Raw genomic sequence first — 118598 nt, 5'->3', positions numbered from 1 at the left:
GTCTCACTGAAGTAAAACAACTGAAAGTTTCTGTTTGTGTGTGTGTGTGGGGGGATCTCATTGTGAAATAAATGCTTTCTCTAGTTCATGTTGGCCACAATTATTGGCACCCAATTATTGCATCGTCCTTTTCCCAAACTCTCAGAAATAAAGGTACAAAAGCTGTCACTGGGGCGGTACCTTTTCAAAAGGTACATGTTTGTACATAAAGGGTTCATTTTGGTAACTTAAAGGTACATATTAGTACTTAAAATGTATATATTTGAACCTAATAGGTGCAAAAGTGTACCTTTTGAAAAGGTACCGCCCCAGTGACAGCTTTTGTACCTTTATTTCTGAGAGTGGAAGATAATGCCTGAAGAGTTTGGAGAACACCTGAGAAGAGATCAGAGACCATTCTCTCCAGATCCTTTAGATTCCCAGCTCCATGTTGGTGCTGCTTCTCTTCAGTTCACCTACTCATTTTCTATAGGATTCAGGTCAGAGTGCCGGGACGGCCATGGCAGAAGCTTCATTTTGTGCTCAGTGACACAATTTTGTGTTGATTTTGATGTTTGCTTTGGATTATTGTCCTGATGGAAGATCCAACCATGGCCCATTATAAGATTTCTAACAGAGGCAGTGAGGTTTAGATTTTTTTATCAGTTGGCATTTATAATCCTGTGGAACAGGAAGTCATGGCTGGACAATTTCATGCTCCCAGTCACCCGGGTGTGCTAAAAAATGTAAATATGAATGGGAATATACTTCAGAGATATTTTACTCATAAGAATTTCTAGGGATGCCAATAATTGTGTCCAACATGCATTGGAGAAAAAAAAAAAAAAATCATCATGAGATTTTCTCGCAACTTTCAATTGTTTTACTTCAAAAACATAAACAATGCAAATTTATTTTCACAGCTGCCTTTGCTCAAATTTACCAATGGTGCCAATATTAGTGGAGGGCACTGTACATTTTCTGAAGAAAATGTGAGTGGTACTTGCCCTGGGAAAACTCGGCACTAGGCACTAATAGTAACTCTAATCATTTTAGCATCATGTTAACAACATGCTAACAACATGTTAACACAAGAAAATGTTAAAACAAAATTAGCATGATTAACATTTTGCTAGCATGATGTTAGTTGTTTTAAACAAGTTGTTAATGTGATTAGCATGATGCTAGCAACATACTAACATGATTAACATGTTAGCATGATTAGCATGTTGCTAGCATGATGCTAAAAAGCTGTTTTTAACAAGAAGGTAACATGAGTAGCATGATAGTAGCAACAGTATACCCCCATTTCCCCATGATATATGTTATATACTTACAAGTCATTTGCCCACCGGCAACTATAGTTGCCGCTTGGACTTATGACTAAGTATACAAAAAACTATAGATCTCTTGTAAGAATTGTTTTGTTTGGATGATTATAGAGATCTTCATGATTATGTCATGATATAAGTCAACAAAAAAATACTTATTAGTAACATGAAAGTGACCTTTCCTTGGGAGGGTTTGCCTTTGCCATGCTTCCTGAAAATAGGAGTAGGAAGTTGACAGCCTCATGTGACAGGAAGGAAGTGAATACCTTTTTTTCCCCCTTGACATCCTTTATTTGGTTGTTAGCTTGCATGTCATTGAGACATCAAACATGGAAAACATCTAGAAAATTAATTACAAACGGAAAATGACAACTATAAACTGCAGCAACTATAGTTGCCGGTGGGCTTAAATGTGGCTGTGTGTTGAGTTATTTTGAGGGGACAGCAAATTTACACTGTTATACAAGCTGTACACTCACTACTTTATATTGTAGCAAAGTGTCATTTCTTCAGTGCTGTCACATGAAAAGATATAACAAAATATTTACAAAAATGTGAGGGGTGTACTCGCTTCTGTGAGATACTGTTTGTCTTTAGATTTTGGGGGAAACCAAAGTATATGGAGGAAACCCACATCAACACGCAAGGGAGAATATGCAAGCTATATAATATTGAAACCAAGCCTATCGCTGTATGCTCAGATTCCTGTGTCGAATTCTGCAGAATTCATTATGTTTTTTTTGAGTCTCTGTCAGTGCTCATTAAGGCCAACACCGTGAGTCACTTCTTTGTCATGCTGCTCCTTAAAGGTGAAGTTTGTAATATTTCAAATGCATTCTCTTAACCCAGTTTATTGTTCATTGAGTCCTATGCCATTAATGAGTTTATCTCACCCTTAAATGTGTAAACATTGAGCCTCCCAGCTACATTAAAGACATTCAGAGCGGTCCTCTCCTTCCAGCTCAACCGTGAGAGTTTTGGGCTACTGTAGCAGGCTGTCACGGGTGGGGAGGAACGAAGACTCAAGTGCTGGCAAAAGGAATCTTCTTTATTAACAAATTATAAAAATAAACACAAACACAACTGAAACCACCCCGAAGGGGAAAAAGCCAGAGTAAACATAAGCACTGAAAACAAAACACACACGAGGCACAGGGCAGACATCAATAACAGGCATACCTGGCACAAAAGTGAGACGAACGAGAGCAGAACAGAAAACACAGGGAGCTTAAGAAGGGACAGCAATCAGGAACACAGCTGGGGCAAATTAAACAATAATGAGGTGAGTGGAGTTTGGGGAATCGAATCCGGGAGACAGTGACCTCTGGTGGTGAGAGGGAGCATCGTGGACCCGGATTCATGACAGGACCCCCCCTCTAAGGAATGGCTTCCAGACATTTCCAAGCACCCAACCAGGGGGATGGCCAGGCGGGAACAGAGCAGGGGAAGGGGAGGGATGGGGGGCCAGGTCCATGTGCTGGTGGGGGACCTGGGGACTGAGGCAGCGCCGGCGGGATGGGGACCCAGGGCAGAACCAGCGGCCACCACAGCAGTGTGTGCGGAGCTGCCACCCTGAAACGGGCAATGGCTGGCTCCGCTGCTTCGGGAGCCTTGTGAACGGGCGCCGCCGCCTCGGGAGGATCATGAGCGAACACCGCCGCTTCTGGAGAATTGGGAGCCTTGTGAGCGGACACCGCCGCTTCGAGAGGAACGTGAGCGGACACCGCCGCCTCGGGAGCATTGTGAGCGGGCGCTGCCGCCTCGAGAGGAACGTGAGCGAACACCGCCGCTTCGGGAGAATCGGGAGCTTTGTGAGCGGACACCGCCGCCTCGAGAGGAACGTTGTGTGCGGACACCGCTGCCTCGGGAGGACCGCGAGCGGACACCGCCGCCTCGGGAACCCTGTGTGCGGACACCGCCGCCTCGGGAACCCTGTGTGCGGACACCGCCGCCTCGGGAACCCTGTGTGCGGACACCGCCGCCTCGGGAACCCTGTGTGCGGACACCGCCGCCTCGGGAACCCTGTGTGCGGACACCGCCGCCTCGGGAACCCTGTGCGGACACCGCCGCCTCGGGAACCCTGTGTGCGGACACCGCCGCCTCGGGAACCCTGTGTGCGGACACCGCCGCCTCGGGGATCCTGTGAGGATCGTGAGCGGCCACCGCCGCTTTGGGACGATCGTGAACGGCTACTGCCGCCACGGGAACCCTGTGTGCGGACACCGCCGCCTCGGGAACCTTGTGTGCGGACACCGCCGCCTCGGGAACCCTGTGTGCGGACACCGCCGCTTCGGGGATCCTGTGAGGATCGTGAGCGGCCACCGCCGCTTCGGGACGATCGTGAAAGGCTACTGCCACCTCGGGAACCCTGTGTGCGGACACCGCCGCCTCGGGAGCATTGTGAGCGGGCGCTGCCGCCTCGAGAGGAACGTGAGCGAACACCGCCGCTTCGGGAGAATCGGGAGCTTTGTGAGCGGACATCGCCGCCTCGAGAGGAACGTTGTGTGCGGACACCGCTGCCTCGGGAGGACCGCGAGCGGACACCGCCACCTCGGGAACCTGTGTGCGGACACCGCCGCCTCGGGAACCCTGTGTGCGAACACCGCCGCCTGAACCCTGTGTGCGACACCGCCGCCTGGAACCCTGTGTGCGGACACCGCCTCGGGAACCCTGTGTGCGGAACACCGCCGCCTCGGGAACCTTGTGTGCGGACACCGCCGCCTCGGGAACCCTGTGTGCGGACACCGCCGCCTCGAACCCTGTGTGCAGACACCGCCGCCTGAACCCTGTGTGCGGACACCGCCGCCTGGGATCCTGTGAGGATCGTGAGCGGCCACCGCCGCTTCGGGACGATCGTGAAAGGCTACTGCCACCTCGGGAACCCTGTGTGCGGACACCGCCGCCTCGGGAACCCTGTGTGCGGACACCGCCGCCTGAACCCTGTGTGCGGACACCGCCGCTGGAACCCTGTGTGCGGACACCGCCGCCTGAACCCTGTGTGCGGACACCGCCGCTTCGGGACGATCGTGAGCGGCCACCGCCGCCTCGAGAGGATCGTGAGCGGGCACCGCCGCTTCGGGAGCTTTGTGTGCGGGCACCGCCGCTTTGGGGCGATCGTGGACGGCTACCGCCGTTTCGGGACGATCGTGAACGGCTACCGCCGCTTCGGGTTGATCGTGAGCGGGCACCGCCGCTTCGGGACGATCGTGAGCGGGCACCGCCGCTTCGGGTTGATCGTGAGAGGGCACCGGCGCTTCAGGACGATCGTGAGCGGGCACCGCTGCTTCGGGTTGATCGTGAGCGGGCACCGCCGCTTCGGGTTGATCGTGAGCGGGCACCGCCGCTTCGGGTTGATCGTGAGCGGGCACCGCCGTTTCGGGACGATCGTGAGCGGGCACCACCGCCTCGAGAAGGCCTGAGATGAGCCCTGCCCCCTCAGAGAAAAGCTCCGCGGATATCCCCGCTTCGGTAGTTTTGTGAGCGGGCGCGGGAGCCTTGTGAGTGGGTGCCGCCGCTCCCCTCACCGACATCAGCGGAGGATCCTCCACGCTGCGTCTCAGCCCGGGGTGGCCAAAGAAAGACCCCGAGACACTGGAAGTGGCTGGCACGATCCGAGGAGGTTCTGGAGCAACAGCCCAGACTGGGAGGGGGGCACCCTCCCGCAGCTCCACCTCCTTCAAGTAGATGACGTGGTCGACCATCTCCCAGTAGGACCACGTATCTATTTCCCCCAGCTCCTCCCGGTTGACAGGCTCATCCAGGCCCGCTAAAAGCAGCTGGATGAGGTTGCTCCCTCTAATCCCCAGCTCCTGGCCTACCTCAAAGAGGTCTTCGGCGTAATACCCAAAAGGGCGATTGTCTTGTGGGCAAGGATGCGGCCCACTGGCTGGGGCCTGGTTCCTCTGTCGACCAGGAGCTGGGTACAAGAAGATTCCCATTGCCGCTGAGTCTTCAAATGTGTCTCGTTCGTACTGTCACGGGTGGGGAGGAACGAAGACTCAAGTGCTGGCAAAAGGAATCTTCTTTATTAACAAATTATAAAAATAAACACAAACACAACTGAAACCACCCCGAAGGGGAAAAAGCCAGAGTAAACATAAGCACTGAAAACAAAACACACACGAGGCACAGGGCAGACATCAATAACAGGCATACCTGGCACAAAAGTGAGACGAACGAGAGCAGAACAGAAAACACAGGGAGCTTAAGAAGGGACAGCAATCAGGAACACAGCTGGGGCAAATTAAACAATAATGAGGTGAGTGGAGTTTGGGGAATCGAATCCGGGAGACAGTGACCTCTGGTGGTGAGAGGGAGCATCGTGGACCCGGATTCATGACACAGGCAGAGCCAGAGGGTGCTTAGCTGGTGTGGGACCATGGTTACCGTGTTAAATGTCTAAAGAAATTCATATTCAGTTACAGAAGTGCAAGGCAAAATATGCAGAGACAGGAAATTAAGTCAAACAAGGGTAAACATTAGTGGTGCTTTTACAAGATGGAAAAATTTGGTATTCAAGATGCCGAACTTGCAGAGTTTCAAGTCCCAGATAAAATTGTAAGTTCTTGTAAGTATAAGAATGATTACAAGGCAGTGATGAGTGTATAGGGCATTTGCAAAGGTTATATGAAGGTTAAAATTTTAAATATACTCCATTTTTTTCTTATATTTCTAATATTCACAGTATCCCATATAGGAGGTGTGCAGATGTCAGTACCCTCTTACATTGTTGTCAAATTTCCTAGCCAAGTTAGAGGTTGTTCAAAAAAATATGGAGCGAGGTCAATCTCACTCCATATTTCAAAGGCATAAAAAGTTAAATCACTGTGTGAGCAAAACAATTTTATTTTCTCCTCACTAGCTTTCACAAGATGTACTTTAAAACCCATTTCGTAGAAGGGTTAAGAACTGCAGTAAACCATGATGCACTGTCACACTGACTATATAATCGAATGACTCCATTTCTCTTGTGACACTTTCGTGTAACTGCATGTCCAATCCATCTCTGACTATATGAGAAATTGTGGAGTGCGAGTCTGTTTCATTTAATCAACTCTTTTCAAAGAGGCATATTATGAACAACTGGTAGCTTTGTAATCTGGACAAAAGCCAAAGGCATGATTCGTACAGTGCACAGAGGAATAAAGTACTCAGACGCTTGTACACCACATAAATTCTTGTAACTTTCAGTCCTAGCAGATGGAGAAATTTGTATGAGAGAACTTTCCATAACTGAAACCAATTAAGACACTCTGTAAAAGATGCAATTCTATGACGCGATAAGCGAGGGGGTCTGTTGAAACAAAAATATTCTGTGTGCTATGGGAGCTATGGGAGCTCTTTTTCATAACAACTGTATATTCTAAATTCCTGAGAAAATTTAACATCAAGTAGGAACCTTTGTTCACTTGTTCTCTTGAATAGGAGTATATTATTATGTATTGTAGGGCAATGTCCTTATGCCTGTTTCACAACAGGGAAAAGCCACTTTTAAACATCTGCTAAAAACCTGTGTGAAGGATCTAAGGCTCCTCAAATGCAAACTGTGTGTTGCATCAAAAGAGCAATCATACATTTGTGTCGTTTTTATTTCCTTACATTTACATTTAGTCATTTAGCAGACGCTTTTATCCGAAGCGACTTACAAATGACAACAATGGAAGCAATCAAAATGAACAAAAGAGCAATGATATGCAAGTGCTATAACAAGTCTCATTTAGCCTAACGCAGTACATGTAGCAAGATTTTTTTTTTCTAATATAATAAATAAAAAGAAAACAGATAGAATAAAAAGAATAGAGCAAGCTAGTGTTAGAGGCATTTTTTGCTTTTTGTTAATTGTATAATAAATAAAAGAAAACAAATAGAATACAAAAAGAATAGAGAAGCTAGTGTTAGTTTTTATTTTTAAAGAAAACATGCAGTTAGTCAATGAATAGAGTGCAAGTCTAAAAGGGGCAAGTGTTTTTTGTTTGTTTGTTTTTAAGAATAGAATTAGAATAGAGAGTGCTATTGTTAGAGGGTCAAATAAAGATGAAAGAGATTTAGCTGATTCTTGAAGATGGCTAAGGACTCAGCTGCTTGGATTGAGTTGGGCAGGTCCTTCCACCAGGAGGGAACATTTAATGTAAAAGTCTGTGAAAGTGATTTTGTGCCTCTTTGGGATGGCACAATAATGCGCCGTTCTCTTGCAGAACACAAGCTTCTAGACAAGTCTGAAGTAATAAATTTAGGTAAAGGGGTGTAGAGCCAGTGGTGGTTTTTTAGGCAAACATTAATGCCTTGAATTGTATGCGAGCAGCTATTGATAGCCAGTGCAAATTGATAAACAGAGGTGTGACGTGCATTCTTTTCGGCTCATTAAAAATGAATCTTGCAGCCACATTTAATTGAAAAGATTTGATAAAACTGGCTGGAAGACCTGCCAAGAGAGCATTGCAATAGTCCAGCCTGGACAGAACAAGAGCTTGAACAAGGAGTTGTGAAGCATGTTCCAAAAGAAAGGGCCTGATCTTCTTGATGTTGAATAAAGCAAACCTGCAGGACCGGGCAGTTTTAGCAATGTGGTCTGAGAAAGTCAGCTGATCATCAATCATAACTCCAAGGTTTCTGGCTGGTTTTGAGGGAGTTATGGTTGATGTGTCTAACTGGATGGTGAAATTGTGATGAAATGATGGGTTTGCTGGAACCACAAGCAGCTCTGTCTTGGCAAGGTTGAATTGAAGGTGATGGTTCTTCCTCCAGCAAGAAATGACTGTTAGACAAGCTGAGATGTGAGCAGCTATCGTTGGATCATCAGGATGGAATGAGATGTAGAGTTGAGTGTCATCAGCATAGTAGTGATATGAAAAGATATAAATAAATATGATTTTTTATTAATTATTTATTCATATATTCACAATCATTTATAATCATTAGCCATTTGTAACGGGGCTGACAAGACGCGAGACGTGCGTATCCATGTGCAAGCTTTTATTGACTAGAGATGTGGTCATAACAGGCAGGGTCGAAACAATGGCAAACAGGTATGGCAGGGACAAGACAAAGAGTAATCCTAGGACAAGCGTGGGTTGACGATCGGCAAACAGTCTCCAGAGGGGCTAGACGAGAGAGGTAATCCAAACCGTAAGCAATAGTCCAGGCAGGGGAAAACACAATCCAAAACAGGCAAGACTAGGACACTAACAGGGTTCTGTAGAGTAGCTAACAACTAGAACAGTGATAAATGCATACAATACTCGGCAGTGAGGCAGAGAAAGTCCATGGTTTAAGTAGGGGGTGAAATGGGAATCAGCTGTGTGATCAGACTCGGGTGTATGCGTGTGATTGGCTGCAGCTGAGTGTAATGAGTGCAATGTATTGTGGGAACTGAAGTTCAGTGTAAGTGTAACGATCTGTGTAGTGTAAAAGTCCATGTGGTGAGCGAGTGACCTCTGGTGGAGGGTGAATGGAAGTTCATGGACAGGATTCGTGACACCATTTATGTAATTTATCACTTGGTTATTTTTATCATTTATCATTTTTATCATTTATATAATTTTTATTATTTAATCACTGATTTAATCATTGATGCTTTTTATATTTTACATTTCTTATCATTTTCCTTGATTATGCATTTTCATTGTTGTTTAATCTCATGATTGTGGAGATTCATGAAATGTTTTGTCTGTATCAATAAGAGATAAGAGGAAATGTTTATGGGAATTTCTAGGTTTATGGGATGTTGTGAAGCAGTTTGTATAACACTACTAGTTGGATTTGTGCTGATAGACGAAGTCTGAGCATTGAAATATACACAACTAAGATTATTCAATAAGCTCTGTTCTTTTTATCAACATTACTTTGTCTCCTGCATCGGCTCTTCTCTGGCTTTAATCAGTCAACCCTCGGCTGACAGAAGACTGTTAATAAAGTTTTGGGTACCAGACAAAACAGTGGTTTTGGGTACTAGACAAGACTTTATATTAATTGGTTTTGGGTATCGACAATCCTGCTGACTAGTTGTTTGGATACCAGACAAAATGGATATGCCATCTGGGGCTATCAGGCCTGGAGACTCGACCTAACATGTGGGACTAATGACTGATTGAATAGGATTCTTTAATACTTTAGGCCACCGGCATGCAAACCTAAGGAATTATCTATGAAAGAAGTAAATATTTATGTGAAAGTAAACCAAATCAATTACAAACTGATCGCCGGAGCAATGGTGTGTCAGTATCCTGAACAAATATTTCTAGAAGCTTGTTTAACACAAATACTGTAAAACCAAAATGGGGCAAATTGATAAGCATTTACTTTACACTGTTAATTTACAATCCTCCACTTTATATTTTACAAGCTGCAACAGTTTGGAAAGAGAACTCTCTCCCCTGATATCCCTATTGAAAAAACAAAACAGCATTAGGTATGTTTTGAAGCATGGTGGCTAGTTTGAGCTGGTCCTGAGCTGGTTATAAACTGGTTTGAGCTGGTCATGTGCTGGTCCTAAGTTTGTGGCCAACTAAGGATCAGCTTAAACCAGCTCAAACCAGCTGACATGCTTCAAAACATACCTAACCAGCACGTTTTTCTTTTCAACAAGGATAGCCAGCCCCATCATATGACCTTAGCCTTGCACTATGCCATGAGAGGAGTGCAAAATTAGGTCATCACAGAGATTTCATTCCAGAGGACTGGTTTTGGCAACCTGGTACCTGTCTCCTAATTTCCTACAAAACCTAGTAAATTGACAAAAACACAGAACTCAGTGGGCACACTGGCTGTGTTGCTTATTTAAACATCATCTGGCAGAGAATTCTGAAACGAAACAGCAGCTATTTGGGTGGAGATGGAAGACCACTGATTCCATTTTTACCATGTCTGGCTTATAGTAGCTTTTGGGTGTAGGATAAGACAAGTAGATTATCTTGCTGGTTAGCTATTACTACACACACTTCTTTCCAGTATTTTCAATATTTTTCAACGTCAACAAACAGGCTATGGATGGATCTGAGCAAATGTCACCTATGCAAAGAAGGATGAATCCAGACTGAAAATGTTTTAATGGATAACACTATCTATCCTATCCTAACCTCTTAACCAGCCCAATTTTCCACATGGTCTTTTAAGATAGAGGGGCTGCTGGAATGGAGTCTAAAGAGAACTATTTGTAGAACCTAAACAGTCATCAAGGATTGTAAGGTCTTCTAGATGGAACCAAGGTTACATTGTGATTCAGTTCAATCCTTCAACTTATTAAAGGACAATCTTCACATGAGCCAAAGGATTCAAGCTACCTGGAGGTGCCACAAAGAATTTCTCTTACTGCAACCCAAGAGAAAGTAAAGTGTTTGTCTGAGGAGATCAAACAAATAAAGAGAATGTTGCTGGATGTGGGCCAGATGATGAAGGACATCCAAAAATAGAAGTTTCTCATTTTCTCCTAGCTCAGAATGTAGTTCCAACTTAGCTTCTCCTGGAATCCCCTGTTTCCAATCCAATCCAGTTCATTTGGCAAGAGGATGTGAATAACAGAGCTTCTCTGTACTTTACTTTTTTCATCTCAGTCTGTGTTGCCTATCATCTCAGCATCCACAAGTAGAGGTCTATCAGAGAGACACCACCTAGCTTCCTGACTTCATTGGGCCTCCAGCACCTGATGCAAATAATTCTAGGCTCTAACCTTCCTTAAATCCCACTGGAATAAATGAATGCTTGACTCTGCAGCTAACTGGTCCCCCATTGATATTTACAGTCTGTCATCATAATAGGGGTCTTTACCCCAGTAACAAGCAGGTATGGATGGGTCTGAGCGCAAACCTTATTAAATGCAGGGAAATGATCCAAACACCCTGGAATATACAAAAGAATAAAAAAGGATTGTGCCTATTCTGGCGACATATAGTATGAGAGGAGACCAATTAGAACTTTCATTGTCCCAATGGCAACAGGGATACATAGGGCATGCAAGACTATCTGTAAAGTACTAATAAAACATCTTCCATAAAAAGGGAGAATTTGAATAGCTGCTGCAATATTGATTAAATATTAATGGCTGCCACATTACAGTAAATGCCATGACACACCAAATCCCCATCAAAACATTAGCAGCAAAGTCAACTACAGCCAACATCTAGCTTGTAGTTTTGTGACTGCCTGAGAGGAAATAACTATCTGTTTTGAAAGGTGACAGTAGCCTATATTTGTCATTCAAAAGGGGCCAAAAAGCCCCTGATGGGATCCACCTAGCACAGACAGTGCAAAACCCACCACACAACCTGCTGACAGACACTCAATGTCCAACGTTGGCCAACAACCACTATGTTTTAGAATAATTTAGAGTAAAAAACTATTGAATTAAAATGTTGTTATTTAATATTTTAAAAATTTTGTATTCACATTATTTTATTTAAAATATTAAGAAATAACAACTACGTTTTGTACAATTATTGTAAAAGTTTAAGAATCAATCAATCAAACAAACAGTGACAGGAAATGCTCCCCTCCACTTCTGCTCTCTGTCTCTCTTGCATCTTTTTCCTCTTCCAACTTCAGGAAGTCCAAGAGGTCACTGGATCTTTTCCTTTTGCATCGAACCTGGGGGAAGGTCGGAGTGGTATCTGCAAACAGATGAATCTGATAAGTTCGTGCTGAGCAGTTGAGGATATTAAAACAGGTGGTGTAATAGAGCAAAGATTTTCAATAGCCTCATTCATTAGGATGAACCAAGGCCATGTTGCAGCAGTAGCCTCTCCTGACTCTGATCCTACTGCTAGCCATAAGCTTCTAAACCCCAAAAAGATCAACTTTGCAAGAAATTCTAGAATTATTTACATTTACATTTATGCATTTAGCAGACGCTTTTATCCAAAGCGACTTACATTGCATTCAAGTTACAGTTTTTACATTTTGTCAATATTAATTTAGAAGAAAATTAATATTTCTGGAGATTATAAAACTAGCATACCACTGAAGTACAAAGAATTATCAAAAGTATCAACTGGATGAGGAGTCTTACCTCGCACTTTATCACACTGAACAGCTGGTCATCCTCAATTAAACATCCACATCTGCAGTCAAATCTCAGCCTTCACAATTTACATAGTGCTGCCATGTTTCTTGCCCTCATGTGGTGGAGATGTGAATTGCATCAGATGTGAAGGCAAAAGATTAGGTTTGTGCCAAATTTGTGAAAATAGACTGAAACATTTCAAGAAACAAACACAATTATAAATGATAAAAGCACTCTGAAACTTCTATAAACCCTAAGGTGCTCTTGTCAACTTCTACATTGCAAGATAGAAGTTGGCAAAACAATCAAGTGTCAAAGAGCGAAAGACCTCTGTTATGCAGAACTACTGAATAACAAAAGTGGTAAACGAAGGTGTTGTTTTGCTTTCAAGGATTTCATGCAAATACTCAGTTATAGATATCTCATTTGATGTTTTGACCCTGACAAAAACCTCAATTTGAAGCATAATTTTGCTGTACTGTCAATTTAAAAGAAAGGCACATAAGAACATGCAGTTCTTTTGCAACTCTGCAACGAAAGGTCTGTATGCATGTTCTTTCTTAATCGTTATGTTTTGCTGAGGCTTTACACGTCTCAGTGATGACAAACACCACACTATAGCTTGATCATGGCACTAATTACTGTAGTGAACTAAATACACTTTGTACGCTTTACAAACCTTCTGAATGCCTAAGCTATATAAGAACAAATTTGGGCCAGGTGTTCTAACAAATAATGCTACCTATCAGATTATGCTGCCAACACTGTATTTTTTATACTGTAAGGGTAGGTTTAGGGTTGTGGTGTACATGTTAATGAAGCCTCACACCTTATTAATATCATGCTGGAAGCAAAATCTGATAGGTAGCATTTTGTTTTGGGACAAATGTTTTCAAGTGCAATTGCTGGTTGTTTTTATTAAAGTGTTTAATAGTTGAATTCTTTAGTTAAATTATGAAATGTTTAAGAGCATTATTTTGTGGATTCACAGCTCTCATTTTGATAGTTCTCTTATCTCGAGAAACTAATAATTGTGAATTTGTGATACAATGAAACAGACAGAATCCTCTATTTTATGGAGTGATGGGTTGTCCCATAGACTGTAAAAAAATATATAAATAAATAAAAAACTAATGCTTGTGTGCTGCACAAATCACCTCCCATGTTGTTTACAATGTTACTGCAGGTTGTGCAACATACAATGAACAATGTCTACATCAGGGTGAATTTAAGCAAACTGCAAGTACTATTTGTTAGTAAAACAAATACAGTGGAAAAGTGCAACTTTAGAATAATAATTTTAAAAAAAAATCCTATAGGATTAAAATCCCATTAAAATAATCCTACAGGATATGGGCGGGGTTATGTCTTAACGTCATCAGGAGCGCGCGGACGGACGGTGTTGCGTGTTTGCGTCATAGCCCGCTGCATTGTGGGTGAGAGACATTAGCGGAGCAGCGCCATTTTTTTGTGTGTGTGTGTTCCGAACTGAAATCAAAAAGCTGCGTTCGGTGGCTGTTTCAAATCCTTTCCCCCTTTTGGTTTAGGAGACAATAACGAGTTATTATTAAAATGGGACGAAAGAAGAAGAAGCAATTGAAGCCTTGGTGTTGGTATCCTTTTCATGTCCCGATGCGGCCTGTTCAGTGCTGTTTCAGCGGCGTGATCATGAATTTGAGCTCATGCTGTCAGTTTCACACTGCAGTCAGAAAAACAGAAGCCTGTATGTTTCACATTGGTGCATTTTCTTCATTTAATGCCATGTGGTGTATCTTGTTTATTAGGATTAAGAGCGTATTTTTGACACAATAGCTGTGTCTCGCTGTCGCGCTTTTTGGATTGTAAATGTAATTATCTTCTATAACCGCAGTCAGATGCTTATTTCACCATTATCATCACATTTGCTTGTTCTTTACACATTGCAGTTTGATCTCAAGCTCTTTACATATTTCTTTCCGTTCTTAGCGTTCTCTCGTCTCCCTCAGTGTGATCCTTAATCAGACTTCCAGGTACTGCAACCGAGATTTCGACGATGAAAAAATTCTTATTCAGCACCAAAAAGCCAAACATTTCAAATGTCATATATGTCACAAGAAGCTGTACACAGGACCTGGATTAGCCATACACTGCATGCAGGTATGGACAGTAGTGATGTGTTACTGATACGTTTGCTTTGATGTTTGGTAAAGGTTGTTGAGTTATTAAATCCGTGTTTTAAAGGTGCACAAAGAAACAATAGACGCAGTTCCCAATGCTATACCGGGAAGAACAGACATAGAACTGGAAATCTATGGCATGGAGGGTATTCCAGAAAAAGACATGCAAGATCGGAGAAGAGTACTTGAACAAAAGTCTCAAGGTATGGTGTTATAGTGCTTAGGCAAACTAATTTGTGTTTAAAATATCTATAGGATGATTTGTGACAGAAATATAGGGTAAACGTACCTATTAAGCTCACCAAAATCTACATTGAGAAATTTGTAGTTTACAAGATATTGATTTCAGTACAAAAAGTTGCGTTAAAATAAAATAATCTCTCACAGATAAATATTTTATTTTAAATGACATAAACGCATTTCTGTTAAGATATACATCATTAAATGCAAAAAGTCAGGCTGTGCTTAATGGGCATTTTTGTACCCTTTAATCACACCCCTGTTCCCATTAAGCTCACATCATGTTTTATTGAAAATTCTTGTTTATTTTAAACAACCTTTTTAAAGAATAATTGAAAAATATATTTTTTGAAGGTACAAAGTCAATCACAATAAACAACACTAAAAACAAGCAACAAGGCATTCAAGTCGATCAGTTATATATTCATAATGAAGTGTCATCTTAGCACATTGCAACATCTAGACTAGTCCACGTTCAGCTAAATAACACATTCAAAAATCAAATAACAAAACAAACCAATAAAACATTTAATTCATGGGGATAAACCCAGAAACTAGCCTCATTATGAAGCCTCTTATTAAATGGATGTCAACTTATCTATAGTCTCTTATGGCTGGAATACACTACATGATTTTTGCCCCGATTTTCTACCGATTTACAGTCTGGAGAAGGTGGTGCTAGTTGCCAAAGATCAGAGCCAGTCTGCAGATTAGATTTGACAGAATCCATAGAAAATCTATTAACTTAAATTAAAGTGACAACCATCAGTTAATATTTAAAGTCTGTTTATGACGTATTTACATAGAAGTTCAATGTGGAAGAGCTTAAAGAGAGCACACTGAGCTTAATTGGAGCAGCAACAATTTTTAATAAATTTCATGTAGTATTTATTATACTTTTTCTTATTGATGTCACACTGAAGCTGTGTGATTTTCATAGTAGTGCACCCTTTAAGCTCACCTTACAATAATATGAAATCTTTAAAAATTACAGCAGTATAAAACCACAGACCAGCAATAAACTGTAAATTTATAATATTATGGATTTAAAAGTATAAGCCAGTAATGCCTGTGAAGTAATATATTAGCGTAGCACACAATCTTATACAGCTAGTCAGCTAACTGTGTTCTGTAGCATCTGTGCTATGTTGCTAAAACTTCTTTTGGATCTAATTGTAATTATTACCAGGTTATAATATGCAAAAGTCTGAACATTAATCTCTTTAATTTTACAGTAAGTAGTGAAACTTACCCAAAATAAAGGCTTAAAAATCTTTAAAAAGCACATTTTAAGGGCTCCTCTTTTGGTGAAAGTTTTCAGACAGCTTTCAAAATGGCTGCCAGACAGTGTAAACACATGGAGAATCATATCTCGGCATGCAATGATCTGATTGACTTGAAATTACAAGAGTTATGTAGTAACAAACACATCAATTGGTTAAGACATCAAGTATGATAATACATTATTTTTTTTCTTTTTATAATCTGAGCTCAAATATGGAAGTGTGCTTAATGGGTACGTGAGCTTAATAGGTACGTTTACCCTAAACTTGTTCTGTTATCCGAGCAGAGAGTCAGAAGAAGAAACAGAACCAGGATGATTCTGATGAGGACGACGATGATGATGAAGCTGGACCTTCATCATTTCAGCAGCCTGCTGCTCAGCCTCAGGCAGCCTACATACCCCCAATGACCCAGGCGGGCATGCATCCTGGTCATCAGGCCCAAGGCATGCCACCCGCTGGTTATGTAGGTGTGTATGCCAATAGTTTAAAAAGCCTAAGTAGTTTAAATACCTCTCAAGCTAAAGTGTGCCCCATTAATACTTCACATCTCTTCCTAAAGGCATGCCACCGATGTTGACTGGTGTCCCACCAATGATTCCTGGGATGCCACCAGTAATGCCAGGCATGCCACCTGGGTAGGTCTTAATTTTCAGTTATAGAGGTTATAAGCTGATATATTATGGTCCAGTGATTTATCTTTGGTCCTGTTTTGCATAGCATGATGCCAATGGGAGGGATGATGCCCCCGGGTCCGGGAATGCCTCCGATGATGCCCGGCATGCCACCAGGTCAGTGTTGTTAACAATTATTGATGATAAATTACTTAAAGCCCAGTTCATATTATTAATAAACAGTCATTATTCAGGGCTCGCAAAATCGCTAGCCCAATGTCCCGGGGCTATTGTGTTTTCCAGTCGGGCTACCAAAATGTATCACTGCCTGCCCGACGGGCTCCTTAAATACAGATCTCCCGCGGGTCCTTATAAACTCTGAAAGTGAGTTGTATCAAAATTAAGGCCATAAAAAGTTTTAAATATGTTAAATGGTGTAAGAAATGTCTTAATTATAATTTCAAGAGGTCTTACAGTTGGGGATGGAAAGACAAGAGTCGTGCGATACTGCAGGATTAAACTTCAAAAGGCAATGATGTCATTGAATAAACATGAGCGCTGCACGTTTCAAGTCAAAACGCGGCGTGGTTGTCTTATGTGAATGTATCTGAAGGGAACCGACTGTCCTCAGAAACGTTGGCATTTTAATTTCATTTTCCCTATAATTCCTGATAAAGCAGCGTTTATGAGCGCTGAGCTGCTTTGTGTACAGTGTTTCCAGGGAAACCGCAATATTTCAGCGTTGATGAATTTGCATTTCCAATAAGCCTTTCTTGCTGTTTATGGGTCAGATCAATGCAAATATCAACGCATGTTTTTACGCAGCAAACACATAGTTGTAAATGAGAAAGAAGTTGATGTGCCTTCTAAAAATCTAAACAATTAAGACAGTAATATTTATACGTTTTAAATGAACAATTTATATGTTTGTTTGATCCCTTTTCATAAAAACTGTCTATAGCCTGAAACGCTGTTGTATAAGATTTTTGTTTTTGTGAAAACCTGTATCTGAACTGTAAATCATGTAATTTTATGGCTCAATACTGTATGTTACCATAGACATTGTCCAACCCCGCTCATTATGTGTTCATTTTACTTGTACAGCTCTTAAAATGGGTCATAAATTGTAAATATAAATATATTTTTAAAAAATTCTGCAGATACCCTGTAAATAGTGAAATAAAATTCCTTCCTTCATATTTGTTGATATTTGTGTATTGAAAATATTTTTGATTGACATTTAAACTCCTATCTAATTTTCTATATTAAATACATTTTTTGGGCTAGTTAAATTAATTTTCGGGCTGCCAAAATCTGAAGAGTACCTGCCCGAAGGGCTACCAGGGATTTTGAAATTTTGCGAGACCTGTTATTTTTAGTGTTACTTAAAATTTTCATTGTAGGGTGTGTTCACACTTGTCATGTTTGGTTCAATTAAAACGAACTCTGGTGTGATTGCTCTGTTAGTGCGGTTCATTTGAGTAAGTGTGAATGCTGCCATCCGAACCCTGGTGCGCACCAAACAAGTGGACCTATTTTATTCCATTCTATTCATTTTGTTCTAATTTATAAAAAACAAAAAAAACATGCTATGTGCACTGTGCTAAATGTAAATGTTAACTTTGTGTTGGATACACCACTCGGTTCCGCGTCGTCAAATCATGTCGCGTAACATCTTATCTTGTCATTACATCCTGATTTTGGTTCGTTTAGAAGTATTTGATGTGCCAGTGTGAACTCTAGCGGACCAGGACCAAATGTATCGTTTTCATTTTTTGGTCCAAACCAAGAGAACCGAACTACAAGTGTGAACACCCTAAAAGTGATTACATTTGGGTAATAAGGTATTTAAACTATTTGTGCTGTTCAGGTTATTCTCAGGTAACTTAAACTGCTTCATTTGATCAGCACTAGTTGAGCATCACATTTTTGGTTATTGATAATAGCCATTTTTTGCATCAGTTTGAGTACAAAAAAGTCCCAGTCAAACGGTTTTGGTAGTTGATCATTTTCTTGTTTTTAGGAATGCCACCTCATGTTGCCAGGCCTGGCATGCCTCCTATGGCACCTGCAGCCCCTGTCTCTGCTCCTGTAATGGCCAGCAGACCAGCTGTACCCGCCACACAGTCCGCTGCATCCAAACCTCTCTTCCCCAGCGCTGTGCAGGTACTGAATATAGAACCAGACCTATTTGCTGGTTGAGTATGTGTAGCCACTGTTAGTGAATAAACTTCAGGGTTCATCAACAAAGGTATTGGATTTAGGCTAAAGAAACAATCAAAAGTCAGTAGTCATTGTATTAGACAAGTTTTTTTTCTTTGATAAATACAGTGCCAGTAAAGGACAATAGCTAGTGTCACTGTTTAATAAGAATTTGTATGTTTAATGTTACAACAACTTGCAATTGGAGGAGCATCCTTTTAGAGATAACATTGTACCTTATCTTCCACTAAAAGGTGGTCAGTTTGAGGGTGCTGCCCTAGTGACAAGCTGTTGTATGCCTAAAGGTGCAGTTTTTGTGAGAATGTATGGTAAAGGGTCTGCATCTTCTTGCCACTTGCATCTTGCCACTAAAGAGACTAACTGAATAAATTCAAGGTTCAGTTTTCTCAGGAAGTCAAAGGAAACTGTTACTGTTGTCCTTTCTCTCTGTGCTTCAGATGGGGACTGGTGTTGCGAGCCCCAGCGCAGCCCCTGCGAGTGCAGAGACACAGTCTGCCTCCTCTAAGCCTCTGTTCCCTAGCTATGCTCAAGTACGCACTAGTTTGTGTGCTTCTCTTTACATCAGTACAACATGCAGATCAGACACGCTTGTCTCTGTCATTAGTAGATATGCACATGCATATAAAGCATGTGTTGATATTTAGGCAGATATTTAGTTGGTTGGTATTTTGATTAGTTTCTTCATGCATGCATATGCGTTTTGCTTTGGGCTTGTTATACATTCCTTATCTTATTTTTTTTTTTTTAAATTGTGGCAAAGAGTTTTTGTGCTACCTGTAATACCCCGTTTAGACTTCAGAGGTTATGTAGTTTGCTTTTGTAGGATTTTTTATTTATTTGCCAAAATGTTATTACTCCTGTAATTATCCAAAATGGCTTTACTTGAAAACATTTTATTGATGATGATTATTTGGCAGTGTGCACTGTGATTGTGGAGGACCTTTGCCTTAATTGCGAACATGTTTTGAAATTGTTGCTTTCATTTCAGGCGCAGCAGACGGTATCTGGACCGTCATCAACCACCTCTGTTTCTCCTAAGGTGACATTCCCAGCGTACACCCAGCCTTCTTCCACTCCCTCTGTTGCTGCCTCCTCCAGCACTGTGGCCAAGCCCCCTGCCACAGTCACAAGTAAGCCAGCCACCCTCACCACCTTGAGTGCTACCAGTAAGTTGATGCACCCTGATGAGGATATCTCGCTGGTGAGTGCTTGAGTTTTGCTCTAACTACTTTTTTTGACAGTAAGTAATTGTGAATGCATTAACTGGTATTATGAAATATTGCTGAAACAAATGAAAGAGTTAGCTGATGTTGTGAGAATACATGCAGTCCAAAGTGTGTTCTTGTTACTGCAAGTGTCTGATTTCATTTTTATTGTCTTGGTCCCAATTCAGGAAGAGAGACGGGCTCAGCTGCCTAGGTACCAGAGGCTAATCCCTCGGCCTGGGCAGACTGCAGCAGCTGCTGCCTCGGCTCCCCCTAGTGGAGCAGTGGGAGGAATGATACCTGCCCAGCAGGTTTTACCTCCTCAGCAGCCTGGAATGAGGCATCCCATACATGGTAAGATTGTGTCTGTAGATCATATAATTTCTGTTTAAATTAATTAGTTTAAATTAAAATTCGATTTATTTTATTTAGTTAGTTTTTTTGTACTCCTATTTATTATTTATGACGGCGTTTTAGTGCCACATTTAAAAAAAAAAAAAACATTCTACGATTACGAGATTAAAGTCGTAATATTTTGAGAATAAAGTCGAAATACTACGAGAATAAAGTTGAAATTACCAGAATGAAGTCAAAATATTTTGAGAATAAAGTCAAGCCACAAGAAGGCAGCGCATTCATATACACGCTGTAAGTTTCAGGAGTGACAACCGCATTTAAATGCGGGAGTCAATCCCCTATATTATTGTTATGTGTATGTACGGAACAAGACTCAGGCCTTTTCTCAATATGTGTTCTTATACGATATTGCGTCCTTGTCTTCTCGCTCTACTCCATCATTAACCGTCGAAGTTCAATTCCAATACTCGAGAATGCAAGTACACATGAAAGTGCCTGGATGTGTTCTTGAAATCGAGGATGCATCGAATGCAGACTTGAGAGAATCAAACCATTAGAAATCCCAGAAGACGCTGCGGGCGGACGACGTATGGAAGCCTGTAAGCTTTAAACTTCATTCTCGCTGAAGAGATTCCCGCTGTAAGCGGGACAGTATGTGACGGCTCGTGAAAGTAAACATTTGTCGTTTTGTTTTGCATAATTTTAATGAAGTGAGAGAGCCTGTCGTACTTTTTATTGGCATATTAAAAAGACTATGTAACGTTATACATGGCCTAATAATTTTCACAAATACATGCAGTTAAAAAGCTATAAAATATGAAAATATTTTGTATAATAAAATGAAATAAATTTTTTAAATGCGTTATGGCATTTGTTCGTGATGTTATTGTGCATTGCATGTCGCTGTCTCACTCCTTATAACCTGCTGGGACTGTCAGTTAAGCAGCAAGAACACAGCGCATCTCAATTCTCACAAAGACCCGTTCTGGGTTCTCGTGTCCTTCCGAGTTCATTCTCTCAGGATACCCTGGCAAGAGATCCATGAGAACACAAGACCGTTCTTTGCGTTCTTGAAATTGAGAAACAGCCTCACTCTCAAAACTGCGATTTATTGACAGCTTGGAAACCATAGCAACGTTTTGCCGTATCATTATTGTGACAAAAGTAGTAATATAGTGACAAACACTTGCTAAATTCAGCAGTTCAACCAAAGTAAAGTGGACTGAGGCATTATGTTTTGTTTATGCTTTTTCAGGCTACTTCACAGAGTGCGTTCTGTCTGTGTTGCCATGATCACGCATTACAAGCATTTTTTTGGGCTTGTTGTTTAAGCTCGGATCATAAAGCGATCGGGTTTATGGAGTTATCAAAGTGAGGAGACACAAGTCGCTATATTTTGGTCTTATTTTTAGCACAAAGCATTTGGATTTACTTTTACGTTTTTATGGTTTTGTTCTTGTTTGCTGATTTTTCTAGCAAGATCTGGCAACACGAACGAGTCAAGGCTCATGCTGCTCTGGTACTGCTTTCCCTGTGGTTCACCACACATACAGAAGAGACATATATCTATGCACGTTAAAAACTTCATTAACAACTAGTTGTTCAGTTCGGTTCCGTACACACTGCATAGCATTTCTGTAAATCCGTAGGCCACGTACACACTGCAGCTAAATTCAGTTGTCAGTTCACCTTTTACTCCTTAATTGAGTTCTGAACACATGTAGGCTATGTTCACGCTGTCAATATTTCTCTTGAGTTAGCTTTATACCATTATCAGCATATGTTGAAGTCGATTCGTCTCTCATCATCTCTGAGAGAATATGCTGCATCAGATGCAGAAATTATTCTGCCATTCCGTTTTTACTTTCTACATAGTAAATTGACTGAGATTAAGACATTCACCAGCATAACTCTTACGCAAAGTTTGCACATTGCTTATATGATATCCAATCCATCCACCTTCATGGTTTAAAACAGAAATATTTCCAACATTGTGACGCAAGAAATTTCCCCAGCCCACAACGCCCCACCACCCCCCATATCGAAAACGTACCAAACCATGACACCACTGTGTTGTATTGAACCGAATCGTGAGTTTTGTGAACCGTTAATACCATAAGCACATGCTGACGCATTAAAATAAGGGAGTTTTAAATCATTAAGTATGGTAGAGCTAACTGCTTCAAGCTTAGGCGTTTAGTCACTGTGTTTTTGCTTTCAGGTCAGTATGGTGGTCCTCCACAGGGCATGCCTGGTTATATGGGTGGTGGCATGCCTCCTTATGGACAGAGTGCCCCAATGGTGCCCCCATACCAAGCTGGGCCTCCCATGGGCATAAGGCCACCTGTAATGTCTCCAGGCAGCCGATACTGAAATGGCTCTGTCGTCCCACTAGGTTTGGAGGTTAAACCTTTTCTCATCTTGTGCTTTTAATGTAGCCAAACCAATGAGCTCTAAACCCACTGCTGAAGAAAAACTGCATACTGGACATTTGAGATATGTAATAGCACACAAGAGTTCTGGATTCAGCCCTTAAATAAAGACAAAGAAGATAACAGCAGTATCAATGTTACAGTTGATACATGTATTGCTTTTCTTCCTATTGTGTTTCATTCAGGTTGTACAAGTACAGTATATTAGACAAAGGTTCATAATATATTGAAGCCGCTGGCCTAACAGTATCTCCATACTCAAGGCAAGTTCCCAGTAAGATTTCTGCTTCTATCTTAGTAGTGAAGCCCTCACAGCACCATACTGTGCTGTTGGACTTATTTTTTTTTGCTATATGTATTTGTAATAAAACATACTTAATTTGATTTTTTTTTCTTCTTGATTTTGTTTTTGTGTGAGTGTGTTTCCTGAACAGTGGAGTCTTCAGGCAGGTTGGTTTTCTTGATAAAGCCGTAATGACATTACAGATACACTCGCTCTGTCAATAACAAGTTTGTTCTGAAATGTTCATAAAGATATTCAGTATAGTGACAAAGTAAAGCTGTAATCACTCCTTAATATATTTAAATTACACATTTTTGCTTGATAACCTAGTTGCATGAATGATCTTTCCAGAAGTTGGATTTAAAATGCATCACACATTTGTCTGTGGCAGGCTTGATTGATATTTCTCAGTTACCAGTATTAAATTGGTACAATGGCTTGGAAGCATTTCCTGGTCTGCAGGTAAGAGCCACTGTGTGAATTACATTGTAAAGGATCTGATTTTATTGCATGTTTTTGTATTTGACCCATGGTTTTACTCTTCCTCATGTAATAAATTGACCAGAAACTGTTTTAGTGTTTGGGGGGGAAAGCAGGAAAAATTAACCCTAAAGAGATTTAACCAGTCAAGTGTTTGCCAGACAGTCACGGCATTTAGAGTAACGTCTGTGTTTGCATCTATCAGACTTTTAATGCCCTTAAAGCAGAGGTTTGCCAACCCTGCACTTCAAGAGCTACTGTCTACAGAGTTTAGTTTTAACCCTATTACAACACAGATGTGCTATTTGATTTCACACCGTAAGTTTTCATCTTTCCTTCCCAATTCGGTGTTATTTGGAAGGAAAAAGTTAATTTATTGCTAAGTCAGAACATGAAAATTCAATGCCGAAAAGTACTGTAAGGATTTATAGCAGAAAAGTTTGTTTGTACTGATGTTACAAATGTGAAATAAACATCTGTATTCTAATTTGACTGTTTCATTGCTTGGATTTTAATAAGCAATATACAGTACCAGTTTAAGTTTATTGTTTTCTAAACATTACAGAAAAAGAGTAATTAAAACACATTAAAAAAAAGAGCAAGAGACAGTATCTGTCAAGTTTTGTCTTGAGACCACAATTGCGCTTCTAATCCAAAGGCTTCATTAACATCTTTTTAATTTGGTAATGCCATTTCTAGTTTTGGATTAAAAAAGGAGAGTGCAAAATATTAAATTGTGTTAATCTGTTGTCTAAATCTATTTAACCAAAGCTATTAGTTCTGTCGGATCATTTAGAATCGCCAACTTGATTACAGCTTTGCACACTTTTATTTCATAATGCAGCTTGATGCTGATTGAGATGCATTTCCAACATACTTGAGTAAGCATCTATACAGTAGGAACTGTTTGGTAACAGGATTTATAAAAAAAAAAAAAAAAAACTTATCACAGATGATTGCCAGACCATGAGAAATTTGTCTACAGAAATGCAGCCAGAATGTCTGCAGCCCTTTAAATATTTAAAAATAAAAAAATCTGATTGGCCTGTTCAAAACATTCATGAGAACGCACTTTACAAAAGCTTCACCTTTATAAGAGGTGGTGTTTTGAGGTAAAGTTGAAAACAATTTTGTAATAAAATACATTTTATTGGTAAGCATTAAGAAAAAATGCTTTTGTATAGTCTGCGTTCAACACTTAATTACTTTGGAATATTTTTTGACACGTTTTTTTTTTTTTTTTGGTTGAATTTGAAAGGTGTCTTTAAAGGTGTAAAATCTTCTCAACAGGGAATCAATATGGTATTTATTTTCAATCTTCTCCCATGGTCATGATTTTAAAAAGATCAACAGCAGACCAGTTGGAACTTCAATCAAAAGTTGGCTGCTTCAATCAAAAACAAAGGGAGAAACAACATAATGATAACTGATTACATTGTAGTCAATGTATGCTTTATTTTCTGAGTTTTTTGTTGTTATTAATATTATTGTTATTATTCCATGATATGCTAGAGTTTGCCTTTCTTGCCCAAATCATTTTCCCATTTTAATAACTTAGCCACATTTTGTGCATTTTTCTTCTTCCCATACTCTTGTTTTGTGGTCTTTTGTGATCTAACAAAAATAATCGCTATTTGCTTTGCTAAATTACAATATTTTGCTGATCTTGAAAAGGATACTCTAATTACATGATTAGATAACAGTCCTTTTTTGAACTACTTGCTTTCCTTTACCTTCTCAGATGTGTAATAATAGCATGTGCATGTCTGATGTAAACACATCATTTTTAAGTACTAATAAATAAATGTATAAGTACTAATAAACAACCAATATGTTATGTTCTAATGTATTGGCTGATTATTAGTACTTATAAAGCACATACTGCACAATATTCTACATCCCTTAATCCTACCCCATACGTAAACTTAACTACCTTAGGAACTGTTAATAAGCAGTAATTAGAAGTTTATTGAGGCAAAAGTGGTAGTTAGTTAATAAGAAGAATTGGTCCCCAAACTAAATTGTGACCTTATTATTAAATACATACTACACTTTTGACTTAGGCTAAGCAATATAATGATGACTGTACGCAAAAATCTGTACGGTTTCATAATGATGAAACTGAAATTGACAAATCACTTAAGACTGATTTCCTTTTCCTTCTCAAGCGTCAAGGTGGAGTCAAAACACTGCTTAAAACTTTCATGTGGCATGATTTCGTTACGCTCGGAGACTATCTGGCTTTCCAACCAGTCACTATTTGCTTTTTTTTTTTTTAAATTTATTTACTTTTTAATAATGTTAGGTTTTAAGTATGCTCATATTGTTCTCTTGTTTCTTATCACCCCTTCTGTAACTGGTAAGTTAATACTTCATTCAGTTTTAACCTTTTTGTTGTAGTTTTTGAAGATTATAAAAGACATAATTTCATAAAATGGCCAGCAGTGAAACTAAAGTTTACATGCAGAAATGTTTGCACACAACACTTTGCAGTCAGACATATTATATTTTTGCAGCAAAAGTATTCTCCCAAGACTTAATGCTGGATTCTAGATCAGTTGTGTTAGGAGACTGTGTAACTTGCATGTGTTTTGCAGTGCATGCGATTCATCTAACAAACGTGACTAATTTAGGTCATTTCACCTCAGCACACGGGGGTATTGTTTATATCCACAGAGCAAGAAATTCATCCATTGACATTTCCTGTGAATCGGCAGAAAAAGAAGAAAAACCATTTGCCTTTTCGCTGAAACGCAGGTTGCTGCAGTCCAGACGAGTGATGTATCTTTCTAAAGGATTCCCACCGTTTATCAATAAATCTGAGGACAAGGATCGCGTTACTGTACGTGATGAGCTGGACAACCACACAGTTCATCTGACAATCTCAAACCTGCAAGGACAGGACACAGACATATACCACTGTGAATTCCACTATGGTGATCTTCCATTTGATAAGAATGTTGCTGGCAAGATGGAGTTCTTCATCTACGTTGAAGACTTGTGTAGGTGACCTTTACTGATATCACTTCTAATATGAGGTCTATGGTAATATCCCTTCCAAACACAGTGACAAGCCCGAAATAGGTTAATCTTGTCTTCAATCTACCATTATCTTTAAAAAAAAAGCTAAATCATCCAAATGCATTTTACTTTCAAATGAAAATATTGTTGAATTTTCAATTGAAAAAATTGTTTGATTGGCTTGCCCTGCAATGTGCATTTAATATACCTTACCTCAACAACAACAAACCGATTACTGATATTTTTTACTACATTAGCTTGTATCTGAATTTTTGTCAACTGTATGGAAATGTTGCAATCAAGACAGTAGATACCTGTGATTTATTAGTACCCCAGTTTATGCAACAAAGTAGCCTACCATTAAAAAGAATATCTGATTAACTCGAGCAGTGAAAGTCTTAAATTACTCAAAAGCAGCAGCCACAAAAGAATTCACCAATCAAATTAGAGGACCAAAAGTACCTGGGGCCTCATTTATAAAGCGTGGTACGTTTAAATCCACGCCAATGCTCATAAAAACGGTCTTTGACGTGGAAAAGTGCTTAGCGTCACGTCAGGATCCGAGCAGAGGTACGCACTTTTTATTGTCGGAGTAATGCAGAATTTTTCAAATGGCTGTTCTTCAAGTTCAAGATAATTTGCAATTCATAGATTTCACATCTGAAAGAGGCGCGTACGCTCGTTTTCTGTTCGTACGTTCATTCTATGAATCGCACGTACGCATTTCTGAGAAACGATCGTAAAATCAAATTTTGGACGGTTTCTGCGCAACATTTTATAAATAAGGCCCCTGCTGCGTAATGTGTCTTTTTCAGCCTTTTCATTTTCAGCTGATGGTTACAGAACCTAAGAAAATTTAAAAATAAAATAAAATAAAGTCAGGCAGAAACCTAACTACAATTTAGAGGTCTGCATTCCGGCGGCTGTCCCGCGGGACCCGTCCAGATTTCTTGCGACACACGGGATTAAATTCCCGAATAAAACGCGGTTGCGGTCGGTAACTGGTGCAATTTGAAACGGGAGCGGGCGGTCTAACAATATCCCGTTCCCGACGTCTTTTCAGAACAGCATATCTGTACTTTATTCAAGCACCGGTACAGCCTGCACTGGACTTTTATGCATGCACTGCACACAAGTGCTTCGTTTTATTTGCGAGTGACAGAGCAGAATAAAGATGGAGCAAAGTGTGGATGCACTGTCCATTCGTTTAACATTTTGCTGTCAATAAAAGACTCTTGACAAGACGAATAAAATAACAAATACGATTTTGTGCAGACTACACTTTTATTTGTTAGCGTATCTGTCTTTCTTTCAGTAGAGGAAATTTAAATGTGTGATTCTGAAAACGACATTTAAATTTAGCGGGAACGGTCGGGTCGGGAAGAAAATTATTCAAAGCGGACAGCGGGTGAACAAAGAATAAATATCGCGGGAGCGGGCGGGTGCGGGATATAACCTCGCGGGAGCGGGACTTAAAAAACAGTCCCGCGCAGACCTCTAGTACAATTAGCCTATACAGAAAGAGAGAAGGTCAGTTTTTGTGCATAATTATTTTAGATTATACTTCAGTTTTATATATATAAATATAATCCAAATAACTACAATAGTAGTAGTCATCATAAATACTGTATCTTACATAAAATGTAAATAACCATATAACGTGTGGAAATACACATACAGAAAAAATGCTCAATGATATAATCTGTTGTGTGTTTTTGTTGTGACTGTGTTGCAGCTCATGAGCCTAATTGTTCAAGTTACCTGCCATTGCTGTATGTGATCTCTGGAGCTGCATGTCTGCTGGGTGTTCTGGTTTTCACTCTCGCTACAGCTTACTGTGTAAGTATTTTAATTATAGTTTCATATTTGATTTTTAGGGAAGAGTGAGGTAACCTGTGCCATGTTTTACTTGTTCTTTAGGCAAGAAGAAATAAGATAGAAATACAACATACTTCTAAATTATAGTCAATGAAGACTGCTTTTAACTGAAATTAGAAGAAAATGCATAAAAATAGTCTTCATTATTGGGGAATATGCACTCTAAAATATGCTGGGTAAAATATGTACAAACCTAGTTATTGGGTTGTTTTGACGTGGCTGGGTTACTACCCAGAAGGTTGGGTTAAACATTCAACCCAACTGCTGGGTCAAAACAACCCAATAACCAGTTGCTGGGTTTGTCCATATTTCACAGAGCATTTTTTAGAGCGTGTAAAAGATTACGTAAAAAAAAGAAGATATGAGAAAACCATTTTACCTCATTTCAGTTTTAGGTTCATTTTAACTTAATGTATTTTATTTTACATATCCAATATTCCAATACCAAAATAAAAAAAAGTTGGCCCATATTTGCCTTTAAATCTTGTGTGACAGAGATTTTACATCTAATATGTGGATTAAAGCAGCTGTGTTTCCGACTATATGGTTTACACACCACTGCATATTCAGTGTTTCGGTTAAACCCTCCCTTCTATCAATTTCCTCTCACACAGTGTAAATGGCTTAACCGTAGAAAGCCACAGCCTGTAGTTCCTGTTTATGAGGAGATGGCCGGGGTGCGGCCCACCAAAGGAAAAGCCACAAGTCGTCACACCGATATTGCAAAACTGGAGGAAGCAAACAGCTCTGTGGCCCATTTGTTCAGCAACGAAAACCTTTATGTCAATTGATTTAACAAAATGTGTTGACTGGGAAGTGACTCCACTGAAGTGCTGATGTTCATGGTGATGCTCCACCTCACCCACAAAACCTTTCGGAAAAGTTGTTTGTTAGCATAAAGTTTGTCTTTTCATCTTTCATCTATACCTTCTTGTTAATGGTACTTCAAGACATATCATTTTAATGCTACAGAAACAGAATGTCAGCTTGCAGCATTTTTGATAGAGAAATTCTCTTGTTTTTTTGTCTGTAGCACAAAATAGTTCTGATAAAAGATAAAGTGTTTTGTGATACACTGGCAACAGTGTTTTTTCCACTGTCTGCACATTCTCTGCGTTAAAAAAAAGTGTTGTGGTTTCACAAAAATACATTGTTGAAGGACCTGTTTATTGAAATGTTGGAAAAGGCGGAAACTGAAAAGGAAAAAATCCAGTTGACAGACTTTCACATCATTGTTCTGTTCAGACATTTGTCAAATATTAAAGCATGCAAATAACTTATACAAGATTGAGTGTTTGCACAGTTTCGCATTTACACAAGCAGTAGAGGTGACTTCCTGTCTTGTCTCACACTTGGTTGATTTTGGACTGCAAATAGTCCATCAGACATTTTGAGACAAAAGTGAGAGCAAAGAGTTGCATTTGTTGGCTTTAAATATGAATGCAATATGTTTTTATTCACTTTGTAACAAATAAATATTTTCTCTCCTTTACATATTTACAGTTTGCTTGCATCTTATTTAAAGAAAAAGTCTCGCATAGAGTCCCCAGACCTGGGAATGTGCATACTACAGTAATAGAAATAGAACAGCTATGTTACTTTATGCTTTCTTTTTAAAAACTAAATCCCTGTACATGGGAAATAACTAGGGTAGACAGGAATTGAAGGAAGTACGTTTTTGGGTCTGCTCATCGAGATCTGAGGAGGGCTCTGTACATGGCAAAGCCAAGCATAGCACAAACTGTGGCTCCAACACTCGCTCTGAGCCAAAACGTAGAGCTCTTCAGGTCAGCATGGGTAATATGCCTAAAAAAAGGAAATAGAAATGATTAGTTACACAAAAAAAAGTTACATTTGTTTTAGTACCTTACATTTACTGTACAGCTTTTGTAGCTTAAAGAAATAGATCACCTCAAAAATGAAAATTCTGTCATCATTTACTCACCCTCATGTCGTTCCAAACCTGTGTGTTTCTTTCATATGTCGAACACAAAAGAAGGTATTTTTTACCAACTATGGAAGTCAATGGGGGCCAACAACTGTTTGATTACCAGCATTCTTCAAAATATCTTCTTTTGTGTCCCACATAAGAAAGAGACTTGTACAGGTTTGGAACGACGTGAGGGTGAGTATTTAAGATAAATAAAATGAACATTCGATAAAACTAAAACACAAGTTTAGTAGACAATAATGCCCGAAAAGAGACAGACCAATGAATTCAAATGAAGAGGAGGATAAAAGCTGGATATACAAATAAAGTGTTATTTAAAGAGAATGAAGAAAAGTATATTAATATGCAACACTAAAACATTACAAAACTCATTCCAAGATGAAGGATGAAGAATAAAGAAACTTTAAGAAGAGGAAATAAAGAGGAAAATGGTAATAACTAGATCAACTGTGTTGCAACTTGTAGGAGAATGAAAGACTGAACTGCTGCAAGTCAGATGAGAATGACATGAATTTAGATATGAATTTTAAAAGCTTGAAGAATGTGCAGGATCGTGCTTAAATCTAAAACCCAAATCCATACCTGCCGCCCATTTGCCATGACCAGCCATAACCTGTTTTTGTCATATGTGGTATATGCAAGGGTATATAAGAGGGTGTATCACATTCTATTTGCATATCGTGTTTATTAGAAGTCAGTGTAGTCATTACGTATAATTAAACAATATAGTCAATATTACCATTAAAACTAAAAATACATGTTTGTATAAAGCACAAGAAAGTGGCTTCCCCAGCCTTAAAAGTCCCTACATTCTTGGTTCCATCAAAGGATTTTTCTTATCTACCTAAATATCTTAGGGAGTTTCTTGCTTGTCATTCGACTTGTTCACTGCGGGGATTTGTGTGGCACTACTCTTTGTTAAGCTCCTTTGGATCTACATGTTTATGAAAAGTGTTATACAACTAATCTGGACTGATTTGAAAAAGAAACCAAAAGCATCCAAAAATCTACAGCTCAACACTGAAATAAGCTAAAAAAAAGTCCACAGAACATCTTAACTGCAGCAACTCTACTGCCTAGGCCTGTCCACTAATGTATTTTCATGTAGTCTATATGGTCAAGTGTTTATTAACAGGTTAAGCCAGGTGCACTTTGCCAAACTGCCAAATTAATGTGAATCAGAATGAAGAATAATTAAAAAAGAGAATGAATTACAATAAAAGCAAAAGAGATAAGTGCAGAGGAAAGGCGATGAACCAAGATAAAGCCATCCTGAGAACCTGCTAAAGATGACAGTGTAGAGTTTGGTCCGAACCGTCTGCACGAGCTCAGAGTTCAGGAAGTTCTGACACAGACAGAAGGTACACCTGTTACAGGTACACATGCAGCGCAGACGCGCATGGCTGCCAACACACAGAAAGATACAGGCAAACAGCAAAAATGAGTCACTTAGAAACAGGATATAAAATAGTGTACTTCTGAATTAACAGGCAGTGTAAAGCTTGAAATAAAGAAGTGAAAGACTTAAATGCACATTGTTAATTTGAATGTTCCCTCAAGTTCTTTCAAACAAGCATAACATTCGCTAGTGTTTCCTGTATACATTGTCTCTCTTGATGTCTTACACAACGAGGGGAAAAACTGGGAAAAACATGATTTATATCACATGCTTGGAGATTTTGCAAACTGTACTAAATATAAATGCATAGGTACTGTAGAAATGTGATTTCATGATGAGACTGCAATTGAAGAACAGAAAACCATCATCTGACTCATAAGATGCTCTGCAGCCAGACAGTTTGGAGAAGCTTTCTGTTTTTAGGGAAATCATTTAGTCCGAGTAAACCACCTAACCACTTGTTTTTATTGTTATCTGTATGTGGAAATAACCCCCGAGAGATAAACAAGAGTGGTCAATTAAATATACAAAAGACAAAAAATAAATAAATTTAAAAAAAATGTATCATTTGAATTGTGACATCCTAAAAGTAATTGATGAACAAAGGTAACTGTAAGAATTTATATAGAATTCCGGTCTTATGTTAAAGTATCCTCAAAAATTGTGGATAATGAGAGATCACTTACGGGTACACAGCCATGATGGTGAGTTTGATGAAGATGTCTTTGCTGGGAGCCGCAGCTGTGTTACAGGTATAGGACTGAGGCGGCGGCATCTTGTGCTTGCGACAGAACTCCAGTGGAGTCATACAGTATTGCTGCTTTGTTTCTGGCAGGTCTGACTTTGCAGCAATCAACATACATGGAGTCTTACTATCCATGAAGTATTGCTGGTAAATAAAGTAAAAAATGGATTTAGAACATCAATAAATATCATAAGATATCATGCAGAATATGGCATGTATAAAAGTAAATTACAGTCATAAAGGAATAAGACAAAAGATGTGAAGTCATGTGTATTGCAGTTTAATTCCTCTGTATTTAATAATTAGACATAGTATTGGCTTTGCTCTTTCTGTGAGGCAAAAAAGGTGAGGTGAAAGTGCAAAAGCAAACCTTGAAGATTCGTGCGCAGTACTCAAAAGAGCAAGGGTTGCTGACATCATAGATCAGACACACAATGTCACATGATAGTTCAGTCTCAGACAGGAAATCAAAATCTGGAAAGATTTCATGGAGCTGAAGGAAAAACAAACAAACGTAGAACAAAGTTTGAAAGATTCAGTATCTTTTTTGGGGGGAAATTCTCATGATAAATAGTGGTCAAATCTCTGAACTCTTCATACGGCTTCAATGCATGATGTAAGAGAAAATGGTTTGAGGAATGCTTTTCCAAGCGTGTAGTATTACTATAGTTACACAGACTGAAATAAAACCCTAAAGTGGAAGTTCCTGTAAGCCAAATAACTATTTACCAACAAGTACTTCTCCTGTCCGTACACATGTGCAGTGCTGATTGCATAATACGACTTGTGTTCTTCTTTTATGGCCTTCTGACGCTGTGAGGAAATAAAAGACAGTATATGACAGTAAATAAAAAAAATAATCATGACAATGTCACATGTGAAATAAAGGTTTCTCTCTCTTTTTTTTTTTTAACAAATCTTTTGGGGAATGGAAATCAAGTGATATCAGAAATATCACGGATGAGATTGTTTCGAAATGATGTTGTTGGGTGTTTCTTTCAACACACAGCACCTCTGATGAAATCTAACACTGCGCAAGGGCTTATAAAAATGCAATACTTTACATTTGTTAATACCTTAAGGATCATAAACTAACAATGAACTATACCTTTAGAGTATTTATTAATATAATGTTTTCTTCAAATTTTTCATAATAATGCATTTTCAACATTTCAAGTTGTATAATTTAACATTAAAAAACAATTAATAATAAACAATCGTATATATATTTACAAAAATAAATGTTTATCATAAACCCTACTGCATTAGCAAATTTGAACAAACTGAACTTCATTGGAATGAAATAAGCAGTTTAGTTTTCACTTTTCAAAGACAAAAAAAAAGTTAAGTTAACAGGTCTGTGTGGGTTATGGTTTTTCTTGTTGCAACTGACCACAAGGTTTCTGCCAAGGAAGCCCTGCAGGAAACTAGTTTTGCCACTTCCAGTTATTCCAAAGACATGACAGCGAAATACATTCCGTTGCGTCTGTTTCTTCTGAAGGTCGAGCTTCTTGTCACGGGTCACTATCATGTGCAAATACATTCAGTGAGGACCACAGGTGTCATACTGCACTTTAAGAATTATAAATAAAATACACATGAACAAAATGCATAATATTTTGAGGTTGCCAGTCATGTGACTTTTGCATACTGTATCTGTAGTTACTCTAACAACCACAAGAGGCCTCAATGACCCATAATATAAAGATTAAAATTCTGTCATTATTTAATCAATTTCATGTCACTTCAAACACCCATTTTGTTTCTAATGTGGATCGCAGAAGAAACAGACAAAAGAAAAGAAAATCAAACAGTTTTGTAGGGTGAAGTGTCAATTTAACCAATCTAAAAGTTAAGTCTTAAAAATGCCCCAGATAGAATTTTTGCATGTTCGAACATCCAAAACTACCATGTATATAAATATAAATGTTATATAGCAAATATATGTCTTTCAACTTACCTGTTATGGCAGATGCCTGAGATTCCTGCTCAGCAATGATAGAGTAACCGAGGTAACCAAGATATTCCAGACATCGCTGGACATCCAGGTAAGTCGTTAACCTGCAAAAAGACATTGATAACTGATAAACTCATGATTCATTCCAAAACCATCCAGACAGTAATGCGTCATTATTCATTAAGGATGACTATAATTCTTGAACTGAGACACATGGCATGTTTGATACACACGTCCACTGAGAAAGATAGCCTTGGTATGTGATCCAGCCCTGGTCATTAGTGCAAACCGTACTGTTCACATCCAGTCCCCAGGGGACATAGGGGAAAACATCAAATAGATCCATAAGCTCTTCAGGGGACAATGCGCTGTCTCTGTCCTAAAGCATACAAACATGCTTCAATAAGAACAAGATAAAAATGAACATCCTGAAAACAACAATTAAAGCTTCTTAGAATTTAATCTACTACTACTTTTGTGACCGACATATTTTATATAAACCTTTTAATAAAATGGGTTTCTTTCTTGTCTGTCTAACTGGATTCTGATAAACATTTGTCAGTCAAGTCAGTCATGTCTGAGGCAGTCAAACACTTTTACCTTATCATGTTTGTCAAAGACACTCTGTAGGAACAGGTAAGCATTGTGATTGAGCTCTGTGGTGCAGTCTGGTGGTATTTTTAACCTGTAGGAACATAAACATTAAGTCAGATGTCGCTAACTGCAAACTTAGAAGATTAGCATAGTTGGATTAAATTGGGATTTCTACAAAGTCTGGAATAGGGAGCAATCAAAGCAGATTAAGAAAGGGGCTTAAAGAGTTCAACACTGTTCTTAATTACTCTTAGGAAAATCTCTCACTCACATATGTTCGTTTTTGTGAAAAGTGGGGACATCCCATAGGTGTAATGGTTTTTATACTGTACTTACTGTATGTGCTATTGCCCTACTACACCAACCCTACACCTAAACCTACCCCTAACAGGAGACTGTGCATTTCAACTTTCCCCAAAAAAACCTCACTCTGTATGATTTATAAGCGTTTTTAAAAGTGGGGACATGGGTCAATGTCCTGAGATGTCACCTTCACCTTGTAATACCTATGTCATACCTTTGTCATTATACAAATCTATGTCCTGACTTTTCACAAAAACGCGCGCGAACGCACACACACACACACACACACACACACACACACACACACACACACACACACACACACACAAAAGTATTCACACCCCCTTTTTTTTTTTTTTTGCCTTATGTTAAACTGTTTTAAATTACTTTTTTCCCCCCCACATCAATCTACACTTCATGCACCATACTGAAAGCAAAAACAGAATTGTCACAAACTGAAATAAGTACATTGCATAAGTATTCATTCATTCATGAACTAAATATTTAGCTGAAGCACCTTTACAGTCTCAAGTATTTTTTGTTTGATGCGACAAGCTTTGCACATCATCATTTGGCAATTATCTGCCATTCTTTTCCTCGCCTCTTCGCCTCTCATTTGTCAGGTTGGATGGGGGCAGACACATTTTCAGGTTTCACCAGAAATATTTGATTGGGTTCAAGGCTGTTTTCCTTTGCACCAGGCTGTGGCCACGCCACTCAAGAACATTCACAGAGTTGTCTATAAGCCACTCTTGCTGTGTGCTTAGGGTCATTGTCCTGTTGGAAGGTGAACCTTCTGCGCAGTCTGAGGTTTTGAATGCTCTGGACTGGGTTTTCATAAAGGCCATCTCAATATTTTGGTGCATTGAGCTTTTCTTCCACTCCTACGGGTCCCTCAGTCCCTGCCACTGAAAAACAGCCCCACAGCATGAGGCTGTTACCAGCACACTTTACTTTTGGGATGGTACTCTGCAGGTGATGAGCAGTGCCTGGTTTCCTTCAAACATGATGCTTAGAATTGAGGTTCATCAGACCAGAGAATCTTGTTTCTCAGAGTCTGAGGGTCCTTTAGTTGCTTTTTTGTAAATTCTAAATGTGTTTTCATGTGTCTTGACTGAAGAGAGGATTGAGTTTGGCCACACCGACATAATCTGCATATTTGATCATGGAGCTCAACTAGAGTGACCATCAGGTTCTTGGTCACCACTCTAACCAAAGCACTTCTCCATCAGTTGCTCAGTTTGGCCAGGAGTCCAGCTCTAGGAAGAGTCCTGGTTGTTTCAAACTTCTTCCATTAAGGGTAACAAAGACTGCATGCTTCTGTGAAACTTCAATGAAGCAGAATATTTTCTGAACTTTTCCTCAGATCTGTGAATTGACGCAAACCTGTTTCTGAGCTCTGCAGGCAGTTCTTTGGACTTCAGGGCTTGGTTTTTGCTCTGATATGCATTGTCACCTGTTAGACCTTTTATTACGACGTGTGTGCCTTTCCAAATAATACCCATTCAATTGAATTTGCCACTGGTTAACTTCACTTGAAGTGTAGTAACATATACAAACAATATGAATGCTCCTGAGCTAAATTTCAACTGTCCCAGATAAGTATGAATACTTATGCAATGGAATCATTTTTGTTTTTTATTTTTAATAAATTTGCAAAGATGTTAAAAACCTGTTTTTTGCTTTACAATCATGGTGTATGGAGTGTAGATTGATGTGGGGGGAAAAAAGTAATTTAACGTGAAAAAAAAAAATGAAGGGGTATGAATACTTTCTCAAGGCACTGTATATACATTACATACCCATATATATCAAGTTTGCTGTACTGGACAGTGGACAAAAAAAGATTACAACTAAGACTAAGCCTGTGCATACTATCCATCCTATATTCTATGTGATGGTAGTAATTTTCAATACTATTTAGGGCAGATAGGGTGGATAGTATGCACACTGGGACGCAGGGCAAGTAAAAAAAGAAAAAGAAAAAATCTGCATTTCAAGAGAAATTCAATTACATTTCCTGAGAAATGTAAAACTACATCATGTTTTAACCAAATGTAGATTTACTGAGGTCTCTTCAGAAAAGCCAAATTAATAGAACTTATCTTCATAATAAATGTGAAGTGTTAATAGATTGACTGATTGGAAGCAGTTGTTCTCACAGGGGAAACAGGTAGTCCTGATGCAGCTCAAGATCGTCATCATATCCAAACCTCCGCAGTACAGCCCACGTTGTCTCATGCCTTCCTCTTTGGATGAAGAGAGTATGTAGGAAGAGGAAACCTGTTAAAAAAAATTACCATGTTGATTGATTAAATCAAGAAGTTCAGCATATTCCTTTCTGAACAGAATTGCTAAGCAAACACAAGGCTGCCTGCCACTAAAATTCTAAACTTTTTCACTGTCTGGGTCATTTACCTGCCCTAGGCAACAAGGATAACTGACAGTCAGTGGAACCATTGCCTCAAAGATTAAGTCTGTAGAACATGGTCCTGCAGTACCCAAGCACTGCTCTTTTTTTCACCCAGTTCAGGTCATGGAGCCTTTATTAATGAATTGACGATACAAATAAGGTGTCTTAATTAGGGAAGACATTCAAAATTTGCAGTTCTTGGGAACGACAGCACCTGGAATGAGAACCAATGCTCAAGACCTGCAAATGTTAAACTTCACAAATGCAGCCTCACCTTTGAGTGTGAGCCCATTATCACGCACACCATCTGTCAGGTTTTTTCTCACTACATTTTTTACATCCTCCAGGGCCTGTGGGGCTAGTGGGGTGTTGAAACAAGTTCTCTACAAATAAGAATCAGACAGTGATATTGAATACACAAATACTAACCTTACCCAAACCTTAAAGAAAACAATTTGAACTTGAAATCTCGCTTAAACGAAGTCACACCATAACCTTATGAATGAATTTACAGGGATAGTTGACATAAAAAGGAAGATTCTGTTACCCACAGTTGCCACCTTCATGTCATTCAAAGCCTGTAAGACTTTCATTTATCTTCAAAACCAAAACAAAGTATGAAGCTTTGTTCTTGTGTGTAAAGTGAGCACATTTGACCTTCCGTTTATCACATTTGATGTGCTCTATGTATGTGTGCTGATCATTGTTTATGTGAATAAAAATCTAAACTGAATCTGTTCATATTGATAAAGCGACCAAGTCTATTTACATCATATTAAAGCAACATCATAATAAAGCAACCATGTCTCTTCAGAAGAATCATATGGATTTATTTTATGATCGCTTAACTTTTTTTGGTGGAATGGACTTTGTAGAGGGACAGATATCTCTCAAGTTTTATTAAACTTATTATACCTTCATTTGTGTTTCGAAGATCAACATTTTTATGAGAATTTTAATGAGAACAACATGAGGGGGAGTAAATGATGACAATTTTAATTTTGGGGTAAACTAACCCTTGGTTAGGACTGACAAATGTTTTTTGTCATAGAATAAATAGAAAATATGTCCTTATGGGACAAAGAAGACCATAAATGCAATTCCATGGTCCAAGAATTATCATTGAGCAATTATTTCAAAATCACTGGCATTTATTGGGGGTTGATCACCTAACAGTTTCCACTCACCTAGGAAGACTTTTATTATATGTTACAATATGGCTGCAGGGATTTTTTCCCCTCCCATTCAGACACAAGAACATCAATGAAGTCTGGCACTGATGTTGGCGATGGGACCTGGCTTGGTTTTAGGTTTTTAAAGTTGTCAAAGTTGTTCAGTTCTTGCCTTTGTGCAGGCCAGGTATGTTCTTCCCCATCACTGTAAACCATTTTATTATGGACCTCACTTTGCACACAACACAAAAGTTATGCTGGAGCAGAAAGAACACTCCCTGAACTGTTGCAGCAGTTGGAAACAAACAACTCTCTAGAATTTCATGATTAGGGGTGTGTAATATTTATCATCTATGGTAATATTGTAATTAATGTTTTAATGATGTGCAAGAGTGCACAGACTCACTGTTTGATGGAAGCTATTTAAATCCCATTAGAATGCCACGTCACACATCAGAACTGTTTTGTGTCTCAGATGAACCCATGTTTTGAAAAAATGAATGATTTAATGAATGATTCAATGACCAAATAAAGATGTTTTAACAAATCATCCAATTGAATGACTCAATGACACAACTCATGAAGACAGTGATTTGCCACCACCTACTGGCCATTAGCATTTTTTCAATCATTTCATTTTTATAATTATTAATAAAAAAGGGAAAAAATCATTGCATTATTTATGCAACTTGTGCACAAAAACACACTCAGTAAAATATTGCTAATTATCATTATCAACAAAATCTCAGTAAATATATAGATATTTTTTGTCAATATTGCACACCCCTAATTATGATATAACCCTATTAATTAGAAGTGGATGTCCACAAATTGTGTTGTGCTCCTTAGAAAGACAAAAATATACTCTACTCAGCAGAAATCTAACCTGAAAAAAGGTGAGCTCATGATCATTGAGAATGCCATCATTGTCCAAATCTGAAACCTTAAAGATACGTGTCAAAGCTCGAACACAGGCAGACCTCATCTGTAAAACAAATAAAATGCACTTAAAATTCAGAACACAATATATCAGTACAATACAAGTACTGTATTTTACATATTTTTTTGTTTTTGTTTACATAAATCATTAAAATGTAATCATATATGTTCAAACCTCTTTCTTCTCTGGACAGTAGAGTGGCCCTGTAGGGTGAAGGACAGCCTTCTGTGCATAGTAAAATAACTCCGAAATATTCTTCAGATTCTTTGCTGAACACTATAGAAAGAGGTAAAACACTTAATTTACATTAGGGGTAGTAAACTGTAGCCGAGTTTAAATTGTGTGCAAAATTGAAATATCGCATTAAAACATTTGCGAATAAGAACTGTTTCCATCCAACGAGACAAAGAGAACAAAATGTTCACTTCCTGGTAGAACTGGCACTAGCCTATAGGCCTATATCACAAAAAAGTAGGAAAAGCCACTGAATATAATCATTTTCATATATAATAAATTGCTTGCGCCTAAAATAAATGTTCTTGGAGACAATTATACAGAAATACTTTGACGACAGAGTTTGCTTGGGCATTTCAAAATGACCATAACAACAGTGATCAGTCCGCTGGTGGTTAGTCAGGTTTTGCCGTCCCAAAGCGCAAAGTCACATTACTTTTTTGATGCGCATGGAGGAATTTACTCAGCAAATGCATTTCTATCTCCTATTATTCGCATTAACCCTTTTTCACACAAGTCAAAAACCACCAAAAACCAGACATTCAGCTGCTCAGTACGCAAATATATAAATATGCATGGTTTGGCATACCTCCACACAGGTCTCTATCTCTGTGTATTTGTTCATGATGGGAAGGACAGTCTCCATACTGCTGTGCTCAACCAGATCAGATTTATTCCCCACAAGGATCAGAGGAACCCTTAAACAAACACACACACATAGTAAAAGGTGAACACAAATAGCTTCTGGGTATTTTTAGTATACCAGGGAATTAACATACTGACTGCTGTTAACTCTTAATCTTGGAATTGTAAGGCAATTGTGTTTAAGTTTGGCATGAAATGAAAATACACTATATTTTAGATCTCGATAGATATGTAAAAGATCTTATTGTGAATGATTATTCCATGGATATGCTTCAATTAAAAAAAGAAGCTCACCTTCATCTGGATCTATTTATGAGTGCATTTCACAATCCATTCAACAACCAATGCATAGAACCAATTCCCCACCCCACATTTTTATTTTTTGATAATCTGTTACACTTGGATATATGGCACAAAATGGAAGAAAACATCTGTCCCTACTTCCATTTCATTGTGACTTTAGGCAATAAAGTACAAGAGGCTGTGCAAAAGAATAATATTTTTGGGGGGGGGTTTTGGATGTGAAATAAGCAACAGTCAGTCACACAAAGTTTGACAAACTTTGGGTCTCATTTATGAATTACGAGCAAAAAGAACTGTTGTATAAAGAATTCACTAAACAGTTTTGATGTAAATTTTCAGATTCTTGTTCATATTTTTATAATGTTAGCTGGTACTACAAAAAATTGACCACACATAAATGAAGCGTTAAACTTGTGAACTATATGCAATCTGGTAACTGTATCTTGATGACACTATTCAACATAATAATATATAAATCTGTTAATTAATTAATTAATCAATTAGTTCAATATGAAAATCAATTTCTTGATAAACAAAAATGACTGAAAACAGCCGCATAGCCTGTTTTCCTTTTTATTATAGATTAGCATATTCTGAGCACCAGTAGTACTTGTCTGCAAGCTTTCATTGAATAATTTCTGTTATCTGCTTATGGCCACTTAGTTTCTTTTGCATTTATGCAATATACTGGATCCAAATTTGAAAAGGGAGTCCAGAAGATCCCACAGCATTCCTGTGCATATAATTCACATAGTTGCAATTCCTGAATGAAGATTATGCCAACTGTGAATGAGCAGGTACTCTATGTATGAATGATTGGAATTCATTAACAAACACACATTTAACTATCATATCTGAGAGATATAAAATTATTTGTAATTCCAGAGATGAGGGTTTGGAAAGGTTCATTATACATGGCAATTACTCAGAATTTACTCATTTATTTAAAAAAAAAAAAATTAATGAATGAGACTGGGTGGGCCAAGTTTCTGATCATCACCCAAGAGGTATTACTGACATGTAAATGTGCTCGATTTCAATAATTGCTCTAGCTGGACAAATAATGATTCAGCTTCTGAAAGTTACAGTATGTTTTCATAGTTAATCAATTTTGCCTATAGCAAAAAAATAAAAAATAAATGGGTAAGCATAAGATAAATGACATACAGTTGCATCTCAAATTAGAATGTCGTGAAAAAGTTCTTTCTTGTAAGTTATTTCAAAAAGTGAAACTTTCATATATTTTAGATTAATTGCATGTAAAGTAAAACATTTCAAAAGTTTTTTTTTTTTAATTTTGATGATTAGAGCGCACAGCTCATGACAGTCAAAAATCTGTATCTCAAAATATTATAATATTTATTTGAGTTTCAATTAATGACCATCCCTACAGTATAAATTCAGGGTATCTCTTGTTCTTTGAAACCACAATAATGGAGAAGACTGTTGACTTGGCAATGATCCAGAAGACAATCATTGACGCCCTCCACAAAGAAGGTAAGTCACAGAGGGTCATTACTGAAAGGTGTGGCTGTTTACAGAGTGCTGTATCAAAGCATATTAAATGCAAAGTTGACTGGAAGGAAGAATTTGGGTAGGAAAAGGTGCACAAGCAACAGGGATGACTGCAAGCTTGAGAATACAGTCAAGCAAAGCTGATTCAAACACTTGTGAGAGCTTCACAAGGAGTGAACTGAAGCTGGAGACGTATTCAGGAAAAGGGCTACCAAGCCACTTCTGAACCAGAGACAACGTCAGAAGCGTCTTACCTGGGCTGTGGAGAAAAAGAACTGGACTGTTGCTCAGTGGTCCAAAGTCCTCTTTTCAGATGAAAGTAAATTTTGCATTTCATTTGGAAATCAAGGTCCCAGAGTCTGGAGGAAGAGTGGAGAGGCACAGAATCCATGTTGCTTGAAGTCCAGTGTGAAGTTTCCACAGTCAGTGATGATTTGGGCTGCCATGTCATCTGCTGGTGTTGGTCCACTGTGTTTTCTGAAGTCCACAGTCAACGCAGCCATCTACCAGGAAATTTTAGAGCACTTCATGCTTCCTTCTGCTGACAAGCTTTATGGAGATGCTGATTTCATTTTCCAGCAGGACTTGGCACCTGCACACACTGCCAAAGGTACCAAAAGCTGGTTCAATGCTTGTGTTACTGTGCTTGATTGGCCAGCAAACTCGCCTGACCTGAACCCCATAGAGAATCTATGGGGTATTGTCAAGAGGAAGATGAGAGACACCAGACCCAACAATGCAGATGACCTGAAAGCCGCTATCAGAGCAACCTGGGCTTCCATACCACCTCAGCAGTGCCACAAACTGATCACCTCCATGCCACGCCGAATTGAGGCAGTAATTAAAGCAAAAGGAGCCCCTACCAAGTATTGAGTACATATACAGTAAATGAACATACTTTCCAGAAGGCCAACAATTCACTAAAAATGTTTTTTTTATTGGTCTTATGAAGTATTCTAATTTGTTGAGATAGTGAATTGGTGGGTTTTTGTTAAATGTGAACTTAAATCATCACAATTAAAAGAACCAAAGACTTAAACTACTTCAGTCTGTGTGCACTGACTTTATTTAATACACGAGTTTCACAATTTGAGTTGAATTACTGAAATAAATTAACTTTTTCACGACATTCTAATTTATTGAGATGCACCTGTATGTTATGCCCCTCTTAAAATTCAATCTACCTTTAAATAAGAACATATAATTATGTATTAATTGTGTATTTGTGAGAAAGACACACAGAGAACTAATGCATTATGCACCTGTGTTTACCTACCTGCTGTCTTTGTCTGTTCTCTCATTTATCAAAGGAATCCAATGACTTGTCACCTGAGACAATGACATGAATTATTAAATCTGAAAGCTGAAAGTTTTAAGACCCATTCACACCAAGGACAGTAACTATAACAATAATTAGAACTATAAAGTTTAAACTATAAAATTAATCTAATTAACACAGAGGAGCAATATAGTTGGAATTGTGATGCTTAATGATAAAACCGAATGATAAATGATAAAAACAGTGATGAATAATTCATGAATGATAAAAAAACATTGAGAGTCATTTAGAATCCACACAATTTTAAAGCGCTTGACAATTTAGTTCACATATACTGTAACATGACTGAGCCTGGTTTCTCCCAAGGTTTTTTTCTTCTTCTCTATTTCTGTCACCTAATGGAGTTACATGCCATTGTCGACCTTTGGCTTGCTTAGCTGGGGTTTAAAAGACATTGAATATTCACTACTATTATAATTTTGACTGCACTGACACTATCAAATGAGAACAAAACTTAAACTGATTTGAGCTGGATGATGACATTATTATTTTCTGCACAGCTGCTTTATAGCTGAATCAAATTTGTTTCATAATTAATTCATTTTGCAGCATCACCAGTCTTTTTTAACTGAACCAACACTGAACTAACTTGAGCTGAACACTATTGTCTTTATAGCTGCTTTACAGAAGAATTTGAATTTGTCTAATATTTGAAGTTTGTATCATTGTTTCTGTTATTTCCGTTTATTACTGTGAAGCTGCTTTGAAACAATCTACCCTATAAATCACTATATAAATAAAACTAATTGATTTGGCATTGAAAGCAGTAGACAACAACTGCAGTGTTCATTTATAGTAAACAGAACATTATTGTGAGTTGCTAATACATTATTGTGAGAGTGTTGATGCTAATATATACTAGTCAACATTTGAAGTGGATCAAAACCTTTCATCAAAGTTGTCCTAAAACCTAAAACCAAAATGCATTCTTGTCTTAGGACAACTTTGATTAACTTTTTTTATGCATTTCAAATGTAGTTATTGTTCTAGTTATCTTCATAGTAATTGTTCTTGGTGTGGATGGGCCTTTACACGTATATTGTATATGTAAAATATATGTATATTGTATAATCAGTCAGACTTGAAAATCATGGATCAAATCGCTGATTATTCTAATGAATGATTAAATTATTATGACTTACTGCATGAAGACTAGGTTGTATGATCAAGTTCTCTCACCTTCTCAATAGACTTCTTGTTGTTCACTGAGTAGACTATACATATAACATTGGCCTAAAAAGGAATGAAAATACAATTTATCTGAGGAAATCAAAATGTCATACATATATATGTGTATTAAGTTTTGTGTATCAATCCAACCTTTGATATCTCTTGATAAAGCTGTTCATCTGTCTGTTCAGCTTCTGTGTATATTTTTTTTAAAAAACACTGTTATGTCCACACCAATAAATCATGATAATTTGCATTTTTTGTGAATTTTGAGTAAATATTGCTTATTTAAGAGGGCAAACATTTTCATTAAGCGCCATACATAGAACTATAATAGATAACACTATAATTTAATTTCTTGTTTAATACCTGAGTAGTCCACTATATGAGTGGGGACTCTCTCTGGTGTGACATCTGCTGGTATAGTGATCTCCTCAGCTCTGTAAGGAACCTAATATGACAAAAATATCCATTTTGACAACAGACGGAGACACTGTTGCAAATAATAAAGTCAGGGAGAATAATAATTATTAAAGAGACCGTGATATTATTAATAATAATACATACCACAGCTGGGAACTCCTCACTGACAAGTGTCATGATCAGAGATGTCTTCCCCACTTTGGCTGTTTACACACAGGAAATATAAGAGTAATAACAGATTCCTTATCTCCACACATCAATCTGATCAACCTTGAAATCTTTAATATTTCGCAATCAATTTTAATTTATATTTCAGTGGTGAAGAGCTTTTATGTTATAGGCTACCAGAGTGAAGCCATTTGTCATATCTCTCTCTTATGGTCATAAAACTTAGAAATATGTTTTATGTCTATGCAGAGCTTAGATATGCAAATACATTTGAGTTTGGCAAACTGTAATATTTACCAACCCCTTTGCATTAAAAACAATTGCACAAGTCTTTATGGAACACAGCAGAACTTCTCACTGCATTTTGCAAATGCTGCCTGCCTAGACAACATTCTGTAAAGCTAATGAACTGGCTTCCAAGGCAGCATTCCCAAAAGATACGGAGCTGCCTGCTTAAAGTATCTTAGTGATAAAATATCTAAGTGAGCGCTCTACCTAGTCCTATACAATGTTATTGAGCACAACACACTCATTTAAGCTCAAACTGAACCCCTACAGTCGGATGACTTGAAACACGAACGGAAAGATGGCCAAAAGCGTTGACTACTGTAGATACTGTAGGAAATCCACTATCCCTCAATGCGCAGTCATTTTATGACAACCTCAAATTGCAGTAACACGGAAATCTTGTCATCAGACATGATAGTGATTTTATCTAATGTTATAATGCAACATTTATATCGTATATGAGCTCAATATTTCAGTGGAAGAGCGTAAATGTTTAATTCATTTTAAGGTTATGGTCGTTTCGTAACAGTGAATCAAGGAGACTATGTAATCAATAAGACACTTACGTTCTCCAACCAACAGAATCCTCACGTCTTTTCGCATATTTCCCACTTGTGAAGTCTGAATGACCCTATTATAATCTTCAGGATTTTACATACGTCCACAACGCACATCAACCCTGACACCAAGTAAGCTTGACATTATGAACAATAAAACTGATTAGAAGATTTTCTTTAAAATCACGGGATACGACGTTCTCTAGATGATATAAGCATCGGAATCCATTGGTACTGATGGAGTGTAAAGGGATGGAGACACTCAGCGGCTGTTAACTGATGTAGATGTGTTGCACACACGCCTCCCTCTGACCTCCACCATGCCTACGGGTCTCACTGAGGGACAAACTATGCAAAATTCAAAAGAAAACGCACAATTCATTGGTTTTAAATTAGTATAAAGTTGTAAGTTGAAAACCACCATTTACATATGTTATCAAGATGCATCAATAACATTACATCTATTTTATTAACCATTAAGATTACAGTATATTACAGCAATCAGCAGGACATTTGCATGCGTGTAGGCTATTCTTTAACTTTTATCTAAAGTACCCAAAATACAATGAAGAAAAATCATCATGAAGGAGCTAACAATTAGCAGTATCACAATCCAAAATTGTAGAAATAATTAGGATAGCAAAAAAGGGACATTCTTTAGTCCTATAGAATAATTATGGTTGTAAATTATGGTTCATAAAAATGAAATACAAGATTCTTTTATATAGAATACATATTCTGTAAACAAACTGGAGTGTATAAGGTATATTGTAAATGCTACAGATCTACGTTATCCTTAACTCAATGTCTAGGAAAGGTTAAGGCATTGTGTGACAGTCCACAAATCCAGAAGACAGGTGTGAGAGGGCCAGAGGAATCCACTTGGAAACTGTGTAATTCAAGCAGACTATCACACAGATTCTGAAAGGACAACTGTCCTTTTGCCATGTCCAGAATGACTCTGATCCCATTAGGGATGCTATGCTTAACAGAGGTCTTTATTTTATTGTGGCAAGCATTCAGTTTCCCACTGCTCCACTCCAAACACCAAGATGAGGAAGTTCTTCCCAATCTCTCGTTACGCATCAGACTGGGTTTCGCCACACCAACAGCCCATGCAGTGCTGAATGTGGGGTCCACGTCCCAGTAAACCCACCCTTCTCTAAATTCCTGGTCCGCCATCCACTGACAGGCATCAAAACGCCCGTGTGATGTTCTTGCTTGGCGCCCCAGTTGTATTTCCACTGTACGGCTCTCTGTGTGAAAAATCAGCCGTCTGTTTCCCAGCTGGGGAGAAAAGGAAAGCTCAACGAACTCTGCATGAAGAGCAGCTGCGAGGGACAAAGAGACATTTAAATTACAACATGAATATCACGAAAGACACATTTTTAATTCCAGTGTGCATAAAAATCAATATTAGCATACAAACATTACCCTCAGCACTGTCACTGTTGTGCTGCTGCACTACTGCACTGGGAGTGAGATGGGCATCCTCAAACAGAGATTCTGAATTCTCTGGAGCCTCCTCTACAAACTCCTGTGAACTCTCCTGAGAAAGATTACGTTTTTACCAATCAGCTCCTTCCCATGAGTAAATAGCATTGACTATATATTTGTAAATATATTCTTCATTACTTAAATTTTATCAAGATCCTTGAATCACTAGCAAGTAGGTTGATTTGATGAAAACACTTTGGTTCCCAAACCTCTCGCCAGAACATTATTGGGTCTCATTCACTTCCCATGTGTACACACTTATGCTTTGAAATAATGTGTATTGTATAAAGTGCTATATAAATAAATGTGACTTGACATATAATTTATAACGAATAATGAATGTTTGCACTAACGTTTAACAGTTTGGGGTGTATAAGATTTTTTTATACTTTTTGAAAGTCTCCTGTGCTCAGCAAGTCCACATTTATTTGATAAAAAAAACAGTAAAACAGTAATATTGTGAAATATTATTAAAATTCACAGTAAATGTTTTTTTTTTTTTAAACATAATTTATTCTTGTAAAACAGATTTTTTTTTTTCAATCATTACTCCAGTCTTCAGTGTCATGATCTTTCAAAAATCATTCTAACATGCTGATTTGGTGCTGAGTTATATTTCAAATGTTTATCAATGATGAAAACAGTAGTGCTGTTTAATATTTTTGAACAGCATTTATTTTAAATCTTTTGAAACATTATAAAGGTATTTACTGTCATATTTAATGTGTCATTGCTGAATAGAAATAAATTGCAAATGGAAATGCAGATTAATATTTTAATAAATTGGATAAATCAGTGGCCTTATAATAAGCATAAATGCCCACCATTTCTAGTTTTTGCCCATATAAATGTCACATTCTTTGTTTAGCAGATCAAAGGACATTTGAGGTGCTTTCTGCATGTCAATCTTTTACAATGTCACAGTGCATAAGCCAGAATCAGAGAGTGCTTTAGACGAACTTTTAAGTTTTTAAAACAGCTTAAAGAGACTACAAAAGAAGCAAGATGTATGTAAACATCAGTAAAGCTTTCAGTAAAGGAAGCTGAGAGGGGCAAAGTGCATTTGAACACATGCAGATCATACTTTGTGGTTTGTAGATAGGGCGTGGCTTATTATGTTATGTAATGTTTTCCCACACAGAGAACTGTACACATACATACTGTACAAACACAACTTTTCGTGGGTCTTGCTCAGAGTCATAATGTTATTGTTATAAGTCAGTTACAGTATATCATCAGATACCAAAGGTGTTGTACCTCTTCAGACTGAGAAGGTAGTTCCTGGTGATCCACTGATTGCAGACTAAAACTTCCGCCTGCATAACAACTTGAAGCATCACTGTCTAAAGATGAACTGGAAACATCCATCGAAACAATGCAGGAATTGTAAATGCCTAAATCATCCTGAGTGTGATACAAAATATATTATTTATTTTTTATTTTTTTGTCATATAGTGCATGAAAATTTTAAAGTATTAAGAATTAAACTTATTACCCCAGAGGCCTGATTTGAATTTAGCTCAGCTGAAAGTGTATCTTCCGTGTTTTCGATCTCAGCCTTTAACCAATCCAGACGTTTTGTTAAACTATCCTAAAGAGCAAGCAATCGCAGTAAGAGTTAGAAAGCTAGTAAAAACTCAAAGTTAGCACTCCAGGGGCCTGTTTCATAAAACAAGTTTACCAAATAAGCAAGGTTTATTTCAGTCAGTCTGATGTATTGTCAGTTGATTTGGTTCAAAATAAGTCAGACTAACTGAAATAAGCCTGGCTTATTTGGTAAGATATGTATCTGCCCTGTAAGTACGCATGAGTGTGTGATTAACATGTGTTAAAATTATGATTCTGATGAAATTTCAACATTGAATCAATGTCACCTTGCTATCTGGGATCAGTTCTTTGTTAGCTAAACAATAACACAAATAACTGTTTTAATTTTACATCAAGAATTTAGATTAAAATTAAATAGTTCCCTACTGAAAAGGACTATTTAAACCAGTCTAAGACGGTTTTCTGGGGCCAGTTGCATAAACGTAGCCAACCACGTTAAGACTTAAGAACTAGTTTGACCAGCAGTTGTCAAGGGGTAATCAGTCTTACTTTTCCAATACAAATAAGACCAATCTACCTTTTCATGACTGAATTAAAACAGTTATGACCAGTCTTAAAGAAAAAAACAGTCTCCCAGCCTGGCCAGCTGAAAAGTGCCCTAAACCAACCAACAGACCGGCCATGACAATCAGCTAAGGCTGGTCTACCAATCCCCCCCATATTCCATGCAGTCTCTGAATTAATACGTAAAATGTTATAGTTTTGTTATAGTCTTGCAGTAGTTTTAGATTAAGTGGCATATCACACTGCAGGACAACGCTTGGCTTTTCAAGTCAACTACCCACTTATTCATTATTACATTGTATTATTAAGCTGTTTAGCAAAAGACCATGAACTTGCCACTTTTGTTCTCCGAGGGTGTTGCGTTTCAGCTTGGTCTGTTTCTGCCAGAATTTGCTCCCATTTCTCGCGACCACCAAGGTCCTCTAATTCCAGAATGTCACAAAGAGTGAAATTCATCTCTAGTTTACTACTGCTTACATCTGCCCGGCAGTGTGGACAATCTCTCTTTCCGCTGCTCTTTGCCCAACATGCATTAATGCACTTCTGACAATAGTTATGCCCACAAACGAGTGTAACCGGCTTTGTGAAAATCTCCATACATATGGAGCATTTAAGGTTATTCGCGACGAACTTAACAATATCCTCATATAGTAGCGACATCATGTCAAGATGTTTTTCGGAATCGAAACTGAAAGCCCACTAATTGCTTTATTTTCTTAAGCAAAGCGTCTATTCGTTTTCGGAACCAACGTGACACACGCAGTGTTTCCACACGAGCCCTTTACGTCGGACTTCTGAGGGTATGCATGGGGCGATGTCATATATAAGAAAAACAGAGCTGTGGCGATCAAACATGTGGATCGGAAAACGCCTCCTGTCATCCGTTCTCCTCAAAGGTAATAAAAAACACTTGTAAAGATATTAGGTATGGAATTCAATTAGAACTAACCCTCGCGGTGACAATCTCAAGGACTATGAAGTATCTTGAAACATCACAGATCTTGTTCGATGTTGGATTATCAGTTGCACTAATTTAATTGAATCGAATCTGTGAATTTATTTATTTATTTATTATGCTTTTTAGAGTTTGTTTGTTGAATGAAGTTTCTTAGTTGGGACTTAAAATACTAAGATCTAACTCTACTGACACTTATCTAATAAGAACACAAAAACTGAGCTGAATAATGACACTTTTGTCTTTTGTAGAGCTGCTTTATAGCTGAAATTAGATTGTGGATTGATGATTGATTAAATTTGCAACATTGACTATAATAAAAATGTGATGGATATTTTAGTCTTATAATGCATGCATATTTGTTTGATTATTTTCTGACTAATTCATTGATTGATTACAGGGCATTACAGTCTGTTTTGTCGCTCCCCGAGCTCCTTGCCTGAATATGAGCTTAGATTTTTGCACTGCACCTGTTGTAGAAGGAGCAGAATCGCGATCTCTGGGCTGGACACCCTGGATGCATCTGTTTCCTCTGAATTATGCCAAGAAAAGGACAAACCCATGGACTCATGTTATACTGCAGCGCAGCGTGCTGTCATCCTCCAGCGCCTCAATACAGCCACAGAGTCAGAACTGGAACAGGTCAAATTGCTACGAGGACGGAAAGCTGTTAACATTGTCAAATACAGAACCGCACATGGACCATTCAACAGTCTGGAGAGTGTCATGAATGTGCCCTTACTGAAACACAAGAGTGCTGTCATAGTCTTTAACTCTATCCTTAATCCAGCTGACAAAAAGAGAGGAAAAAGGGAAAAGTTCATCTGGCCAAATTTATAAGACCTGAGGTTGACCGAGCTCTGTTGGAGGTGAGGCAAATCTGTTTAAACCACTACATTTAATAGCGTTTGTGAATGAGTTGCTGTTCTGTGCTGTGTTTTATTTCTGAATTTTTTTTTGCAGGATGCAAGCTCTATAGTGTCCATTGTTTGTGGTACTAATAAAATTGCATGGACACACATGGGTCGTGCAAGAACTGTCTTAGACTGGCAGCAAGCAGAGTGCAAGAGTTTTATGAAAGGAATGTACATGGCATCCGATTATTTGGAAGATGTGAGTTAATAAATTGTGCTTTTTGACATTCATTTTTTTGAGACTCAGCAGTATTGAGGTTTATATTCATATTACAATTTTTGCATATTCTTTCAAGAAAGCAAACCAGCAACCCTTGTGGATTGAAGAACTTAGAGCAATGTAACGGAAGTAGCAACAGATCCTTTCCTTTAGTACTGTGACATAGATCTGAGTTAAGAGGATTATGGTAAAGAAATAGATGTAGGGCAGTTCTGTGCAATGGTTGTTGATTGGATGGAGGCAGATCTGAATGCAAGCTTGCAGTCGATAGTAAGAAAGGAAATCAAATCAAATCATAAAGTGATTGAGAAGAAGTCTGATCAAATATCCAGTTATGACATTTTGATTAAAAATTATTAAGACAAAACTGTTTAAAAATGATACATAGATGCATTTTTCACAGTAAGATCAATAACATGCTTTTAGTAAATAGATTTGCGAATTTTTCATTCACGTTGACTTAAAGTGTCATTCCTCTAAAAAATGTTTTAATTCTTTAAAAGAAATGATTTACTCCCCGCCCATGCTGTTCCAGATCTGTATGCATTTCTTTATTATGCAGAACAATTGAAGATATTTTAAATGTGTTAGCTGTTTAAGCTCTCCTGTCAAGTGTTGCTGGTTTACCTTCTGTATAGGGCATCTTATTTGATAGTGAATTTGCACTGGAATAACCAGTAGTGATACTTATAATGTATATTCTTTGTCAACCCTAGATCTCCACTGTTATTTCAAGCTTCCCTCCTGCCGACTTTTTTTTGGTGGAGAAGCCAAGCATCTCTCCCCAGAATACTTCTCTTTATCCAGTCTTGGTCCATCTCCGAACAGTAGAGGCCATGCTATTTGCTTTACTCACTCCAGCAAGGGACCCAGGAAGCCCCCCAAAAGTCCTTAATATGATGCGCACAGCTGTCGGCCGTCATTTCAACCTAATAGTGGGAGATTGTCGGACAAGTGGAGCTGAGATAGTGAGGAAGATGATGACGGAGTCTGTGATGAAGCAAGATCCACGTGTTCTTTTTCCTCACGACTTGGTGTTGAAGCACAGAAATTCCTTTCAGATGAGCAGTAGGAACAGAGGGGAAGAGCTATGTGACGCTCTCCTGCAAGCTGTTACATTTTTCGAACTCCTGCGGGAGTGAATCGCTACTGAATGGCTATTTCTCATTTGTTGGACATTGGATCTCCTTCTCCCTTCCACTGAGTAAACCTTCATGCAATGCTTTCTCTGAAACAAAGACTATATATTAAAATTAATTTGTGTTGCTTGAAACTGACACAGGATTTTATTTAATTTTTTTATTTCTTTAAGTGTTAAACTAGAACCTAGTCAGTGTTGAGGAGAAACTTTACAAATGTAAATGTTATGTTGAATAAAATCTTCAGTAACACTTTGCTATAACCATGTGTATAATAGTGTTAAAGAGGGACAGTTAACCCCAAAATGAAAATTGTCATCTACTCGCCCTCAAATTATTCCTGTATGAGCTTTGTTATTTGTTCTGGTGAACACAAAAGAATGTCTGAAGAATGTGGGTAAGCAAATAGTTGCTGGTAGCCATAGACTTAGTATGAAAAAAAAGACTTGAAATGGTTGTCAGATGAGAGAGACATCCAAAATGTGTACTGTTAGGGATACTCCAGGACAAAATAATTTAACTTATCACTTTTTACAGTGTAAAATCAGAGAAAAGTTCTAGCCTTATTTGTTCACAGATGACACTTGGATTGACATTTTGTGTCTAATACAGTGAAGTTCAGACATTTTTAAATTACATTACATTGTCATTTAGCAGACACTTTTATCCAAAGTGGATAAAAATAATATGCAAGTGCTATGAAAAGTCTCAGTTAGCTACACGTAGCAAGGTTTTTTTTTCCTAATTATATAAAAAAGAAAAAGAAAAAGAATAGAACAAGCTAGTGTTAGAGGCCCTTTTTGCTTTTGTTAATTGTATAATAAATAAAAAGAAAACAAAAGATTAGAAAAGCTAGTATTAGCTGAATGAAAGTTAAATTAAATGAATGAAAGTTAGTCAAATTAAACTTAAGTGTCTTTTTGATGCCACTGTATACAGATAGTATGAGTGCTACTGAAATGCTTAACGAGAATGTCATTATGCTTGTTTGAGGTAATGGTGAAAATTCCCACTGCTAATTAGAAAAATATATATTTTCTTTATTTTGCCAATAATAAGTGATCGATCAGACAAATATATATCTGTGACTCTACTGTATTGTGACATGAGTGTGAATTGTGTTTGTAGATTGTAAAGAGTTTAGAAGTCATGGAGGATTTTCGAAAGCAGTATGTCAATCACACATCAAGGGAAATCCAAGGCCATGAATTCCAGAGAGGTTCTGGGCAGGTGAAAGCTTGAGAGGTAGTGTGAATGTCTGAAAGTGAGAGACAAAAAAATAAATAAATAAATAAAAATGTATTTAAATAACATAAATTGAGCAAATATCATAATTACTGTATATACATTTTTCATGAAGCATTAGAAGTTTCCTTTCAAAATACCTTAAGGAGCGCTGTTCTTTAACTCTCTCAGCTCTGCAGATTGAGCGCATAGTGGGCAGGTAGTCCATGGAAAGAACATGTTTATTACTATGACAGAAATTTTTGCTGGAGATCAGTTTGGATACAATCTCATTGCGCTTCTGGACACCACTATAAAAGAAGTCAAAATCAGATAAAACAAAAAATGAGTGTTAGCATAATATATGCACAGATGAAGTTTAAGCTTCATGTAAACCTAATAATATTAATTTAAAATACACACCTAGGTTCACAGAATTTACATCGACACATTCTGAGGGTTTTTTTGTCAGATGGCAGAGACAGGGTGCAAATCATTTGTTCCCATCTCTCTGAAGACAACACCTTCCTGAGGCTTGTGGCTTCTGTCCAGATCCTAGAGAGTTCAGTCCGACACTGATGGAAACCCAAACCTTCTACAATGGCCAATATCTGTGATGAATTCTCAAAACATTGTCCGATCTGCTCCTCTCTTGGTAAGTCCAATAAACCGTCCTTCAATGTGGCGCCCATCCAACCAAGAGGTTCTGACTTACAAAGTCCAGTTCCTCTGAGAGATGGTCTTTGCAAATAAGCATCCAGAAAAGACATGTTTTCAAAAAACTTTGCAATGCACACCATGTGCTGAAAAACCAGAATGAGTGATTCATCTTGTCCATGGACATCTGTTTTAGAAGCCAAATGTTTTGTTGGCTTTGAAGGGACTGAGGACTTATAAGATGCATCCAAAGAGGAAAGTTTGAGATGTGGTGTTGAATGTGGGTAAGAAAAAGTTTTTGGCTCATAAGATGACAAATGTTTTTTTCTTCTGCATGTAGAGAGCCTGTCTGGTCTAACCTCATGTACATTTGTGGAGGTCTGTAACATCAAGCCTTTGATTGGCTTTTGTCCTTTCGTCTTGAGATTTATTGACTGTTGCTGATAAGAGGATTGAGATGAGAAATGTGGAGAAAAGAGACTTTCGATGTTAGAGTACAGTAGACCTGCTCCCATTTTCTCTGCCAGGATCTCCAGATACCCGCTGTTTTCCAGCTCAGTCCAGCATCCACACTGTGTAATTTAAGACAGATTACATGCATCAATTTCTGCTTATGAATCACTGCAAGTGGTTTACTAGTTCTGCGAGACTATCAGCATAAAGTGTTGTCCACTTTGATGCTTATTTATGTTATGATCCACCCACCTAAAGGGGTACAGTTCTCCCAAAAATGAAAAATTTCTCAATTTACTCACCCTCATTTAATCCCATATGTGTGACTTACTTTCTTCAGATGGACACAACAGAAAAATAATCTGAGTCCAAATAATACAAGTAAATAGGTTCTGAAATGTTGATGCTTCAAAAACTTCTGAAGCAAAGCAGTAGATGTGTGTAAAGAAAATACTAATATTTTATGGGGGTTTTTCTCTTAAACTATAAACCATCGCTTCCAGCCAATTGGTCTAAATGCGTTCATTAGAGGGTCAAGTCTGTCACATTTTGCATGAGCTTCACAATGTGCTTAGGTTTACATCAAGCACAGAAAGATCACATGGACTAGGATTATATTTCTAAAAATCTTTGTGAAAGAAAGTCACACATCTGGGATAGAGGACAGCTGAAGTGACCAACCACAGTTCAATTTGTGGGTAAATATTTTAAACTGATAATGCCATAATAATACACCAAGTCTTTTACACTTCAGTGAAAATTTAGTAAAGTAGTAGAAAATGCTTTAGTAAATAAATATAAGTCTGGCTCACTTTAAGTATGTTCTTGAGAATTTGTAGTTCTGTGCTCCCTCCACCACTACAGACCCAGAGCTGAAGCTGGAGCATACTCTGTCTGATATCCCCCTTATTCTGACACAGCAAAAAGGCCATGTCCTCTGGATCAGTCCTCATGTTCTCCACCACACACAAACATTGCAGAAAGCTCCTGATGGTTTCCTAAGTTTAAAATGATACATAATATCATTACTTCAAATAATTATGCAGTTATACGAAATAACAACAATGCCATCAGATAACACCTACTTTAAACAAATGCACAACAATTTTGGCATAAAAAGGTGAACAGTAGTTTTCCATATACAGTCATGGCCAAAAATATCGGCACCCTTGGTAAATATGATCAAAGAAGGCTGTGAAAATTAATCTGCATTGTTAATCCTTTTGATCTTTTATTTAAAAAAAAAAAATTCACAAAAATCTAACCTTTCATTGGATAATAAGAATTTAAAATGGGGGGAAATATCATTATGAAATAAATGTTTTTCTCTAATACACATTGGCCACAATTAACGGCACCCTTTTATTCAATACTTTTTGAAACCTCCATTTGCCAGTTTAACAGCTCTAAATTTTCTCCTATAATGCCTGATGAGGTTAGAGAACACACTACAAGAGATCAGAGACCATTCCTTCATCCAGAATCACTCCAGACCCTTTAGATTCCCAGCTCCATGACGGTGCTTCTGGAGTGGAGTTCACCCACTCACTTTCTATAGGGTTCAGGTCAGAGGACTGGAATGGCCAAAGCAGAAGCTTGGTTTTGTGCTCAGTGACCCATTTTTGTGTTATTTTTGAGGTTTGTGTTTGGATTATTGTACGGTTGAAAGATCCAGACATGGCCCATTATAAGATTTCTAACAGAGTCAGTCACTTTTTTTTTTATCTGTTGGTATTTGATAGAATCCATGATGCCATGTGTCTAAACACGATGTAGGCCCACAACATCAAAAATACTGCAGTATATTTCATTGTAATTCTGAAAAAACAGAGGTGTTAATTATCAGACCTAAAACCACCACATGTAATAACTTAGAACACTGTCTAACACTTGATGGCTGCTCCGTCGATTCTTCGTCATCAGTTAGGAACCTAGGTGTGCTATTTGATAGCAATCTTTCCTTTGACAGCCATGTTTCTAGCATTTGTAAAACTTATATATCTAAATTATATCTAAATTGAGACCTACGCTCTCAAAGTCAAATGCAGAAATGTTAATTCATGCATTTATGACCTCAAGGATAGATTATTGTAATGCTTTATTGGGTGGTTGTTCTGCACGCTTAATAAATCAACTCCAAATGGTCCAAAATGCAGCAGCCAGAGGCACGGGAAAACCCCCCTGTTTTTTTCTGTGGGCAACTGTTTAATTGTTGGGAATATAAAAAAAAAATAAAAAAATCGGAGTGTCTATTTAAGTGCAAATAGTCAGGTTGTTGGCAGAGGCTATTTACACTAGCTCTACTCACAAACGTATGATTGAGATAGACAAATTTGCAAAAGACGATCATCAGTCGTTAGATTCAGTAGTGCAGATGGTAAAGTGTGTGTCATACTCCTGACACGATGGACCGGGGTTCAAATCTGCCTTTTGGCGAACATTTTTTCTCCCTTTTCAAATTTCAAATCACGTCACATCAGAAAAGCATTTATTTTTTTAATAAAAATGAATGAAATAATCAAAAAGTTTAAAATAAAGTATCGGGTAGGTTTAGGGTAGTGTAGGGAGGGCTTTTGTCCCAATAAGGTGGCATCCATTTAATAATCTGAAATAAAATTGAAAAATTACACTCAATAAGCATGCTGTTTTATAATGCATTACAATGCTGAGGTGCAGATAATTGCCACTATTTGCAATAAGTAATTAGCAGAATATCCTGCTATTTTAACATAGAATAAATAGAATCTAAAGCTATTTGCACTGTGTAAATAGCATATCACTAAAAAATACTGCTATTTTCACTTAGTGTAAATAGCCTCTATCTGAACTGCGGGTTTCGTCTGGTCAGAGGAGAACTGGCCCCCCGACTGAGCCTGGTTTCTCGCAAGGTTTTTTTTCCTCCATTCTGTCACCGATGGAGCTTTGGTTCCTTGCCGCTGTCGCCTCTGGCTTGCTTAGTTGGGGACACTTCATTTCCAGCGATATCGTCGACTTGATTGCACAGATACTATTTAAACTGAACTGAGTTGGACGATGACATCATTGAATTCAATAATGAAATGTCTTTAACTGAAAATTGAGTGTTTAATCTTGTAATTTTACATTATTGACACTATTTTCCTATTTTGATTTTGGAAAGTTGCTTTGACAAAATCTGTATTGTTAAAAGCGCTATATAAATAAAGGTGACTTGACTTGTACACATGGGGTACTTTTTATCCCTGTGTTCACCAAACCCATCTTGAGTGTTCGCTGCTAAAAAGCTCATTTTTTAGTTTCATCTGACCATAGAAGCCAGTCCCATTTGAAGTTCCAGTCGTGTCTGATAACTGAATATGTTGGAGATTGTTTTTGGATGAGCTAGGAGAATTTTTCTTGAAACCCTCCCAAACAACATGTGGTGATGTAGGTGCTGTTTGACAATATTTTTTAAGGTTTTCTGACCCAGAGACTCAACTATTTTCTGCAATTCTCCAGCTGTGGTCCTTGGAGAGTCTTTAGCCACTCAAACTCTCCTTCTCACCCTGCATTAGAATGATATAGACACACGTCCTCTTTCAGGCAGTTTCGTAACATTGTATGTTGATTGGAAATTCTTAATTACTGCCCTAATGGTGGAAATGGGAATTATCACTGCTCTAGCTCTTTCCTTAAAGCCACTTCACTAATTTGTGCAGCTCAATCATCTTTTGCTGCACATCAGAAATATATTCTTTGGTTTTTCTCATTGTGATGGATGATTAAGGGAATTTGGGCTGTGTTTTCCTTCCTATTTATATTTCTGTGAAACAGGAAGCCATGGCTGGATAATTTCATATTCATAATCACCCTGGAGTGCTCAAAATTGTGAATATGAATGGGAATATACTTCAGAGATATTTTACTCATACACGTGTCCATTATTTCATAATGATATTTCCCCCCATTTTAAATTCTTATTATCCAACGAAAGGTTAGATTTTTGTTTTTTTTGTGATTTTTGTGAGGTCTACAATAATATCTGCTTTCGAATATTGTTTTTTCTCACCAGTGAAGGAGTTTGGAAATGGATTTCATCAAAATGCCCCTTAAGTCTTCCACTAAATGATGGGTCTGTGAAGAAGAAACATTTTAACAAACAAATAAATTTACTGCATTTTATGTAGTAAAGCATTGCTCACCATTGGTTGTCAGAATTATTGGTCTTTTGGTTGTGCTCATGAAAGTCTTAATAGCTGCAAGAAATCCAACATCTTCAGGGAAAATGACATCAACCTGGGGGACACATTTAACATTGGCAGCACATTAAAAACTTGTGTCAACGAGTAAAAAGGAGTTTAAATCAGCAAAACCAGTTATTTATACTAATAGACAATTAATTTATTCATTAATTCTGATGCTTTTATAATCATTTAACACAGCAAAGATACAAATCATGACGTGTTATGTAATCTGTTTCAGCATCCCTATTATCACTCTTACCTCCTCAAATAGTATAAGTGACATGGGGACTGTTTGGCTCTGTCCAAGTGAAGTAGGACCTTCAGAAGGACATGTTGATTTTTGATCACCTTGTCTATTGTCCTTAAAACAAGACACTGATCTCTGAAGCCCATCTGGTTTCAGTTTGCCAGCTGTTGTAATTACATTTGTGATCAATAATCAAAATAATAATCACAATTGTTCATGTTTATACTATCCAGTACATGCTCAATTATCATTTTTTCAGACATTATACAACTGTTTACTTATTTTACCCAGACAAAGCAGAGACATCTATTAAATGCTGTAGTGAACCAGGCCCTTTGTTGTTAATTCAAGTACATTTTTTAAGTTCTTATAAAACTAGTTCTAGTACACTTACCGTGTATATAATGTCCAGGACCATCAGAGGTTTTACCTACAGACTTTTTGCAACTCAACTTGAAAAAGCGAGTGAGTTTTACTGGCTGTGGTTTAGTGCTTAGACGGGAAATGCTAGGAGAACGTGAAGTTTTCCTTAGTTGAAGACTCATATGGCCTTCCTTGCCTGTGGAAAAAAGAAGATACAGTCAATGTTTTCAAAATTATTCAGATTCAATACACAAAATAAATTATAGTTTTATCCATTTTTACTGATGTTTAATGCATGTGAGAATCCATGAGACTCCATTTAGTTTTCATCTCTGTAGGCATTTTGTCCAAAACAACGTCAACTAAACAAGAATTCATATCGTATAATCTAAGAAGTTCACTCACAAGGTGGATCAGGTTTGATTTTGCTTTGGTTAATGATTTCAGATTTGAGGGTTTTAATTTTCTGAATGTCCACCTGATGAGATTGAGTTGCCTCTGTCAGCTGGGAGAGAATGAGACGACCACAGCGCAGGACTGAGCTATTCACCTCAAACACCTGTGAGACCATAAAACAGAGGAAGATACAATTAAGGCTGGTTTAACAGACAGTCAGGATTTTGTTTATTGTAATATTTGTAATGGCATTGATATAAAGAGAACATATTGCACTGAGACCTTGAATCCCAGCTCTTGTGCACAGGCATACACAGCAGCCGTTTTGCCCACTCCTGATGGACCAATCATGAGCACTGTGTTACACAGCTCCTGTTCATGGTCTATGGATACAGTATCACCTTCAAAATCACCACAGTCCCATGACTCTACAGGTAAAGAGATTTGTATATACATTTCTCAGTTTCAGGAATTAAAGAAATAAATACAGACATGTGTTATATCATATGTGACCCTGGACCACAAAACCAGTCTTAAGTCACTTAAGTTTGTAGCAATAGCCAAAAATACATTCTATGGGTCAAAATGATCATTTTTTCTTTCATGCCAAAAATAATTAGGATATTAAGTAAAGATCATGTTCCATGAAGATCCTTTTCTAAAAATTGTACGGTAAAATACATCAAAATTTCATTTTTGATTCGTAATATGCATTGCTAAGAACTTCATTTGGACAACTTTAAAGGCGATTTTCTCAATATTTTGATTTATTTGTAACCTCAGATTCCAGATTTTCAAATAGTTGCATCTCGGCCAAATATTGTCCGATCCTAACAATAGCTTATTTATTCAGCTTTCAGATGATGTATAAATCTCAATTTCGAAAAATGTACACTTAAGACTGGTTTTGTGGTCCAGGGTCACATATATGGTTATTACAATAACTGCATGTGTTTTATGTTGGCAATTTCATTACCACTACTATTTTCTATCTTCATCCTCCTTTCTTCTTGTCGTCTTCTCCTCTCCTCAGTGTCTGCTCTTATTTTCCATTCTTTCAACCAGCTGCCATTGGAGAAATTAACAAAATGAGATAAACTTCTGTATGTCAATATTGTCTAATATATTAATAATTAGCCATTATTATTTTGTGTAAAATACTTAACAGAAGATTTTTATTTTAAGTGACATCATAATTCTAGAAAGTGTCCAGTGGTTCTTCAAGCTTTTTGAGTTTAAGGCCCCTACAATATTTGTGTGTATGTGTGTGTTTATATAAAATAAGTAACTAGTCACCTTTATTTATATAGCGTTTTATACAATACAGATTGTGTCAAAGCAGAAATTTGAGCAAAATTTAAGTTTTGAGAGCTGAATGTTCTTAATAGATTACATTATTTTTAACCAATGAATTTTTCATGAATCTTCAAGGCATTTACTTAATAATGATTAAGGATGAGGACTTAAAATATATACATTTTTAGTATAATTTAGTATTTTCAATCTTTTTTTTCCTGAATTTCACTGAGGGCCACTAGTGGGCCCCAGCCCCCTGGTTGAGAACCGCTGTTTTAGAATGTCTAGAATAAACATGTTTATGGGTTAACTATCCCCCCAATTACCAGGCTATACAACAACCATCATTAATGCAATGACATTTCACCTGTGTAGTTGCCCTACTGATGCAGAGTTGCCAATGACTTCACTAGACTGCTGAGGCTGATATTTATCTGTCCAGAGAACATCCTCTCTTCGTAGATGGCCAGGCCATGGGTCCTGATGAACAGATTCATTCTGCACTGGTTCAGTGACTACAGCACAGAATGTAGTTTGTTGTTGTCTACGTTTTGTTCGGCTCAGTCTGTTTCTGTACTTTGCAAGAGAGGGGGCTAAATCATCTGAAAATTCTTCAAAATCCAACTTATCTGCAGAAACACAGCCTTTGTTTGTCCTGTGACGTTTGAATGTCCTGTCACACGTCTGCTCCTCCAACTCTTGTTTTCTCTTTCTCTGGACAGAAGCTGAAGGATGCTTGGAATCATCAGTTTCATCTGCTTCTGAAAATTAACCAAGAATTCCAACATGGAAAAATATACTTTCACTAAATATATTAAATAGGCCTATATTATAGTAAAGTCATGTCAGATCTTTTTACACCTTTAATGTAATATTGAACAATTCATGTAACAAACATATAGAAAATTAAGGTAAAAAAAAAAATCCTAAAATTATCTATATGCACACCCTTTTGTTTGAACTCCAACTCTTACTGAAAAGTAATCATAATCCTCTGGTCATATTTTAAGTAATTCTGATTAACCCTGAATAACAATCAGCTATTTCAATAGGATTTTTTTAGCATCTGCTTGGTCACATTTTATTGACTTGGATTTTTTATACCCAGGGTACGTACAACATAAAGAGCTACGTCTGTTACCTCCTCTTTTAAATATTGAGAGCCTAAGTTGAGAACAGTTGTTTGCTCTTAAAAACATGTTTATTTTCCTACCCAAAGCAGAAACATCCTCCTTAGGTGCAGTTCTCTTCCTCAGGAGAAGAGTGAAGAACCTGTGGACAGGAAACTGCAAGTTGAGTATCTGAATCTCTTCCAGCAACTCACTGCTCTTTTCATTTCCTAATTCATTTCTCCATCCAGATTTCTGAGGGGGGAAAAAAGACAAAAGACTGAGCAAATTAATTATTTTACTGCACTCCACAAAATAATCAGCAATATAAATGTATCAAATATGTATGTCGTTTTGCATACACAGAGGTGTAAAGTATTGGAGTAAATGTAACTTTGCATACACAGAGGTGTAAAGTATTGGAGTAAATGTAACTAATTATTGTCCTTAAGTATCTTTTCTGATACTTTACTGAGGTTTTACTGAGTATCAAAGATCTTAGTAACTTTTATTCTCTACTTCACTACATTTTTGAATGAGTATCTGTACTCTTTACTCCACTACATTTGAAATGAGTGTTGCAGTTACACATTACATTTTGCATGGCACTTAGCTTTTCTGCAGCAGTTTATTTCTGCTACAAAAGATGTGATATCGCCAACTATAGGGAACTGAAAATACTATATCTTGTGTTTTGCCCTTACTCACCCAAACTTGTCAACAAGGCTACTTTACGTGAATGTGTGCTCCTTAGCAAGTAGTTGTGAATCACAGGTGTTTTATATGACTGCAGCTGGCAATGAGGCCGAAATCAGCACATCCAGCGTAAGAAGACTTTGGCTTTTTAATTAATTTTTTTACATTTTTATTTATTTATTTTGAGGTGTTCAGCTTTATTTTGGTTTTAGAAAATAACTTATTGTTTGTTCTAGTTTTTCCATGAAATGTCTGGACACAGATCCTTGCCTCTGCCTGTTTTCCCCAGCTTTTCCACAACGTTACAGTTTTTGACAGGCATGTGTCTTTGACTAGTGCATCTTTGAGCCTATATTTAGTATAAGTTAAATACTTAAGTACTGCTAAAATCAGATACTCTAAGACTATTACTCAAGTTGTTTTGGAATTGGTGACTTGTAACTTGTAGTGGAGTAATTTTCACTGTAAGGTATCTGTACTTTTACTCAAGCATGGTTTTCTGGTACTCTTTACACCTCTGTGCATACACTGTTGAATTGATATAAATGTCAGGAAGGTGAACCTTACCACCTAACCCAGTGGTTCTCAACCTTTTTGACTCAAATGCACAGTTGTCCAACACAATATTCAGATGTAATATATTAAATGAATTAACCACAATTAATCTCAGTATTCTACAAGTTATGCTGTGTATTTCAGAACTGTATGTTCCTCAACAAAAACAATAGATATTAAGGGAAAACAAAAAGAAATATGATTTGATTTCCTTTTACATTTCATTAAGCGTTTATTTTTAGCATTTTAATATATTAATAATTAAATTTAATCATTAGAAATAAAGTCATCCTGCAGCCCCCTTGGAAGTTCGAGGCCCCTAGTGGACCCCGGCCCCCCTGGTTGAGAACTGCTGACCTAAAACAAATGCTATCTATCTGATTAACATGGGTGAGTGACATTTACTGAAAGTCATTTACTTAAAAGTCACTTTAAAACTACTTTTAAAACTATTTCAAAATTAAAAATGTTTATATATTTTTCTGACAATAATAATAATTAAAAAAAAAAAAAAAAAGCTACACTGAAAATTATGAATATACATAAAGTAGTTGATTCTTGCCTCTAATATCAGCAATTTAAGCAAACCCACCATTTCTCTGAGGTTGGTTGGTTCTCTACAGATGTGCTGAGTTGCCGGATGAGTGATGAGAGTCAGGGCTTGGCCAGTAGTACCATGTTTTGTGCTCTCTGGGATTTGTCCAGTGTTAATGTTAACCTCCGGCTGATCCATCAAAAGGTCCTTGTCACTGGTGCTTGTTCGTAAACAGCTGCTCAACACCTCTTTTTCTGCTCTAAAATGATCAATGTCTTTTAAGCTTTTGTCACCTGAGCCACGTTCTCTCTCTCCAGGAATGGGGACGAACTGCAAACTCATACTGCTGCTCATCCTCTTTAATGTCAGTTTACTGCGTTTCATATATCCCTCGTTTTGCATTTGAGAAACGTTTTGCACCGTTTGAGAATGGCGTCCTTCCGTTCTTACGCTTTCTGTGGGAAGATCTGGTGATGTAACGTTAGGAAGAAGAGCTGAATTGTCTTTATCGCCAGTAGGTATTGCAGCATCTGTAAATTGTTTTCCTTGAACGTTACAGTTATTCAGAATATCACAAAATGACCTGGACTCGGTGGTCTCAGTTACATGGATGGGATTGTTTCCGCAGCCAGTGAAATTCTCCGATCTTTTTTGTGTTTTCGCTCGTTTCAGCCTGTTGTGTTTTGGATGCACCTGGGTTTTGGGTCTGCTGTCCGTCTCTAGTAGGTTCTCCGCATAAAAGGCCCTTCTGTCGGAGACACTTCCGGAAGCGTTCTTGATTCTAGTATGCTGAGGTAGAAAGAATGGTGTCTCCATTTTGCCGTAACTTTAGATATAATCCATTTCTAAAATAAACATTGCAGCAAATAGCAGTCAGCAGCAGTGCTATCTTGAAATCCCATTGCTCCCGGTTGCCATTTCTGGCTTTTGACATAAAGTCATAGTCGTACATTAAAGAAGAATATAGTACGCGTTTTGTGCCTTATAGCACTTTTTAATTCACTGGATTAAGATTTGTAGTAGAAATCTAATATTAAATATCGCGCCTAGCAGAAGGGCGCTTGCTCGGGAGTTGCATCATCCAATAAGATTCCTTCTCACTAATGACGTTAACTCCGCCCATTGGATATGATTGTTGCGAGGGCTTTCTATTTATAGAGAACATTTATATAGATCAGTGGTAGAAACCCACTTCAAGTTTAATACACAGATGATAACGGAAAAAACCTAGAATAAATTGTAGCTCTAACATTGTAAAAACTTGTTTCCTGAAAATGTTTTGTAATTCATGTGAAATCACAATGACTCGTTAAACATTTACACAATTAATTAAAATCCATTTAAACCAAGCATTTACACCTCTTTAATTTGTAAATAGTTTTCTTGTGTACACCAAACTTGTGCATTTTGCAGATGAAACAAATCGAAGGAGAAAGGATGCTGTGTCTGATATACTTTGGCATGTACAACATCTGAACCTTGTAACAGCAACAAACTATTATATAACCACATACCCAGTATTAACAAAAACTTGACATCACCTACATTGGATTGAAAACTTTTCTGGATCCTCACTTTAAATGGCATAATAAGGTTGCTTTACAAAGATTTATGAAACGAGGACTTCTAGTGGCTCAAACATTGGCAGTTCTCCTTTCATGAGTGTCCATTTATATTGCTAATTAACAAGAGAACTGGTATTTAAAAAATATATATATACACACAGAGAAGATGCCATTCTAAGATGGCAGGATCTTCACACTCCACATGTGAAACAAGGAGCTGATAACAGACTGCAACATACTGACTGGTCAAATCTGAAACAGGTAAAAATAGTATCTGTATATAAGTAAAATAAAATGTAAAGCTGCTTAGCTTTCAAATCCAACTTGAGAAACCTGAATATCAACTTAGTGTCCATGTCAATTCTGAGTCTACAGCCACTGAATAAGTAGTAACACAAGTGCTACCATGTGCTAAATAATCACTGAAATCACAGTGGTTAAACAAAATCATAAAATGTATACAGAAAATGTCAACTAACCGTACTCCCAATTCTACAGTAACTCACTTCATCGCATAATGGGTTTTCAGAGAAAAAAACAAAAACTGAAGATTATACTAAACATGACTGCTGAAATGATACTGGTTCATAAGTATGACAAACTACACTGGAAAACGTTGAAAGATTGCATCAGTTCAGTCAACAGCACTTGTGTCAGTCTGTAATACCAGCAGCTAACTCACTCAAGTCTCAAATGGGCTTATTAATAAATGGGTATATGGGCAGATCAGAAATAGAAAAATTGTTCTAAGCCACAGATATTGTTGATTGAGATCGATGAATACATGGGATAAGTATGGAGAATTTGAGTTCAAACTAGATCTCGTTCATTATGTTCATAATTTGTGTTGTAAAGCCAATTGTTGTCAGTCTGACACTCCACTTTTGGTGCGTTTGCCATGTAGTGAAACACCCAAGGACACAGCATGACCATTGCAAGTGGCATCTGACAACTCCTGCCCCTCCTCTAGTTCAGGAAGTGACTCTTCTATCTCTTTCATACGGGCCATGGCCCGGTCAATGGTTGCTGTGGTGACCAGATTGAAGTCATGCAGATTGACCAGGTGAAGCAGAAAGTTCCGACACAGATTCCTGCGGATGATGTATGGCCCGCAGTTCTCCACAAACAGCATGCTCGCCTGACTCATCTGATTATCAGAAATGAATCTGGAGAGACGAAGTTAGCAAGATCAGCATCAATATTCCACCAGTGTTGGATGTTTTTGTAAGTCTATGTGATCAAGTAGGCCTGGGCAATAAAATGGTATCTGTATTTATTGACGGTAAACAGATAACGACAGAAAAAATGTTCGATACAGTGCATGACATAGGCACTTGCTACGAGTGACAAGCAGACAGCACACACGAACACATGCTGAAATGAGTGCTGTGCCTGCCTGCGATGAGGAGATTTTGAATAAAAAAAATTATTAGTCAAATTTAAAATGAAAATTTGCATCTGAATGCAAAAGTGGTGCAATCGAATGTTAGGTGTGCATCAGGGATGCACAAGATGCGGTGATGATGATGAAAGCGTCTTTGTTGCATTTTAATGTTACGTTAGTCTAACCCCTGAGATGCGCCGCTGCTACGTTATTCATTCAAAGTATTAGAGAAATATAGAAGCTAAATGCGGAGAAGATCTTGATTAGATTAAAACTGAAACCAAGCCGTTCACACAGAACGCATGTTCAGCGCATTTTTATTTTTTATTTTTTTAAACGGACAAATATGACTGCTGAACTCGCGTCTCACACAAGAGATGTATAGAAAGCCATGCGAAAGAGTTTAAACTTTTAGAAAACACGTCACTAATTTGTGGAGGTTTATTCCATTTCACTGCGTCTCGTATGTTCTTAAATGCAAATGCATGACTTATTTAATCTGCATATAAAATAGCGATCCTCAAATCTGGCCCACGAGATCCACTTTCCTGCAGAGTTTAGCTCTAACCCTAATCAAACACACCTGAGCATGCTAATCAGTGTCTTCAAGATCATTAGAAAATCACAGGTAGGGGAGTTTGATCAGGGTTGGAGCTAAACTCTGCAGCAGATTGGCCCTCCAGGGAAAGATCTGAGGAACCCTGATATAAAACATAATAAAGGAGATATTTGTTTAAATTTTATTTTGTGTTTGACTTAAAAATTATTTGTTGTTGGTCTTAATAAATTGGGTATTTTAACAAATACAGTGGTTAAATTCAAATAAATTTTTTTCTATTTGATATTTAAAAAAAAAAAAAAAGGTTATAAAAATGTCAATAGTTAGCGATACCGAATTATATAAAACATCATTGATTTTTTAGCTATATTGCCCAGCCCTATGATCAAGGTTCTAAAAATACAATAAACATAAGGAAGAGAAAGACAGTATGAATGCATTTTTACCCATTCTTCATAACGTGAAGATTCCACAACTTCATTACTTCCTTTTCTCCTTCATTCACATCTGTGAATTCTTCAATTTGCTTCAGGCAAAATAAAACATACTAATCATGATGCATGAACTGAATAGTTTCAGTTAGACTCATAATACGAGAGAGCATAAACTGATCAATTCAAATGCAATTATCAGTTATTATCTTGTTGGAAACAGTACTCATTTGACCAGTCGACTAACCGTGGTGGTCTTTTCTCTGAGCCACTCTGGATCCCGCTCATCCTCACTGTCCACCTCCATCTCCTGTGGACGGAGGGGCATGCAGCTGTCACTGTGGAAATACAGACGATTATGTCCGCTCACATAAGTACGCTGCTGCTCTGGCTCACCGTCCTCTGACTCTAAAAACTCAGACAGACTTGGCTTGATTCGCTTTGGCCTAAAAGAAAGTGAAGGATTAAGAAAAATCGATGGTTAACATTTCTTACATTTATCATGCAGCACACATATGATTTTGTCAGCAAAAAGAACACTGAGTGACTGATGAAAAATCATACATTGAAAATGCTTAATATACCAACAATAAGGTCATGTAAATGCCTAAGCAGTGTTTTATCAAGTAAAAATCGTACCCCCGGTTTCACAGACAAGACTTAAGCCTAGTCCCAGAATAAAATGCAAGTCTGAGCCGTTTCAACTGAAATAAACGTCCAATGTTATGACTGATCTTAATATATATATCAGTGCCTTTGTTTTGTCTCAACATGCACATAAATAATGTTTTTTTCTAAGGCACGTTTATAAAAAATTACTTAAACATCCTAATTGAACTATGGCCTAATCCTGGCTTAAGGCCCGTTCACATCAAGGACGATAACTATAAAGATAACGATTAAAGATATAATTCTTAAAATCATTCTCAATATTAAAGAAGAGTCCACACTACAGCTATAACGATAAAGGAACAGAGAAATGATATCGCTGGAATCACTTCCAGAACGATTTTTTCCAGCTGATGAACAATACAAACTTTGACACCCAATCAGAATCCATCCTGCTATCACGAGCTCAAGAAATTATAGCGGCTAATGAGCATGATGCACTTAGAATAAACAGACAATATCGTCCGTTGGTGTCAGGCTTCCTACACATTTTCCATTTAAAAAAATTCCATACTTTTCCAGACCTCTCAGTAGATTTTCGGCCCATATTTAACAAATGGTTCATACAGCTTTATATTTGGTATATATTAGTCATCTATAAATATTTTTATTTTTTTCATTGATCTTCTTGAACTGATAGAAACATACAAGTGAACATACAGAGCCCTTAAAATAATTTTTTTAAATAATAAAAAAAAACAGACTTTTGCATGCATAAAAATGTTTTGTGCCCTCGAGAAACCACTGACATTTGCATGGGAATTTTTCTACATGCTTACACAATTTCTAGTATTATATAACCCATTTCCTTTGTGCATCATTGCCATCTTGCTATGAATAAAGTGAGAGCATGGATGCACATGAATTAATTAATAGAGATCTACTTATTCAAAATTTGTCTTATAGTAGTAATATCAAGGCCTAATGTCCAATTTAGCCTCTGCGGCTACCATGACACAAAATGGGCTGATGGTAATATGCTAAGTGTAATGGTTTCTCGTGCACACATAAGTCTGTATATTTTTTGTTTTTGCAAAGGTCTTTGAGGCTATGTATTATGGTGCTAAGAATATCATGAGAAGAAACCCAAAATGCAAAATGAAAAAGCGCACCTTGCACCAAGTGCACCAGTCGTGTTTGACAGTCACTAAAGAATCAGTAAACAGCTGCCATGAAAATACTTCTTGTATGATGAACTTATTTTCATAAATTTCTTAAATTTCAATTTAAAAAAATTAATAAATAAATAAATGGGGGCAATAGTCTGGAATTGCAAATATTTTTCCATACCCTGCTTTCTTTTTTCCATACTTTTCCAGACCCGTAGGAACCCTGTGGTGTGGACACTAATATCGTTATCTTTATAGTTATCAATCTTGGTGTGAACGGGGCTTTAGTCTAAGCCCAGTCTGTAAAACCAGGCCATAATGGTTTAAGCAAAACCCAATTTGCAGACTTTGGCACATTACCCAGATTTTTTTCTACATTAAATTCTTTACAGGCATTCTAGTAAGCTTATTCAATATGCACAACCTTGTATATATTTTGACATCAAAACTGGGGAAAGCTCAATTTAAAAAACAGTTTTTGTATGGATAAATCATTTATAATGAAAATGGCAAAATTAATAATTGGGAATTGTGATTTTATATTTAATGCTGGGTTCAAACATAAAACTAAAATATCAAAATGACCCTGTAGTCAACAATAGCATTTTTCCCAAAAAATGAGACCTGTTTCATACCGACAAACAAGTATGTGGGTGACAGCTGTCCTCTTAACAGGGCCATTGCGGCTAAAGGCAAAGCCAGGCTGGCTATGGATGTCTTGCGGATTGCCAACATATGAGCCATCATAGCACTCATTTATGGACACGTCTATCCGAGCACCTTTAGGATGAGGCTGGAAAACAGCATTCAAGAACAATAAGTTATAGGATAACAAACTCACTTTTTTCAACAATTTTTTCTTAATTGTTCACAGCTTACTGTACTACTTACACTTTATTTTTCGCATTCATAAATCTTGCTTCACACTAGTGCATCAATAACATGTAATACTGCTTATGGATATATTTACATACCATATTAAAATTTCTATCTATAAACACTTTATATCATTGCCAAGATATATATCATCATACTACCAAGCCCTATGTATAACTATATAATGAATTTTTAACCTAATAAACTGATTCTATTCAACTATTGAAATTAAACAGGCAGCGATTTATGAATGTGTCCTGCTGTGCTCACCACATAGTTAAAGATGAATCTACTGTGGGAGAGTTTGAGGTGTTTCAGCAGGCTGTAGAGTTTACGGCAGTTAAGCGTGCACCAGGGGCAGTGTAAGTCTTCTCTGGCTTCTGTCTGCTGACGAGTATTATTGTTGTACAGAAACTGTGGACAAACAGAAATACCAGCATGTTGCATAAAGTTCTTGAGATTTGTTTTTACATTGCAGACGGTTCTCCAGTAAACCTACTGAGTAAATAGTGTTTTCTTTAAGGATGCATTGATCTGATACTCCGTATCGGTATCGGCTCCGATACTGGCATTTTTTGCCGGATCGGGTATCGGTCAGACAAGACCGATCTAAATCCAATATTATGCGTATAGTATTCTGTGTTATTGTTAAGTCCAACGAAAGGCACAAAAACATTATAAAGCACCATCAAGTTTTCTTGCACTATATTTTAAGTGTTCTGAAGCTGTTCCATAATTTAATGTGAAGTATAGATGAATATTTAAGTCAAGTTCACGTAAACTCTTCTCCTCGCTGCGTCTGTCTGTCATCCTCCATTCAGCATTCAAAGTGCGTGTCGCGTTCGGTTACTACAGTCAAAATGATGAAACTCTCTTCAAGAGTGCACAATAACTGAGATTTAAAACTGTTACAAGAAAAGGCTCAATAAAATAATCGCACAGATATAATACACTACGCATCAATATCTCTTCCCTTTTTTTTTTTTATGCACAGCGCTGGGTGCTGTGACTCCGTGTTGCTTCAAGCGCATCATTCTGCGCACAGGATGCACATGTCAAGGCATCCCGTGCCAGAAGCACCAAAGCAACCCCAAAACATCTTTGAACCTCCACCAGGTTTGACTGTAGGGACTGTGTTCTTTTCTTTGAAGGCCTCATTTCTTTTTCTGTAAACAGTGCCATGATGTCCTTTTGTAAACCTCTTGATGATATTGTGCACAGTGGACACAGGAACATTAAGATCTCTGGAGATGGACTTGTAGCCTTGAGATTGTCCATGTTTTTCCACAATTTTTTCTCTCAAATCCACAGACAACTCTTTACACTTCTTTCTTTTCTCCATGCTCAGTGTGACACACAACACAAAGGTTGAGTCAAGTTTTCTCCATTTTAACTGGTTGCAAGTGTGATTACTATATTGCCCACACCTATTACTTGCCACAGGTGTGTCTAAATACAAATTACAGTAGCATCACATGCTTGAAAAGCAATTATTTTTAAATTTTTACAAGGTGCCATTTTGTCCAGTCCATTTTTGAGTTGTGTGTGAAATTTTATCAAGTTTGACTTTTCTTCTCTGTTTTTTTGTTTTGTTGCAGTGCAAACAAAAACAATTAGCACGTGAATACCAAAACATTTGCAATTGGAAAACATTTCTGAGAGAAGTGTTGCATTTTCTGACAGAATTGCAAGAGTGCCGATATTTTTGGCCATGACTGTATGTATATATTAGTGCTGTCAAATGATTAATCGCGATTAATCACATCCAAAATAGAAGTTTTTGTTTACGTAATATTATATATATGTGTGTGTGTGTTTACTGTATGTATATATAAATGCACACATATACAGTATATATTTTGAAAATATGTACATGTATTTACATGTACATTGTCTATTTTGTATATTATTCTTTTTATTATCTGTGTCCTGTCGCTCTCATTCTGATGCACTGTGGAGCTTCTGTCACTATAAGAAATTCCTCGTATGTGTAAACATACCTGGCAATAAAGCTCATTCTCATTCATTGTCATGTATATATTTATATTAGAGGTCGACCGATTCATCGGTTTTGCAGATTAGTCGGCACCAATAGTTGATTGCCACAACTATCGGTTATCGGCAAAAATCCATGCCGATAGTTTTCTATTAAATTACATTATATTTGTCCCAAATCGTTGTGAATTATAATGACTTCACCCTAGGCTATAAATTATGTATTGTGCATTTTTCAGCAAAACGTTTGTCTTTCTGTGGCTCTAATAAAATAAAAGCAAATAAAGTGTGTGAGTACACATACAATATCCATATGTATGTAATTTTAATGCTATGGCCTTGTGTAGATATTTAAAGATGGCCATCTTTAAGCATGGCTGTTGAAATTAAATGGTAATACTTAACAATAAGTGTCCATTCGTAGCATTAATGAAAACTGTAGAAGTATCGTTCCTTGTTAGAGTGTTCATTTCAACATTCACTATTAGCTACTAATAGGCTACATTTTTAAATTTTAAAGTTTCTTCTTTTAACATTAGCAAACTATGAAATAACTTTAATGATCAATATAGTAAATAATATTAATATTTTTTATTCATTTACAAAGTATGGTTCAGTACTGTTGCTGCTTTTTTTTTTTTTTTTAAATAGTAAAGCACTAGCTCTCTTTCAGTATCTATTTTGAAAACTATCGGTTGATTAATCGGTACCGGCCAGTTATGTAAACAAAAACTTATGCGTATGTGATTAATCATTTGACAGCACTAATATATACAATACATACATGCATGCATACATACATACATACATACATACATACATATATATAAAAACACACATACATAGTAGGGGTGTAACGGTTCACAAAATTCACGGTTCGGTTGAAGGCGAGCCAATGGATATCACATAAGCAACGTGCAAACTTTGCGCAAGAGTTATGCCGGTGAACGTCTTAATCTCAGTCAATTCACTATGCAGAAAGTGAAAGTAAAAACGGAATGGAGTAATAATGGAGCATTTGGCTTCTGACGCATATTTTCTCAGAGACGACAACAGACGAATCTACTTCAACATATGCCGATAACGGTATATAGCTAACTGTTTTCATTTATTCCCTTAATATTTCTAATATTACATAGTGAAAAAAAAAGGAGAAGAAACATTTAGTGTTAAACAGGTTGTTTTTGAAAGTCGGTACTTGAAATAAAAGCTTTTTATTTAATTGATTTTTATTGATGACTGCAGTGTTAATATTTTAATTGTAGGCCTATATTTCATTGTATAATAGACCTGTTTTAAAAATCTTTAAATCATTTTAATTGAGGAGCCTAATATTTTGTTATCCTCGCAGCACGTCAGTTATTTGGTAATTATTGCGGAGCAAATTCTAATTTTAATTTAATAATAAAAGTAGCGTCATAACTTCAATAATAATAGGCCTAATAAAAATAAGAATGTAACAGGCCTACATTAATTGGAAATGCCAAATATCTTAATATTGCCAACAATTGATGTTTTTGACAATATCTCTGGCTATCGTCGATACAAAATCATCGTTTTTCAATGAAACCCAGCAAGGGGAGGTTATCACGTTGCCTGTTACATCGTTTGGGCTGCCTTGTTGAGCGCAGTGGCACTGAGAACATTATATTTCACACACTTTAAGCTCTTTTATTTTCCAAATGTAATAGGATTAGTCCAAAGAATCGAATCGTTCGGTTTGTAATGCGTACCGAACGGTTCAATACATGTATCGTTACACCCCTAATATACAGTATATGCCACTTGTTTTTCATGAATGTATTTTACAACAATACAAACAGCAATATGTAACATTTTACCAGATTTAGTCCTACACTTACTAACTTTTATTTGTTCCCCATTAAATAATGTTGTTTAGTTTAATGTATTTATAAAATTATTGTGCACCCATGATTTTTCTAGAATAACTTTTGCTGCTAATATCCACTAACCTAGTTTATAATAGTATTTTTTGTAATAGATTATGATTACATATTTTTTTCATTAAAATGAAGTATAGAAATTCTACCTTGATTTAAAAGAAAAACTGCGCTGGTATCGGATTGGAATCGGCTGATATTCAATTTTTGGGATCGGATCGGTTCTGAAAAATGGTATCATTGCATTCCTATTTTCTATGAAGTAATATAGTGCAATATACATAAATGTACTATAATAAAGAGTTCATCATTCCTACCTGATAAAAGATGCGTAGTTTTTGTCTGGGTTCACAGGGGGACTGCTCTCTCCTGGTCTGCATGCTGGTGCTTACTGAATCCTTCGCCACTGAGAGAATAAAACATTAAACACCTATATTTACCTTTACAGGTCCATCACAAAAAAAGCTTTGATCAGATATTATGGAAAAGGAAACCTCACAAAAACTAAACAGACAAAGCAGACCATGACTGATAACAAACTTAAACAAGATCAGATGCAAGTTTGCTTCCTTACCAATATGTGCAGTTCGGAGAGTGCTGGGTCTGCTCTCTGTGGTGCTGGTGTCAGAACTGCGGGTGGAGAGAGGTTTGGCCACAGGGGCCATTGAAGGGTCACTGGGGTCACCTGTCCAGCGAAGGGTGAACTGCAAAGTGGGTCCCTGAGAGAAGGTCTCAAACGGGGGCAACCTCTTCAAAATACAAGAATCAACAGTTGCAATCTACAACCGTGACTGAATGAAATCATACATCTACTACAATTTGGGAAATAAAAGCTTTATTTCTGAAAGTTAGATTATTTTTTTTTCATAAGAAAATGACTACATTTGACTGCCAAGCAACTGGTTTTCATACTGGTTTTGTTTAGAACTTTAAATGCTCAACAGGAAAGCTAGCAGCTTAGTTCCTCCAGACATAACCAACCTTTCCATCCAGTATGGTCTCCCATGTGGCCCTCTTCTTGCTGACTGGACAGTCTTCAATCTGTTGCATGGAAACCTCATACTCTCCATCCAGCAGCTGCAGCCGTCTGAAGGACAATCATTATATAGCTATACTATGCAGTTTTCATCACACAAGGAATTTTTCTGTCAGTTCTAAGTAAATTGAAGCCTTTTGAAAACACTTCTAGTACTAACCTGTTTTTATCAAAAACAGTCATCTGAGCAACAAATGTTTCTGGGATCTCTCCGTCACCTCTGTGGGATGAGTTTCTCTTCTTTCTGGATGGGAGTTCCTCTTTTACATCTACAAATAAAATCATCAGGACTGTTTTGTTCCATCTAGCATTTGTGAGGCTGAGGCTACAATAACTGCAGAAGGCAGTGCTCAATTAACTGTATTGACTATATTTGAAAATGTAGGGTGCTGACTTTAATTGTTCTTCACATCATCATGGACAGACGACAGAAAAGGTTCGATTTCAGTCAGTCACTCACCATCAGATTTTCTGAAAAAACATGATACTACTTAAACTGTCATCCATCTCCTTGATATATGGATATTAAAGGGCTCGTTTCACCCAAAAATTAAAATGCTGTCTTTGCTTTATCACCCACGTTGTTCCAACCTGTATGACGTTCTTTACTCTGTGGAACACAATATTTAAAAGAACCGTTTTTGAGCTCATAATCAAAGTCAGTGGGGTCCAAAGAACACTTGAACCCACTGACTTTCATTGTATGGACCAAAATATCTTAGAAAGTTATACAGGTTTGAAAAAACATGAGAATGAGTAAATGATGATACCATTTTCATTTCTGAGTGAACTCTCTTTAACCTAACACTCTAAAGCCATGACACAAACGAGGATGAAGTCTGCAGAGCCTTTACACGGCATTCAACACTTGTGTTTTTTTTGTTGTTTTTTTAACAGATGTCACACACTGTGTACATACACTGCCACTCACCAATATTCTCATCTGCCTCACAGCTGATGAAACCGTTGGGGTCTCTTTTGCCTGTACGAGACACCCTGAAGAGAAGCGAATAGGATTTGACCATGTGACTGTTACTTGGCTCAAACTCATTGCTGGACACCAGCAGGGAAGGGAAGGCACCAGTCTTGGTTTGGCTGAGATCCGGGTTCAAAGGCACCTGCTTTTTTCCCGTAGGCACTTGCTTTATAGGGCAGCTGACATCCTAAGGGAGAAAAATGACCATCATAACAAAAAGAATGAGATCTGAATGAGTGACATACTTCAATTGTTTTATTCACTTATATGTTTTAAGGGATAGCTCACGCAAACATGAACATTTACTTACCCATAAGTCCCTCCAAACCCAAAATAACACATTCATATAAAATAACATGAAAGAGAAGCTCACCTTACGCTTTTTGTGACAGACTTTGACAAGTAGCACCTCAAGTGAAACTGAGTTTTGATCATTTTCTGAGTTTTGACATGGCTTATCTGGTTAAAGAACAAAATTATATCAGAACCCTAAAATGCTGGTTGTACATTAATATGATAATTCAGACGGACTGGTACAAATTTAGACTCACCATTTTTGTGAAAAAATCCAGTGAATGTCAGTTGCAGATGTGAAGTCAAACTGAAATCACAAATTAAGCATAACTAAAAAAAAATCACCATTTGGAAGCAAATGATCCTATCACATTTTCCTGTAACACCGATGAAAATTACTCTGAAAACCCGAAACACCAATAGACTACACAACTTTTAGCCAGATGTTTATCCCACTTTGCTGACTGGAAGAGTCAACACTAGTTGCAAAATATCAGAACCACTCTGCAAATTTTGGGCAGTTGGAGTTGGATTGCACAGAAAGTTGCATCTATGATGGGCACAAACTTTTTTTAGCTTTAGATCATGACTTAATTCAGTCTGAGAATCTCAGACATGTTGACATTTGGAGCCGATTTTCTGACAATATTGTTTTTATTTGTTGTGTCTCTCCTAGCAACAAGGCACATATTTCTGCATCAGTTTGTTTTGTCGGAAAAAAAATGTGAAAGTCTGTTAGTGCATGATTTTCAGTAGTGTAGTGTATAAAGCCCAGTTTTCCTCTGTCACCACAAAGTCAGCAAGCCTATGATGCCTATTGTTAAGATGTTAAAGATGTTAAAAGTTGTGTAGTGTATTCCAACCTTTAGGCTCATATCTGTGTAAGACAACAGCATGAAAAACATCTGTAGAAGACCAGTACCTCTGAGACTCAGGCTCCCCTTTCTTTCTCTCCACATTGGACAGCAAATCATCCACTTTAAATGTTCTCCTGAAGAAAAAGTCCAGTTTATTCAATAAAAATGCTGTAAGCAGTAGGGCTGCAAAACCCTTAATCGCATTCAAAATAAAAGTTTGTTTACATACTATATGCGTGTGTGCTGTGTATATTTATTATGTATATATACAGTGGGGAAAAAACTTATTTGATCCCCTGCTGGTTTTGTACATTTGCCCACTGACAAATAAATGATCTGTCTATAATTTTAATGGTAGGTTTATTTGAACAGTGAGAAAATAACAGCAAAAAAATCCAAAAAAGCGCATTTCAATGAGTGAAATAGGTTTTTGACCCCTTCGCAAAACATGTCTTAGTACTTGGTGGCAAAACCCTTGTTGGCAATCACAGAGGTCAGATGTTTCTTGTAGTTGGCCACCAGGTTTGCACACATTTCAGGAGGGATTTTGTCCCACTCCTCTTTGCAGATCCTCTCCAAGTCATTAAGGTTTCGAGGCTGACGTTTAGCAACTCGAACCTTCAGCTTCCTCCACAGAGTTTCTATTGGATTAATGTCTGGAGACTGGCTAGGCCATTCCTGGACCTTAATGTGCTTCTTCTTGAGCCACTCCTTTGTTGCCTTGGCCGTGTGATTTGGTTCATTGTCATGCTGGAATACCCATCCATGACCCATTTTCAATGCCCTGGCCCTGACGGTATACATGGCCCTGTTCAGTTGTCCTGTCCCCTTAGCAGAAAAACACCCCTAAAGCATAATGTTTCCACCTCTATGTTTGATGGTGTGGATAGTGTTCTTGGGGTCATAGGCAGCATTCCTCCTCCTCCAAACATTTGAGTTGAGTTGATGCCAAAGAGCTGGATTTTGGTCTCATCTGACCTCAGCACTTTTACCCAGTTCTCCTCTGAATCACTGGCAGACTTCAGACGGGCCTGTACATGTGCTTTCTTGAGCAGGGGGACCTTGCGGGCAATTCAGGATTTCAGTCCTTCATGGTGTAGTGTGTTACCAATTGTTTTCTTCGTGACTATGGGACTATGGTCCCAGCTGCCTTGAGATCATTGACAAGATACTCCCATGTAGTTCTGGGCTGATTCCTCACCGTTCTCATGATCATTGAAACTCCACGAGGTGAGATCTTGCCTGGAGCCACAGTCCGAGGGAGACTGACAGTTATTTTGTGTTTCTTCCATTTGCGAATAATCAAACCAACTGTTGTCACCTTCTCACCAAGTTGCTTGGCAATGGTTTTGTTGTCCATTCCAGCCTTGTGTAGGTCTACAATCTTGTCCCTGACATCCTTGGACAGCTCTTTGGTGTTGGCCATGCTGGAGAGTTTGTAATCTGATTGATTGATTGCTTCTGGCTCCCAGGTGTCTTTTATACAGGTAAGGAGCTGAGATTAGTTAATCTCAGCTTGTTACCTGTATAAAAGACACGTGGGAGCCAGAAATCTTGTTGATTGATAGGGGATCAAATACTTTTTTCACTCATTAAAATGCAAATCAATTTATAACTTTTTTAAATGCGTTTTTCTGGATTTTTTTGTTGTTATTCTGTCTCTCACTGTTCAAATAAACCTATCATTAAAATTATAGACTAATGATTTCTTTGTCAGTGGGCAAACGCACAAAATCAGCAGGGGATCAAATATTGTTTTCCCCCACTGTAAATACACACACATAATCTGTATACATTTTTAAAAATATTTGTATGTATATATATTTATACTTATATATCATTTATTTTATATATAAATATATCGTATTTTACCTTAATATATACATGCATGTGTGTATTTATATATACAAAATAAATATACACAGTACACACATGTGACCCTGGACCACAAAACCAGTCTTAAGTGTCAATTTTTCAAAATTGAGATTTATACATCATCTGAAAGCTGAATAAATAAGCTTTCCATTGATGACACTTAATTTCTAGCGATTATCGCCGATTTGATTGCACAGATACTATTTAAACTAAACTGAGCTAGACACTAACATCTCTGAATTCAATAATGAAATGCCTTTAACTGAAAATTGAGTGTTTAATCTTATCATTATACATTACTGACACTCTATCCTCCAATTTGATACTGTTAAGTGCTTTGACACAATCTGTATTGTTAAAAGCGCTATATAAATAAAGGTGACTTGACTTGACATGTATGGTTTGTTAGGATCTGACAAAATTTGGTCGAGATACAACTATTTGAAAATCTGGAATCTGAGGGTGCAAAAAATCTAAATATTGAGAAAATCGCCTTTAAAGTTGCCCAAATTAAGTTCTTAGCGATGCATATTACTAATCAAAAATTACGTTTTGATACATTTATGGTAAGAAATTTACAAAATATCATGTATATGAATCCAATATGTAGTATATGAAGTATACTTAATATACTAATGATTTTTGACATAGGAAAAATCGATAATTTTGACCCATACAATGTATTTTTGGCTATTGCTACAAACATACCCCAGCGACTTAAGACTGGTTTTGTGGTCCAGGGTCACATATAGTATGTAAACATAAACTTTTATTTTGAATGCGATTAATAATTTTACAGCCCTATAAAGCAGATTTTCAGATAATTATTAGAACATAGAGAAGACCTACCTTTTGGCATTTGTTCGTGAGTTTCTATGAGACATAAAGGTGAGGGTCCTATGAAGTAATATCGGCTGAGAAAGAGCAAGAAAAAAAAAAACTAAGTACAAACAGACCTGACGTTAATATAAATTCAGCGTTAAGCCTTATGATTCATCTATAAAAGGTATACATACAGCTATTAGGTTCCTTGTTCGTAGGAATCTGTATATTTGAGTAGGCTCTGAAGAGAAAATGCAATAGAATTAATGAAAACATACTATTTTAAAGTTTCAAAGTGAAAACAACTTTTGTCTGTTGCTTTTAAGCCCTTCATGTACAATAAACTAGAGGGTTTTAAGTAACTGTCTTCAAAATTAGTTATTACTTAGCAACAAAAAACAGCATCATGTTAAAAAACAGCCACAAGACATTACAAAGGTAAATCCAAGGACTCCACATATCTAATGGCAGTAATAGCAGACCAGAGAACAGATGTCAGTGTGTTAATATACTTTCCCAAAGGCCAAAAGATACAGATAATAGTTTTGCTATGGTGTGTTAAATTCAGACAAATATAGACTCACTTTCAAAGGCCTGCAGGAAGAGCTCATGGTCGGCCTGCAGCTGCTCCATTTTGGGCTTCTTTATGGAGCTCACGCCAGAGGATGGGTATACAGCACCATTGGCTTTACAGTTCATCACCTGAGCAGAGTATTTCTGAGGAGCCATCATAAACTAACAACTACCCAAAACTTCACACCAAAATAGCACCAGGCGAAATAAATATCTGCACATTAATGACAGGCAGCTGCCCTCACTCCTTTAACCAGCCCTCTACCATCACCTAAACATCAGATATTGGTGGTCATCAGTCTCTGTGACTAGTACATGTTTTAATATGACTCATATGAATAAATCACATGAGTTGTGAATATGTTCTTGATGTGTGTCCTCAGTCTGGTCACTGATCCTCAACAGATGAAAATTAGCACGTTAGTTTGCGGTCCTTCACAGCGACGAAAACACAGTTAAACGGCACCGGGTTTTCCATCCATACAGGCAGCCGTTCACGTACCGGATTAAATAAACGACTTGGTTAAAAAAAATGCTGTTATTTGCGACCGAAATTGCGTTTATTTTGGATGGGAAAATCCTACCAAGAGATAGATTTCGGTAGTACTGTAACGCCAGAGCCATTGAGGAAAGTGCCGCGAGAACCCGCCCATGACAATGTGACAGCCAATCGGAGACGTCGTCTGGTGACATCGAGGTTTTCTATTGGCCTGACTCACCTTGATAGACGCGAGATTAAGATTGGTAGAGGAGACAAATTGCCGCCAAGAATGTTTTGGTTCTGGGAAGAGAGAGAACGCGGGGAAGAATAACACATATCGCGAGCTCCGTTTAATTACTTATCTATTGTAAATGATCATTTCAAATAAAAATACTAATGAAAATATGCACCGAAATAATATTTGTGTGGTCTACATTTCAAAAGAATGATAAGAGTGAAAACTGTTGAAAACCGCTGGCCCTCGCCATTCCACAAAGTTTCGCAATTCAGGAAAACGTGTCTAATTATTAATGCTTTAAATTATGATATTTCGCTAAAACAAAGAGGTTTTAGACTATGGCAATAAGTACCGAGGATCCATCAATCGAGTACAGAATTCCGTCGGAGATTTTTTTATGACGAGCAACCGGATGTAGAACACATGACAACTTCCCGTCCCCACGTGTGTTGGGATGCGAAGCAAGTCAGGTTTCGTTATTCTACTAAACCTCTGAATATCTTACCCATTTATCTGAAGATTTACCTCACAACACTTAGAAATGGCTGACATTGTGCAACAACGATTAGAGGACAGAATACCATCACTTGAACAGTTGGAAAGAGTCGGTTTGCTCACCAATAAAGAAGTCAAGTGAGTATCACACACACAAACACAACAAATAGAAACAAGTGGTTCTATCCTGAAACAAACAGATTCCTCAATTAAGACTTTTGTTTCAGGTCTATGTTGAAAAGATCGACTGCTCTTGAATACAAGCTGCACCGAACAGTTCAGAGAAAAGACGATTTTATTACATACATACAGGTCTGTATTGACAAAAAGCTGTTTAATATATTTTTTGCACAAAAATCATCAGTATACATATTGGTTACCTGGAACATGATAGGTTGAGTTTTGCAAATGACCTTCCTAATCAGCTGCAAGGTTCAAATAACATGATATGTGACATTTAATTGGGTGTTTTTATTTCTGTTCTTCATCAGTATGAAATAAACGTCCTAGAGCTTATCAAGAAGAGGAGAGCAGTGAGTAGAGCTTTGGTTTATTTATTTTTAGAATATATTAGGAAAATGTGGCATTGTGTTATGGTAAAAGTAATGGCTATATGCACCCTGAACTGTACTGTTGTGTGTGCAGAGAATTGGTTACCATTTTAAACGGGAGGAAATTGAGTATCCCATCATTCATCGCATAAACAATGTTTTCAGAAGGGCTATAACAAAATGGCAGGTTGGTCAACATGAATCAATAACCTTACTTTAGATGTTGTAATTTGATGTCCAGTTTTTAAGTTGATTCAAATCAATGTTTTGTTTTGTTTTATCTGTAGGAAGATGTGCAGCTCTGGCTTTCTCAGGTTGCCTTTAATAAGAAATGGGTATGTCATTTTGTCATTAAACGTTAATTAAAAACAAGCAGATCTGTGGTAAAGTGTCTGTGTTGTTTTATTATGATTGTCAATTATTTAATTCTGTTCTTATCATCTTTCAATTAGGGCACAAAGTCTCAGCTCAGCAAGGTTTTGTCATCTATGTTAGCTATCCATCCTGACAAACCAGGTAAGCTTTTATTTAACAAAGAAAGTCATTTTAGTTGTAGTTGGTTTATCTAAAAGATTTATTGTTCTATATAGCATTCATATTTATTTTCTTTAGAGGTGTATGAACTTTCATAGCAGATGGCCAGAAATAAAATAATTTCATAATGCTTGCAGCTTTGTGGATAATGGCTGCTAAGTGTGAGATGGAGGACAGGAACTCTTCAGAGAGCGCCCGGCATCTCTTCCTCCGTGCCTTGCGCTTTCATCCTGAGAATAAGAAAGTCTATCAGGAGGTGAGAAGACACTGGCATCTCTTTGAATTGGCCTGAAACAACTAAAAACATATTAAAAACAGTCCACGCTGATGTTCATATAATAAAACTGTTCATTGTGTGCATGCACAGTATTTTCGGATGGAGCTGATGCATGCTGAGAAACTGAGGAAACAGCAGCAAGAGTTGGAACAAGCTAAAATAGATGTGGTAGGGTTATAAATGTAGATCTGAGTGCTTTCTGATTTTTGTTAGTTAAAAAGCAAGTAACAAAATATGTTTTCTCAATTTAGGGGGAATATACTTTTTCTTTGGACATCTTGAGTGGAAAACTTGCTGAGGTGGTGTACAGAGATGCTGCACAAAAAATTAAAGGTCAGCTAAATTTCCACAGAACCGTTCAGCTCAACAGGTTGCATTAGCTGAGTGCTGTGCATTTATCTGTCGTGTCTTATCAGGGGCTGAATTCATCATGTCGCTGCTACAGATTGCTGCCATCTTTGACTTCACAAAGGAGCTACAGGACACCATCCTGCAAGAGTACAGAGTTTTTTATTTTTCCCCATTTGCTTAACATTTCTGAGATTTAAGCAGACACATTTTTTTGTTTTTTTTCTTAGTTTTTAGATGATCACCTTAATTGACTGATTTGTCATTTTGTTGAATAATCCGCAATAAAAATGCTGTAGGAGCTATTATAAATGAACAGATTAACACTGAAGCCAGTATTGGGGGAAAATGCATTTACAGTAAGTAGTCATGAAAAGGTGATATTTGAATAATGTTTGTGTTCAGTCTGCAGACTCAGTATGTTGATGACTGCTTGATGTGGGATTTCATGGCTAAGCGTGAGCTGGATGCTGCTGGGGCCCCGGAGCTCCAGTCTGCGAAAGGAAGAGCTTCTGACACAGATCGCAGAGAAGAACGCTGCTGTGTCGTTTATGAGGAGGCTCTAAAGAGCCTTAATACAGGTATGATTTAACACACTGACTTCAGACATGTTCAATATTTGCATCTATTCTCATGGCCTCATTTGCCTACTGACATGTAATTTATTTTTGTAGAGGCCATGTGGACATGTTATGTCACATTCTGTCTTGAGAGATATAAGAGGAAGACAAACGTCACTGAACTCAAGGAAAAGGTGATAAACCTATTATTTTTTTTATTTTATTTTTTTAATTGGGGTGTTGCAGCGTTTGTGATAATTGTGATCAGAATAACATGGACTTGCTGTATTTGTCAAGTTTGAATTCTTATATTAAACCATATTTACAAAAAAGCTGACGACTTTTATAACCTGAATAATAGGCATATTCCCCCTACAAATTAAAGGCATATGGAACATTAGTTATTTTTAACAACTGGTTATGTCATCAGGCTAAGCAATAGCCAATGCTAAAAGATCTCACCCATTACCCTTGAAATCTGTCTGTCATCATAAGTTAGTTTATTTATATATGTATATATACAGTGAGGAAAATAAGTATTTGAACACCCTGCTATTTTGCAAGTTCTCGCACTTAGAAATCATGGAGGGGTCTGTCATCGTAGGTGCATGTCCACTGTGAGAGACATAATCTAAAAAAAAAAATCCAGAAATCACAATGTATGATTTTTTAACTATTTATTTGTATGATACAGCTGCAAATAAGTATTTGAACACCTGTCTATCAGCTAGAATTCTGACCCTCAAAGACCTGTTAGTCTGCCTTTAAAATGTCCACCTCCACTCCATTTATTATCCTAAATTAGATGCACCTGTTTGAGGTCGTTAGCTGCATAAAGACACCTGTCCACCCCATACAATCAGTAAGAATCCAACTACTAACATGGCCAAGACCAAAGAGCTGTCCAAAGACACTAGAGACAAAATTGTACACCTCCACAAGGCTGGAAAGGGCTACGGGAAATTGCCAAGCAGCTTGGTGAAAAAGGTCCACTGTTGGAGCAATCATTAGAAAATGGAAGAAGCTAAACATGACTGTCAATCTCCCTCGGACTGGGGCTCCATGCAAGATCTCACCTCGTGGGGTCTCAATGATTCTAAGAAAGGTGAGAAATCAGCCCAGAACTACACGGGAGGAGCTGGTCAATGACCTGAAAAGAGCTGGGACCACCGTTTCCAAGGTTACTGTTGGTAATACACTAAGACGTCATGGTTTGAAATCATGCATGGCACGGAAGGTTCCCCTGCTTAAACCAGCACATGTCCAGGCCAGACTTAAGTTTGCCAATGACCATTTGGATGATCCAGAGGAGTCATGGGAGAAAGTCATGTGGTCAGATGAGACCAAAATATAACTTTTTGGTCATAATTCCACTAAACGTGTTTGGAGGAAGAAGAATGATGAGTACCATCTCAAGAACACCATCCCTACTGTGAAGCATGGGGGTGGTAGCATCATGCTTTGGGGGTGTTTTTCTGCACATGGGACAGGGTGACTGCACTGTATTAAGGAGAGGATGACCGGGGCCATGTATTGCGAGATTTTGGGGGAACGACCTCCTTCCCTCAGTTAGAGCATTGAAGATGGGTCGAGGCTGGGTCTTCCAACATGACAATGACCCGAAGCACACAGCCAGGATAACCAAGGAGTGGCTCTGTAAGAAGCATATCAAGGTTCTGGCGTGGCCTAGCCAGTCTCCAGACCTAAACCCAATAGAGAATCTTTGAGGGAGCTCAAACTCCGTGTTTCTCAGCGACAGGCCAGAAACCTGACTGATCTAGAGAAGATCTGTGTGGAGGTGGGCCAAAATCCCTCCTGCAGTGTGTGCAAACCTGCTGAAAAACTACAGGAAACGCTTTGACCTCTGTAATTGCAAACAAAGGCTACTGTACCAAATATTAACATTGATTTTCTCAGGTGTTCAAATACTTATTTGCAGCTGTATCATACAAATAAATAGTTAAAAATCATACATTGTGATTTCTGGATTTTTTTTTAGATTATGTCTCTCACAGTGGACATGCACCCACGATGACAATTTCAGACCCCTCCATGATTTCTAAGTGGGAGAACTTGCAAAATAGCAGGGTGTTCAAATACTTATTTTCCTCACTGTATGTATATGTGTATACATATGTATATATAATAATATTATTATTATTATTATATTTTATTTTTATTTTTTAAATAGTCTATAGCTCTGTTCAAATTACAGGTTATCAATCAAAAAACAGTTTTGTTTTTGTTGTTTTTTCTCAGTACTTTTATTATCTGTCTGCGGATACTAATACTAACCTTTTTCTTATACAAAGTGTTTTTGGTATTTGTTGATTTATTGTCAGATTGACATATATTGTTTGACTGTTCACTTTTTCAGAGAAAGGAACGATTACTCCAAGTCTTACAGTGTGCTCATGATGCCAAGCTTTTGCAAGAGACATACTACAAGAACTGGGTAATGTTCACTGTTAACATAGGAATCTCACTGCAAAACGCACCGTGCTCCTCCTCCTTACACACCTTATGCAGCACTTGATTAAAATGGTGCTGCTGTAGTAATATAGGCCACTTTCTATCGCCTCAAAAAACAGCTACAGGTCCTGTTGTCATCAGGGGATACAGTATCTGCTACCCAGATCGCCATCACAGCTACCCAGCGCTTCAGCCAATCAGTTGAGATGTGGAGCTTCAGCCTCCAGACATTGGTCCATGTGGAGAGCACAGAGGCGGGACATCTATTCCAGGAAGCCCTGAAACACGTGAATCCCAAGGTAGCAGTTGTGCCACAGCTGCCTCTAAGTGGGACAGCAGATTTGCCCTAATTTGTCCACTTGAACAAATGAACTTCTTCTGAATGCTTTTCTTTAAAAAAATATTTGTATAATAATTGGATAACAGTACTATAGTTACATTTATGCACTTACATTAATGACTTGCATTGTTTTTAAGACTTGCATTGCTTTTACAGTTTTATCAGTTAATGCATTCCCTGGGAATTGAACTCCTGACCTTGGTGTTGCTAGCACCATGCTCTACTGCTTGAGCTACAAGAATTCCTACATATAACTGTAGTTAAGCCTCTGCTCAGTTCTGTCCTCAGCGCTCTTTGTAAACCAGCTAGTGAGAAAATCCATGTGTGCGGATTATGAAGCCTGTAGTTACATAACCTAGCAAAGAGGCCATGATCCAACCACATGGGAAATGATGCTATAGAGTGATATCCGCGTGCATAATTGTCCTGTTTCATTTATCAGTCCTTCATATCTTTGTTTTTGTCCAAACAATATGAAAAATCAATTTCTTGTGGAATTAGAGATATTAAGGGAGAAAAGTGAAGGAACCCATTGCTGTAATGAAATGTAATATAATACAATGAGGTCCAAATCCTTGTAGCAGTAGTGCAAATGAATAATAAATGTTTGTGCAAAACCTGATGATCCAATTTGAGAATATTCCAAAGAACATCTTTTGTACTTCACTGAAAGAAAGGAAATTGACTTGAATTGTACAAATGAGCTCCAGAGTCAAATGTCACGAATTTGCTTTTATATATATATGAAGTTTGTTTGCAAAAACAGATTACTCCATTTAATTTTAATTTTCAAAAATCATGTTTTTTATTGTTTTTATTATGTTAATTAGCTAGTTTTTTTTTGTTTGTTTGTTTTTTTTTTTTACCTAATCAAAATAACCCAACTGCAGTTTGATTGAGATTAATTGGAATGCACAATGAAAAAACATGATTTGGAAAATTGTTAAAAATGGAGTTATGTTTTTGCATATGAACTCTTCGTATATTCATTTATTTATTTTTTTCACTTTTCGTTTAAACCTTAATATATTTTCACTGTGGTATAGGGAGTTTGAACCCAAATATATATTTAATAATCAGTCTATAATGTTCTACAGGAAAGTCTGCCATTATGGCAGCTGCAGGCAGATTGGAGCATGACCTCACAGATACCAGAGGACACTGAGACCTTTTTTCAGGTGAGACATGACTTAAAAATGTTTGCACTAAAACTCATCCAAGACCAATTGATTATGGTTGATATAAAGGCAATCAGATCTTTCTGCATTTTTTTTATAGTCCTGATTACATAACGTTTCATTTGAATTCTAATGTAGTTAATGAATAAAATGTATTTAAATCGCTCCTGATCCTGTACTTGCAGAAAGGGCTTCTGTCTCCAGTACCTGCAGTGTCGTCTGCCATGAAGGAAAAATACCTTGAATGGTCATATAAAACTAGTGGTTACAAAAGGGCTAGAAAAGCATTCACAAGGTACACATCAAATACAGCTGTGCTCTATGTAAAAAAAATTAAAAATATTTACTATTTTGCATTGTTCTTATTTAAAATAATTATTTTACAAATGGAAATAACTGAAAATAACATTTTACAAAACGTTATTTTTAAATCTTAACACCACTGTATATCTACAAATAAGGCACAAGCAATTTAAAAACGACCTTTTCTCTTGGGTTTCAGCTTACATGAACACAGACCCTTCACTAAGACATTCTTCATGAAGATGATTGAGATTGAAAAAGAGCAGGTAAAAGTTATTTAGCACCTGGTGACAGGTGTCTAAAATATTTAATAACCAGTAGACGTGTGTATATAAACACATACGGTGTATTACTGATTTGTGTTATTCTCTCAGGAGACACCAAAGATGAGTAACCTGAGAGACTACTATGAGCGAGCGCTTCGTGAATTCGGTTCCTCGGATGAAGGTGAGTGTGATTCAGTGCTTTCAGCCTTTAAAGAGGCAACTCTCTTTCATACTTTGAGTAGTATATTTCACTGATCAACCAAAATAATTTGATGTCTTAGATCTCTGGATGGAATACATCAAGGAAGAGCTGGGAAGGCACGGAAACCCAGAGAACTGCGGGAAGCTCCACTGGAGGGCTGTTAAGACCCTGGAGGGCGAAAGTGTTGAGCGCTTTACCACGAAGTACACACTTCTGCAGACCGGGCACATGTAAAACCAGCATGACTCTTCAGTGTGTTTTCTGTATTGTTCATATTTGGACCACAAATTGGCTTCAGCGATTTCTCTTTGAAAAGCCCAATTCCCTGATCCTTCTGAAATGTTTCAAACATGCTGGTGCGTAGACATTTGTGCTTTTCTGTTGTTCCAGTAATAAACATTTTATTATGACATTGTCTTTGTTAAAGAAATGCTTTACATTGAATTTGAACAGATCCTCACTTAGACCAGCACACCAAATAAAACAAAAGTTCAATTCAAACGTAGTACAGTAGAGAAATGCTTTAGTAGGTAGCATCAATTCAAAGTCAAAATACTCTTGACTTTTCTTTTGCATTATAAAGCTAGACATTCATTTTGCTATGACAGAACAGGTGTAAAATTAAGTTGTTGTTTTTTTCCCTTCGGAAAAAAAGTTTCTGAGGAAATATGGCAAAGTAAAAATTAGAACCTATAAAGTACAATGGTGTGTTATCCGATGAGCTTTAACATGAAATCAACGTAAAAACCCACCTTAAAAGTTTGACACTTACATATAATAATAGTTAATACACTGATAACATTATCAAGTTGACTATATCAGATACCTTTAGCGATTAAGGACACTTCAAGTTCTATATCAAGTTAATCAAAATCATTGATGCCTCTCATTAACCATAATGTTAAGAAATAAGCTGAGATGTCATAGGTTAACATAGATTACGTTATGTTTAGTCATTGGCAAGTTGAATGTTTTTTTAAAAGTAACCAAGACACACTAGTGGACTCCACTGACGACGGCAGCAAACAGGCTGAAAAGCCTGCTGATCCAGTAGTTGTTTTGTGTTTGTTCAGCTGTCACCAAACTTTGTGTAAAGAACCGTGGACAGGTAGCATCTCTGAATCTTTCCTCTGTGTTAGCCATCAATGAGCTTAAAAGTACATTATAAGTCATGGTGGAAGACTACTTTTAATTTAGAGATACGCTTATTTTGGTTTACCAGATTACACTTAATCACATCAACCCAGATAATACAGTAGTGAAATTTTAACAGAATTGGAAACTAATAAAGTTTAGTAAATAATCAATTAGGTCAAAGTCAGATATGTTAAAATCCCTTTAAAATGAACTGAACAAAGCTTGGCATCAACATGGTTCAAGAATTCCCCCTGATGTCACCGATGTAGTCTTGCATACAAAAACATGTCTGAAATGCTGGGTCAGTGCTTCCTTAGCAGAATGTAGGTGAAGAGGGCCACAAGTCCAGCAGAGAGCAGGCCAATGACACACTGGTGGATAGTTATAGCACTCTCCAGTGAGTGAATGCGTTCTTCCATGGCACTGGTGTGGATGTAGTCATATATTGAGGCCCCGATGCTCCATACCGCCCAGACTGCATCCACCAACGCTTTCATTGTGGGAGACACCATTCAGTGTGTGGCTGCCCCACAGTGTAGGGTCCTCACAGCAGCCCTCACTCACCCCACCCCCACTATGGGACAGAGAATAAAGAGTAGAGTTGGTACACCAGTCTGAAAGCCTGAGGAGCAAGTAGTATTGACAGAAGGCAGTATAAGCTTGACCAACATGACCTTTTTTTAAAAAAGATTTTAGAAAAAATACCTGTGGGCATAGTAAAATTAAAATGTACCCTCAAACTAAAGTAGTAACACTGTCTGGGAATAATGTACATACTTATACATACATATACAATGTAGATACATATGTGACCCTGGACCACAAAACCAGTTATAAGTCGCACGGGTATATTTGTAGCAATAGCCAAAAATACATTGTATGGGTCAAAATTATCGATTTTTCTTGTAGGCCAAAAATTATTAGTATATTAAGTAAAGATCATGTTCCATGAAGATATTTTGTAAATTTCCTACCGTAGATACAGTATATCAAAACTGAACTTTTCTCAATATTTGGATTGTTTTGTTTGTTTGTTTTTTGCAACCTCAGATTCCAGATTTTCTAATAGTTGTATCTCAGCCAAATATTGTCCTATCCTAACAAACCATACATCAATGGAAAGCTTATTTATTCAGACTATGTATAAATTTCAATTTCAAAAAATTGATTCTTATGACTGGTTTTGTGGTCCAGAGTCACTTTTAATGTTCTATGCATCATCTATTGGAATATTTCTTATTGTAATATCTTATTTGGTTCTACAACAAATTCTTCAACATGTTAAAGGGATAGTTCTCAAAAAATGAAATTTCTGTTATCATTTCATCACGTCACCTTTTTCTGAACCATTTTCCTTCTTCTGCAGAACATAGAAGACATAGAAAGATATAGAAGACAGAAATGACTCAGTATTTATGTATGTATTCATTCATGTTGTTGCTGTTATTATTATTATTATTATGTGCATAGATTGTAAGTCAATGGCCACCAACCTTTTTGGTTACCAACATTCTTTAAAATATCTTCTTTTGTGCTCCACAATAAAAAGCAAGTCATACAGGTGTGGAACAATGACAAATCTGCATAATTACGCAATACGTAGTTCCTATTATGGAACACACAACACGCAGAATCTTCACTATCCCGTGGTGCCTAAAGTAATACCTTTATTACGCGAAATAGAAAATAATCAAAACAATGCATGCGTTTGTATGAAGAATTACTCACAGGAAGCTCTAGGGCTTTCATACAAACTAAAAGAGATGTGCTGTTTTATATTATAACGTATTTGCTTGTAATAGTGGCGTTTTTTGTTACTGCATTGACCAGTCAAGTCAGCCCACCTGACTGAACGAGCCCAGATACAACTCACAGCCCTCATGTTTACATGTGTAATATAAGCCTGGCATGACACAACAACAGCAACAGTGCGACATTGGAGCACAATTCAAAAGCTTGTACCACTTCCGACACAATCATCAATTTAAAAGGCCATGAGGAGCTGTACAACAACTTTGCACTGTTTTACAGGCCATTACTGCTCAGTTCACTAGGCCCATCATATATCTCCCCATGGCTAAAAGCATCATCTGTGCTGGTTAAAATGCACTATGTGTGGGTTAGCATCAGTCAGTTTCCGAAAGAAGATAACAGCATTTGGAGAATGATGAGAGAAAAGCGTCAGAGGGATGAAAACAATCAGCTGACATCCCTGCTCGCGCAAACAGCGTGATGAACAATGATGGAGACTCACCAGAGGATCGCCGATGTTAGCCGAATGCAATGTGGATGGTCATTCGTACAGTTTAATATTTTGTGAAAATATACCGGGCCGTATGTCAGAAATCCTCTACCCTCCGCCGCGAGCCCGAAGCGGCTGCCGTGATGACGACATTGTAAAGGGCGTGTCTTCCTTTGAGAAGCAATTTCACTGAATTAAATCAACTTGTAAACGAAGACAAATCTCTTTAAATAAAAAGAGGGGGTCTTGGGAGGAGATCAACAACAGAGAACACGAAAAAAAAAAACTTTTCAAACACAATATTGGTATTTAAATTTGCTTTTAAAATGTTTTTGTATATATGATTTTATGTTCTTTTTATTTTACTTGTTCTATATAGGCTCGTAATATTTACCTATACATCTACAGTCGTGGAAAAAGTAGAATAATACCAGTGTTTACGAATGGTTTATATTATTGTATAAATAAATACACATACAAACATATTAATGTGTCACCACAGGGGGCCGCTCCACACTGCAATGAGAGCCTTTAGAATGGGAATCCCAAAAAAGCATACATTTACAGTCTGTTGCCTAATGACAGGATAATTTCAGTTTTCAAAAAAGACCTATAAAGACCAGAAATAAATTTAGCACAATTTTTAAATGGTGTTACGCGGACATTAAATGTAAACACTTAACAGACTTTAGAGGCGACATATATGTAATAATAATGGATTCTTCTATATATTAAGTAAAAGCGCTAAACAAACCGTGTTTATATACATTTCATTAATTTCTTTATTTTTATAAAATGCCACTAAATCAGTAGGTGTTTTGATAGCACATAAAGGACGTGATTTATTATGACATCGGTTCTACAGAGGATCTTGAAATAGCCAGGCTATGCAGTCACATCAACGATCCAATTTTGGGAGGTCCCGGGCGCGGATATACACATCCTACTACGATGAAGTATTGGCTTATGAATATTAATTAGTTTGAGTGACGTCTAACCAGTAGGTCAAACCAGCAAGCGGTTTAACTAAAGAGTAACCAAAGATTAAAAATTAATTAGGGTACGTGAATGGACACTCTTGGAGGGTTACTAAGCAACGTCAGCCTGGCTTAATTAATATTCATAAGCCAAGCTTTCACCATAGTAGGTTTTTCTGATTCTGGTCCCAGACACAATTTATTCCGCATGTGGTCGAAGGAACCAGTCGGTGGCGCTTGAGCGCAACATGTACAAATATGATATGTCTACAGCAGCCAGATGGATAATTCATTAATAACGAGCACATGGGGTCGCTCTGGCTAAAACAGCATACATGGAGAATTTCAAAAGGCTTGCGCATTAACGAGGCTCACTGTTCCACCGCGTATTATTGACTTTTTCCCTTCGTCCACTTTTGCGCAAAGGGAGAGTGTTGTAAGCGGTCCCTGTGGATATACTGTGTCTTCATGAGGAGTTGAGCGCAAATAAGGGGGCGGGTGATGATAATGTGTGAAGAGTGGCAGCAACTTCTCACTACACGGCAACATTTTCCGTTCTTCTTCAGGCGATATGCCCATTCTTTCTAAAGAAGGTCCAAGGAGGAAGGCTGGTGGTGGACATGGTGAAAATGACAGGTAAAAAGTGGGACCCTGGCGGCTGGATAGGCTCGCGCGCTCTTCACTAGACGCGTCGTGTCGTTATTTCTCATGTAATAGGCGCTGCTGGGAAAATCGCGTTTCCGAGATATGCCGACGGTCTGTTGCAAATGTAATAGATTAACGCAGACTAACACACTTTTAACGCACGATCACGCAACCTGAGGCAAAATTCAGCAACAATTGAGAGTGTGTCAGAGGCTGGGTCTTTGCGGGCAAGGTGAGTTTTCCTTTTATTCAACTGGCCTACAAAGTCCCAGTTTTCGGCCCATGTGACCATCTCTGTCAATTGACCGTGCTGAATATGTATATGTACAGTGTGTGTGTGTGTGTGTGTGTGTGTGTGTGCGTGCGTGCGTATAGTGGAGTTTACCTCTAGTATTGATAATAATAAAGTACTGAAATAGAACACAACAGAATAAAATAGTTAAAGATTCTGTTCTATTCGTTGATGATGGGATCATTGATAACATAAAAAATGTTTAATTTCCGTTCTTTCCACTTTTATTTTTTAAACTTTATTAAACCTTTAATTTTATTTATGATTTAAAAGCAGAATTATTTATGTACTTAAACTATTTGATATGAAAAATGTAATGTATGTATTCTTAAATACTACATATATTTAAACTAATATAATTAAATACATATATAGGCTGACAAATCTGAAATTATCTTTAGTCATAAGCAGTTTTACAGTAGGCTATCTGTTAACTTTAACAAAAGTTATATGTGTAGTTAAAAGAAAGAGAAAAATGATTGATACAAAAGATTATTTGAGACAAAGGATTATTAGCCTACAAGTTTAGGCTTGTATCAGCCAATTATTTTGTGAACTTGCGTTATGTTATGAATGTTCAAATTAAATATATAATACACTAGTTATGAGTATTTTTCAGTAGGCCTATAAAACGTAGATAGGTGTCATATTATTTATGTCAGACATATACTTACAATTAAAACGTAGAAAATATAAAAATACAAACAAATTGGAATTTAGGCCTTTTTGTTTACTAAAAAATGACTAACATCACCTTTTTGACTTATTTTTGCAGATTTTGCAATTAATAGACTCGAACACAAAATAAAAGTCTGGTAAGTCGAAAGTAAGATTCTGAGTTCAAGTACAACAAGATATTAAAAAGACGTCAAAAAGCAAAAAGATAAACTTCATTAGTTTCTGTGAAATTAAAAGTATGTCAGTTCTCATTAAAAAAAAATTACTGTATAAGGAGTGGCAGAGGCAGGTTACAGACAGCTTTGTTAGTGTGTGTATGAATTCTGGGATAGCTACCAAGCATGTCTGATACAGTTTGTCTTATTAAGCAGTTCTCAAAGCTGCCTGCCAATAGTTTCCCAAAGGATTTGTATATTGTTCTGGCTCAGTCACACATCTTGACAGTTGCAAAAGCCTGTAATCATTGTAAACTAACCTCTTCCAATGCAGCACATGCAAAGAATGCAGTTATAATGAATTGTATATTTAAAAGTTATTTCATTAGATGTTACAAGATTAGTTCCTATTCAGATACCATAAAATATCTAATTTGCTATATTTTACCTTGGCACCTAATATAGGAATTAAAAGTGTGCATTTAAAAATACCCATAATATGATCATAATATTCAGGTTAAAACATACATTGGTTTTACCAATTATTTCACAAAAACGTAATCTTTCAATTTCATATTTACTTGTTTTCACATTTACCATTAGCAAGTTGTTTTATCGTTTTACCAGACCGTTTCTCAGGAGTTTGCATTAAGCACCTGCTTTGATTTCTATTAATATTATAATATTTTATTTGCATAATTTGATTATAACAAGCAGGGCACACATAGTTATGTACTGTGAAAAATCTGCCTGAATGATCAAGGGGTGTTGTAATTTGTAAATGACAGTTGCTGTAAACCGCTTTGCGTTCAGTTAAAAAACACAGTTTGTCATTTGAAATAGTTTAGCCATTTAATGCATTCTAATAATAAGGGTCTGACATTATGGTTGGCCCTTGTTCAGGGAGAGGAGGGATATTATAGTCCAGACTGACCTTTACTTTGGGCTTTAGTTTGAGTCTTTAGAACCATGGTATGAACTTTAAACTTTTCTTGAACAGCAGGCAGATGTCGGACAAAGAATCTGTGAATAAGTCAGCAAGAAAAGTGAGGGACTTTTAGGGGCAGCTGTGTTATACTGACCCAGTCATAATGCCCCTAAAAATCCTTATTGCTCTTGCAATGCTCAGCGATTTAAGGCTCTTAAATCAGTCCTAACATAACCTCTCCCACAGGATCTGTAATATAGCGATTAGCCCCAAAATGTGCTTTCCTTATGGACATCGTCCTTTAAAGAAGAGTGTTTATAGAATCGGAGCTTTGTCACTACATTTGGTTACGTTTCAGGTACTAAAAATGTTCGTATGCAGTAAAATCTAGATCCCAGTGCTTGAGATCTGTTGCGCATTCAAATCAGTAACTCTTAGGTCAAATATATCTGCTTCTCTCATTCACGGCGCATTTTGACATCTTGGCATAGGGCCATCCGTTGTCTCCCAGGCAAACAGTGAGGGGAATTTTTGATGTGAATGGGGGAATACCAATGCCGTTGCTCAGAATGTATGTACATATCCTAACCGATTGTTCTCCTGCTATTAGTTTCACACAGGCAGAGAGAGAATGTGAATGGCAGGTAGAAAGTGGTGGCACCGTAACTGATACAGAAATAGTGAAAGAAGTAAAGGGTGGGTAAGAAAGAAAAGAGACAAGGCAGCATGGTTGGAGCAAGAGAAAGAAAGCTAGCTGATGACTCAGGCTCATACGCTTCATATGTAGGGAGGGAGGGAGGGAGTGGGGATGAGGAAGGGAGGGAGGGAGAAATGACTCATCAGAGCATGTGGAATCTCATATGGCTATCACAGGATCGAGGTTCTCTCTTCCTCCACGCTGCTGCCTGCCTGTTCATGACTCTGTCTGAGGTAAGTGAAGACTGCCCACTCTGTCTGTCTCCAGCAACAAACTGCGTCCACAGGGACAGCGAATTGCAGTGCACAATGATCCTGTTGGGAAAAAACAACAACAAAAAAAACATAACTTTTGAACATCTTCGGATAAGACCATATTGACTGAGCTTATGTAGAACTGCATATGTTTTTATACACCATCTATGAACTTTAGAGCAAGGCCCCTAAACACACATACAGTGGTCCCAAAAATGGCCATAGAATGTGTAAGTGAATTTATGACAAAATTACTTGACCTTTTCTTTGAACCATTTTCACTGTTTTTGCAATGACTATTAAGCTACTTGTGTCAGAGTTATTGGCTGCATTCAGAATCTTGACTCTCTGCTCTATCAGGCAATGACTTTGTAGGCGGTGTTTGTGTGCGAAGGTGCGTAACTGATTTTGGACAGGCTTCTGATGCAGCATAATGGTCCAATGATCTACAACAAAACAGCGAGAGCTTTGGTGAGAAATAAGCCAATACTTGATTACCACAATACTAATTTCTTGCTACATATGAAATCAAAAGTTGAAAAAGTGGTTCAGAAACATACATTTACAAATACAACAACTTTCAGACGCCATTTTATTAGATTTTTTTTTAGCTCAACTGTCAGAAATGTGCCCAGGATAGTGGAACATTACAGACAGCGAAGGATGTGATACGATTACTGGATTTGGACAGTTGTTTCCTCCATAGTCTGCATGCGGAAAAGTATGGTTGATCTGTATTTTGTAATTCCACTTGGTTTGATATTGTGATGATAAAATGCAAAGACATTTATAAATGTTTACTCTACCAGTTTGGAAGAAGTCTCTTATGCTCACCAAGGCTGCATTTATTTGACCAAAATACTGAATACACAGTAAAACTGTGAAATATCATTACAATTTAAAAAGAAATGTTTTCTAGTTTAACATTTAATTTATATGATGTAAAAGTTTAATTTTCAGAAACCATTTCTCCAGTATTCAGTGTCACATTGTCATTCAGAAACCACAATATTACATATATACAATAATATTTGATCACATAAATGCAGTCTTGTTGAGCATAAGAGACTTCCTTCAAAAACATTTAAAAAACTTAATGATTACTGGTAGTGTATGTTTATGAATTTTTAAAAATGCAAGTAGCCCTGATTAAAAATGTGTTTCTGTTCTCACGTTTGTAAAGGTAAAAGCACACATTCAGTATACAGGTGAATATCAGGGAGGTTGATGAGTCACCACTGGAACAGGACACACCCTATTAACAAGTGTCAACTCCAAACATCTCCTTGGGTTCCGCAGTCATGTGGGTGTGGGATCCAAAAAAAGCTGGTCCACATACAACAACTGAGAGGCAATGTGCAAACAAAATGTAGAAAGGCGGCAGCAACCACCCCCACCCCCAACACTCCTTGGTCCCCTCCAGGCTAAACTTACCCGACCTGATTTCTGCTGCCACCTTCCAATATAAAAGTTGGAAAACGCATAGTTGAACAACCTCCAGAGCAAATAAGAGGTCAATGCTAGTTGTATCCTTGGAAAGGGTGGGAAGGCATTGTATATAAATAATATGTGCATTCTCTTTCATTTTAAACATGATTTAGTGTCATTGGTATTTATGCAACAGTAAACTCTATTTAAAATGTCTTATGAAACATAAGCATGAAACAATTAAGAACTAATATGAATGTGTGCTACCATGGGGGCTTAGCGTTTCTCAATATGACTGAGTGAAAGGGAGGAGGAAAGGTTAAATAAACAACTCACTGAAATCCCAGTCTTGGCACTTGGCAAATACAACTTTTTGAATTGGCATGATTATATATCTATGATTCATGTTCAGCACGAGGGTTATTGTATGGAGTATATGCATTAAAAAAATAAAAAACTCAAAATGGGAGCTCAAATGTTTAAGCCTTTAAATCAACAAAGTCAGGTTCTGTTTTCTTCCTTCTTGAGTGTTTGATGGTACTGAAAATCTGGTAGTAGGTTTTTGGCTGTTTATGCACAGTGATTCGTGGTTAATTGCCACGGCTTTCGGCATGATGAAATCAGGCTTAACCTGTATCCTGAAAAGCTTATTCCACAGGAGAGCAATTCACTTATGTTTAATATCGCTGATATGTGGATGGATTACTTGATGTAGGCAGGGGTTTCATCAGGAAGCCTGGAGAGGCTGCTAGAATTAATGTTCCTAATGGACAGCTGGATCCAGACAATTCATACATTTTTGTTTTTTAAAAAGAATTTTAAATTATCATGTAATATGTATAATAAACATATAACAAATGAACATAATATACTAATATAATATAGTTCTGTGTATTGTATAACAACATGAATTTTCTTTTCTGATTTTCTTTTCTTATTCAGAGAAATAGTGCCTCAAATTGCATTGCTGGAATTAAAAGGTAAAAAAAAAAAAAAAAAAAACTTACCAGGCTACCCATAGAGGAAATAAACACAGTGAAGCACTCCTCAAATTGCGTTATTAAATATATTTATTCTACTTTTGGATTTTGTGATGTATTTGTGATAAGTAGTTATTTAATAGTTGTCTAACAGTGTTTATTGAAAACTGAGACCATGTGACTGTTGCCACATGGCATCTCTATAATAACTGCAGTAATTTATTACCTTATATTATAGCATGTATTTAATTATTTATGGAAATGGAAACGTTTGTACTAATTATACATGATAATTCTATCTTTGCATAAGCCTTATGTTCTATAAGAGAAAGAGGCAACATTGAGTCAGCAGTGAGGATGGCAGGCTTTTAGAAAAATATTGAAAGATAAATTAACATTACTTTTTAAAAATTTGAATAAATTACTTTTAATTCTTAAAATACTACGAATTCAATTAGAGGGAGGCATTTATACTTAAAACAGTAGTCTGTTTAAGAAACACTATTCCACTGTAGTACCTAATTTCCAAACATTTACCAATAAAAGGCTCTAAAATTTCTGATATTACAAAAATATGAATATTCCATAATTAGACATATTGCATGCCAAAAAATCTTGCTTATCTACATACAAGTGGTTTTATATAAAAACCATAATATCTTATCACATAAGCACACAATTTAAATTTCATATAAAATGAGAGCACTCATGGAAGAACTAATTCAATTTGCTATTATCTGTGTTCTTTAACCATTATTTTTTGATATGCAGTCTGTGTGCAGAACAGATGGGGCCCCCATCTAAGGTGTGAGTGTTCTGTGCCAGAATCACCAACTTGAGAAGCAAAGAGTGAGTTTACCATAGCAGGCCCGTGCAGTGAACCTACAAAAAGTCAACAGTACTGAATTATGGCCACCGTCGCAGAGCTGCGTGAGGTGAACCTCCACTAAACTGTATTGCGATTTCTTGGGGACACTAATGCAAATGAACCAGACAAACAAGACAATTTGCAACACAAACTGTTATTCAAAGCAGCAGCAGACATTAATTTTTATGCAAAATTAAAGAATTTTGCTGTTCGAATATGCAGGTCTTTAGTAGGCCTGTTAGGCTTTGTTTTAAATTCACAGTCAAGACCATAAAGGTTTGTTGAGATTTGCGTGGGTGAGGATTGATTGTTCCTGTGAGGTAAGTGGAAGTTTTCCTGAGAGCTAAGAATCCTTGACCCATAACCCCTTCACCCACTCGTTTAGACCAGTCACACACATATTCACTCACAGGCACACATTAATTTAAAGGATTTTTTTTTTTTTTTTTTTAATAGATGTAATGCCTCTCCCACTCTCTCCTCCAGCACACCCATATGTGCACCAAAGACTACGACACCCAAAGGAGTAACTTAGAGAAAAAAAACAGTAATGTACAAACTAGAGCCTGGTTTGAAGCGTAGTCTATGAGCTTTAAACCAGACGTTCAAATATATTCTTTGTATACTGTGATGCAAGTTGATCAAAAGGAAGCTATTTTTACATCTTTAACATTTTGTTGTGTGATGGCGGCTGCATATGAATTCTAATTTGTTTACTCAGTTGTTATCATTGCTTTCAACTATAGCTAACATTCTCACACACTGTGCATGTGTGTGTGTGTGTATGTGTGTTTTCTACACATCTTCTGTCCCAAAGAGGGCATGCACATGACATGAAGCCAGAGGCTAAATCTCTTATCAGATAGCAGTGAAACTAAGATAAACGGACTGTTCGTTCAGAGTAATATTAACAATATTCAAGTGGTTCTGGCCTTTTATATAATAATGAAATACTCAATTTGCACTGTATGTAAATACAGCTGAAAATAATAAAATTAAAGTGAATAAAAACAGTATCAACGTCAGATCTATTTTTGATGAATAACTGTTCCATGACTAAATTCTGTGAAACCATGTAAAATTTATTTGAAGATGTAATGATGTCACCTGATATCACAAGATGCTTAAATTCTCAGAAACTGCCTCTGGTACTTGACAAACTGCCAAACTAAGCCATTTAAAATCAAGCATTTCTGTTGAGAATGCAGAGATAAAATAAAAACCTGTTTATTGCCTTTTGTACAGTTTAAAATACTTGGGTATGCTTTTCTTTGATGGATAGCAGCATAAATCACAGCTTTAAATATTGTTACATTTTATTTTCTACATGTTATTGAAGTTTTACTGTAAAATGTTTACTGTCTGTAGAAATTAACCATGTCATAAAACAATACAAAACATGCATATTTGATCATATCAGAAAATAATAAAATAACGGTTGCATAAAATTCACATGAAATCATTGTCCATCATATAAAAGGGAAGTAACAATTCTCAAAATCATTCTAAACCAGCAATACTGATATTCTAAAAGAACAGAATTTCTTAATAACACTCTTTTCAGTGTGTGCAAGTAAACAAATCAACTCAAATGAAAACAACTTAAACTCATATCCTGATAAATATTACTTGTACTTGTACTTAAAAAGTACAATCACTCTTTGTAATTATCCACTTGATAATCAATTATGCAATTAGAATCAACAGTAGAATTCATGAGTTATTCTGTTTGTTTGTTTTTTTCATTATACTCTATATACCTAGATACAGATCAGAGCTTTTATGAGGTTAGAGCTCAGCCTGACAATATTATGAGTTATGACTAATCAGCAAAATAATTAATTAATTACAGTGTATTTCAGTGGATGCAGACATTAAATACATATGATTTGCAAATATTTGTAATTAATGAAAAGATGAAATATTATTTGTTTGCATTTTTAAAATGAAAAGAAAAATTAAAATGGAAATTGTATTTAGGGTGTTAGGGTGTGGATTAGTCTATAGTATTTTATAACTGGCTGTAAAAAAAGTGAAAATCTATGGTTTGGGTAAGCATAGTAATGTCCCCACAAGTATAGTAATACCTTGTCAGGACATTTTTTTTTCTCTAAAATTTAAGGGTTAGGGTAAGTGGATATAAAATACAGTTTGTGCAGTGTAAAAACCATTACGCATATGGAGAGTCCCCATAAAACATGGAAACCCAATGTGTGTGTGTGTGAATATAATTATAATACAATAAATTGAAAGTTTTACAAAACATTTTAAGTGTATTTCATATTTCCTTTGAGTATGTATGCATCTGTGCATGTATTTCTATATACAAAGAGTGTGAATAATTTTGTATACGAGTTTCTATTTACAAGCATCTGTGTGTTTATGCATGGTAACATCAGTGTAAGCATAATATATATTCTTGAAAAAAACAAGACTCCTTTGGGGCAGAGCATTACAATTTGTAAAAATTAAGAATACTATTTTAAGACAGATATTGTATTATTGTAGTAGCATTTAACCATTTTAAAAAAATAAATAAAAATAAAAAAAGACAAAAAGCATCATAAAAGTTGATGCATATTCCAAATCTTCTGAAGGCATATAATAGCTTTGTGTAATGAACAGACTGAAACATCTTGATTCACTGAAAATATTTCCCTGGGCTAATGCACTCAAAATTCAGTTTTATTAATTACAAATATGCCATGTGAAGATGCATTGCACCAAGTTTGAAGTCAGTGATTCTCAATGCCACTGGCTGTTTTATTTCATGATTGATCGAGTCTCAGCATGTTTGAATATTCAGAAGTGCGAATGAGATTTCAAAGCTATGGGAAAAATTCTGTTTTTCAATGTTTAATGTTATTTATTTCTTTACTTACAGATAACAAGGAACCCAATGTTTTTCAAGAATGTAGAAAGATGTTTTGACTTGGAATGTAATTGAGTAAAGGTAAAAGTTTCCTATCCTCGTCCTCATCCCTCACGTTGTTTCCATCCTCATATTTGATCTGCACACAACAATACAGCTGAGCAGGAACTTGGTGGATTTGAATATCAATTCAACCACAAAGGAAGTTATGACATGGAACATACAAATTCATCTTTACAGCTCCTGTGTTTAATCACGCAGTGCAGACTTCACTTGATCAGTGGAGACAGTGCTGAGTTCTCAGAGCTTAAAAATTTCGTGTTTTTTCCCCCCACAGCAGACAAAGATGATGATGAATGCTAATGACTGTGAAAACGCCATAGTTCTGTCTGAGTATGTGTGTGTGTGTGTGTGTGTGTTCAGGGTTCTCATATTAATCTGTAAAGAATGGAGTTCATATATTTTTAGAAGGTGGAGGGCCACCCAAACTCAGTCTGCTTCAGTAACACAGGGGAAGTTTAGAAGACAGTGGCAGACGCACATGATTATGTGTATGTGTGCTTCACCGAGTACAGTGAGACAATACTGTACAATACTCGCTGTTTATTTGAGAGAACAGAGAGAAACACTGTAAGCAAAAACATACATATAAAATGTTAATTTCATTTTTTTTTAAATACAGTGATCAAATCCACTACTATTATTTACACTTGGGTTGTCAGTCAATAAAAACATAATGACATTAAAGAAATAATGACATGATATACTTAATTATTAATACAATTCAATATAAAAACATTTGCTAAGACAAGCCCACAGTGAAGAGTAAATCAGACATTTAGACATCGGTGGAAATTTAAGCATGAATTGTTTCGGTTTCTGAATTCATGTACAAAATTAATTTTTGAATGTGTTATTTTTATGTATATTTGATTGTAGTTAATGTGTTTATCTATGTTTAATTGTAGTTAGTTAAACTGAGCTCTAATGCAAATATTAATACAATATATACATTAAAGGCACATTCTGTCCAACAGTGGTTCGTTGTTGTTCTATGGCTAATTTTTGTCTTCTTCTTTGACATTCATGAAAACATATTTCAGGACTACCGAAATGCTGCCAGAATGCGCACACACACACACACACACACACACACATCTGAAGCATTTTGAGAGTGATCTCTGGCTTAAACCAAGAATGAATCACAACACTTCACTATTATTTTGTCTGTGGATCATATTGTTTTGATTCAGGCTGTTTTTAGCTGTGTAATGGTATAGCTTTTTTTTGCAATGAAATTAAATGATAAATGTTTTACGTTATAAAAAGAATGAAAATGTTTACTCTAATAAATTAGAAGGGAGGGAGCTTGTCAAACAACTGCAGCAGGCTACATTCTGCAGTCAGCCTACTCGTGACCCTCTTCAGGTTAATGTAGATTCCTCAGTTTCGCTTAGATACTGTATAACATTTCACACCCATCAGAGGTGCATTCTCAGCACTTCTGTGTGGAGGAGGGATTCCCTGCTGTTTTCTTAATCAAGAAAATGAATGAAGATTAGACTGCTTAAACATGCAACCAAATCCATCCATCCTCAATGTTTAAAACAAAAAAAAGCCATATTGCAGTCTAATTTTCCCAAACAAGGGACATTACAACATAATACTTGTTTACCAGAATTCACCAATTCTCATATGAAAAATGTGGTGCAAGTTTAATGTCTAATGTGCTCTTTATATCACAATTATTATTATTTACTCTAAAAAATAAAGAAACTAAAATGTAGTCATCAAGTTCCATTAACTAACCTAACCTTTGCCATCACATTATCTAAAGAGACTTTTTGACTTTGACACACACACACACACACACACACACACACACATACACGGGGTCTACATTATCATTTCCTGTTTTATGTTAGTCACACAATATTCGTTATTCGCTAACAAAAGTATTTCAATTTTTTTCTTCATGACAGTTGTATTACCCTGACATTTTTGCATAACAAAATATTACCATTTATTTTAATTTAGAAATGAAAAACAGTCATATCATAGAAGGGGTGTGTGCAAGTGTGAGCATTTTTTAAATAAATAAATTTATCTAGGTCAAAAGAAAATGAGCATTGTATCATTAAACTTGTCTGACATGGACACACAATCAGAATGTTACGTGAAAATTATGTTCCGGCTTTAATAAGATTTTTATGAAACAAGTTAGCACAAGCACAAAATCAAGGCTGTGGGTGTTTGAAGGAGCATTTCCATGGGGCAACTAAGCATTAGCGCTACCAAGAATCCCATATGAGATTCCCTTTCATCAACTGACCAGACTCTGGAAATACACACAAAGAGCATGTCATGAACTACTTTGCAAAACAACTCTTACAAAAATCTGTTTCATAAGAGCATGAAATTGCCACTATTGCTGTGCAGTTCAGCAACGTTCCTCCCTGAAGACTCTAGTCTGGGTCTTGAGGATCATTCAGCTCCTCTCTACCAGTTAGATAGCCTACACACTTTTTCCGCTGACTGGGAGCATGGAGCAGCCGTTTTTGCCAGTCTCTAATAATAGCTAGATAGTGCACAACAGTCAGATGGTTTTGAAATACATGACAAATGCCTGGGGGCCAACACATTAACACTCATCAGACAATCAACATTCAGGAGAGAAGGTTGAGGAAGACTACTTGGAGAGAGAGAGAGAGAACAAGGCAGCCAAAGAAGAAAGAAGAAAGCAGGGGTTGTGTGTGCGGTCATGTATTATTAGTGAAAGGGAAAGAGTGCTTGACAGAAAAGTGCTTGACTATTCAAACATCGGAAAACACCTGTGCCTTACTCTTAGATGAGACAAAGAGCTCTTAAGATCTAATAATATAACAAGCTCTGATGAGGAGTCACATTTGGATAAGAGAAGTTACAGACTAACATAGTCTGCTGACTCTACAAATGACTAAGTCAAAGAATATTTCCTTCATGTTGAATGCATACTTGGGTAACCTACTGAACCAAAATAACTGGGGCAGGTTTAACAGTGTGCAGATTCCTAATGATTTAACCATCAGCTTCCCCGTGAGTCATCAAAGAACAACAGCTCTTATTCAAATAAATAACTAGGGATCAGTTCTTTCAACAGTGACACAAAGCAGATCAATTGAACTCTCACGAGAAACTAATCACGCTTACCAGCATGCTGGGGTCTCTTGCCATTCTGGCTGGGGCTTGAAAACCATAAAAAACCAGAAGACTGCCTATTAAGACCAGACCTCCACCACATCACAGAGCCGTCAGTGGGTCAACGAATCACAGGCTTGTCAGGAAAACATACCAAAACTATTACAGATCAAGAGTTGGTGGATTGGATTCTCTCCCCCACGCAGGCCTCCCACATTTAGAACTCCCGGTGGAGTTACAGTAAGCCAACTGTCCACCTATAACAACAAACATCTCACTGCATTCCAGAATCCAAATCATTCACAAATGTACCAGACTGTTACAATACTGAAGAATTGTTTTCATTTTAGCACCTTTTCTTCACCCTTTCTATGTTCTGCTCAAGATAATTTGCTTTTTCCAGTTCATGAAGTGATTTTCAAGTTGCCCATCTGCAAAGCAGATTTCCAAAGATCTTGCATATATCGGACACATTTATTTAAAAAAAAAAACTTTGTGCATTATGCATGTAGAAAATTTGTTAACTGATCGGAGGCAATTGAATGAGATAATGTAGAATTTGCACAATGTAGATGCAGATCTAAACTATAAAATATAACCTTTCGTTTTTGGTAGTTGTTATTTATTTATTGTTTGTTTGTAATACCATTTTTAACACTAAACATTGTTTTAAAGCAGCTTCACATAACATAATATCTGTCTAAGATTCTTTTAAATCCTCATTGAGCGGCTGAATTCTAAAGCTTCAATGAAAAACAATATATTTGTCTGTAATTTGTGCCATTATTTTAGTTGACAAGAGGGTGCAGGTATTTGCATTAAATCACACAGGACTACGTGAACAGGTAACTGCATATTCTATGAGTCACAACAATCTGAAGCGTACATGCTCTATGCCTGACAAAGATCAACGTGGGAAAAAAAAAAAAAAAACATTTTTAGCCGAATTTGAAGTTTTTAGTGAATTGAGGGCTACTCTTTATTTTAAGGTGTCCTTGTTACAGTGTAATTATACATTTCAGTACTGGTTAATGTTAATTAACTATATGTACTTACTATATTGTTAGGGTTAGGATTAGGGTTTGGCTTAGGGTTACTTGCATGTAGTTATGCATAATTTATTGTTATTGTAATAGTAATAACAAGGACACCTTAAAATAAAGCGTTATTGAATTGAGAATAAGTTATCTACAATAGTTGTTTAGCATTAAACAAATGATAAAACTACACCAATGCACGCTCGGATTCAAGCAGTAATATAAACCTGGGAAGAGTCGTCTGCATGCAAATAGATATGAGCAAAGACAAGCTTTGATGACTCATCATCTTCCAACATCAAACACAGGCGGCGGTTCAAACTTGTCATAGTGGCGGGATCCTACAGGCAAGGATGGGATCTACCTCAACACACCTATAAACTTGGCAATGATATGGAGAGGCAGACAATATTTTGGCAGTTTTCTAAAAAAGACCTCATTTGCTAGTCTAAATTTTAAGGCCTTGACCAAACTTATGGATGAATCTGAGACCGAAAAACTGTCTAAAATTGACAAACACATTATCTATTCATTATTCAGTGGTGGCCAAAACTTTGAAATACGCTAAAACTTTGGCAAATTTATTGGAAACATTGTGGCAGTGGTTGGCAGAGTTATACTATGCTTTCCCTGCTATTTTCTGTTGCCGATGTCTTGTTTTCCAGTGCTTAGGATACTCTATTCCAAACAGTTGAACACACATTGATCTGTTAATATTATTTAATTATTAAAAAATCCAAATAATACACTTTTGCTATAGGGGAAACTTTTACAAATGAACATTTGAGACAAGAGAAAGTTCTCTTGGTTTCAGGAGTCACTCTACCTGGCATTGAAATGCAAGCTTTGTTTTTCATCAACATACATACCCAGATCCTTAACCATTAAACTACCAGCACCCATGAGAGAGAGAAGCTGTGTATTGCAAATTTAGTTACAACTTAAAAACCATAATCATTTTAACATATCACTCGGTATTGGTTAAATGGTACACATTACTCTGTGTTGTTGTGACTTGATATAATACTGCCATCAGCAGTACAAACACTGAGAATATCATCAGTTCTGTGTGTTTAAACTTTTAATAATCCTCTGTTTATTACACACTGCATTCAAGTTATTACACTGCTCTCAGCTGATTTTCTGTACAACCAAGTTTCATCTCTCCGGTATCATTATGGGTTACTCAAATAATTATCAAATTTAATACTCAAACATTGTCCATTTATTTACTGATTTTTCACAAATTGCTTGTGGTGTTCCTCATTTCTAAATCACTTTGGATAAAAACATAAAATGCAAACTTCAAACAACACGGGAACAACTGTACATTGATACAGTACCTCACTTTTCAGAAAGTGGAGAAGGAAATACCTACCAGTCACTGCACAGTACTTCATGAAGTTTTTGTTCAAAATAAAGACAGTGAAAAGGTGTTTTTTATTCAGCCTAATTAATCTTAGATGTGAAATAACAAGCAGAAATAAATTGCTGAATATGTCACCCTTACAGTGCCATTAACTACATTCATTTTGTATTAAACATAACAGCCATGATTTAGTTAAGCATGTCAAATTATGTTATACTCAGTTAAACTTTAGTATTTAAATATATTAGAAATATTTATATTCTAAATTCACAAGGACAAATTATAAAAGTATAGTAATTGGCATTAGATTCATAGTTGTTTTCAGAAGCATATTATATATCATTATAATTGAAACCTCTAATCTGTGAGACTCAAGTGTTGTCTTCATTTGATAGTGTTGCAGGGCATCCAAATAAACGAAGTGAACTTTAGGGAGCTCACAGCTTTGGAAGCAGCGAACAATATTGTGTGAATTTAAAATACAATGTAAATCTCTTCATGATGAAGTCTTGATTAGCCTATCAGGGTTTATTTTAATGACCTGCTGATTGTACATTATCCCTTGCTTAGTGTATTTATATGATTATGAGGTAGAAATTACGGTAACTGTAAATTTAGTGCAGCAATTTTACTTTTGGGGCCGATTCTCACTATTAACTAGTTGCTTATTAGAATGCATATTAGTAGCATATTGCCTGTTTTTTAGTACTTATAAAGCACGTATTAATGCCTTATTCTGCTTGACCAATGTTTTATATCCCTAAATCCTAGCCCATTACTCATTGGTCCCCAAACTTAAGTGTGACCGAATTTGCATTAAGAATATACATATTAAATTCATATCAAGGTAATTTCAACTTCTCATTTTAATATCCTAAAATCACCTAACATTTGTCTATTATTGTATTGTATTAGGGTATTGCAGCTGGTTTATAGATTCATCCAGGCAAAGGTTCATTCATTCGACAGTGTCATTTCCAGCACAAATGCAACAGACTGTCTTGTGAATGATGTCTAAGAAATGTAGGTGAAAGAGGAAGCGCATATCTGTCGTTCCCCACTCAAGTCTCAAGTGGCCACTATACTTTAAAGCCCTGTCAAAACGTTCTTGCCCAAGACCCTTTTAGTTGAACCAGGAGACAAACTGGTGAAATTTTCAGGGGTCAGGAGAAGGTAAGAGACATCTGTTTACCCATAATCCTCCTTCTTAAGCAAAAGCTTGGTATGATTGGACTTTTAACAATGTTTCACATGAACAGACGATTCCTTCTTTAGCAATATGTTTGCCACTCAACCATCAAGATGGGTGGGTAGAATGAGAAGTTACTAACTACAAGTGACTATGCAGTTTGGCATCTCTCAGTACACATCACATGTTTTGAATCTAGTTTTGTGGCATAGTTATGGAATATCGGTTTGTATACGTGTTAGGTCTTTAAGTCCTCTCTTTCCTCTTGTTTGTTGCTGCCTCTCGTCTCTCTTTATCTGTCCTTTGCTCTCCCTCTCTCATGGCTCTGAGCCAGAGGTGACAGATTTAGAGGAGGCACAGGTTCTATTTTCTCCACCTGGACAAATGATACAGAAACTCAAGCCTGGACCACTCTGCTGCTTCAGAGCCATTTCAATGGAAAGACAGACTCATGACTTGGCCCTAGTGCTCGCTTACAGCCAGGAACCTGAAAACCGAATAGTGAGTTAAACCAAACAGTGTTTCTCAGGCAATTTTGTGTATTCTTGTAAAGGAATGATTATAGACATTCAGATTTAATGGACCCCCAAATGATTTCTCTAGGGCTAAATACACCTGTCATCAAATGCAAGCGTGTATATTAAGTAGGTTAGGTCATCTCTACCAAATGGGTAACACGCTCATGTTGCAATGTTTGCTCATTTGGATATATAGAGCGGTAGAGATATGAACTGAGAGCGTTCTTTGTATTCGTGTCGATTTCAGTTTGAAAAAAAAGTGTCAAAGTTTACATTTTGACATCAGCATGCTGTACATGTCAAATGGTGCAAAAAGTAATAACATTTTCCTTACACTTTTTAATCATTGTAAAAATTATTTTAAAAATTAAGAATTATTATCATTATTATAATTATATTTTTCAAGGCAAAATACATATTTTATTTATGTATTGTTTTTTCCTTTACATTTTACAATCTAAACTAACCTAAAAAGTCACTAAAAAGGCTGGTATTTTTCCTGTTTTATGGGTTATTTGTCCCTGCACTTTGGTTGGAACACATGCCACATAGTTTACTTCTCAAGAATCGCGTTTTTCTCTTTAATGAGGCTTTTTCTTCATCTAAAGGACTGTTGTATTACAACTATTTTTTCTTTATACCCCTAAAAATATCAAAATGAATTTTAGGTACGTTAAAACATACTCTTAGAAGAGGTGTATATTCAAGTAATTGTTTGTGTTAATTAAATTTTAATGTATTTTGGAATAAATTATTAGAACACAGTGAGTGTGGCCCATGAATATAACCCTCTCTTAGCATTATTATAAGTTTTGAATGATAATTTGACTTAATAGTACATCATTCTCAAACTTTTCATTGATGTTTTGCCTTTGAAAAACCACCAAAGTACATCACTTAATCCAAAGAAAATACCCTTACACGGCACATTTAACTTGCCTGGACTTATCTGTTTCGACATAATGACAGACATCGTCCTCCAATCAGAAATGCCTGTTTATAAAGAAAGAGAGAGAGACAGAGACAGAGACAGAGAGAGAGAAAGGTAAGGAAGGAAAAATGTAAGCAAAGGTTTCTAATAAATATTGAAATGACAGGAATAAATTGAAGGGGGAAAGTTTTTAAATTTCTTTTTTTTAATACTGGTATATAGTAAGCTGAAAGGGTGATTTGATGTTGTTCTCTAGATTTCTTTCTCACAGGTGTGCACACCTCCCCTTGCACTTTTCTTCTTTTTTTTTTTTTTTAATAAATTTCATTCTAATACATGTACACACCCAAAGAACTCTTTTGTCTTTTATGAATGTAGGAGGTTGCCCACACCTTTCAGCACTGCATCGGGAGGAATGACCTTGCGATGGGTTGTCCTGGATTCTGGGTTGAATCCTGTTGCTAAGTCTGCTGTGCAGAGCAGGCCAAAAAGTGTGCCAGAGACAGACCATAGACACTTACTGTCGAAATCAGGAAGACAGAATGCAGAGTGGACAATGTCATGGGGTTACAGAACTGAACCCTGCTTGGAATCATAAAAAGACACAGGGACTGATGATGCCAGTAAAAGAGAACTAGAACCTGACTACCTGCTAAGGTAATAATAATAATATTACCACTAAGGTAATATTCCCAGAGAAATTCAATGATATAGGCACTGAAAAAAGAAGAAGAATGTATTAGCTCCAGGACTGACACAAGATTTATGACTTAAGTAAATTCTTAATTCTCTTAAAAAAAAGAAAAAGAAAAAAGAAGGCATACCTAAATACATTCTTCCTGTCCTTAAAGGAATACTTTGCCCCCAAAATTGTAAAATCATTGTAAGAAACAAATTCATCATTAAAGGGATAGTTCATCCAAAAATTTAAATTCTGTCATTAATTACTCACTCATGTCGTTTCAAACCCATAAGACCTTTGTTTATTTCTGGAACACAAATTAAGATATTTTTGATTAAATCTGAGAGTTTCTGACCCTGCATAGACAGCAATGCAACTGAAACGTTGCCAGGCCCAAAAAGGTAGTAAGGACATCGGTAAAATAGTCCATGTGACATCAGCGGTTCAACCGTAATTTGATTGATGGACTGGAGTCGTGTCAGTTACTTGTGGAGATGCTTTTATCAGCTGTTTGAACTCTCATTCTGACGGCACCCATTCACTGCAGAGGTAATGTAATGCAATGTTGCACTTCTCCAGATCTGTTTCAATGAAGAAACAAACTCATCTTGAATGACCTGAGGGTTTCATTTTTGGGTGAACTATTCCTTAAAGCGTCTGTGGGAGGAAATGCCCTTATCAGAGGTCTAAGTAATCCTGGAAATGAGGATGTGGGTTTATGCCTGGTGATCAAAGCCAGCCTTCTGCAGCCTTCTTTTGGCCTTCCAGATCATTAGATACTGAGAACATCTACATTAAGTGCCCTGGACAGCAGTCATGGATTTACTGGAAGACACAGTTAAGGATGCACCATTACTGAAGCTGACACAAAGCAGAAATTGCAATCATATTTTCTTTCATTCTGTGACATTTCTGAGTGAAACCGCTTCTCGAATGAGAAAACAGTAGGGTGGAACTTGATTTTGTTTATTGAGAATCGACTGGTTCACTGGATTGTTGTTGCTGCGATATCATGTCAGTGGTGAGGGATTATTGTCCAGCCCTGGCGCCAGTCCACATTTCATTAAAGAAGAGATGTTGTTACAAGGGGAAGGGGAAGTTAATTTTTTAATTATAGATTAAAAGGCCACATGAAAATGAAAAAAATATGTTTACGGCTAAATCATTTAGAATAAACACTGTTAAATGCATAAAAACTACAAATTGCTCATTTTGATTCTAAGACGATGATTATTTACAATAAACCTCTTTATTAAAATTGTATACTATTTTGTCTAAAATTCAATAAAAAATTAAACGCTAAAGACTAAAATGATTTCTTTTAAACGCCACAAATGAATTTAGGCATCACAACATTATAAAAAATTGACGTTATTACATTATTTTATTCCCTCTTCAGCATCTTTTCACACTCTATACAGTGACGAGTATCAGCAGTCTATAGCTTGACCCAGACAGCTGCCTGGTGCTGGTCTAGACAGTGATGGAGACAAGCGTCACAGCTCCCTGCGCACAGGCCTGCAGACAAACTCTGCATCTCAACATCTCAGGGCCACAGACCTGTAGAACACCACCCTCTGTTGGGTCTGCATGTGAACTACAGTTAACCTGCCAACAGCTAGGATTCTGATACCAGGGTGTTAAATTAGGTATCTAAGTCACACAAGACTCTTGCAAAAGCCCTTAAGTAGAAGCACTTCAAACAACCCATTTATAATAGATTGAAACTGCATTAACTCTGAAATATGCACCATCATGACTATGCAAAATGTCTGGCCTACTTGGAAGGCCTGCACTTTTCACAAAACAACAGCATTGCACCATTTTATGGTCCATTTGAGTTAGGAAATAAACTGTTGTACCAATAAACGTGCCCTTACACTTGCCAGGTATTTCTAAACATCATGCCCTTAATGTTTTAGGCATTAAGTCTTTGTTGCACTTTTGCCCAAAAAGCCAGCTGCACTAAACCCCAGTAAGATAAAAACGTTGTATAAAATCAAAACGTATAATTGACTGTGTGCAACACATTTTCAGCCCAGAATAATGTAGTATTAATAAAAACTGGTCTAGATTACAAATAATGGAACGGTTTGTAGAGTTTCTGACTAACTTACTTAACAATACTTATTTACTACTATCTGGTCTTCACAGTTATAATGGATCAAAAAAATAAATAATATAGAGGCTGTCTCAGATGATGGCTAAATGTCAGAAAGGTTTGCTGTCTTTGGGCAGGATGTGGCAAGAGGATCAATAAATCATTAAAATAAATGATCATCCCAATATATACTGTATATATAATGCACAAACACTGAAGCCTACCATTTTAAAATACATCTCAGATGTCTCTTGTAAGGTCAATTTAGTCAATGATGTTCAAAATCCATTCATAAAATTAATTTGAAAATTATTTACAAATATTAGTATTTTCTAGTTTGCCTTTTTCATTTGCCTAATTCTAATTTCTAATTCTTAATAAGTTTATTTACATATACATGCCATTAAAAAGTTTTTTATATATATTTCTGAAAGAAGCCGTTTTGCTGCTTAATATTTTTGTGGAAACTATGCCACATTTTTTCAGTATTCTTTGTATAGAAAGTTCAATAGAACATCATATATGTGACCATGGACCACAACATTTTTTGAAATTGAGATTTATACATAATCTGAAAGCTGAATAAATAAGCTTTCCATTGATTTATGGTTTGTTAGGATATAACAATATTTGGCTGAGATACAGATCTGGAATCTGAGGGTGCAAAAAAATCTAAATATTGAGAAAATTGCATTTAAACTTGTCCAAATGACGTTCTTAGAAATGCATATTACTAATCAAAAAATAAGTTTTGATATATTTACGGTAGGAAACTTATAATATCTTCGTGGAACATGATCTTTACTTAATATCCTAATGATTTTTGGCATCAAAGAAATGTATTGTTGGCTATTGCTACAAATATACCCGTGCTACTTATGACTGGTTTTGTGGTCCAGGGTCACATATATGAATTATAAACAATTTGTAACAAAATGTTGTTACTGTCACTTTTGATCAATTGAAAAATTGAGGGGGGAAAAAATTCTCTTTCTAAAAAATCTTACTGAACTCAAATTTGACTGACCTCAAATTTCTGAACAGTAGCGTATATTAATCAGTATTACAATTTGAGTAAGTTGTACAAAACAATTTAAGACTTTCTGGAAATACGTATATTAAAGCTGATGATTCGTGGTAACCCAAATTAGATTTTTAGACACAGACATTTGAGTTCTGTATGTAAAAGCAAGAAAAAAACAGCTGTGCGAGTCTATCAAGAGATCAGTACCAATGCTCAATTCAAAGACAAAGCTTTCCTGAAGACTAAGCCTATACTGCCACCTAGTGGAAACACTTGTGTAATGACACGTTGCACAAACGAATGCTCATTTTCAGTTCAATTCCAATAATTCTTTAATGTGCCTTAAGTCTACACAAGAACACAATTCCTTCCTGTCACTTTGTTTTAATTCAGATTAACATTGCAATGCAGTATTTAATAGATAAACAGTAATCAAATGCAAAATTGTGCTTAGAGATTAAAACAAATTGGCTTCAACTGGCAAAAATGAATAATATAAACTTGCAAATATGAATGCTCAGCAATGATTTGTTTAACATAACATAAATTAATATCAAATACTGAGAGGTCACTAAAAACAACAAAAGTACTTAAAACAGTAGCCTGAGCTCAGTAGATTATAAACTTGGAAGCACATATACAAGGAACTAACAGCCTTATTCTTCAGCATCAGCAAACTGGTCATCCACTACAGCATAAATAAAGCGGACCCATTTCACAGGTTTAATGTGGTGAATTGCTGGGCTGTAGTGTTCCTGGCTTGAGCTTGGGCCATTCTGGACGTTACAATGAAACCCCTCCCTTACTTCAGTACTCAAATCATCTCCAGGATCTGTGGTAAAAATACAGCTATTAATGTCGAGCCACATAAACTGCTGATTACAAAGTTATTTTTATGGAATAGAATAGATTCAATAAAACTTTATTTGGAAATGAAATTACCATAAGGAGGCTGTTTCTGCTTTTCAATGTGTTGTGAAATCTCCTCTAACTCCTTTTCCCAGTCCTCTTCCTGACTAGGGGGCTGTGGCTTGATGTTGTCTTTACCCATCTTTGGGAATCTTCTATATACTTTTTTTGGTCTCCACTTGTATGGGCGCATTTCTTCTTTTTGACCCCTTTAAAGTTAAGGTCTTCAAAGGAAACTGAGATATGTTCTTCCTCCAGATGCTAGGCCTATGTTAAATATGGTGAAATGTTAAAATTATTTTTTGTTTCAACATTAAATTCAAATTCACATGTACTTGTGTTAGGCCTAATTCGTTTTTTTATTTAGTACAATTCGGCTCTTTTTTTCTTTTTCTTTTTTTTGTACAGGGGTTTTGTTGACGTTTTCTGTATCAATTAATTCATTAGTTAGTTAGTTGTCATCAACTTACCGGGTTTAGATCGTTTAACGTCTTGTTAAAATCACGAATGTGGAAGAAAAGGTAAACATTTCCGTTACATTTTTGTGACCCAAAACAAAAATGATCCCTGTGCCAAACAACCCGGTCTCCCTTGTACTGATAGTGTATCAGACTCTGTCATTGTGTAATTCACGTTTTGTCATCATTAACAAATTTATGAAGTATGCAGATTTTTGAACTCACGGCGGCGCCCTCGTTCCAGTCAGAAATATTGCTCGCAATAAACAGTGATATGATGAGGAATGATGATGCTCTTGAGACTGGCGTTCACTCTGGTCCAGTTTTCTCTCTCTAATAAACTTCGGTGAGCAAGTACCGAGTGAAACAATTAAGCTAACACGAGTTGAAACTGCTAAAGCAAGCAGCGCCCTCGAATGGCCAATACAAACACCACGATTTAAAGCGGTAATCTGTAGGTTTTAAAGGCTCTTCTTGCCATTATTTTACTTTGAAAGGTGATTTAACGGCTCATTGAGAACGCAGACATTTATAATGTTCTTTGATGAGCAGCATGAAGTGGAGCATAATAACATTTAATCCAGAGTCATGAAGATTGAGATACGCCACCGGAAGTAACGTGACTTGCAGATGATAAACAGATATAAATGCAATTCTTGTTTTAATATATTATGCTGGGTTAAGTCAGCTGTTAAACTACGACTGTAAACGTTTAATCAGCA

At 37.1% G+C, this 118598-nt stretch overlaps 8 protein-coding genes and 1 long non-coding RNA gene across 16 annotated transcripts; 4 read left to right on the top strand and 5 right to left on the bottom strand.

Annotated features, from left to right (window-relative positions):
• The first annotated feature begins 13717 nt into the window (after nt 1-13717).
• znf207b (zinc finger protein 207, b) lies at nt 13718-24063 on the top strand. 3 transcript variants are annotated; one of them, XM_058778318.1, is made up of 11 exons: nt 13718-13916; nt 14313-14439; nt 14524-14662; nt 16270-16452; nt 16545-16620; nt 16703-16773; nt 18620-18762; nt 19257-19349; nt 19808-20020; nt 20213-20378; nt 22603-24063. In XM_058778318.1, the coding sequence occupies exons 1-11, from the start codon at nt 13876-13878 to the stop codon at nt 22752-22754; spliced, it is 1404 nt and encodes a 467-aa protein (XP_058634301.1). In that variant the 5' UTR covers nt 13718-13875; the 3' UTR covers nt 22755-24063. The 3 variants fall into 3 exon arrangements, with proteins under 3 accessions (XP_058634301.1, XP_058634302.1, XP_058634303.1); XM_058778320.1 differs by having other exon boundaries at nt 13899-14026; nt 14269-14439; XM_058778319.1 differs by lacking the exon at nt 19257-19349 and having other exon boundaries at nt 13719-13916.
• Nucleotides 23197-29972, top strand: cd7al (cd7 antigen-like). Of its 3 annotated transcripts, XM_058778323.1 has the most exons (5): nt 23197-23263; nt 23488-23558; nt 26253-26578; nt 28333-28436; nt 29090-29972. In XM_058778323.1, the coding sequence occupies exons 2-5, from the start codon at nt 23530-23532 to the stop codon at nt 29264-29266; spliced, it is 636 nt and encodes a 211-aa protein (XP_058634306.1). In that variant the 5' UTR covers nt 23197-23263; nt 23488-23529; the 3' UTR covers nt 29267-29972. The 3 variants fall into 3 exon arrangements, with proteins under 3 accessions (XP_058634306.1, XP_058634305.1, XP_058634304.1); XM_058778322.1 differs by lacking the exons at nt 23197-23263; nt 23488-23558 and adding an exon at nt 24215-25935 and having other exon boundaries at nt 26225-26578; XM_058778321.1 differs by lacking the exons at nt 23197-23263; nt 23488-23558 and adding an exon at nt 24215-25935 and having other exon boundaries at nt 26210-26578.
• Nucleotides 29973-30108: 136 nt separating this feature from the next.
• rhot1b (ras homolog family member T1) lies at nt 30109-46920 on the bottom strand. Of its 3 annotated transcripts, none has more exons than XM_058778315.1 (20): nt 46601-46920; nt 45723-45781; nt 45525-45606; nt 45306-45349; nt 45165-45218; nt 43923-43975; nt 40773-40881; nt 40124-40225; nt 39896-39994; nt 38112-38220; nt 37587-37707; nt 35128-35212; nt 34761-34906; nt 34531-34631; nt 33964-34094; nt 33300-33383; nt 32941-33063; nt 32512-32714; nt 31707-31829; nt 30109-30281 (listed from the first exon to the last, which is right to left on the bottom strand). In XM_058778315.1, the coding sequence occupies exons 1-20, from the start codon at nt 46635-46637 to the stop codon at nt 30164-30166; spliced, it is 1983 nt and encodes a 660-aa protein (XP_058634298.1). In that variant the 5' UTR covers nt 46638-46920; the 3' UTR covers nt 30109-30163. The 3 variants fall into 3 exon arrangements, 2 of the variants coding, with proteins under 2 accessions (XP_058634298.1, XP_058634299.1); XR_009271647.1 differs by having other exon boundaries at nt 30206-30281; nt 31707-31771; XM_058778316.1 differs by lacking the exon at nt 31707-31829.
• A 140-nt stretch (nt 46921-47060) lies between these two features.
• LOC131541970 (E3 ubiquitin-protein ligase RNF135) lies at nt 47061-50892 on the bottom strand. The gene is made up of 5 exons (XM_058778090.1): nt 50537-50892; nt 49584-49679; nt 49346-49492; nt 48026-48140; nt 47061-47922 (listed from the first exon to the last, which is right to left on the bottom strand). The coding sequence occupies exons 1-5, from the start codon at nt 50861-50863 to the stop codon at nt 47393-47395; spliced, it is 1215 nt and encodes a 404-aa protein (XP_058634073.1). The 5' UTR covers nt 50864-50892; the 3' UTR covers nt 47061-47392.
• Nucleotides 50893-50963: 71 nt separating this feature from the next.
• tefm (transcription elongation factor, mitochondrial) lies at nt 50964-53437 on the top strand. Its single transcript, XM_058778091.1, is given in 5 exon segments — nt 50964-51096; nt 51556-51954; nt 51957-52024; nt 52119-52268; nt 53006-53437. Coding segments are annotated over 5 exon segments (1137 nt in total). The 5' UTR covers nt 50964-51002; the 3' UTR covers nt 53432-53437.
• Nucleotides 53438-54547: 1110 nt separating this feature from the next.
• On the bottom strand, nt 54548-66373 carry atad5b (ATPase family AAA domain containing 5b). 2 transcript variants are annotated; one of them, XM_058778086.1, is made up of 14 exons: nt 65219-66373; nt 63480-63630; nt 62634-63027; nt 61947-62035; nt 61253-61398; nt 60980-61133; nt 60606-60770; nt 60224-60375; nt 59923-60016; nt 59790-59854; nt 56575-56760; nt 55076-55881; nt 54814-54963; nt 54548-54686 (listed from the first exon to the last, which is right to left on the bottom strand). In XM_058778086.1, exons 1-14 carry the CDS (start codon nt 65975-65977, stop codon nt 54614-54616), a joined length of 3384 nt encoding a protein of 1127 aa, XP_058634069.1. In that variant the 5' UTR covers nt 65978-66373; the 3' UTR covers nt 54548-54613. The 2 variants fall into 2 exon arrangements, with proteins under 2 accessions (XP_058634069.1, XP_058634070.1); XM_058778087.1 differs by having other exon boundaries at nt 62634-63024.
• Nucleotides 66374-66500: 127 nt separating this feature from the next.
• Nucleotides 66501-82733, bottom strand: suz12b (SUZ12 polycomb repressive complex 2 subunit b). The gene is made up of 16 exons (XM_058778088.1): nt 82095-82733; nt 81705-81751; nt 81538-81602; nt 78879-78947; nt 78214-78263; nt 78036-78121; nt 77618-77849; nt 76847-76955; nt 76632-76737; nt 76225-76399; nt 75968-76056; nt 72025-72168; nt 71514-71671; nt 69348-69546; nt 69116-69195; nt 66501-67892 (listed from the first exon to the last, which is right to left on the bottom strand). Exons 1-16 carry the CDS (start codon nt 82240-82242, stop codon nt 67592-67594), a joined length of 2058 nt encoding a protein of 685 aa, XP_058634071.1. The 5' UTR covers nt 82243-82733; the 3' UTR covers nt 66501-67591.
• A 464-nt stretch (nt 82734-83197) lies between these two features.
• Nucleotides 83198-90738, top strand: utp6 (UTP6 small subunit processome component). Its single transcript, XM_058778089.1, has 19 exons — nt 83198-83435; nt 83525-83609; nt 83789-83830; nt 83943-84035; nt 84136-84183; nt 84301-84364; nt 84520-84638; nt 84750-84827; nt 84911-84992; nt 85076-85157; nt 85413-85588; nt 85682-85761; nt 87945-88022; nt 88159-88338; nt 89477-89557; nt 89743-89852; nt 90060-90126; nt 90235-90307; nt 90408-90738. The coding sequence occupies exons 1-19, from the start codon at nt 83344-83346 to the stop codon at nt 90560-90562; spliced, it is 1785 nt and encodes a 594-aa protein (XP_058634072.1). The 5' UTR covers nt 83198-83343; the 3' UTR covers nt 90563-90738.
• A 752-nt stretch (nt 90739-91490) lies between these two features.
• LOC131541972 (uncharacterized) lies at nt 91491-93872 on the bottom strand. The gene is made up of 3 exons (XR_009271636.1): nt 93720-93872; nt 92801-92825; nt 91491-92039 (listed from the first exon to the last, which is right to left on the bottom strand). It is a non-coding gene; the product is annotated as an uncharacterized LOC131541972 (long non-coding RNA).
• Between the last annotated feature and the right edge of the window lie 24726 nt (nt 93873-118598).

This window comes from Onychostoma macrolepis, chromosome 06 (assembly GCF_012432095.1).
Source record: "Onychostoma macrolepis isolate SWU-2019 chromosome 06, ASM1243209v1, whole genome shotgun sequence".
Lineage (NCBI taxonomy): Eukaryota > Metazoa > Chordata > Actinopteri > Cypriniformes > Cyprinidae > Onychostoma > Onychostoma macrolepis.
The sequence above is the reverse complement of the archived record's forward strand: the minus strand, read 5'-3'. Positions and strand labels throughout refer to the sequence as shown.

Excerpts from the sequence above, each read along its gene's own strand:
- atad5b (XM_058778086.1), bottom strand. The coding sequence starts at position 65,977 with ATGGAGACACCATTCTTTCTACCTCAGCATACTAGAATCAAGAACGCT. Across the intron at positions 60,771-60,979 it reads AATCAAACCTGATCCACCTT|GCAAGGAAGGCCATATGAGT; the intron begins GTGAGTGAACTT and ends TTTTTTCCACAG. Across the intron at positions 54,687-54,813 it reads AAAGAACAGCGCTCCTTAAG|ACATTCACACTACCTCTCAA; the intron begins GTATTTTGAAAG and ends TCTCACTTTCAG.
- cd7al (XM_058778321.1), top strand. The coding sequence starts at position 25,653 with ATGATGACTGTACGCAAAAATCTGTACGGTTTCATAATGATGAAACTG. Across the intron at positions 26,579-28,332 it reads CATCTACGTTGAAGACTTGT|CTCATGAGCCTAATTGTTCA; the intron begins GTAGGTGACCTT and ends ACTGTGTTGCAG. Across the intron at positions 28,437-29,089 it reads CTCTCGCTACAGCTTACTGT|TGTAAATGGCTTAACCGTAG; the intron begins GTAAGTATTTTA and ends CCTCTCACACAG.
- rhot1b (XM_058778315.1), bottom strand. The coding sequence starts at position 46,637 with ATGCGAAAAGACGTGAGGATTCTGTTGGTTGGAGAAC. Across the intron at positions 35,213-37,586 it reads CAGGACTACCTGTTTCCCCT|GTTAAAAATACCACCAGACT; the intron begins GTGAGAACAACT and ends ATGTTCCTACAG. Across the intron at positions 34,095-34,530 it reads TCAGGCATCTGCCATAACAG|TGACCCGTGACAAGAAGCTC; the intron begins GTAAGTTGAAAG and ends TGCACATGATAG.
- utp6 (XM_058778089.1), top strand. The coding sequence starts at position 83,344 with ATGGCTGACATTGTGCAACAACGATTAGAGGACAGAATACCATCACTT. Across the intron at positions 85,589-85,681 it reads TCTAAAGAGCCTTAATACAG|AGGCCATGTGGACATGTTAT; the intron begins GTATGATTTAAC and ends TTATTTTTGTAG. Across the intron at positions 89,853-90,059 it reads GCTAGAAAAGCATTCACAAG|CTTACATGAACACAGACCCT; the intron begins GTACACATCAAA and ends CTTGGGTTTCAG.
- LOC131541970 (XM_058778090.1), bottom strand. The coding sequence starts at position 50,863 with ATGATGTCGCTACTATATGAGGATATTGTTAAGTTCGTCGCGAATAAC. Across the intron at positions 48,141-49,345 it reads TACCTTCTCAGTCTGAAGAG|GAGAGTTCACAGGAGTTTGT; the intron begins GTACAACACCTT and ends AATCTTTCTCAG. Across the intron at positions 47,923-48,025 it reads CAACAGTGACAGTGCTGAGG|CTGCTCTTCATGCAGAGTTC; the intron begins GTAATGTTTGTA and ends TGTCCCTCGCAG.
- suz12b (XM_058778088.1), bottom strand. The coding sequence starts at position 82,242 with ATGATGGCTCCTCAGAAATACTCTGCTCAGGTGATGAACTGTAAAGCC. Across the intron at positions 78,264-78,878 it reads GGGGAGCCTGAGTCTCAGAG|TTTGACTTCACATCTGCAAC; the intron begins GTACTGGTCTTC and ends TTGTGATTTCAG. Across the intron at positions 72,169-75,967 it reads AACTACGCATCTTTTATCAG|TTTCTGTACAACAATAATAC; the intron begins GTAGGAATGATG and ends GTTTGTCCACAG.
- znf207b (XM_058778318.1), top strand. The coding sequence starts at position 13,876 with ATGGGACGAAAGAAGAAGAAGCAATTGAAGCCTTGGTGTTG. Across the intron at positions 16,453-16,544 it reads GCCACCCGCTGGTTATGTAG|GCATGCCACCGATGTTGACT; the intron begins GTGTGTATGCCA and ends CTCTTCCTAAAG. Across the intron at positions 20,379-22,602 it reads AATGAGGCATCCCATACATG|GTCAGTATGGTGGTCCTCCA; the intron begins GTAAGATTGTGT and ends TTTTGCTTTCAG.